Source organism: Stegodyphus dumicola, chromosome 8 (assembly GCF_044657685.1).
Source record: "Stegodyphus dumicola isolate Sdum_Otavi_A_Nest chromosome 8, ASM4465768v1".
In the NCBI taxonomy this organism is placed as follows: domain Eukaryota; kingdom Metazoa; phylum Arthropoda; class Arachnida; order Araneae; family Eresidae; genus Stegodyphus; species Stegodyphus dumicola.
Genome location: NC_140775.1, coordinates 127,018,770 through 127,137,876, shown reverse-complemented (window position 1 = coordinate 127,137,876; position 119,107 = coordinate 127,018,770). Strand labels below are relative to the sequence as shown.

Below are 119,107 nucleotides of genomic sequence, written 5' to 3'. Positions count from 1 at the left end.
GCAGTTGGAAAGTAGCGGCTAATGACGCTTTCTGTTGTGAATTTCTGTCGTAGCATCTGTTGTACCCGTACAGCAACGTGTGAAGGGGCTCCATCTTGCATGAAAATGATTTCCCCCAGGCATAGTCTTTGCTGAAGTGCCGGAATAACAAAGCTATTCAACATGTGTCACAGTAACTCCTGTACACGGCTGATCTTGTACGGATAGAAGTTGATAATCTTTCGTAAGATTTTCCATACCGTACACTGTAAGGTATATCCATATTCCATAAGGCATATCCATAATTAAAGGTAATTTTATTCCGTATTAATTTGCATTTGTTAACACTCTATTTCCCATTACACAGCGCCAAATATTCCCCTAGCGGTGAATTTTGGAACTAATTCTTTTTCGCGGAATCTTTCGTCCCCCGTTTTGTTTAATCTTCCTACAAAATGTGGCGTTATTCTCGCAAATAGATCGCGCTACAGAACACTGTGAGCACTGTCAGTTTAATTATGGCAACCTGGCTAGTATTTACCCGTATTAATAATTCTTGAATTTTTACATGGCCAAATATTGCGGCTGATTTACAAATAAAGTCTATACAATAATTTTATTCACATTATTAACATTACATAAAGCTTGGTTGGAGAATTTTCTCTAATGATTTTCTTTCTTTTGTAATTTCTCTTTATTTTTAAGCAGTCTATATAGTATTTCTTTACCGTGAAGTTTATCTTTCGTTAATTGAACCATTTCAATTAGAATGTTGTCTAAGTCCTCTTGCAAAATTCCTTTCACTTTGCTGTAGTTCTTTCATGAAATTCTCAGTTTCAATATTATGAAAGTACCAAAAAATATGTCTAGCTATTAAAATAAAATCTGATACCCTTATAAAATACACGAGAAAATGTAGCAGGAATACCACCATTGGGAAATTACGTAAAATTACAGTAGAAAATAGATTCCCCCCCCGGGGGTCGACGTAGAGAACTCTGCGAAGCTACTGGCTAGGATCTGTACCTAGGCAGTCTCGGCCACGGGGGTATAAAATTTATGAACTTGGTGGTTCTGAAGGCTCTGGGAAAGGTCACTTATTGGCCGGCCTCGGAGTCTGGCACGTCCTAGCGCGGCGTGGTGCTAGTAACCCGTGGGGATTTCCCCCGGGGTCGCTGGGTAATGTCCCGCTGCGACGGGCTCGCCCGAGCGACTGGCAGGAGCATTTGACGACCGGTGCTGCCTGGTGACGTATCCAGGTGGTGCGCGGCTCTGCTGGAGGGTAATAGTGGAGGTTGAACCTCCACGACGTGCCCGAAGGCAGAGTCCACCTGTAGTGAGCTTAGTTCTCGGAACGGGGAAGCCAAAACCCATAGTAGAAAATAGATACTGATTTCTATATCATTATTGGAAGTATAAACTATTAAATAGAGGTCATTGCATTTCTGGAAAGTTTGGAATGAGCAGTAAGTAGTTGCTTTCCAATTCAGTTTTTTAAGGATGGATTCTAAATATATATCTTATTATAATGTTAAATTTTGAAAAAGAAATTCTTAAAAATGCACCGAAGATTCTTCATCGGAGTAATTACTGTTTAAAAGTTCTCTTGCATTTTTTCTGAGTACTGTAATACTGCAAGTATGTACAGGAACACAGGTGACAGGTGACAGCAGGGCCGGACACCCGGACGGCTTACAATGACTACTCAGGTGCTGTCCGGACCCTGCAACTATCTGTAGCTGAAACTTTAAATAGACATAAATATAGTAATTTACAAATAGACCTGATCGTGTAATCGCACAATGCGTCAATGTACATAATGCAACACACTAAGATATTGTAAACTCAAAGATAGACACAATACACCAATACACATAATTGTGACACACTAATACGCTATACACCAGTATTCTATACACTAATATACTATACACCAGTATACTATACAATAATTCACTAATATACTATACACTAAAAGATAGACACAATACACCAGTGCGCACAAATGCGACACACTAGTATACATTGACACTAATACATAAGTACCATGTACACAAAAATACACATAGGTAAGATAATACAATTATTCTATTACACTACTGTAACATACACGTGGATACAATACACTGAGATAGGTAGAAACTTACGCTAAGTTACAATATATAAAAAAGTTAAGTATTGATACACATAGATACTGCGTAAATTCTATATATTTTAAAATACACTTTTGTGTAAATATTAATAATACACAGTACTACTACAGGTGTTACTCTGTATGTTCTTAGATCTTGAAACATGACAACATGATGCTAGAATATATTTATAGACACAATAAACCAATGACACGATGCGTCAATATACATAAATGTTTCACACTAATATACTATACACTAAAAGATAGATACAGTACACCAATGTGCATAGATGCGACACACTAATATACTAATGATTGAATGAATAAATATCCAGGTAGATTCAACGCAAGATTAGGGGCGACTCTAATCACTGGATTTTTTTAAGATAAATACAGTTAAACTTTTAAGCATGGAATTGTTAGTAAAGAAACGTTCACCTGTTAGAGCCAATTTTAGTAAATTTTTAACTCCTTGAGTATATACTAAACAAGTATATACTAAACACTAATACACGATACACTAAAATATAGGCACAATACACCAATGCACATTAATGCGACACACTAATATACTTTACACTGATATACATTGACACTGATACGTAAGTACCATGTACACAAAAATGCACGTGAATTAGATTATACAACTATTCAATTATACTATTGTAACATACACGTGGATACAATACACTGATAATACGTGAATACAGTACACGTAAATAAGATTAAACAATTATACTATACTACTGTTACATACACGTGAATGCAATACACTGAAATATGCAGGCATATACGCATATGAGAACACTAAATACTACGTGGATTCGACATATTATGAAGTGCACATTAATGTGAATATTTAATACATGCCTACTACAGGGGCTGAGCCTCTTAAAAACTTGACAACATGATAATAGAAATTTACACTTTGGCTGGTAGATGTACATAAGAAACAGGCGGACATAAACTGTAAGAGAATTCTAGACTGCACTATACACTTGTCTATGCATTATTCTCTCGGTGCGTGTACGATGGGTACAGTGCATGCCGAGGTACGTTGTTAATGCGTCTGTGGCACGCTGAGCATATATGCTAGCGAGGTACTCACTTTGCCACGTATGTTACAGAAACTGGCATGTGCGGCACCTATGCAGGGCTGCAGAGCTCCTGGGAGGAACACAGGAAGCAGAACACCATGTGATTTCCGTTGTAGTTTTAATAATAGACAAGTTGCTCTGCTACTCAATTATCAGAATTTTGCTTGTGGCCATAAATCAGTTTTATATTTTATGACGAAACAGGACTTTTTGGGGGGGCTCTTAATTCAACGGAAAGTTGTGATTAAAGGGTTAGTTTATGTTTACTTTGCAAGAATGGCACTAAAATGTTTTAGAGAAATAAAAATGAAACATAACAGACCCAAAACATAAGTCATGTAAATTTATATTCATCTTAGTAATTATTTGATTATGTTTAGATTTTATGTACTTTTTACTGTTAATGTTTTTATTAATTTATTTGTTTATTTGTATGTTTTATTTACTTGAATCTGTAACCGATATTGTGTTCGTGGGGTTTTCTTTATGCATGATGACTTAGAGATCTTAATTTTGAATTGATTGAAGTTTGAATTCTAAAGATAGTTCAAGCGGAATCAGAGATATGAGCAAAAGGTCTTTTGGTGGGCCTTGGTGACAGCAAAATCGGCGTTATTTGGAGATTTACCCTGCTGCAGGAGCTGTTATTTCCTCCAGTAAACTGTTAATTTTCTCTTACTGTTCTGACGTAGTTATTAAAGAAATCTATCTGAAGCCATAGCATGCAACAATGTAATGTTTTCTCAAAATATGATCTTTACAGTTGTTACACTTTATAACCCATTCAAATCATTCCACCCGTACTGAGGCCCATTTCCCTCGCACTGAAAAAAGATAGCAGCTGCAGCGTCAGGGATAATGCTAGCGCTTTCTGCAATGTTTTCTTGATTTTAGGCTATTAAAGAAGTCACAAGGAATGTAGTCTAGACTGTAAGTCAATTGAGCCTTTTTTTACGTTTTATTTGTCGAAGAAGTTCACTGTCCGTGCTTTGCGGTTTGTACGATGATGTTGCATCGTCACGGTGGACAGTGTTTTAACTTCGTCGTTGTTTTCGTAGAAACTTCTGCAAAGCAGCCGATAAGGTATGATGCTCTCCCTATTTGTATTGGCATAACCTATCAACATCCAAGCGCTAAAACCCCTGAACACTGGTAGTTCGACCCAAATTCAAATTACACAAAACGGGCTGGCTGCAAAAGAGTTTTCACAATTTTTCTTACGTATAACGTAAATCGAGACAATTTACCTTAAAATTTCTCCCAAAAATCACATAGTCCTTGCACACTTTTTCCAAATCTAAGTAACTGAATTCAATCTAGAACCGATACCACGTGGCCTCTGTTGTGTCTTTATTGTATACATATCGCAAAAGACATATTTAAATTACATGACACTTTATTTACACAAAATATATCATCACTCTAAAAGCTCAGAACTCGATGACCAGCTTTCCTATCTTGTTTACAATCGCTTCAATCGCATGGCGATGCTTGGCCATTGCCTCCTAAATTTATTTAGCTTTGCTTTGGCTTGGCGCGCTAGATCTAAGTTCGATTATGAATACTCGATGTATTACATCCCTCTCCCTTTGTTACGAGTTCAGTCTATTTGTGAGCCGTCGAATTCTTGTGGCCGAAACAAAGTATTGCGAGCTTCATGATTTTTTATTTGACAACGGTATTCAACAGCCGTTGTTTTCCTTTTATTTTAGAAGGCGTTTTGTTTTGTTTTTTGGTAATAGTAAGAAAGATTAGAGTAATAGTGTTTTGATTTTTTTAAGTGTGTAAAACGTATGAAATAACATTTTGGCTTTCTTAAGCAAGAAAATGTAATTGTTTATTTTAAATATATCTTTTCAAGAGTTATGGAGTGGAGTGAGATTTAATTCAAATGCGAGAATGATTGAATGAATAAATATCCAGGTAGATTCAACGCAAGATTAGGGGCGACTCTAATCACTGGATTTTTTTAAGGTAAATACAGTTAAACTTTTAAGCATGGAATTGTTAGTAAAGAAACGTTCACCTGTTAGAGCCAATTTTAGTAAATTTTTAACTCCTTGAGTGATTTATTAAATCAGGAAAACCTAGTGAGGTAGAAATTCGATCAAACTTAGCTGGTTTTAAAAGGATATATGCTCAGCTTTCTAATTTCGATTTTGAAATAAGTGATTTATTAGTTGCAGATTCTGGTGCAAAAAAATATGAGCGCGAGTATTTAATTATAGATGAATACAATGAGAAGATGGATAGTATTACAGTAAAAGTAGACATCTGTATAAATAGAATTTTAAACGACCAGTGTAGCCAGTCAATTTGTTCCTCTCCCTTTTAAGTTGAAAGGAAACTCAAATTATCAAAGATTGAACTCGCTAAATTTACCGGTGAAATTGAGGACTGGCTTGGCTTTTGGAGCCAGTTCCAAAGAATTCATGAAGATGAAAATATAGAAAATCAGGATAAGTTTTAGTATTTAATAATATGCATGTCTGAAGACATGAGAGCTCTTGATATTGTTAACAGTTATCCGCCAACAAGTGAAAATTATAATAAAGTGGTAGAATGCCTAAAATCTGATTTGGCTCAAGATGAATTACTTATTGAGTTCTACGTGCGAGAACAGTTAATGTTAGTCGTACGAAATGCTACAGGCAATAAACAAAAATTAGACACTGTTAGACTGTACGATAAACTGGAATCCTATTTGAGAGCTATGGAATCCATTGGTTTGCCTTCGGATAAACATTCTGCCAAGCTTTTTCCTCTCATTGAATCTCGCATACCGGAGGACATTTTTTGGGAGTGAAGTCCGATAGTTAGTACACTGGATACGTCAGCAGAGAATCCATACAGTGAAAAGCTAAAACGCTTCTTACTGTTTATGAAAATGGAAATAGAAGAAGAAGAGAGAGTTCTCGTAGCGAAATCTGGGTTTTCAAATAAATATGAGAAAAGAGGGAAAGAAAAGATGACTAAATCTTATAATCAACCGACAGCTGCAGATTTATTTTCTAGAGTTTTCGAAAAGAGAAAACCAAACGTAGCTTGTGTATTTTGGGAAAATGCACACGAAAGTAAAGATTGTTTTAAGGCTCAAACGCTGAATTTCAAGCAGAAACAGGATATTTTAAAGGATAAGAAAGTCTCCTTTGTATGTTTAAGAGCCACACATCGATCAAAATTTTGCAAGAGAAATATTAAATGTAGTCTTTGTGGAAAAAGACATTTGGTTTTAATGTGTCCAGGGCTGAAAACTAACAAATTAATTAATAATTTTGTTAAATCTGAAGAACCAAAACCAAGCGATAACAGCCTGTCAAATCATTGTTACTCTGGTGAAGTTCTACTTCATACTACGTTACAGGATAGACTGAAATCAGGAAATAAAGAAAAACAAATACGCATACTCTTTAATAAGGACTCCCAGCATTCATACATAATGATGGCAACTCTAAAAACGATGGGTATGGAACCAACTGGTAACAGGATTTTGATTCACACACTTTTTGGAAAATTAATGACAGAGAGGAGGTAGCCTGGTGATTGGGAACTTGACATTGAATCCTTAAGCAATACATTTTCCTGTAAGATATAGAAGCTCTAGATTAGTCTATTATTTTCGGAAAAATTCCACGATTAAAGAAAAGAGGATAATGAGAAAAAGAGTTAAAGAACGGAAGATAAGGCTTAATGATTATGGAAAGAATTTTTGCGATATCGAGATATTCATTGGAGCTGATTTTTATGGTAATTTGTTTTAAGAAGAAAACTCATTATACTGAGTATGGCTTAGTCGCCTATGAAACGCTTTTTGGTTGGCTGATTATATAAAAAATATGTGATGAAAATCCTGTTGGTACCTTAACAAACTTAATCACCGCTCTACTGATAAAAAGTGAATCAATCACTGATCTATTGAACTTGGATATTCTACCATGGAGAACGGAGAACCCGGATCGCTTTGTGCACCATTCACCCATTTTTATACGCTAAAAGCAGATGTTGATAAACTTCAAGAACTAAAGGAATCGACAGGTATCACCGAGGAACAGCAAAAATGTCTTAGTCATATTTTTAGATACAACCTCAAAGAAGTAAACAACATAACACTAGATGGCGCCCCAGTACCAACAGTTAAATAAATTAAATACTTAGGTGTAATTCCTGACGATAAGCTTACATTCAGGCCGCATATTATGTATACTCGTGAAAAAGATCACAAGGCTTTTAAGTCTATTTATGCCTTAATAGGGAAACATTCAAAATTACAACTAAGTACTAAGAGAATTCTCTATCTTCAAGCTATAAGACCAATTTTAGTGTACGCAGCACCAGTTTATGGGCCGCTATAGCCAGATTTTGCAAAGATTGCAAAATAAATTTCTTAGAACTATTACAGACTCGCTGTGGTTTGTAAGAAACACTGCAATACATCGTGGAAAGAAAATCAAACCATTAGACAGCGATATCCTAATTGCTTCACATAATTTCTACGCCAAATGCGATAATCACGAAAATAAAGCTGTGCGTAGCATAGGAGATTATGATTTTACAATCATTCAACGCTGCAAAAGACCAAGAACTATACACCGTAACGAGTTGTGGTGATCGGTGTATATAGTGTTTTTTCTACTTTTCATTATTTACTTTTTATTACCTTTACTTAATTATGCTGGCTAAGCGATATGGACTTTGCGCCACACGGTGCAGCACTTTGATGTGTATTATGTGTTAAAAATTTAAACGACTGGTCAGTGCAACTATGCTCCGCCCACTTCTGTTATATGCCTCAACTACTACGCCCACGATATTCTCAAGACACGGAGGAAGGAGGACGCTACAGCCGTAGCACCTACGAGGAGAAAGTTATGCCAAAGTTTTTATGCTACAGATATGCAAATTTGCGTGAATGTTATGCTTCAGATATATTAAATCGCTATTTTACCCAAGTTATGCCACTGTTACATTATGCCACATTGGATGTGATTCAGCACTTCAAGTGCATAGGTTTGCTCCAAGATTTGGATTTATTTTTTTCACTTTAAGGATACCCACTTAGAACAGATATAGTTAGGTAAAGACTTCAGGGTCGTATACCTATTAAATAAGCGATGACCTATGACCTAAGACCTATGGATACTCCAGACATCGGAGATCCTGTTGAAATAAAATCTAAAGAAGAGGCACATCAATTAGTTATGCAACAGTTCCAGCGAATGGTGAGAAGGGATAAAGAAGGTCGGTACATCGTGGAAGCTGCCTTGGTTAGAAGACAGGAAATTTTGAACCAACATATATTGGTTGCGGAGCGTAGGTGTGTATCAGCTGCGGAGAAACTTGTTAAGGAAGTCACATATGCAGATTATGATGCTGTTTTCCAGGAATGGTTAGCGGAGAATATTATTGAAGAAGTACATCGCGAGGAAGAAAATAAAATTCCATGCCATTATTTACCCCATCGAGGTGTAACTCCACCACAAGCGTTTGACGTAAGGCTCCTCTACTATATAGGAGCCTTGGTTCAACCTGCTTTCGATGCCTCTGGTAGATTCGGTGATTCTTCGTCACTCAATGATGTTCTAGAGAAAGTACAATACTTTACCTCTTCAAGGGATAACTGTAAATCATGAGATTCTTTCAGTCCTGCTGCAATCTCAATGCTATTACTTTTAGTTTTATTAAGGGAAGCAACCAGTTCTTCATTTTCCAATACATTTCCTCTAGCAGTTGCCAGTTCCTGAAGCAAGGACTCTTCTAATTGGGTCATCTGAAGCTTCATTTCTTCTTCTTTACGTAAAAGTTCTGTACGCCTTAATTCTAATTCAGGTTTTTCTCGCTGAAGAAGAGTGGCCAAAAGCTAAAAAATATTTTGTTTAAAAATTCAACACTGTACAATATTGGAATTAACACACAGTTTTTTCCATTTAATTCTTTACATAAAATTCAAAGAAACTCTAATCATAATTCGGTTTTATAGAACATTTTAGAAGTTTAAGAAATAAAAATAAGATAGAGAAGTAAGAATTTGTTAAAAAATATGTACACAAAACAAATAAATATCCTCAGAACTAATATATTTTTTCAGTACATTTATTTTCACTAAATAAAATTATAGATTTATGGATGTAAATAACATCAGTATCATTAACTCTTACTTAAGATTAAATAATTAATATTATGAAATAAAAAATTTATGAACATAAATACAGTGTGCATTTATTTTGCTATGTATCGATTAAAGATAAAACATGAAACATTTAAATAACACTTTTTTTTGGCCGCTATTTCCGTTTTCATTCAGGTAAGATGCTCATGATTTATTATAATAATTCCTATAAAGATTTTAGGTAGGAAATGGAGTTATTGTACAAACTTTGCACGCAAACTTTAAATACTATATTATATATTTCTTACTCAAGAGTGTTTCCTATTGATAATTGAAAATTCAGTTAACCTTAAAAAGAACGAATTTTTCAACGAGAAGCTACGTGGCTATTCTCCACGCCAAGAGATATAATTTTTTCATGTGAATAAAATTAGAAATAGCTACCAGAGTTGCATGACAACAATTCATTTCTTAATTCTTAGTGCTGTAGTTGTGTAGAGTTTGACTTTCTTTGTTAACATATAAGGTATTTAACATACAAGGTGTATTACTAACATTAAGCGACTTATCGCTAAGTCTAAAAGTAGAACAGAAATTTGTGAAGGGTGTAAAAGATCCTTTATTTTAAACTAAGTAAGATGAATAGAAGCAGGGGCGTAGCTAGAAGGGGCAAGGGGTGGATCTGTCCCCAGGCGCAGAATCCAAGGGGCGCCAAAGTGATGTTACGACATTTTAGAATTAAATGTTTCCCATCCTTGGCAAGCAGTAGGGGGCGCGAAATCTTCAGTTGCCCCTGGGCAATGAAAATCTTAGCTACGACTCTGAACGGAAGGCACTCCTCGTGCTTACAAATCCACCAGCACTTATGGTGAGAAAACTCAAAGTAGTAAATCAAATGTAACGCTAAACTTAAAATAAACTTATAAGGTTCATTTTAATTTCCTGACCCACTATTTGAAGTCAAATTATTTTTCTATCAAGCCTCGTTTCCATTCCCTGCCAGAACGTAAATTTCCAGTGCGCGCGATATTCAAATTAGTTAAAAAGGAGGAAGTATTTAAAAGAAGGTTTTGGAGAATGAAATCAGAGCGAGCTCTGCCTGCTTGAAGATCACGTTGCTAACTTTGATCCTCTAGAGATTAAAATTCTGGGGCATTGAGTCATTCTTGCCATCAAGCTTGTTTTCACCGACTTTGGTCAAAACTAGTTTGCACGCTAGTTAAACTGTGAAGCTGTTAGTCTGTACTTATCTATCATCTTTGATTTTAAGCCAAAAGTGTTGACTTCTGTAAGCATGAGTGGTGTCGTCTATTTAATTTTATTTGGATTAATAAAAAGGTCCTTTACTTCTTTTCCTTGTCTCAGTGGCATTAATTAGACACAGTGAAAAGTCACTAGCTGTCTTTTAGAGGTCTAGTCTAATTATATACTCATAAAGAAAACCACAACCTATAAACTAAGAACAGCCATCTATCTCTACACAGAGAATTTAACACGAAGTTGGCTCAGAAGTTCACCTGAATGAATTCAACTATCGGCAAGTGTACCACAAGGCCAAAAACAGGAACTCTTATCTAAAGTAGCAAATCTAGCGACCTGGCAATGAGTGGTAGAACATGCTCTGATTCAGCAATCTCAAAATCTCCCTTTAAATACACGTGAACTCATTTGCCTTCTGGCGGGAAAGTGGAAAGAGAGAAATGATAGTACAGATTAAAAACATAAAATAACTGGTTATTCAAATTTAAGAAACTTCACATCTATTAAAGGTGATAAAAATCTAAAAGTAAACAACAATAAACAACAAAAAAGGGAGGGGCAAGATGAGGTTGAACTTTTTTATTTATCATGATGGTTTGTGTGTCTATTAACAACCTAATTGTTACTATTATGTTAGCGAAATTTTCATTTTTTTGCAATTTGAATTTAAATATATATAAATATCCTTTAGGTAGGAACTTTCTTTAAATATAGTATTAACAGACGCTTATTCAGAAACAGATTATATTCTAGAAATTTTTATTTAAATGTACAAGAGACTCATTAAAAATAATTCCTAAAGCAAATTTAATATTACTAGGAACTGATAGATGCAGATTATAACTTCAAACACTTGAACAACTTTATTCCGGTAGCTTAAGTTACAGATTTTACCTGAGAAGACTAAATTGTCAATGCAGCAGTCTCAGTTATAATATTCTTTACTAGTTCAAACAAATTTAGAATAATCTATTCTACATTTATCATTCAATTCATGTCAACTTAATTTTACTTCTAGTTAATTTTCATGAAGTTATAAAAAACTGCCACATTAAAATCTTATGCTTATTTTTATTTATTTAATTTTGTTAACTGATATGTGATTATATCCCCAATTTAGTTATTAATTTTTAAAGAATACTTTGGCTGATAGTATTAATTCCTGATGAATGACAAATTCCTTCTTATGATATGTATTTATCCAATGTTTTCAGTTAGTTACTTCTAGCACAAGAAATTTCAACGTTAATCAAAACTTTATATTGTACGGATTTTATTTATTCTAAACAATTATTTTTAGTTTGACTTTCCTGTTCCTCCTGATTTCAGTTTCCTGCTGGAAGGTAAATTTTGTATAATGTAGATGCGAATTCTCAGCATGTTCAGAAGCCGTACTTAAGCTGTGGAAAAGTAGTAGTAGCGGACTTAGTTCCGATGTTAATGCTGCGAATTTAAAATTAGCTCTCTAGTTCGGTGGTTGACACCTTTCAATTTCTACTGATATTTCTCGGTTCGGCTTTGCTGTGTGCAGCCGATTTAGAGTTAATTTAAGCTACGGAGCCAGTCATTAGCATTCTTAATTTATTAGCGATTTATTACATTCTTATTTTCTGTTACGTAGCAACAAGTGGTGGTGATTTGTGAGCAGGAAGTGCATGCATCTGTTTTAATTTTATTTTAAACAAAAAGGTTATTTAAACCTTTCTCCTGCAATATTTATTTTTAAAGACATAGCAAGAATTCGCTACTTGAATATAGAGTTCAGGGTGTATGATACCAAAAAATATCCACAGACTCTATAATATAAGTAGGGATGAAAATTTTTAATTGTTCATAAGTAAACTTTTCTTTATTTGCGTGCTTAAGATCAGTTTTAAGAGTTAAAAGTATCTGATTTTCTTGGCATTTGAAAGAAATAAATTTATAGTTTAATAATTTATAGTATAAACCATTTCTAAAGAAGTAAAAGCTGACTTAAACCTTTTGAAGATCATCATCAAGCTCAGCTCGCATTCCAGTTATGCATTGCAAAGGGCGAAAAACGAACAGCTCGCATTAGAAATTTAACCCTTTGCGGCACAGTGTGTCCGGTCTGGACCATAGAGCTGTAATGTACTAGAGAGAGAAACGGCAACCCTGAAGGGGAACAGGAATGCGAACCACGTGACATTTGGAACATTTCCCAAATCGTATTTCCCTCGGATCTTCCTTACCATTACAGTTCTATGGAGAATTTGTAAGAAGCAAGTGTTTTGCGTGTAAGCGAATTGTTTCGGACTTCGAAAATGATACTTTCGTGCTCCGCATATGGATGTAATTCCAGATATGTGAAAGATGGGGGAGTAACATTTCACAACTGAGCTTTTTCTAATGTTTTAAAACCTAATTTTATAAAATGTAGAGGTTTTTTTTATCCACTCTACTTGTCTTTTTCTAATAAAAAAAAGATTTTCTAATTTTATATAATATATGCATACTTGAAATAACATTTAAATAAAAGTATCTTAATATATATGTATGTTTCTAATAACTGTTTTCTGAAAAAAATGTTAAAATTTTAGTAATGCAATACAATTTTAATTAGTCTAGTATTCTGCTTTGGCGACATTTTTTATACGCCAACAGACTGCTTTGAATGCGTTTGTTTATATATTCTTTGTATGCGTTTGCTCATGCGGACATGTGCGAAGTTGTAATGTATGTATTTAATACTTGGTAATGTTGATGTAACACTGTATAAGAACTGCATAAAATTATGTTTTTTGGGGGGGGACATGAATGACTTTATTTTATCCCCTTTTCTTGCATCCAAATATAACAAATTTGTTTACCTTCAGTCACGTATTTTCTTTTTTATATCATGTTTCTGGCATTTATTCAAATATTAAGAATTAAGTATTAAGAAAATAGCAATTATATAGCAGTTAAATTTCTAAACTTTAATAGTTTTAAGTTTCTTTTTAAAAATAATGAACATTATTTAAATTTGACCTTCTAAAATTATTTAAAATAAGTGCGACTACATTGTGCAACGTGCATATATATATATATTTGCTAGTAAAAGGAAGTCTTAATTTACCACCTTTTTGTTTCATAATTTAATTATTTACCACTCTCTCTCTTCCTTTTAACTTATATCTGCTATATTGACATTCATTTTTAGTTCATTTTATTTAATATCTTTCTCACTTTGATTTGCCTACTCTGTAGTTCTCTGTAATACACCGTATTAACATTAAATTTCCTTTTCGTATTAATATTAAATTTCCTTTTCGTATTAACATTAAATTTCCTTTTCGTATTAATATTAAATTTTCTTTTTTGTATTATTTTCTGTTTTCACTCTTCTTCTTATGTTATCTATTTTTTTATTTTTTATTCTGTCCTAAGTACTAAAAAGGCCTTCTTTTTTATTTATTTATTTTACTTATTTATTTTTTAGTTTGCTATTAGTTTATTGTTTATTATTTAGTTTATTATTTAGTTACTAGTTTATTATTTAGTTTGTTCTCTCCAGTTTTTTTTTATTTTATTTTAAATTTTGTAGACGCCGATGGACATATTGCAAAATATTATTCTACAGCATGAAAATTATTTAAATTTTAAAAATTAAAATTTTAAATAAATTTTAAAATAAATTGTCCAATTTTAGGGAAATTATTAATTTTGGCTGGTGTTTATCGATCTAACCTCTTCTGCAAATTCAACGGCAGCTTCTGCGAAATGACGTCTTTCCAAGTTCGCATTTCGAACTGAGAGAAAAGAGAGGAAAAAATAGCCAGCCATGGCGATACTACGCCAAAGTCTGGATTCAGTTCCATTTCATGCCCAAACTCCTGCAACTCATTCCTGGGCCACTTTTTCACCCGGTCTTGAATGGCGATGCTCCGTCTAGTATATAACAGGTCTATGGTCTGGACACACCTAAAAATTTCCTTCTGTACGCACATAAAAATTGAACGAAAAAGGATTTATAGGTTACTCTGAACCTTCTTTATTTATAGTAGATAGCAGCTCAACACAAACTAATCCATACATTTTAGCCATGTTTAGTTTTTTAAGACCCTCATCTTTCAAAGAAATCTTCCAAACTTTTTTAGGGTATAAAAGGAATTGTTTGATAAGAAATTTCTATGTTATTCTTTTAGCTGTATGCTAATTCTTTATTCTATATTAGTTTTAAATTTTTACCTTGAAATCTTGCTTAAAACCAAACGGCGAACCTTAGGTGTGCCCAAACCAGGCTCACTGATAATCTAGGACAACTGAGAGTCTGTATTCTTTGTTTCTCCGTATCTCATCGGTCAGTTCATTGACAACAATGCTCGTTTCAGCACTCTTTTCGAAGCTCTATTCAATAAGCGTGCTCACTTTGGGCACACCCACAGAGTTAAAAGATAAGTGCCATCTTCACAAAATTTTACTTGTGTACTCCTCTAAGACTGCCTGCCAGAAAGGGTTAAGACGAGATATCACGCGTATTTGGGAAAAATAATTGCTTAATCTCTCAACTGCTGAAGAATTAAAAGTTGAGTCATGATTATTATACAAGCAAATATAATAAAATTTTTAAAACATTTACCTGGCCAGTAAGTCCTGCTTTAGTTGTACTGAAATTTACAGTTGAGACAACAGCAAAAAAATTCGGGACTGCTCTATTTCTGAGTATTTGGTTACGAGAAACAGCTTGAAGTGAGGATTATAATCCATTCTTTTCTCTCCAATCTGCACTATATATCTGGGACCTGAAAATTATTATCACAGATTATGAAAAGGTGCAGGATAAATTAGAAAAGGAGGAAATTCCGTCCTTTTTGTTAAACTCAGATAAATGTAACAGATTGGTCATAAAAGGACTCACCACGGATTACGAGGCTGACGAAATTAAAGAAGAGTTAAAAGCTCAAAAAATACCTATAATTAAAGTCAAACCCATCACTAGAATGAGAGACGGTATTGCTACACAGCTGCCGGTTTTTTATGTTGAAACCCCCCGTAATGATGAGGGTAAGAAAATATGGCAAGTTAAATACTTATGTGATATGAAGGTTACTATGAAATCTTACAAAGGTAGGCACGGACCAACGCAATGTTTTAATTGCCAAAGGTACGGGCATACCCAGAAGGCTTGTCACAACGAACCGCGATGTGTACGCTGTACTGAATCGCATAAATCTTTTGAATACTCATATAAAAATAAAAAAGAACATGCAGCCCAGTGTGTCCTTTGTAACGGTTCGCACGCAACGTGTAGTCTTGATTGCCCCAAGAGGCCTGGAAATATGGAACATTCTCCTAAACACTTTGAAAATAAGAAAATCATACCCAGCGCCATGACTGAAAAAGCGAAAAATTATACTCGCTCTACTGAGAGCCAATCAGAAAAAGGCACCGACTCCAAAACGTACGCGGCCGCCGCCGCACCGAAGATAACTAGAAATAAACCCAAGCCAGGTGGGAAAACCTCTCAAATTAATGACGAAAACGATATTGAAGGTTTTAATAGATTTATTAAAAATTTATACTCTCTGTACCTGCAATTTAAAGAAGCAGATGACCAGATGAATAAGTAAAGCGTGGCTCTTGAAGCCATTAAGATGTTTGATGTGAACAATCATGTATAATCACATCCAAAACAACTTAGCATGTAACAGTAGGCATATTACCTATGCAAAATTTATGTTCTTTAACTGTAATGGCATAAAAAGTCAAGTAACTGAAATTAAAGACTACATTAACAGGCATAGCTTAGATATCGTTCTTTTTAATGAGACGCATCTCAGGACGACTGACTCCCTAAAGATCGCAAACTTCGATGTGTTTAAAAGCGACCGAATACATAACCGTGGTGGAGACACCGCCATAGCTGCCAAAAGATACCTAAAATGCTGCAAATTCGCATTACCCATTTTTAACAGCATAGAAGCATGTGCGTGTATTCTGAATAGCAAAGGAGTAGAATATCTCATAGTTTCGATTTATAAGCCACCCGGAAACTCGCTCAATACGCAAGATTTAGATTATATTGCAAGGTTGGGTTATCCTACTATCATCGCAGGTGATATGAATTGTAAAAATACAAATTGGAACTGCAGGACAAACAACCAAGATGGAATTGTGTTCTATAACTACATAATAAACAATAATGTACAAATTGTTTCTCCTACGAAGCACACGTATTGCCCTGTGACTCGCAGCAACTCTGATATCTTAGATATTATGCTTACTTTTAATGTTTCGCAACAGCCTTTTTTCAGTGTAAACAATGATCTATCCTCCGAGCATTTACCTGTTCGTTTTACCCTCTACGGGCTACGACATGGACCTCCCATGAAGACTCGGATAAACTGGATTCAGTACCAGAATGAAATTAATAATAACATCACTCCTAACGCAAATCTTAACTCAAAAGAAGAGATAGACACTGCTATACAAAACTTAAATATTAAAATCCAGAGTGCTTTAAAAAATGCGCAGTTTGTTAAAAATGAAGACATAACCCTCCCCTGCATAATCAGATTAAAAATTAAAGAGAAAAACAGACTTCGGAAGATTGTTCAGAGAACTCAAAATCCGCAGGATAGAAGAAATTTTAATAAATGCAATAAAGAACTTAGGCTCAGGATGATTAAGTATCGCTCAGAGGCATGGGAAAATTTTGTAGACAGCCTGTCCCACACAGATTCTACTGTTTGGAGAATTAGTAAAGCGCTCAGAAAGGAGGAGAACAACATTGGCCCAATTAAACATAACAACCAGGCTTTTCATAAAGCTGAGGATATAGCAAACATCTTCGCTAGCGATTACGAAGACCAATTCACTTTAAATCAGTACCCCAACCCAAATAATGTTAACATCGAAAACCATATAAAAGATTACATTGCTACTAATAGTCGCAGCGTAGGAAACCTCATCACCCCCCGACAAGTAAAAAATTGTCTTGATATTTTGAACCCAAAGAAAGCGGCCGATTATGACGGGATTGGTAACAAAGCCGTCAAGAACCTGAACAGGAAAGGGATAATTCTCATTACAAAAATTTTAACGCCTGCTTAAATTTGAGCTATTTCCCTCGTATCTGGAAACACGCTACCATTATCGTCATAAGAAAACCAGGAAAAGACGGGTCAACTACGATCGGTCATAGACCAATCAGCTTGCTCCCTACTCTTGCTAAATTATTTGAACGTATTATTGTAAATCGAGTTAATAACTTCATTGAGAAAGTCACAACTTTCTAAAGAATTATCAGTTTGGCTTTAGACCAGGTCATTCTACAGTACACCAAATCACAAGAATTACAGAAATTATCGGACAACATCTAAATAAGAGGGTGACTGTTGCTGCCCTATTTTTGGATATCGAGAAGGCTTTTCACAAGGTTTGGCATGCTGGCCTCCTTGTCAAAATGATAAATCATCAATTTCCTCCGGACCTTATTACCACAATATTCAGCTACCTAGACAGTAGAACTTTTCAGGTTAAAATTAAAGATACTTTATCCAGCAAGAAAATTATTCAGGCCGGTCCTCCGCAAGGAAGTTTACTTTCGCCAATATTATTTTGTCTATACATCAACGATATGCCAAATATCCCAGATACTACTTTTGCCTGCTATGCGGATGACACCGCAATCACGTGCAGTTCCATTAGCCCCATCAAAGCAAGAGATAAGCTTCAAAAAGCCGTTAATATCCTCACCAAGTGGTTTTACGCTCGGAAGATCAAAACCAATGCAAGTAAGTCTCAAGTCATATTTTTTAGATACAACATCAAAGAAGTAAACAACATAACACTAGATGGCGCCCCAGTACCAACAGTTAAAAATATTAAATACTTAGGTGTAATTCCTGACGATAAGCTTACATTCAGGAAGCATGTTATGTATACTCGTGAAAAAGCTCACAAGGCTTTTAAGTCTATTTATGCCTTAATAGGGAAACATTCAAAATTACAACTAAGTACTAAGAGAATTCTCTATCTTCAAGCTATAAGACCGATTTTAGTGTACGCAGCACCAGTTTATGGGCCGCTATAGCCAGATTTTGCAAAGATTGCAAAATAAATTTCTTAGAACTATTACAGACTCGCCGTGGTTTGTAAGAAACACTGCAATACATCGTGGAATGAAAATCAAACCATTAGACAGCGAGGTCTTAATTGCTTCACATAATTTCTACGCCAAATGCGATAATCACGAAAATGAAGCTGTGCGTAGCATAGGAGATTATGACTTTACAGTCATTCAACGCTGCAAAAGACCAAGAACTATACACCGTAACGAGTTGTGGTGATCGGTGTATATAGTGTTTTTTCTACTTTTCATTATTTACTCTTTATTACATTTACTTAATTATGCTGGCTAAGCGATATGGACTTTGCGCCCCATGGGGCACACTTTGATGTGTATTATGTGTTAAAAATTTAAACGACTGGTCAGTGCAACTATGCTCCGCCCACTTCTGTTATATGCCTCAACTACTACGCCCACGATATTCTCAAGACACGGAGGAAGGAGGACGCTACAGCCGTAGCACCTACGAGGAGAAAGTTATGCCAAAGTTTTTATGCTACAGATATGCAAATTTGCGTGAATGTTATGCTTCAGATATATTAAATCGCTATTTTACCCAAGTTATGCCACTGTTACATTATGCCACATTGGATGTGATTCAGCACTTCAAGTGCATAGGTTTGCTCCAAGATTTGGATTTATTTTTTTCACTTTAAGGATACCCACTTAGAACAGATATAGTTAGGTAAAGACTTCAGGGTCGTATACCTATTAAATAAGCGATGACCTATGACCTAAGACCTATGGATACTTCAGACATCGGAGATCCTGTTGAAATAAAATCTAAAGAAGAGGCACATCAATTAATTATGCAACAGTTCCAGCGAATGGTGAGAAGGGATAAAGAAGGTCGGTACATCGTGGAAGCTGCCTTGGTTAGAAGACAGGAAATTTTGAACCAACATATATTGGTTGCGGAGCGTAGCTGTGTATCAGCTGCGGAGAAACTTGTTAAGGAAGTCACATATGCAGATTATGATGCTGTTTTCCAGGAATGGTTAGCGGAGAATATTATTGAAGAAGTACATCGCGAGGAAGAAAATAAAATTCCATGCCATTATTTACCCCATCGAGGTGTAACTCCACCACAAGCGTTTGACGTAAGGCTCCTCTACTATATAGGAGCTTTAGTTCAACTTGCTTTCGATGCCTGTGGTAGATCCGGTGATTCTTCGTCACTCAACGATGTTCTAGAGAAAGTACCAAACCTCTTAGAGAAAATCTTTCCACTACTCCTGAGGTTTCGGGAAAGCTTGATTTGCACCATTTCGGACATATGAAAGATCTTTCTTACAGATTTCTCTTGCCGAAGAAGATCAGGACTATTTGAGATTTTTGCGGTGGGAGAATTTTGAGAAAGGAAAATTGAGAATGTATCATCATAAAAGGATAGTCTTTGAACTCACATGCAGTCCATTCCTTTTACCTGCAGTATTAATTTTCATTTGGAGAAATTCGGTGATGATTTTCCAGAAACTACGCATGAATTAAAAAATGCCTTTTATATGGATAACTGTGTAATATCTGCATCTGATGAAAAGGAACTATTGCAATTTGTACGTGAGGCTAAACAAATTCTGGCTATGGGAATATACGTCTTTAACAGGAAATAAAAGAGAAAATGATTCTCCCGTTCTTGGATTATTGTGGGACAGAATAAAGATGTTCTTATTTGTAACTTAGAAAATTTTTCCTTTGAGAAAGAATCTGTAACAAGAAGAAATATTCTTTCAGCTGCCAACAACATTTTTTATCCTATTGGAATGCTGTTCCCAGAAACCATCTGCATGAAGATGCTAATACAAGAAACCTGGACTCTTAAATTAGGCTAGGATGAGGTATGCCCTGAAAGTTTTTGCAAACCGTCTTTAACTCTGGACGGAAGACCTTCATTTTTTATCGGAATTCCAAGATATGTTGATTGTGATGGTTTCCGAGAAGTATTAAGTCTTCATACTTTTGTAGATGATAGTAAATCTTCTTACAGCGCAGTTGTATTTCTACGTAAAGTAAGCAGCGATGAAATCAAAGTTAATTTAATTCAAACTAAGAGCAGAGTTTCTCCCTTGACTAAAGCAACAATTCCCAAATTGGAATCATTAGCCTGTTGTGTAGGAGCACGCATTATATATATTACATTAGAAGAGAAAGGAATATGACAGAAGTCCCAACCACATGTTGGATTGATTCTTCCGCCGCTTTGTTTTGGATTCAGAATTAAGATAATTGGGCTACTTTCGTTAAAAATAGAGTTAAAGAAATTCGAAGTATCACTTCAATATATTCATGGAAACATTCCTGGCAGTCATAATCCGACAGACCTCCCATTCATAGGTTCTTCTCCAAACTTTTTTTTTCATCGAAATGGAGGGAGGGACCAGAGTAGCTAAAGCAATCCGAAGACAACTGGCCCAAGTCTCAGATTCAAACCAATAGTGAAGAAGTTTACGAAGCTTAACTGTAAAAATTCTGAGAATATAATGAAGGGAGAGTTGCCTGTACGAGAAATCGAAAATTCAGAAAAAATACTCATGAAAATTTTTCAAAAGAAAGCTTTCAATGGAAAGTCTACGAGTGACAAATTAAAAATCCTTAATATTTCTTAAATGATGATAGATTCATTAGGTTAAAAACAAAAATTGTTCGAAGAGAAGATGAAGGAAACATATTAAATCCAATTGTTTTGCCTTCAGATCATGAACTGATAAACTAATTTATAAACGCCACCTGACTCTATTGCATGGAGGAGTACCAGTTGTTCTAGCTGACACTTGTCAACGATTTTGGGTTTTGAGAGGAAGGAAGATAGTCCAAAGAGTTATCACAAAATGCTTTAGGTGCAAAAGATATTTTTCGAAGAAAATGGAAACTGAACCAGCTCCAAAAGTCAGAGTTCGGGATTCATTAGTGCTGGGAATGGCATAACTACGCCAACGAATCAAAGACCAGATAGAGACTGACATCATGGGACGCCAAAGAAGGACGCGTAGTTGCGGTTTAAATAGTTCAGGACGACGTTTGCTGTATGTAGCTACATAGATATTTCCTATTCATTTAACTTGTACAAAAGTGTAAATAAACCTTTTTCCTTAAGTTAAAAAGATCTGACTTGCTCCATTTATGATAAGATAGCTGTTAATTCATCTGGTAGATGACACATGAATCCTTTCTGAGCTAGCCATTGTTCGAGCGTAACGTCTTACGTAACATAATATTTGTGGTGCCATTAGGTGAGGCGCGATAACAGCTAAAATAAATTGAAAATGGAGCTTACACAACTGAAAACTGAACAGAATTGTCTAAAAACTTCCTTTACAACATGTGCAAACAAAATTGATGCAGAATTGAAATCAGATATCCACGATTTGAAGCTACTTTCGGTTCTGGAACTACAGCTTAAAGACAAGTTTAATCGACTTGAAATTTGCCAAAAGGAAGTAACGTCAATAATTCTTCAATCTAAAGAAGCTATATGAAGAAGATTTTATTTCGTCTGAGCGTTATAGAGATAAATATTTTGAACTGTGTTCTCAAATCGAAAAGCTGTTGAAGAATTCTTTACCTGCTGAATTACCAGAGAAGTGCAAATTTAAACTGCCGAAGATCGAATTAAAGAAATTAAACGGCGAAGCAAAAGAATTTTTGACGTTTTGGAGCCAGTTTTCGAAGATCCATGAAGATCCGACGATTCCAGATGAAGATAAATTCCAGTACCTTCTGCCAGCAGTTGTTCCTCAGTCCAGAGCCGCACGGGTAGTCGCACGGCAACGACGTCGAGTTATCCAAAAGTAATCTCCCAGCTTCGATAGAGTTGCTGTTGAAGTTTGAAGTTTTTGAAGTAACTGGAGCGGAAGAGAAGACTTACTTGTACAGATATACATAAGGGATCTTCTAAGCGTAATGCGTAATGCAAGCAGTGGACGTGTGAAGACGAATCTTCCTACTCTCTACGATGATTCAGAAACGAAGATTAGAGCTTTAGAAAGTCCTGGAAGAAAGCAAGAGAAGTATGGTGATTTCTTAACGCCTTTAGTTGAATCCTGCCTGTCTAAAGAAGTATTAATTGCTTGGGAGAGAAACAGAAATTTAAAAGAAACTCTTCAATCTGATGACCGATGCCTTGAAAATTTGAAGAATTTTCTGAAACAATAAGTGAAAGGAGAAGAAATGGTCGTGTTAGCCCGCACTGGGTTTGGTTCTAATCATATTAAGGAAAAGGATACACTAAATACAAATGTAAAGTAAGTACGTCAAATTCTGAGAGCGCTAGTAAGTACGTCAAATTCTGAGAGCCCAGGTAAGAGCAATTTTAACTGTCTCTTTTTGTGAAAAACGGCACCCAACTAAAGAATGTTTTTCTGCTAGAAATATGGCATTATAAGCTAAGAAAAATATTTTAATTAAAAAAGGTGCCTGTTTTGGATGTTTCGGATTGGTACACTTTTGTAAAATATGTCGAGTAAAAAATTCTTGCATGTACTGTAGTAAAAATCACCATTCTTTAATGTGTCCCAATCGCCAAGAAAGAAGCACAAATGGAAAGTGACGTAACCGAAACCGGTACATTAACTAATAACTGTAGAACAGAAAATGTTTATTCAATAACTCTAATAGTTAAAATTAAATTTAAGAATATTGAGCTTAAAGTACGCACAATACTGGATACAGCTTCTCAGCATTCTTATGTCAGTAAAAAATTAGTGGAGAATGTAAATTTAAAACCATTAAGCCAAATTAAATTGAAGCATTCGTTATTGAGGAAGAGAAATTCAAACGCAGATTCACGATGTTTATAATTTGCTAATTTCGGCATTAGATGAAACTTTCTCCTTTCAAATCGAAGCACTATTAGAGAGCAAAATTTGTGACACAGTGCCAAAAGTAAACTAGAGTAAAATTCTTAATGACCTGAAAGATAGATGCGTCTGTTTGTCTGATTTGGGTTCTTCTGGTCGTGAAATTGATCTGCTTTTGGGAGCGAATATTGCGCTTTATTTATTAATAAATCTGTTCGATTGGAGTCAGGATTATTTTTGATTGAGACTTGTTTGGGACATTTCTTAGTTGGGAAGCATGAGTCATTTGGAGATAGCAATAATGATATTGTTTTGATAGTAAATATTCGATAAAAGAATTATGGTCTTTAGAATCCATAGGTATTTCCGATCTCATAGAAAATAACAAAAAGAATTTAGAGCATTCTAGAGTTTTGGAAGTTTATTTAAAATTGATGTGAAAATTCTTTCAGACGGTAGATATGAACTTTGTTTACCTTTTAAATTTGATATGGCCGGTTTGCAGACAAATAAAGATTTAACTTGGAAGCGGCATAAAAGGATGTGCTAGCGAGCGCAAGATAAAGTATTTTAGAAGAATGTACTACGATTTTCCGGGAAAGGGAAAAATTAAATATAATTGAAAAGGTAAGTTGGATTATACGAAAGAAATTAACACCGCAAGTGCTGTATTAGACCCTTTGCCATGAATTGTCTCCGCAAAGAGAACAGTTTTATTGCCCACCTCATGAAAATGCGAAGGGAAAGGCAAGTGCGTGGACGTCCCATTTTCACTTGATCTGATGTACAACTTCATTGCAATTTCTGAAATGCACTAATCCACAGCAACATTCTCTTAACAAGCAAGCTTTACAATCCTGAATGCAAGTGGGTACTGAAGTACTTTTAGGTGAATGAAGTTGATGTTACTACTAAGTTAGGGTTTTTTATTGTTATTATATTTATCTGTGCTGAATATAAATTAGTGGAATGGTAATTGTTTGTACTATAGCATCATAAATACTGTATAGTATAGTCTAATGTATCAGTATTGTAAAAGAGGAAGTAGTATCACTGCTACGTACAGTATTTGTAAAAATTGTAATAATTGTAACTAAGTATTTGCAGGATAATGAAGTTAATATTACAATCTAGTTAGTGTTGGCATTGAAATTACTATTCATTCCAGTACTCACTGTATCTTGAAGTCTATTGCATGCATCTTGTTTGTAAATGAATAATCTGTGTTAAATATATCTTTAATAGAATGGTAATTGTATGTAATGTAGTATCATAAATACTGTGTTATAAATAAATACTGTGTCCTGTATACATTAGTTTTTTAAAAGAAAAGGTAGTATTATTGGTATGTACAGCAATTGTATAGTAGTAATAACTGTATCTAAGTATTTGCAGGTTGATTTTTGTATTCTATTCATAGTATATTCCATTATTAACTGTCTCTTGAACTCACTTATTCAATCATATTACCGTAAGATAGCATAATTCTGCTATCTTACGGTAAGATGCATTTAGAGGTATTTTAGAATTAAACTCTACGTTCTATATAGCTATTTAGGAAGTTTTTTTCGGGGGAAAAAAATGTGACTTAAAATTGACTGGTGTACCAATGTTTTCATTGTGTCCTTAAGACTGTAATGTTAAATTGTATATAATTGTCTGAATAAGAAATGTCTGAAAATTGTATATCTAAGATGTATGTTTATGCAGACTATTTATTTTTCTGAAAATAGTATTTGTAACCCTGGTCACAGGAATTTTTATAGAACTGTGTAAAATTGCATGTCTGAAATCAATATCATGTGTATGTATATATACTATATACATATTTAAAAAAAATTTTTTTTTTCGTTTTGATTTATATATGAAGTATCTGAGTTGAATATAAGTTTAATAGAATTGTAAAATACGTACTAAAATATCACAAATACTGTGGTGTATAGTTCTCATGTAACTAATTGGTACTCTTGGTTTAAATTGTAACAGTATTCAAGTATTGATAGGTAAAAGAAGTGAATAGTAATGATTAATAGGAACTTTGCTTATGGAATGCTGTAAATCTAACATAATTCTGCTATCTTACGGTAAGATGCATTTAGAGGTATTTTAGAATTAAACTCTACGTTCTATATAGCTATTTAGGAAGTTTTTTTCGGGGAAAAAATGTGACTTAAAATTGACTCGTGTACCAATGTTTTCATTGTATCCCTAAGACTCTAATGTTAAATTGTATATAATTGTCTGAATAAGAAATGTCTGAAAATTGTATATCTAAGATGTATGTTTATGCAGACTATTTTTCTGAAAATAGTAATTGTAACCCTGGTCACAGGAATTTTTATAGAACTGTGTAAAATTGCATGTCTGAAATCAATATTAATGGCTGAAGTATGTCGCAAAGGACTGATTATAAATAAGCTGTGATAAATGTATGACGTATGTATTAGAAGAAAAAAAAATTGTAAATCCAGACTATGTATTGAAACCTCTGTTGCACGCTGCCCTTGTTCGCCCATGTATCTCTTTGTTTAAAGACTCAGTAATTGCCGTTTGAGCTTCCGGAGGCAGAGGCTTTAATCTGTGTAAGGCAGTCTGCTAGACTGCAAGGCAACGGAGCCCCTGTTCTCTGATGTATAATAATAATAATTGAAAAGGTCACTGATAATACTGACACGGGGCATTTTTTTGCCTCATGAAGATGATGTTGATCAAGATGACGATGCCGATGATGATCCAATCGTGAAGAATGATAAAGAAACTGTGCAAAATCAACTGAATCAATTTGAACAAGGATGTGCTGATGAAGCAAACGAGAAAACACCTGCTAAAAGTGCATAAACTCCCAAAGAACAGAAACATAATTCAAGGAAAATAGTACTTATCTCTGACATTCCAGCTGACGCAATGATTTCTCAGATTGCCGAAATTTTTCCAAAAGCATCTCAGATAACTCTGAATTTATCACATATACATTGACTGGTGGTACATACATACAGGACATACAGGAAAAAGATGCAATTGAAGCTTTTGAGACAATAAAGAATGCTGAAATATCTGGAAGAAAAATTACTGTTTCATATTCTTTAGCCGCTTCACGCTCAAAGAAACGCCAGAAAAGACCCTGCAAATACAAACTTGGAGACCAAATGCCAATCCAACTACTACTGAAACTTAAACTTCGTCCCAAATTCTTCGGTCCTTATGAGACAACGAAAAGTTCATCCCTCTGATTATTACGAAGTACGAAAGATGAAAGGCACCATTATCCTGTCACCCTCTGCTGATCAGATGAACAGGTGGTGCACAAAGTTAACATTCGCCACCTGGACATTCATTTTTTTTCACTTTTTCTGTTTGTTTTTTTTTCCTTTCTTCTCAGATCCACCCCGATCTCGGGACCCCCACTGATGTTTCCGATGTATGACAGTTCTAATACTACAAAGACACGATCTGGTATAACTATTAAGATTCCATTTAAATGGAACTTGATAGACTTGAATATTTTGAGTAGCTATCCAGCAACTCAAAAGGGGGTGTCGGGAATAGCATCACTACGCCAACGAATCAAAGGCCAGATAGAGACTGACATCATGGGACGCCAGAGAAGGACGAATAGTTACGGTTTAGATAGGTAAGGACGAAGTTTGCTCAATGTAGCTAGATAGATTTTTCCTATTCATTTAACTTGTACAAAAGTGTAAATAAACCTTTTTCCTTAAGTTTAAAAGATCTGGGTGCTCCATTTATGATAAGATAGCTGTTACTTCATCAGGTAGATGACACATGAATCCTTTCTGAGCTAGCCATTGTTTGAAACGTAACCCCTTACGTTACATAACAATTAGTTTTTAAAGTAACTGGAGCGGATTTAGCTGACTAGCACTTAAAGGATGGAAGTAAGAATTGTATACTACTGTTCACTTGCGCTGTGTATAGAGCTATTCATCTAAAGTTGATTCAAAGCCTTTCCACCAAAGCTTCAATAATGGGACAAATTTTGAAGGAGTTAATAACTCATTGGAGTCTTTTGGCTGGGATAAGATATCTCAAGAAAACTCCACAATGAAGATCCAATGGATGTTCACTCCTCCTACAGCTGCCTTTTGAGGTGGTTGGTGGGAGCAGGTAGTTCAGATTATAAAGAAACTTTTAAGAAGGGTACTAGGAAAAGCATTCTTAAAACGTGAGGAAACACTGTTTTCTAGGATACGGAAGCGGTCATAAGTTGTTGACCCTTAACTTACTTATCCGAATATGCATAAAATTTAATGCCGTTGACAACTTTCATGTTTCTTCAAGATAATAAGACAGTAGGAGTACCAGACTTAGACAACTTGAACAGTATTAATTTGACTAAGAGGGTATCGGTTATCAACAAAAGCTACGACGAGAGTTAAGAACAAGATTTAGAAAAGGATTTTTAGGTCTTCAACCGAGTTTCAAAAAGAACTAAAAATAAATATTGTATTGGGCCTGCTGTTGCACATTTAGGGCATGATAGTTATTATGATTATACCGGAATCGTTTTTTGATGTAACATCTTTGAAAAACTGAAAGTTTTTATTCAAGTCATAAAATAATTATAAATCTCTGCGCAGCCTGCTGCCAATATTCTGTAAATAATTATCGAAGTTTAACTTGAATACAGCACAACTTGCTTTTCTCCTTTTGCATCAGATTTGCTAGCAGGTGTGGGAGGTTGAGGCATAAAAGCTCCGACAGTGCGTGATCGATCAAACACATTATGCTTATTAAAGAATAGTAAGTTCATTTTATGATTACCTTTTTATCACAAATATGAATTTTAGTGTTAAATAGACATATAACGCATATATTATGCTTTTCTGCTTGATGGTGATTAAAATAAATATTGTTCAAAAGGTATGATTCAGTGTTATATTTGCATGGTTTTGACAGTGAAATATATGTAAAAGATTGTTCATGAACTTAACAGTCATTTATTATCTTAATTAATATAAATCAATTTTATTTTTTAGCAGAGTTGTTCTTCCTATCACCGTTGAAGAAGTAAGAACTTTAAATTTTAGTTTTTAATCTGCCTTTTAAGTGTTTTATTGTTAAAACTGAAGATTTAATTCATGGTTTCCCCCCCCCTTTCTATCTCTTTCTTTAATATCATTCTCTTGTATATTAATTTTGTTAATAATAATGTGGAAAGATTTGTATTATGTTTAACAGAAAATTCCTCATGATGATTTCTAGTATGTTGGGCAGTTCTTTAGCATACTTAATTCTTACCGGTGCAATATTTCGCTATCAATTAAACGTGTTTAATAGAGCTGAATCGTGCCGAATTAGAGCTGTATATTAGCGATGAACACAGTTGCTTTTGTTCTATTTCAAAAACTTTTAAATCAAATTATTGCTAGTTCTTTTAGTGAAGGGACAAAAAATTGTGCTCATAATATATATATATATATATATATATTTCATGAATTTTGTATTTTCCGTTTTTGCATGTTTGTAAACCTTTTTTTCTTAGGTTTAGCTTTGAAAGAATGAACTTTTATTTCAAAATTTATTTTGCTCTTGGTTTGACTTCTTTTGCTGAGAAAATTAAACTGTAAACAATAAGTTTAAGAATGATAAAAACTTCAGATTCTGTTGAACTATCTATTACGTACTTTAGCAGTTTTGTACTCCTTGAATTAAATTGATTCAAAATCTTACCCATAATTTATTATTAGAAATAATTGTGAAGGCCTTCATCAATATTTATTTAAATTTTCCTGAATTCAAGTAGCATTTCAAAAACATTACCATATTTGTGACATTGTAATTTGCTGGGAAGTATTATAACTTGCTTTATACAAAATTTATATCAAATGAAATTAAAATGGTTTAGTAGATATGGTTTGCATTTTTATTTAGATGTATATGCAGTTTATGCATTTTATTATATTCAGATCCCTTTTGAAAAAAGACAACCATGAAGCTTACTTTCCAAAATTAAAACTGCTAAAATATTAGTGAAAAAAATTTTTTTAAGTGTGAAAACATTTTGCAAAAAAATGCATATTCAACTTTTTGATAAATGTTAATACTATATAATTTAATAAGACATAAACCTTTCATAAGATTTAATAAATAGTTCTTTAAGAGTAATTAACATTTTTTTTACAATTGCAAAGAAAATAAAAATGCTATTTTGTTTTATTTTTATGTATCATTTTAAGATGTTTTTCATATTTAAAATATGTTTCTGTTGTTCGATTGTAGTATTTTGTAATATTCAACAAAGTTAATAATAATTTAAATTTAAGAATTTTTAGTTTGATATAATGCCATATTTTTAATTAAAAATGTCTAATATAAATGTAGAAATGCCAAACCTTTAGCTTTCATATGTATCTGTGTTATAAGAACATATAAAAAATTAAATTAATTAATAAATCAAAATTAAAGTTAGAAAAAGCCAAATACTAAAGTATAGATTAAAGTTCGAAATAAAATACTTGCAATGCTTACAGATATATATTACAAAATATTTTACGTTGTGTTTTTGTAATTTTTGAATTTATGTATTATTTAACTGTGATTTTGATCAAATTAAGTTAACAGTTGTGGCTGAGATTAGGAAAACTAAGTTTTTAAAAATCAGTATTAAGTAAGTCTTCATGCACATTATGATATGTATCATGACTGTAAGAAATTTATTAATCATTTAAAAGTTAGCAAATAGTTATTTCATATTTAAAATGCAGTCTACTAAATATTGTAGCCAAATAACGTATGCTTGTGTTCTGTAATTGTATTTAATTAATTGGTAATTATTATTTTAATGTTAAAATTAATGTATGTGTTTTTTAATTAATAGATATATGTATATATATAGAGAGGAGAGAGACATACATAGGTATTGTAAAGAAGAGATAAAATTAATATGATTTTTTTTTTTTTTTATCTTAATGATTGATATTTGTGATCCTTAGTTCTTTTTTTTTTTTTTTTTTTTTTTTTTTTTTTTTTTTTTTTGAATTTTGATCTCTTAAACCAAACTACATATATGTATTTTGATAATTCTTCATTTTAAAATTAACCCTCTGAGCTGGACCTGTATTAAAACAGCATTTATTAACTATATTTGTGTAATTATTTTAGCTTCTATTTTTCAATCTTTTTTTTTTTAAGTTTTTCACTAAAATTTGAAGTATTGCTATTGAAACTGCATTTTTTCTTTCCTTAAAGCATCATAAAGATTATTCATTTATTATAATTGATTTATCCCGGCTTGTAATCAGTGTTCCATCTAATATTTCGTATAGCTGTATGATACAAAAATGTCATATATAAATAATCATAAATATTTTGCATATTGATGACTTGCAGTTGACTCTTGTGCAAAATGTAAAAGTTATCTACATTTTGTGATTCCAAGGGCAAGTAACAACAAGTAACAAACTTCGTACTGCTACACTATTGCCATATCATGCGTTTTTCATAAATTTGCAACTTTTGACAAACTTGTGCTACTAAAATTTATGTCTGTGATTTTACGAAGTTTCTGCGAATCCATGATTTTCTTGTGCTATTTTTTTAATATGTAAATTTTTTAATATATCAAAATTCATATATGTTAATATTATGTATGTATTAAAATTGATTTATAGCAAAATGTAATTATTTATTTATATTTAATCAAAAGTTGGTTACTTGCAATTGTAGCCCATGTCCAGTGGTATTTTCGTGTGTTTTATTGATTTCTTTATTTAATATTTTAGTGATCTCTGAATAGGATTCTAAAGTCAGATTACAGCTGCTGTGTTATGAGTTATATGTGTTCTGGTTGATCTTTACATTACGGTAACTTCTCGATTTTTTGGCGAAAATTTGGCAACCAACTCCCCTACAGCAACCCTCTATTTTTTTTCCCCGCCGCCATTTTGTCTTCACGAAGTAAAGACATGTTTCTTTTCTTCTTATCTACTGAACACTTCTTCCAACAATCTACTAGCCGAATTACACTTATGCTAGAAATTTTATCAAACAAAACTGCTTAATCATGACAAATATTCACTGCAAAATTTGGAAAAAGTGCACAATACCATACACCTTACGCATTTTTTAAAATAACACATACACATAAACCATGTACACGCCGACTTATTTTTACTTAAAAAAACATCCCAGAATTGCACAAAATGGCATTGCGCACACTCTTCACTATATCCATGTACACTGCTTTTTTCTCATAAATTAAAAAAATTTCACGAAAATACATGACAATTTTCTCAATCTTTAAATCCGGTAAAAAGAACATATATGAAATTACCTGATCGCGAAAAAGTATTTACCCTTTACAAATATGAACATTTCCACATATAAAATAAATAAAATATCCAAAAACTTTTACCTCTAAATCATCTATTACATTATACACGTCACCAACGAATTCATACATGAAGCATTACAAATATTTAGTATCAAATATTTAAATTATTTCCATGCACGTTTATTTCAACTTAAACGTAAACCAAATTCCTACAAGCATAAAATTCACAAAATAACTATCATTTCATTAAAATATCACTGAACCATGTACACGTCGACTTATTTTTACTTAAAAAAACATCCCAGAATTGCACAAAAATGACATTGTGCACACTCTTCACTATATCCATGTACACTGCTTTTATCTCATAAATTAAGAAAAATTCACGAAAATACATGACAATTTTCTCAATCTTTAAACCCGGTAAAAAGAACATATATGAAATTACATGATCGCGGAAAAGTATTTACCCTTTACAAATATGAACATTTCCACATATAAAATAAATAATATATCCAAAAATTTTTACCTCTAAATCATCTATTACATTATACACGTCACCAACGAATTCATACATGAAGCATTACAAATATTTATTATCAAATATTTAAATTATTTCCATGCACATTTATTTCAACTTAAACGTATACCAAATTCCTACAAACATAAAATTCACAAAATAACTATCATTTCATTAAAATATAATTAAATTCAAAAACACCACTTAAAATATACATGAGCACATACATTCAATTAATAAAAATTACCTTACAATCCTAATTACTTTAAACTAAATCATTGCTAATAACAATTTTCCCAATAATACCAAATTCCTTTCCACCTTACATTTCCACCAATGCATAAAAATAATTAAAAATACTAACTTACCTAATCTCCTTCAGAATCTTCATTACGTGGCGGATTCACTTTTCTTCATTCTCTTTCAGAATCTTTAAAATCATACTTATCTTTCAAAGCAAGATACCAGGTAAAATAAATAACATAATAAAACATGTTTATTTCTCTCTCACACAACCTTAAAAAACATTTCTTACTATCCTTTTCAATACCACTAAATACCCATTTCAAATTCACTTTATTTACGGCCATGGGATCCAAAAATTCACAAACACTATTTCACACAACACAGAATAAAGCCAAATACAAAATTTCCAGATTTTTTCCCGATTTCCCCCCGTTTCCGATTAAAGAACCGTAATTCGTCCATTAATATCACATGACATATCCCATGATCTCTCATTTCCCCCACACAAAATAATGCATAATCGGAACTCAGTACTGCTCACATTATTACCAAAGTCCCAGGTAGTATCGCCTCCAAAATGTCGCCAAACTACCAGTTACCGTAATGTAAAGATCAACCTGTGTTCTCTGTATTTGTTCTGCGATATATTTTTATTGCAAATGCTAAATGATTAACTCTAAAATGAAACATTTAAAAAGTGATTGATACGTGACCAATAAGAATCAGTTAATTATAGATTATCTGGATCTTGGCTTTTTTTTTTTTTTTTTTTTGATAAAAGAGGAGAATTCAGTTCAACAATTAAACTTAAAAAATTGGAATACCAAAAAGTTATTGCACATGCAATTTTTTATCAGATTAACAGAATTTTAAAAATATACGCAATTGAACAAAAGCAGCAAGACATTCTTCTTTTTGCTAAAATTTTACAAGAAAATGAAATTCCAGCTTCATTGACAGTCTGCCTTAAAAAGCTGGAGTGGTCAGTGGTCTGTACCCTATAATTTTTTTTTTAAAGTAATAAGTTTTTTTATCTGAAAGCTGAAATAAGAGAAGGATAAAAAAGGAGATGTTTAGAAGCTTTAATAGTGTAGTTTGTATATATATATGTATTACTGTGCATTTTTCTTGACTATTATTATCATAAGGGGGCTACTTTATTGAGCCATCATGATATGCCTATGGCTTGAAAATTTTATTCTTTTTTAACTTATTTTTTTCTTGCATGCATTACTATAATACTTTCCAAATCTAAAAATAAAAATTACTTACTACAGTCAAAAGTCATTAATCCGGACTCGTCGGGACTTCGGCGATTCCGGATTATCGATTTTTCCGGATTATAGATCATCAGTTTAAATCTCGTAAGATGGCATGCAGAAAATCTAAAATTAAAAATATGAAACCGTAATTTATGAAATAAAGAACAATTATGATCTAAAGGGTATCAAAATTTGCAAAAAGAAAAAGCTTAATATTTATTTGTTTACTTTATTAAACATTTCTTTCAATGTAAGTTGTTTAAGTTTTGCTTCGTTTCATGTGATAATACTTTCTCTTTAATTCTATTAAACAGACATAATTTCTTGTTCAGTTACAAAGTTCCGCCGTTCAAGTCCTATAATTGCTATGTCAAGAACACCGACTAATTTGTCAATCGAAATTTTTTTGTTTTCAATAACCTCTGTCACTTTTCTTCGCTATCGGAAGCGAATTATAATGACGAGGAACTTGTTTTAAATCATATCAAAGACGAAGCATATCGAGTTGAAATACTACATTTGGTAAGGAATTATAAGCCAAATAAAATAAAAACATCTGCGCTGAAGATAAGGATAGTGCTGACAAATCAACTTCCAATTCATTACGCGCCCGCCGCCGAGCAGCGTGAAATTGATAAACAGATTTCGGATTTCAAAACATACTTTCGCTTTAGATCCTTTACATATTAACAAATATATATCGGAAATTCTATTTGATATAATCGAAAGTTTAAGCTTACTTTTATAAAATTGCTCTTACAGTCTGCAAAAAAATAATAAGCCGGATGCAATTCGAAAATTAAGGAACAACGCAATCATCAACATTAACTGAAATAGATAATTATTTAGCTTATACGTCCATTATACATAAAATGCGCACGCGAAAACGTATTCTGCACTTGCGCACACTCATATGCGCAGTCGTAAAAGGTCTTACGTGCACGCGTGAACGCCTCTGCGCATGTGTCAACGCGGCGCATGCGCAGAAAGTTTTTAGTTTTTATGTCCGGATTATAGATCATTCCGAATTATGGGTGTCCGAATTAACGACTTTTGACTGTACTTAAAATTCACCTTTGGGAGACTTCAAACTTCTCATTGCCAATAATGCCAAACAGGCATTAGCATCTGCTTTTTCCTTTTGAATTACTGTCCTTTGTTCTTTTGTACTTCCAATATTAAGTTAAAAAATTTTTGTTCTCTGATAATTTTTAATAGATTTCATAAATTAAGTTTTAATTTAAATTTTAATATTAGTTAATAGTATATATTTTACTTTTGCTTTATTAAGCATTGTAGTTATTTATTTCATTTAAATTTGTTTTTGTGTATTTTTATTTCTTGTTTTTGTATATTTTTATTTCATATGAAGGGAGGGCTACAGCATCGAGAAAGCATTCAGAATTTGCAGTGAACTGTTATAATGAAATAATTTAAGGTGGTTCATAAGCTTATTTTGGACGAACAGAAGCACAATGGTTTTCCCGAGAAGAGGGATTAAGTTTAATTTGATCTACCTCCTTTTGATAATGTTAAATCAGATGTTAGTTGTATTCCTCTTCCTATTTTATGTATTTTTTGGTAAGAATATATTTTAGGGTATCCCTTGATGAAAATTGGCGATTTTTTAGTGCCATTCATGTTTACATCCAATGCCTTCCCCAGTAAAATGGCGTCCAAAACGTAATGCAATAAAGTATAATTAAAATAAAAATATATATAATCTCGATCAACTGCATTTTAAATCAAACAGGAAACAACATAAAAATGGAAATACTTTTTATCTAATCTGCGCAGTACAAAAGGGAAATATCGACTTATTTAAAAATTTCTGTTACTTCATTATGTGTGACAAACAGAATTCCTTAACAGCATCCAAAAACTGCCTAAATTATCTGAACTAAAATCTGTATACTGCCATCGCCACATAAGTTCACAAAAATAAAAATCAAATTTAATTCATTTGTAATCATTTTAGTATTGCCTTCACACACCCACATCCATGTAAAAATCAAAATCTCAATACTCAAATGACTGTCCTTAAACCATGATCTCTTTCTAATAGAATGTTTTCCATAGCGAACGTTTAAACCTTTCTTGCTACAAAGCCATCTGAATGATCTTTACATTTGACCATGCGCATTTCCTTCATACAAGCAGGACACTTATAATGATTACTGATTAAACCTTCATTTACACACCAGTCAAATATTGCTTCTTTTCCCATTCATTCCAAATTGTACAGAAACTTCAGATTAACCTTATCTCAGATACCCATTTTGTGGTGTACATCACAAATTAAGCAACATACTTCCTATGCAGCATCCAACACAGAATTAAGTTCTGAGAAATTAAAATCACTGATGATGCAATACAACCAATCACGTCTTTATAGGATTTCCATAACATTCAACTACTCAGATTACCAAAGAAGAAATAACAATAATCCAAGGAATACCCTAAAATATAGACTAACCTATTGTTTATATTTCTTTTGTTTTCTGAATTTTTTCTGGTTAGGAAACACTTATTTGATGGGGTATTTTGCATTTTTATCGAGGGATTTTTGGGATTTTCCTGTTTTGGTTTTCGTGTCTTTGTGGCTTTAGTTCTATAGTTCTTGCTGTTTTGTCTCTCTCTCTTTATATATATATATATATGTGTGTGTGTGTGTAGTCTAAAGAAAATGCAGTATTTTTAAGCTAAGATATAAGTGCTTTTAATTGTAATAGCTAGTTGATTGTATCTACAATATTCCAAGACATCATTCTTTGTATTTTTATTAATCTTTCATACAAACATACAACAAACATACAGTATAAAGTTCTAAGAATCACATGTTTTATTTAGTACATACACCAGTAAATTTTCTCTTCCTCTTTTCATGCTAATAATTACAGCTTAGGTGACCTGCACACCTTTTTTTAGGAAAAAATAATATGCATTTTAAAAAATAATAAAAATAATATGTACTTTTTAATTCTTAAATAATTCCAAAAATTAAAACCAAACCAACCATAAAATTTATATTCGAGCTGCTTCTCTTTTCTGTGAAGGACAATTTAAAAATTTTGAACTCGTAGAATCCTAGAGCGTATTGCATTGTTGATAGATGGCTCAACACCATAAAAATAATAGTAATACAAAGAAAAATATTGCAAAATGAACAAGTGTAAAACAATTTTATACGTTATTTGCATATAAACGCAACCACCTTAGTAGAAACCGTAAAATTTTCAAACTCTCTTTCAACCCATGCGTATAACCATTATTTCACCATCCATGCTGATAACAATCCTTCAGTCAAGCTATGCCGCCATTTTTGTATATATATATATTTGTGTGTTCCGAATTTCAAAGGTTTTTATAAACAAATTGTGATATTTTTTTTTCTTAATTTTAAACTATGATCTTGTTGAATTTGCCAGCAATTGAAAGAAACTGCATTAAAATTTCTACAAGAATGCAAAATTTTTCTAAAGGGAACAATGAGGAAATGCATTTTCTGTATAGTTGCTATTGCCAAAGATTGCACGAAGCAATCTTTGCAATTCCCTAATTTTTTTAAGTGAAAACAGATTGCTGTGTACTTTGGGAGAACAATATTGTAAGAAAAGTACAGAAAGATTTGAAGAATGTGTTTTATTTTTTAATGTATCGTGTAATCCATATTTAATATTTTAAATTGCTAAAGTATGTTTCCTTTTCCTATGTTGATAATGTTTATCAACTTGATAAATATCAATAGTTTGGAAATCTTTCTTAAAAAAAGGCACAAAAGCCACCAACTTGCAGCCAGTAAGTAATTTTTACCTTTTCATCCGTAAAAAAATCAAAAAGTTACACCAAGGTAGTTGTGTTAATACATAAGTACCTGTTATGAACCTTAATAATTAATATTGGCAATTTTGTCGCTCTATCAATTTTGTTTTCCAGTCTGCCCTGTTCTCAGTCCCAAAATAATTACATGATGGTTTGTGGCCTGGGCACTTTATATTTGAAGTTCATTCTCCTGGTTATAGTATTGCTAAAAGCTAAGTACTTGAAGTAACTGTAAAAGCAAAGCAACTGCAGATTTCTAAATAACAATACAAGCAAATTCAACTGTCAAAGAAGGTAGCTTCTTATTAGAAATTAGAATCTATGAAGTTAGTTATCAGATCAAAATACTAACTGAAGAGCATGAAGAATTGATGTAAAGTAAGAAACAATGAATTAAAAAAATAAACCATTATTATTTTTGGTTAACTAAAATTAAACCTAATTAATCAAAAGAATTACTACAACAATCTTAACCGTCCAAACATGAAAAACCACCTAACAACTGAAACGAATAAATTAACTGAAAAATAACAGCCTTAATTAATTAAGAATTAATTAAAATTGGAAATGGAGAATTAGCAAGCTGATTTTAAGATTTTTGTCAAAACTAAAACACGTAATGTAACAGCCGATAATCAAATTATAATCCATAACCCATGGAACACTTAGGGACTGAATTTATGATGATGTCAGAGATCATATGAGCTTAAAAACCAATGACATCACAAAAGTCACATGGTCTATGACATTATGTGCCACTTTTTACGACCTTTCAGTTCTCTTGCTGCTTCAGCTCAAAACGTTTTCCCAACACTCTACTACTACGTCTTGCATTTCATATTTCTGCATCTAAGTCATACATGAGCTGAACGATGTTTAGAATAATAGAACTACTACACAAATTTCTAAGTAGCTGTTGAGTTTTGAGCTATTAACTTGTTTTTTTTTTGGCTGTTGATAAATGGTAGTAAAGCTGATTTGATTTTCAGCTCGGAAGAAATTTGAGAATTCTCTAGCAAATGTTACTCTGTATTATAATGCAGTTTTAGCATTTGCAGTTCCTGTGATTCTTGGCCTATTGATCCGTACTTGAGGTGTTGTTATTCACAACTTTTATTTTCATTTTATGAGAGCATGTTGTGAGTGCTGGGTGTCTGGAGTTTCTTTCTGGTGGATAATCTACTGTGCAATTTATAATAATAGAAGGCTATATTAATATTAATTTTGCTTGCTTAAAAATAAAGGCCCACCAGAAAATTCACTAATAATTTGGTTCAGGGTTCGAATCCCAGCGAATGGGCTGACTGGATGGACGTGTTTGTGGTTTTCCCCAGGTGTAATGTGTATAGGAGCCAGTTTTCCCAAGAGTGTTGTCCACAGAGACATCCCTTTCATTAGGAAATAGCCTCCAAGTGCTTTGCCATAATTAAATAAGCCATTTAATGAACCTTTTTGAAAACAAATGTTTTATCATTTCTAAAGTAAAATGCAAAGTAATTAAAAAATTTCTCCCATCAAATCCTTGAAATGTTAGTTAAATATATAAATAAAATATTAGTTGTACTAATTAGGTTACTAATTTTATGTAGGGTAAAAGTGTTATTTATTGATGCAATACTTGATTGAGTGTTTTCCATTCAGGCAGGTTGACCTAATAAGACAATAACCATTATAGTTTTATTAACTAGAATTGAATTAATTAATTAAGCTGGATATTGGAATGCCACTCGCTGCAATGAGGATTTCCATAGTAGTTTTTAGAAATAATATAATGTTTTTTAAATATCTTCATTTATGCAATGCTTTGTTTTACTTTTTTTCCTTTTTCAGTTGTTCCTCTCTTTTCCATTGTTGCTCTTGGCAAAAGCAACTTCACCAAAAATAAAAATAGATTTGATTGCAATAGCAAAAAAAAAATACATACTTCACTTTCAGAATTCATCCAAATTCTTAAATATAAGCAATTCTCATAACAAGTATGAAAAAATACTCACAAGCTTTCTTCAAAGGAAATTACTGCAGTGTGTAAATAAGGCTAAATATACGTATAATGAAAGTGTTTAAATTAAGCTGTAATATAGTAAAGTTATGTATGAATAAAATATTGTATATTAATATGAAGTAATTAAAAAATCAATTTCTTCCAGTTGATTATTTCCATCTGGAAAATTCTGCCAACCTTGCTGAGAATACACCATTTCTAAAATCATACCTTACCCTAATGCCATATGGAATATATTAATTCTTGTGTAGTAAAGAGGAATATATCATTTCAGAAATTTTGCATAAATTATGTAATTAAAATTCAGCAAGATTACAGATTATCCCCTGTTTTGAATTTATTTATTCAAAATTGTAAAGTATTGTGTGATGTTCTCATTCTCTCCACATCTCTGAACTTTGTGAGTTCTTAATTAGTATCCACATTTGATATATATTCTCGACCTGAAAAATGAACTGTTCACTCATTCTGAAGTAACAAAACAATATATTTACACTTTTTATACAGTAAAACAATTTTTTAGAATCACATGAAACATTTCTACTTTCTTAGCATATCAGCATTTCTGTTTTTACAACACAAGAAAAAGCCTCGAGTATCTCGACTTCCCTTCAGTTAAAAAAACGTTCTTGCATCAACGGTTTGAGAAAGCTTCTAGCTAGCAAAAGCAATGGGACAGTAATTGTCACTCTCATCAAACTGCATTAAACAGCACCCTACAGCCAAATTGGAGGCACCACAATGAATCTGGAATGGTTTTCCAATATTCAGTGTGGCCAGAAATGTCACCCTGCATAACTTGCCTTTCAGCTTGTCAAAAGCATGTTATCTTACCCCCCCCCCCATGTCACGATATTGGACTGTCTGGGTCAACTCTGTAAGGGGTGTTGACATTTCTGCATAGTTGGCGATATATGACCGATAAAAACCCATCGGTCTTAACTGACCGAACATCCTTTTTTGTGACCAGCCTGACAAGTTTTCCGATAGCTTTTATTTTTTCTTCATCTAGCCCATATTCACCTCCTCCAGTTATGTGTCCCAAGTACTTGATTTTTTTTGGGGGGGAGGGGGCTGCAAATGTACATTTATCCATGTGTACAGAAAATCCTAACTTTTCTAAACTCTCCAGTACTACAGAGATATGTTTCAGGTGTTCCTCAAATGATTTGGAGAAGATCACATCATCATCTATGTACGCCTGGACATAATCACTGTGACTCCACAGACCAGAATTTGTTTCCCTCTGAAATCTCCCTGAGGTTCCTGCTAAGCCAAAAGGCATCATTCTCCACTGATATACCCCATTATGTGTTGCAAAAGCAGTCAGCAGCTTGCTGTTCTCATCCCTTGGAATTTGCCAATACCCCTTTCGAAGGTCAAGGCGTGTCAGCTAGTTGGCTGAACCTGCCACAAAAATCAACTCCTGCATATCTTTCATAGGAGGAGATGTTGGAGTTTTTGTTTAATGATCTGAAATCTATGCACATCTTGACTGTAGTGTCCTTCTTTGCTACACAAACTATGGAATGAGCGATCTCTGACTCGGCCGGTTAAATCAATCCTAGTTCTAACAATTCGCGTATTTGCTAATCTACCTGCTTTTGGATATGCCATAGGTATCTCACAGCAGTGAGGTTTCCTCCTAACAGCAGTAGGAATAAGTTCAATCTTGTGTGTTTCTACTCGGGCTGGTTGAACTAGACACGTAAATAATGCCTGATATTTCCTGAATAAACCTACCAGTCTACTCCTTTGAATAGAACTTAAATTCGACATTTCTATCTCCTCCAGAGATTCTGAGAAACTCTTCTGTCCTTTGATAACCAGTGTTGATTCAGTTTCCCCAAACTCCTCTTCTCCTTCTAAGGTAACATTCACTACTTGTGATCTAATTACATTGAATGTTTCATTGGAAGATCTCAAATTATAGTAGTGTGCTGTCCTCTCTTGTTGAATTCTAGCAGTGAGGTTTGCCTGCTCAGCTGCCTTCTCCAATTTAGTTTTTAGATTCTGTAAATACATGTGACTAGGAGTCGCATCTAATTGTAAATTTCCATGTTTCCCTGTCCGTGTGGACTTCAAATTGACAGAGGCCCCTGAGGTGTCCTGCCATATACAAGTTGAAATAGGGCAACCCCTGTCGTTAAGTTAGGTATCTCTCTGTAGGCCCACAATACATAAGGAATCTGTAAATGTCACCTTCTACCTTCTTCTCTGATGACATGATGTAGCATTCTTTTTAAAGTACCACTGAATTATTCCACTAAACCATTAGGTTGTGGATACCCAGAGAGTCGAAAATTTCGGACTAGCTCCTATTCGTCTCTCAAACTCTTGAGTCAAGTCCACTGTAAAATTGGCTCCATTGTGGCATGCAATTACATTTGGGATTCCTGTTCTTGAAAAAATGTGTAACAATGCCTCAAAAGTAGATTTGGCAGACAGGCTAATTAGAGGTATTGCTTTTGCCTACCTGGTACGTTAGTTTACCATGCATAGTATGTACTTATGGCCCTTAAAGCTGGGGGATCAATTGGACCTTTCACATCAATATTTACAGCTTGGAAGAGCAGATCACGCCTTGTTACTGGGGTGATTGGTGTCCTGTCAGCAGTTTTAACTGGTCTGGTCAATTGGCATTCTTTGCATGCCTCACAAAACCTGAACATCTAACCTCAGACCTTCCCATTAAAAGGAATACTTGATCCTCTCCAATGTCTTCTTACCCCCATGTGGCCACCAAATACAGAACAATGTGCTAACTGTAAAATTTCCTCCCTCCGACCCTTGGACACAACTAATGCCCTGCACTTTCCCCAAGAATTTTGTCCTTTAAAGAGAAAGTTATCCAACTGTATATTAATTCCCTTTTCCTTTCTGAGCGTACTCCCAAGCTTCTGCCAGAGATTCACAAGTCTCCTGCTGTGTTCTAAATATGTCTGCAGTACCTATTCTTTCTGACTGGGTTTCCTTGTTCCCTCCCCCCCAGTTCCGCATCTCTCTTTCCACCAGAATTTCTTCCCTCACTGCTGGTCATCTCCAGCTCCCCTGAATTTACCATCACAGTAGACTTCACCTCTCTCTCCAACTCTTAAGTTGCTTGTGGCCCTTTATGCAAGTTTTCAACCACCTTACCTGTGCCATCTAGCTGACCTCTTAACATGGCAAATACCTCAGGAGGAAGCAACACATCGTCTACCAGTGACTCTGCAACTGCACATAAAATATCTGGATGTGTAACATTGGTGCTTTCTCCTACCGGGATACTCAAGGGAATGTTTACCAAAGGGCATTTAACTGCTGAACCAAAAATACCCTTCAAATATATTGTCAGTACTTTCTCAAGTTGCAGACCTTTAGGTAGCTCTTTCTTAACCACTGTAATCTCTGTGCCTGAATCCACGAAAGCCTTCCCTACTGTGCTATTCACACTGATAAGAACTCTTCAACTTATGAAACTGATAGCTGTTTATCTTCTTTGTCTTCCTCAAAGGATTCACTTGGGCTACCACCACCTTGTCCTCCAGGATATCATCCTGAACTTTTTCCACCGAGTTTACCCTGACCTTATCCTTCCTCTCATTTGAATTGTACTAACCTGAGGACAGTTCCTTTTAAAATGTGAAGTTGAATAACATACAAAACATTTTAAACCTTTCAAGTTATCTGTGCTTTTCAGTATACCAGCTATGGTTTCTGACCCCTGGTGACCAACCAGTTCTCATCCAATGCCTGAATTACATTCTTAGTTTCACTAAATTCCCTACGCACGTTGTTGGACTTCCTTTTAGCAACAAGCAAAAAATACATTGCGCTCTCTTCCCAGCTTTCATGGGCTTGAACCATGAGTTTCCCTGCCTTATATGTCGTGTATGTACAGCAGTTTCAGTATCAAGGGTTTGGGAGATTTTGTCTGCCACCACCAATTGATTAAGACCTTCAAAGTCTGTCACCCTCCTTGATTTCACATAATTTTCCCACATCACAGTTACTCTTGTAGAGAACTGACCCAAAATCTCTTCCAAATTCCTTTTTTGCTTTCACGAAGTTATCTTAACATGCTTGGGGTGATGGTTTAAATTCTTTCAGTACTGTCTTCTTGATTTCCTCATAATTTCGATAATCATCCTCGCTTATCAATGTTAACAAATTTTCCGCCTTATCTCCCAAGCGATAAATTAAAATTTTGGCCTTGTGTTCATTAGGAACATTTTCGTTAACACAGGCTCTTTTAAAACTGGAAAAGAAACGGTCCCAGCCATCTGTTCTACTGGGAACTTTTACTGTCAGTAACCCTATTGTTCTGGTTAACTCTTATACTGATCCTTTCTTCTCATTCTTTCCCCATTCGGGTGTAGGACTCCTGTTTGAGTAATGATCCTGACTGTCTATTTTATGCTTCTCAGTGGTAATGCTCTGCCCTCTATATTTAATTTGTATTCCCTTTCTTGCCTTGCCTCTCTATATGCCGTAATAACCACTCAGCAGATCCTTTGCTATATGCTCCTCATAATTTCCACTAGCTGGAATTTTTTCCCTCAAGTCCAAAATTGTAAATGTGGGCAACACTTCAACACCAAATTATTCTAAAAGGACAACCAGATCAGATTTTCTAGATTTGGTTAAAAATGGCCGTATGGGAAATTTATGTTCAACTTAATTAGGCCAAATATCTTTAGATCAATTACACATTAAATAAAATCCTTAATCCTTAATATCTCACAAGCACTAAGGAATTTATGACCATTCATATAGCATGAAATAAAAATAATTAATGCACTTAAAACTTAATGATCATTCGTGTCTCAGATATTCCAATATCATTGAAAATTAGGAGTAACATTTTCATAATAATTTAAACAACAAGCACTAATTATAAAATTATACTCAGACCAAATGAGCACGATTAATAGCAGCTAATTTATCAAATTATATGTTTTGCTGTCTGCAAAATATTGGTAACATCGCTGCATTCCACATTGGTCATGTAAGCCTATTTTCAGCTTTTTTTTTTTTTCCACACTAATTTTTCCCTTAAATCACAAGCAGGAGCAAGAAGAACAAAGCACTAATGCACAGCTCTTGAACAATTTGTTCCATTTTAGCAAGAAACACTTCAAGCACTTATTGGTTGTTGATCACCACATAGACATAATCAGCACTCTTTTTTTTTTTTTTTTTTTTGTTTGTTTTTGAAACTATAGACCCACACATTTTTTGACAGATTGTTTTAGTGGTATTGCCAGACTGCATACTTTTCATCGGATTAACACACGTAGATTGTATTCACGTGTACATTTTAACTCTCTTTTTCTTCACAAAATGCTTTAAATACTGCTGACTTTTCATCGGATTTCACATGCGATACTTCTTTTTTCAACTGTAACCTGTAGAACATTTCCATCTTCCACTTTGGATAGAATTTTCAAATTTCTTCATTCAGGAGTATAAAGTCGTACCACTGCCATCACTGTGATGTTCTCATTCTCTCCACATTTCTGAACTCTGCGAGTTCTTGACGTATCCACATTTAATCTATATTCTCGACTTGAAAAATGAACTGCACACTCATTCCGAAGTAACAAAACAACAATTTACACTTTTTACACAGTAAAATAATTTTTTTAGAGTCGCATGAAACATTTCTACTTTCTTAGCATAATATCAGCATTTTTGTTTTTACAACACACTCAAAAAAAAAAGCCTCGAGTATCTCGACTTCCCTTCAGTTAAAAAAAAATTCTCACATTCTCACCATGTGTATGCCACACTCTCTTATCAATGCTTCTTTTCTCGTTCGTTGACAGATTCCCCTTTCTTTTCGATCAGGGTGGCTGGCCTTGCCAAACTCTCCAGCAGGGCTCCGTCAGAGCTTCTTTAAATCAAGTATGTGCATGACATATTGCATGTAATAGCAAAAGTGGTTTTTTTTTTTTTTTTTTTTGTGAAACCTTGCTTAACAAGTGTAATTTATTTCCAAATCTTACTTGTAATGCAAAACATTCAATAAGCAAAGTAATTTATCCATAGGAATCAATGTAAAATAAGATGATGTATTCCATTCCAAAAAAATAATCAATCAGATTTATAATAATGTAATTTATTACTTATAAAACAGCCGTTTTTACTAGAAAGTTGTATGAAGACATTTGTTTTTGCCTAAGCTTGAGACACACCATAATTGTTAAATATATTTGTAGCATGCATTGCTACTGCCTTATTAGGGTGATGCTTCTCAACATATGATGCAGTAATTCCCAAGCTTTCAGCATCTCCTTTATTTTACTGGAATGTTTTTCTTTTGCTGAGGCTGCTACCCTCTCCTTTCTTGATACAATCTCCTCCACAACTTCTTGCTGTTACCTAGAATGCAGTTCCATAAGCTTTTCGTTGGTCAATTCCTGGCTATGCTCTTTTATGAATACATTGATTTTATTCTTATCTACTTCTAGCCCCATATTCTTGGCTCATGTACACAGTCTTGTCGATTACAGGTTGCATAGGCTCAAACCTTTTGGAAGTTGTGTTCAACAAGCTTCTTCCATGTAGAAATGAGGGTGCTCTTGATAACCTCTCCCATGCCTAACAATCTCATCTTGAGGCAGGCAGTGATGGGAAAGTGGTCTTTTTGAGCTTTCTGAGAAGACATTGGTTTCTTCAGTTACCTTAAAAATGATGTTTGAAGAGCGCTTTAGAACTGAATCTTGAAGAATTAAAATTTTTCATCCTCTATGCCTAGAGGATGTATAGGAGCATTGTCCAGAACAAACATGACACAGAATGACTAATTCATTTCAAGCAGTTTTTTATATGTATACAGTCAAAAGTCGTTAATCCGGACTCGTCGGGACTTCGGCGATTCCGGATTATCGATTTTTCCGGATTATAGATCATCAGTTTAAATCTCGTAAGATGGCATGCAGAAATTATAAAATTAAAAATATGAAACCGTAATTTATGAAATAAAGAACAATTATGATCTAAAGGGTATCAAAATTTGCAAAAAGGAAAAGCTTAATATTTATTTGTTTACTTTATTAAACATTTCTTTCAATGTAAGTTGTTTAAGTTTTGCTTCGTTTCATGTGATAATACTTTCTCTTTAATTCTATTAAACAGACATAATTTCTTGTTCAGTTACAAAGTTCCGCCGTTCAAGTCCTATAATTGCTATGTCAAGAACACCGACTAATTTGTCAATCGAAATTTTTTTGTTTTCAATAACCTCTGTCACTTTTCTTCGCTATCGGAAGCGAATTATAATGACGAGGAACTTGTTTTAAATCATATCAAAGACGAAGCATATCGAGTTGAAATACTACATTTGGTAAGGAATTATAAGCCAAATAAAATAAAAACATCTGCGCTGAAGATAAGGATAGTGCTGACAAATCAACTTCCAATTCATTACGCGCCCGCCGCCGAGCAGCGTGAAATTGATAAACAGATTTCGGATTTCAAAACATACTTTCGCTTTAGATCCTTTACATATTAACAAATATATATCGGAAATTCTATTTGATATAATCGAAAGTTTAAGCTTACTTTTATAAAATTGCTCTTACAGTCTGCAAAAAAATAATAAGCCGGATGCAATTCGAAAATTAAGGAACAACGCAATCATCAACATTAACTGAAATAGATAATTATTTAGCTTATACGTCCATTATACATAAAATGCGCACGCGAAAACGTATTCTGCACTTGCGCACACTCATATGCGCAGTCGTAAAAGGTCTTACGTGCACGCGTGAACGCCTCTGCGCATGTGTCAACGCGGCGCATGCGCAGAAAGTTTTTAGTTTTTATGTCCGGATTATAGATCATTCCGAATTATGGGTGTCCGAATTAACGACTTTTGACTGTACTTAAAATTCACCTTTGGGAGACTTCAAACTTCTCATTGCCAATAATGCCAAACAGGCATTAGCATCTGCTTTTTCCTTTTGAATTACTGTCCTTTGTTCTTTTGTACTTCCAATATTAAGTTAAAAAATTTTTGTTCTCTGATAATTTTTAATAGATTTCATAAATTAAGTTTTAATTTAAATTTTAATATTAGTTAATAGTATATATTTTACTTTTGCTTTATTAAGCATTGTAGTTATTTATTTCATTTAAATTTGTTTTTGTGTATTTTTATTTCTTGTTTTTGTATATTTTTATTTCATATGAAGGGAGGGCTACAGCATCGAGAAAGCATTCAGAATTTGCAGTGAACTGTTATAATGAAATAATTTAAGGTGGTTCATAAGCTTATTTTGGACGAACAGAAGCACAATGGTTTTCCCGAGAAGAGGGATTAAGTTTAATTTGATCTACCTCCTTTTGATAATGTTAAATCAGATGTTAGTTGTATTCCTCTTCCTATTTTATGTATTTTTTGGTAAAAATATATTTTAGGGTATCCCTTGATGAAAATTGGCGATTTTTTAGTGCCATTCATGTTTACATCCAATGCCTTCCCCAGTAAAATGGCGTCCAAAACGTAATGCAATAAAGTATAATTAAAATAAAAATATATATAATCTCGATCAACTGCATTTTAAATCAAACAGGAAACAACATAAAAATGGAAATACTTTTTATCTAATCTGCGCAGTACAAAAGGGAAATATCGACTTATTTAAAAATTTCTGTTACTTCATTATGTGTGACAAACAGAATTCCTTAACAGCATCCAAAAACTGCCTAAATTATCTGAACTAAAATCTGTATACTGCCATCGCCACATAAGTTCACAAAAATAAAAATCAAATTTAATTCATTTGTAATCATTTTAGTATTGCCTTCACACACCCACATCCATGTAAAAATCAAAATCTCAATACTCAAATGACTGTCCTTAAACCATGATCTCTTTCTAATAGAATGTTTTCCATAGCGAACGTTTAAACCTTTCTTGCTACAAAGCCATCTGAATGATCTTTACATTTGACCATGCGCATTTCCTTCATACAAGCAGGACACTTATAATGATTACTGATTAAACCTTCATTTACACACCAGTCAAATATTGCTTCTTTTCCCATTCATTCCAAATTGTACAGAAACTTCAGATTAACCTTATCTCAGATACCCATTTTGTGGTGTACATCACAAATTAAGCAACATACTTCCTATGCAGCATCCAACACAGAATTAAGTTCTGAGAAATTAAAATCACTGATGATGCAATACAACCAATCACGTCTTTATAGGATTTCCATAACATTCAACTACTCAGATTACCAAAGAAGAAATAACAATAATCCAAGGAATACCCTAAAATATAGACTAACCTATTGTTTATATTTCTTTTGTTTTCTGAATTTTTTCTGGTTAGGAAACACTTATTTGATGGGGTATTTTGCATTTTTATCGAGGGATTTTTGGGATTTTCCTGTTTTGGTTTTCGTGTCTTTGTGGCTTTAGTTCTATAGTTCTTGCTGTTTTGTCTCTCTCTCTTTATATATATATATATATGTGTGTGTGTGTGTAGTCTAAAGAAAATGCAGTATTTTTAAGCTAAGATATAAGTGCTTTTAATTGTAATAGCTAGTTGATTGTATCTACAATATTCCAAGACATCATTCTTTGTATTTTTATTAATCTTTCATACAAACATACAACAAACATACAGTATAAAGTTCTAAGAATCACATGTTTTATTTAGTACATACACCAGTAAATTTTCTCTTCCTCTTTTCATGCTAATAATTACAGCTTAGGTGACCTGCACACCTTTTTTTAGGAAAAAATAATATGCATTTTAAAAAATAATAAAAATAATATGTACTTTTTAATTCTTAAATAATTCCAAAAATTAAAACCAAACCAACCATAAAATTTATATTCGAGCTGCTTCTCTTTTCTGTGAAGGACAATTTAAAAATTTTGAACTCGTAGAATCCTAGAGCGTATTGCATTGTTGATAGATGGCTCAACACCATAAAAATAATAGTAATACAAAGAAAAATATTGCAAAATGAACAAGTGTAAAACAATTTTATACGTTATTTGCATATAAACGCAACCACCTTAGTAGAAACCGTAAAATTTTCAAACTCTCTTTCAACCCATGCGTATAACCATTATTTCACCATCCATGCTGATAACAATCCTTCAGTCAAGCTATGCCGCCATTTTTGTATATATATATATTTGTGTGTTCCGAATTTCAAAGGTTTTTATAAACAAATTGTGATATTTTTTTTTCTTAATTTTAAACTATGATCTTGTTGAATTTGCCAGCAATTGAAAGAAACTGCATTAAAATTTCTACAAGAATGCAAAATTTTTCTAAAGGGAACAATGAGGAAATGCATTTTCTGTATAGTTGCTATTGCCAAAGATTGCACGAAGCAATCTTTGCAATTCCCTAATTTTTTTAAGTGAAAACAGATTGCTGTGTACTTTGGGAGAACAATATTGTAAGAAAAGTACAGAAAGATTTGAAGAATGTGTTTTATTTTTTAATGTATCGTGTAATCCATATTTAATATTTTAAATTGCTAAAGTATGTTTCCTTTTCCTATGTTGATAATGTTTATCAACTTGATAAATATCAATAGTTTGGAAATCTTTCTTAAAAAAAGGCACAAAAGCCACCAACTTGCAGCCAGTAAGTAATTTTTACCTTTTCATCCGTAAAAAAATCAAAAAGTTACACCAAGGTAGTTGTGTTAATACATAAGTACCTGTTATGAACCTTAATAATTAATATTGGCAATTTTGTCGCTCTATCAATTTTGTTTTCCAGTCTGCCCTGTTCTCAGTCCCAAAATAATTACATGATGGTTTGTGGCCTGGGCACTTTATATTTGAAGTTCATTCTCCTGGTTATAGTATTGCTAAAAGCTAAGTACTTGAAGTAACTGTAAAAGCAAAGCAACTGCAGATTTCTAAATAACAATACAAGCAAATTCAACTGTCAAAGAAGGTAGCTTCTTATTAGAAATTAGAATCTATGAAGTTAGTTATCAGATCAAAATACTAACTGAAGAGCATGAAGAATTGATGTAAAGTAAGAAACAATGAATTAAAAAAATAAACCATTATTATTTTTGGTTAACTAAAATTAAACCTAATTAATCAAAAGAATTACTACAACAATCTTAACCGTCCAAACATGAAAAACCACCTAACAACTGAAACGAATAAATTAACTGAAAAATAACAGCCTTAATTAATTAAGAATTAATTAAAATTGGAAATGGAGAATTAGCAAGCTGATTTTAAGATTTTTGTCAAAACTAAAACACGTAATGTAACAGCCGATAATCAAATTATAATCCATAACCCATGGAACACTTAGGGACTGAATTTATGATGATGTCAGAGATCATATGAGCTTAAAAACCAATGACATCACAAAAGTCACATGGTCTATGACATTATGTGCCACTTTTTACGACCTTTCAGTTCTCTTGCTGCTTCAGCTCAAAACGTTTTCCCAACACTCTACTACTACGTCTTGCATTTCATATTTCTGCATCTAAGTCATACATGAGCTGAACGATGTTTAGAATAATAGAACTACTACACAAATTTCTAAGTAGCTGTTGAGTTTTGAGCTATTAACTTGTTTTTTTTTTGGCTGTTGATAAATGGTAGTAAAGCTGATTTGATTTTCAGCTCGGAAGAAATTTGAGAATTCTCTAGCAAATGTTACTCTGTATTATAATGCAGTTTTAGCATTTGCAGTTCCTGTGATTCTTGGCCTATTGATCCGTACTTGAGGTGTTGTTATTCACAACTTTTATTTTCATTTTATGAGAGCATGTTGTGAGTGCTGGGTGTCTGGAGTTTCTTTCTGGTGGATAATCTACTGTGCAATTTATAATAATAGAAGGCTATATTAATATTAATTTTGCTTGCTTAAAAATAAAGGCCCACCAGAAAATTCACTAATAATTTGGTTCAGGGTTCGAATCCCAGCGAATGGGCTGACTGGATGGACGTGTTTGTGGTTTTCCCCAGGTGTAATGTGTATAGGAGCCAGTTTTCCCAAGAGTGTTGTCCACAGAGACATCCCTTTCATTAGGAAATAGCCTCCAAGTGCTTTGCCATAATTAAATAAGCCATTTAATGAACCTTTTTGAAAACAAATGTTTTATCATTTCTAAAGTAAAATGCAAAGTAATTAAAAAATTTCTCCCATCAAATCCTTGAAATGTTAGTTAAATATATAAATAAAATATTAGTTGTACTAATTAGGTTACTAATTTTATGTAGGGTAAAAGTGTTATTTATTGATGCAATACTTGATTGAGTGTTTTCCATTCAGGCAGGTTGACCTAATAAGACAATAACCATTATAGTTTTATTAACTAGAATTGAATTAATTAATTAAGCTGGATATTGGAATGCCACTCGCTGCAATGAGGATTTCCATAGTAGTTTTTAGAAATAATATAATGTTTTTTAAATATCTTCATTTATGCAATGCTTTGTTTTACTTTTTTTCCTTTTTCAGTTGTTCCTCTCTTTTCCATTGTTGCTCTTGGCAAAAGCAACTTCACCAAAAATAAAAATAGATTTGATTGCAATAGCAAAAAAAAAATACATACTTCACTTTCAGAATTCATCCAAATTCTTAAATATAAGCAATTCTCATAACAAGTATGAAAAAATACTCACAAGCTTTCTTCAAAGGAAATTACTGCAGTGTGTAAATAAGGCTAAATATACGTATAATGAAAGTGTTTAAATTAAGCTGTAATATAGTAAAGTTATGTATGAATAAAATATTGTATATTAATATGAAGTAATTAAAAAATCAATTTCTTCCAGTTGATTATTTCCATCTGGAAAATTCTGCCAACCTTGCTGAGAATACACCATTTCTAAAATCATACCTTACCCTAATGCCATATGGAATATATTAATTCTTGTGTAGTAAAGAGGAATATATCATTTCAGAAATTTTGCATAAACTATGTAATTAAAATTCAGCAAGATTACAGATTATCCCCTGTTTTGAATTTATTTATTCAAAATTGTAAAGTATTGTGTGATGTTCTCATTCTCTCCACATCTCTGAACTTTGTGAGTTCTTAATTAGTATCCACATTTGATATATATTCTCGACCTGAAAAATGAACTGTTCACTCATTCTGAAGTAACAAAACAATATATTTACACTTTTTATACAGTAAAACAATTTTTTAGAATCACATGAAACATTTCTACTTTCTTAGCATATCAGCATTTCTGTTTTTACAACACAAGAAAAAGCCTCGAGTATCTCGACTTCCCTTCAGTTAAAAAAACGTTCTTGCATCAACGGTTTGAGAAAGCTTCTAGCTAGCAAAAGCAATGGGACAGTAATTGTCACTCTCATCAAACTGCATTAAACAGCACCCTACAGCCAAATTGGAGGCACCACAATGAATCTGGAATGGTTTTCCAATATTCAGTGTGGCCAGAAATGTCACCCTGCATAACTTGCCTTTCAGCTTGTCAAAAGCATGTTATCTTACCCCCCCCCCCATGTCACGATATTGGACTGTCTGGGTCAACTCTGTAAGGGGTGTTGACATTTCTGCATAGTTGGCGATATATGACCGATAAAAACCCATCGGTCTTAACTGACCGAACATCCTTTTTTGTGACCAGCCTGACAAGTTTTCCGATAGCTTTTATTTTTTCTTCATCTAGCCCATATTCACCTCCTCCAGTTATGTGTCCCAAGTACTTGATTTTTTTTGGGGGGGAGGGGGCTGCAAATGTACATTTATCCATGTGTACAGAAAATCCTAACTTTTCTAAACTCTCCAGTACTACAGAGATATGTTTCAGGTGTTCCTCAAATGATTTGGAGAAGATCACATCATCATCTATGTACGCCTGGACATAATCACTGTGACTCCACAGACCAGAATTTGTTTCCCTCTGAAATCTCCCTGAGGTTCCTGCTAAGCCAAAAGGCATCATTCTCCACTGATATACCCCATTATGTGTTGCAAAAGCAGTCAGCAGCTTGCTGTTCTCATCCCTTGGAATTTGCCAATACCCCTTTCGAAGGTCAAGGCGTGTCAGCTAGTTGGCTGAACCTGCCACAAAAATCAACTCCTGCATATCTTTCCTAGGAGGAGATGTTGGAGTTTTTGTTTAATGATCTGAAATCTATGCACATCTTGACTGTAGTGTCCTTCTTTGCTACACAAACTATGGAATGAGCGATCTCTGACTCGGCCGGTTAAATCAATCCTAGTTCTAACAATTCGCGTATTTGCTAATCTACCTGCTTTTGGATATGCCATAGGTATCTCACAGCAGTGAGGTTTCCTCCTAACAGCAGTAGGAATAAGTTCAATCTTGTGTGTTTCTACTCGGGCTGGTTGAACTAGACACGTAAATAATGCCTGATATTTCCTGAATAAACCTACCAGTCTACTCCTTTGAATAGAACTTAAATTCGACATTTCTATCTCCTCCAGAGATTCTGAGAAACTCTTCTGTCCTTTGATAACCAGTGTTGATTCAGTTTCCCCAAACTCCTCTTCTCCTTCTAAGGTAACATTCACTACTTGTGATCTAATTACATTGAATGTTTCATTGGAAGATCTCAAATTATAGTAGTGTGCTGTCCTCTCTTGTTGAATTCTAGCAGTGAGGTTTGCCTGCTCAGCTGCCTTCTCCAATTTAGTTTTTAGATTCTGTAAATACATGTGACTAGGAGTCGCATCTAATTGTAAATTTCCATGTTTCCCTGTCCGTGTGGACTTCAAATTGACAGAGGCCCCTGAGGTGTCCTGCCATATACAAGTTGAAATAGGGCAACCCCTGTCGTTAAGTTAGGTATCTCTCTGTAGGCCCACAATACATAAGGAATCTGTAAATGTCACCTTCTACCTTCTTCTCTGATGACATGATGTAGCATTCTTTTTAAAGTACCACTGAATTATTCCACTAAACCATTAGGTTGTGGATACCCAGAGAGTCGAAAATTTCGGACTAGCTCCTATTCGTCTCTCAAACTCTTGAGTCAAGTCCACTGTAAAATTGGCTCCATTGTGGCATGCAATTACATTTGGGATTCCTGTTCTTGAAAAAATGTGTAACAATGCCTCAAAAGTAGATTTGGCAGACAGGCTAATTAGAGGTATTGCTTTTGCCTACCTGGTACGTTAGTTTACCATGCATAGTATGTACTTATGGCCCTTAAAGCTGGGGGATCAATTGGACCTTTCACATCAATATTTACAGCTTGGAAGAGCAGATCACGCCTTGTTACTGGGGTGATTGGTGTCCTGTCAGCAGTTTTAACTGGTCTGGTCAATTGGCATTCTTTGCATGCCTCACAAAACCTGAACATCTAACCTCAGACTTTCCCATTAAAAGGAATACTTGATCCTCTCCAATGTCTTCTTACCCCCATGTGGCCACCAAATACAGAACAATGTGCTAACTGTAAAATTTCCTCCCTCCGACCCTTGGACACAACTAATGCCCTGCACTTTCCCCAAGAATTTTGTCCTTTAAAGAGAAAGTTATCCAACTGTATATTAATTCCCTTTTCCTTTCTGAGCGTACTCCCAAGCTTCTGCCAGAGATTCACAAGTCTCCTGCTGTGTTCTAAATATGTCTGCAGTACCTATTCTTTCTGACTGGGTTTCCTTGTTCCCTCCCCCCCAGTTCCGCATCTCTCTTTCCACCAGAATTTCTTCCCTCACTGCTGGTCATCTCCAGCTCCCCTGAATTTACCATCACAGTAGACTTCACCTCTCTCTCCAACTCTTAAGTTGCTTGTGGCCCTTTATGCAAGTTTTCAACCACCTTACCTGTGCCATCTAGCTGACCTCTTAACATGGCAAATACCTCAGGAGGAAGCAACACATCGTCTACCAGTGACTCTGCAACTGCACATAAAATATCTGGATGTGTAACATTGGTGCTTTCTCCTACCGGGATACTCAAGGGAATGTTTACCAAAGGGCATTTAACTGCTGAACCAAAAATACCCTTCAAATATATTGTCAGTACTTTCTCAAGTTGCAGACCTTTAGGTAGCTCTTTCTTAACCACTGTAATCTCTGTGCCTGAATCCACGAAAGCCTTCCCTACTGTGCTATTCACACTGATAAGAACTCTTCAACTTATGAAACTGATAGCTGTTTATCTTCTTTGTCTTCCTCAAAGGATTCACTTGGGCTACCACCACCTTGTCCTCCAGGATATCATCCTGAACTTTTTCCACCGAGTTTACCCTGACCTTATCCTTCCTCTCATTTGAATTGTACTAACCTGAGGACAGTTCCTTTTAAAATGTGAAGTTGAATAACATACAAAACATTTTAAACCTTTCAAGTTATCTGTGCTTTTCAGTATACCAGCTATGGTTTCTGACCCCTGGTGACCAACCAGTTCTCATCCAATGCCTGAATTACATTCTTAGTTTCACTAAATTCCCTACGCACGTTGTTGGACTTCCTTTTAGCAACAAGCAAAAAATACATTGCGCTCTCTTCCCAGCTTTCATGGGCTTGAACCATGAGTTTCCCTGCCTTATATGTCGTGTATGTACAGCAGTTTCAGTATCAAGGGTTTGGGAGATTTTGTCTGCCACCACCAATTGATTAAGACCTTCAAAGTCTGTCACCCTCCTTGATTTCACATAATTTTCCCACATCACAGTTACTCTTGTAGAGAACTGACCCAAAATCTCTTCCAAATTCCTTTTTTGCTTTCACGAAGTTATCTTAACATGCTTGGGGTGATGGTTTAAATTCTTTCAGTACTGTCTTCTTGATTTCCTCATAATTTCGATAATCATCCTCGCTTATCAATGTTAACAAATTTTCCGCCTTATCTCCCAAGCGATAAATTAAAATTTTGGCCTTGTGTTCATTAGGAACATTTTCGTTAACACAGGCTCTTTTAAAACTGGAAAAGAAACGGTCCCAGCCATCTGTTCTACTGGGAACTTTTACTGTCAGTAACCCTATTGTTCTGGTTAACTCTTATACTGATCCTTTCTTCTCATTCTTTCCCCATTCGGGTGTAGGACTCCTGTTTGAGTAATGATCCTGACTGTCTATTTTATGCTTCTCAGTGGTAATGCTCTGCCCTCTATATTTAATTTGTATTCCCTTTCTTGCCTTGCCTCTCTATATGCCGTAATAACCACTCAGCAGATCCTTTGCTATATGCTCCTCATAATTTCCACTAGCTGGAATTTTTTCCCTCAAGTCCAAAATTGTAAATGTGGGCAACACTTCAACACCAAATTATTCTAAAAGGACAACCAGATCAGATTTTCTAGATTTGGTTAAAAATGGCCGTATGGGAAATTTATGTTCAACTTAATTAGGCCAAATATCTTTAGATCAATTACACATTAAATAAAATCCTTAATCCTTAATATCTCACAAGCACTAAGGAATTTATGACCATTCATATAGCATGAAATAAAAATAATTAATGCACTTAAAACTTAATGATCATTCGTATCTCAGATATTCCAATATCATTGAAAATTAGGAGTAACATTTTCATAATAATTTAAACAACAAGCACTAATTATAAAATTATACTCAGACCAAATGAGCACGATTAATAGCAGCTAATTTATCAAATTATATGTTTTGCTGTCTGCAAAATATTGGTAACATCGCTGCATTCCACATTGGTCATGTAAGCCTATTTTCAGCTTTTTTTTTTTTTTCCACACTAATTTTTCCCTTAAATCACAAGCAGGAGCAAGAAGAACAAAGCACTAATGCACAGCTCTTGAACAATTTGTTCCATTTTAGCAAGAAACACTTCAAGCACTTATTGGTTGTTGATCACCACATAGACATAATCAGCACTCTTTTTTTTTTTTTTTTTTTGTTTGTTTTTGAAACTATAGACCCACACATTTTTTGACAGATTGTTTTAGTGGTATTGCCAGACTGCATACTTTTCATCGGATTAACACACGTAGATTGTATTCACGTGTACATTTTAACTCTCTTTTTCTTCACAAAATGCTTTAAATACTGCTGACTTTTCATCGGATTTCACATGCGATACTTCTTTTTTCAACTGTAACCTGTAGAACATTTCCATCTTCCACTTTGGATAGAATTTTCAAATTTCTTCATTCAGGAGTATAAAGTCGTACCACTGCCATCACTGTGATGTTCTCATTCTCTCCACATTTCTGAACTCTGCGAGTTCTTGACGTATCCACATTTAATCTATATTCTCGACTTGAAAAATGAACTGCACACTCATTCCGAAGTAACAAAACAACAATTTACACGTTTTACACAGTAAAATAATTTTTTTAGAGTCGCATGAAACATTTCTACTTTCTTAGCATAATATCAGCATTTTTGTTTTTACAACACACTCAAAAAAAAAAGCCTCGAGTATCTCGACTTCCCTTCAGTTAAAAAAAAATTCTCACATTCTCACCATGTGTATGCCACACTCTCTTATCAATGCTTCTTTTCTCGTTCGTTGACAGATTCCCCTTTCTTTTCGATCAGGGTGGCTGGCCTTGCCAAACTCTCCAGCAGGGCTCCGTCAGAGCTTCTTTAAATCAAGTATGTGCATGACATATTGCATGTAATAGCAAAAGTGGTTTTTTTTTTTTTTTTTTTTTTTTGTGAAACCTTGCTTAACAAGTGTAATTTATTTCCAAATCTTACTTGTAATGCAAAACATTCAATAAGCAAAGTAATTTATCCATAGGAATCAATGTAAAATAAGATGATGTATTCCATTCCAAAAAAATAATCAATCAGATTTATAATAATGTAATTTATTACTTATAAAACAGCCGTTTTTACTAGAAAGTTGTATGAAGACATTTGTTTTTGCCTAAGCTTGAGACACACCATAATTGTTAAATATATTTGTAGCATGCATTGCTACTGCCTTATTAGGGTGATGCTTCTCAACATATGATGCAGTAATTCCCAAGCTTTCAGCATCTCCTTTATTTTACTGGAATGTTTTTCTTTTGCTGAGGCTGCTACCCTCTCCTTTCTTGATACAATCTCCTCCACAACTTCTTGCTGTTACCTAGAATGCAGTTCCATAAGCTTTTCGTTGGTCAATTCCTGGCTATGCTCTTTTATGAATACATTGATTTTATTCTTATCTACTTCTAGCCCCATATTCTTGGCTCATGTACACAGTCTTGTCGATTACAGGTTGCATAGGCTCAAACCTTTTGGAAGTTGTGTTCAACAAGCTTCTTCCATGTAGAAATGAGGGTGCTCTTGATAACCTCTCCCATGCCTAATAATCTCATCTTGAGGCAGGCAGTGATGGGAAAGTGGTCTTTTTGAGCTTTCTGAGAAGACATTGGTTTCTTCAGTTACCTTAAAAATGATGTTTGAAGAGCGCTTTAGAACTGAATCTTGAAGAATTAAAATTTTTCATCCTCTATGCCTAGAGGATGTATAGGAGCATTGTCCAGAACAAACATGACACAGAATGACTAATTCATTTCAAGCAGTTTTTTATATGTATACAGTCAAAAGTCGTTAATCCGGACTCGTCGGGACTTCGGCGATTCCGGATTATCGATTTTTCCGGATTATAGATCATCAGTTTAAATCTCGTAAGATGGCATGCAGAAATTATAAAATTAAAAATATGAAACCGTAATTTATGAAATAAAGAACAATTATGATCTAAAGGGTATCAAAATTTGCAAAAAGGAAAAGCTTAATATTTATTTGTTTACTTTATTAAACATTTCTTTCAATGTAAGTTGTTTAAGTTTTGCTTCGTTTCATGTGATAATACTTTCTCTTTAATTCTATTAAACAGACATAATTTCTTGTTCAGTTACAAAGTTCCGCCGTTCAAGTCCTATAATTGCTGTGTCAAGAATACCGACTAATTTGTAAATCGAAATTTTTTTGTTTTCAATAACCTCTGTCACTTTTCTTCGCTATCGGAAGCGAATTATAATGACGAGGAACTTGTTTTAAATCATATCAAAGACGAAGCATATCGAGATGAAATACTACATTTGGTAAGGAATTATAAGCCAAATAAAATAAAAACATCTGCGCTGAAGATAAGAATAGTGCTGACAAATCAACTTCCAATTCATTACGCGCCCGCCGCCGAGCAGCGTGAAATTGATAAACAGATTTCGGATTTCAAAACATACTTTCGCTTTAGATCCTTTACATATTAACAAATATATATCGGAAATTCTATTTGATATAATCGAAAGTTTAAGCTTACTTTTATAAAATTGCTCTTACACTCTGCAAAAAATAATAAGCCGGATGCAATTCGAAAATTAAGGAACAACACAATCATCAACATTAACTGAAATAGATAATTATTTAGCTTATACGTCCATTATACATAAAATGCGCACGCGAAAACGTATTCTGCACTTGCGCACACTCATATGCGCAGTCGTAAAAGGTCTTACGCGCACGCGTGAACGCCTCTGCGCATGTGTCAACGCGGCGCATGCGCAGAAAGTTTTCAGTTTTGATGTCCGGATTATAGATCATTCCGAATTATGGGTGTCCGAATTAACGACTTTTGACTGTATATATATATTTAATTGATCCGGTCTTTAAAGGGTCACATGTCACCTAAGCCTTGTTGTTGGACCTCTACATGACATTAATGATTTTTCTTCTCTTATTTGTTTTCTTATGATATTTTCTTCGGGGACAAACATGTAAGTATGCTGAAATTTGTACTAAACAAATTTTTTTTAAATACACATGTATTTGAATACAACTGTTACAAGTACCAGTAAGATGCTAGCTGAGCAAATGCTAAACGTGGATTAATAGCTAAGATGTAAGCAGGATCCTGCATATGACATTACAATGTCTGCATGAATTACACTATTAAATTCACTCTTCATACATTTTGCTTTTTCTCATGTTGGGAATCGCTTATTATGTGAAGTGCTCATAAAGTGAATTTTTACTCTGCATTACAGCTGTGCAGATTCAATTTTGTAATTTCATTTTTTAAATTCAGGTTTCTTTCTTGTTGTTTAAAAAAATGTGATTTTGCTATTTATATTATTAATATGAGTAAAATTTAGTTTCAGAATCTTGTAATCAGTAAATTTAACGATGTGAAAGTGACAAGAACATAAAATACATACTAATATATTACCAAAAGTTATTGTAAGTGTACAAATGAAGCTAATCATATTGGAAATGGAAATATTTGTTATCAATATAACAATAGTACATACAAATGAAATATAGGTGTAATAATATAAATTCAAAAATTAGTTTTTGCTGTTTTTTTTTTTTTTTTTGTGGTATTTTCCACTGTAGAAAAAACTTGCTAAACCTGGTAGATAGGCTATCATTAATTTGGACATTATTAAAATATTTTTTATGTGAATAATTTTTTTTTATAAAAATAGATAATTATTCAGGCTTGTTTCTTCTTATTATTTAAAAAAGGAAAATTCTAATGCATTTTTTATTTTAATTACAGTATCAAGTTGGGCAACTTTATTCTGTAGCCCAAGTTAGTAAAAATGAAACAGGTGGTGGTGAAGGTGTTGAAGTGAGAAAGAATGAGCCATTTGAAAATTTCCCTTTACTAGGTGGAAAATATTCAAGTGGTCAATATACATACAAAATATATCATTTAGCAAGGTAAATGTATTATTATTTATTATTTCTAGTCATGTGTTTTGAATTCTCTTTTTCATTCCTTGTTGAGTTTTCTACGTTACGTTCAAAGGCCATTAATTCAGAGATTTTAATTCTCAAAGTTAATAAATATTCTTATATTAAAAATTCCACTTTCTATTTTAAATTTTCAGTGTGATACTAGAGCAGGGTCTCTCAACCGGATTCTTTCTTGGGGGGGGGGGGGTCATAACATCGGTGGGAATATGGTCACCCTTTTATTTAGATTATAAGTATTTAGTTTTAGTTTCAGAATGAAAAAACTACTTTTATTGGTGTTTTGGTAACTTTTTCTATTCTTTTTGTTATTTAATTTTTAAGACACATTAAAAAAATAATATAAATCTAAATAAATGTATTTGTAGTTTTTGAGTTTAGGAAAGAAAGGAGAGATGATATGGTGCATGATGCTACCCCTCCCCCCCCCAAAAAAAAGTTTATAACTGTTGTAAGCTTTGTCAGTAATCTAAAGATGGATTTATCTAAAAGTTAATTCAAGAAGAGAAATGCATAATTTCAGACACTTGTATTTATTTTCATGATGTATATTGGTTTGCAAAATGTATCATTGTACTGTACAAAGTCTTGAAATTGTATAGTACACAAGGAATGAAGTAAAATATACCTCTGGCTCATTTAAGTGTTCTTCCATTAAGAAAAAGTACTTAAGTACTATTTTACTTTTGCAGTCGTGTTCCTGCCTACATCAGATTATTAGCACCAAAAGGTTCTTTGGAAGTACATGAAGAAGCATGGAATGCATATCCATATTGTCGAACTGGTAAGCATAAAGAAATGTGCATAAAATAAGTACAATCTGTTTTCATATAAAGTTCTGAAAGACATTGTATATAAAGTACAGTATAAAGTCTGTAATTCGGACGTCCATTATCCGAAATGATCTATAATCCGGACCTCAAAGCCACAAACTTACGCATGCGTGTTTGATGTTTTCTGTAAATTTTGATACCCTTTAGATCATAATTGCTCTTTAGTTATGGTTTCATATTTTTAATTGTATAATTTGTGCATGCCATCTTACCAGATTTAAATTGATGATCTATAATCGGGAAAAACCCTTAATCCGGAATTGCCGAAGTCCCGACGAGTCCGGATTACAGACTTTGTACTGTATTCAGTTTTAGATGTAGAAGTATACTTTAATAGATGCTTACATATTAAAGTAGCCACCTTAATAAAAGTTGCCGAACTTTTAGAATATACTTAACTCAGCCAAGCATTCATTACAGTTTTTTAGTTGCAACAAGTAATGTTCTTGCCTTAATGCATTTTCATCATATTCCAGTTTCTATTTTATTTATTTATTTATTTTTTATTGCCATAAATTCACTGAAAAAAAAACTTCTTCTTTTGAAACTTTTTTGAAAGGGACTATTATGAAATTGCATCCAAATAATCTTGCTCATAAATAAGTTTGTTTACTGATTTTGAGGATGGATACCTTAGTCAAATGTAAAATATTTATGTAATATTTTTTTTAATTGCAAGTCTTAATTTTGTTTTTGTGTAAAAATTTGCCAATCTGTTCCAGGTGATTTTACTAATATGTAAGTATTCTTTAATGTTTATTGGAACTGATGTGTTTTATGTAGTTTTGGCATTTAACTATTCATTTTAGTTTAAAATTGCTATATAAATTAAACTACTAAAGCTATTTATTTTAATATTAGGAAAAGTTTTGTATAAAGAAATAATTTATACAGAGTTAGTGCAAGCCAGATGTACGAGAGCTTTTAATTGCATGATCTGTGCAGCAAATTCAATTTTTTTTTAAATTTAAAACAGATTATATGTTAATCAAGAATAATTTGTTTACTTTATAGTGCATATACATGATTGTTGTTAATTATGCTTATAATTAGCTCATTCTTATAATTAACTGCTTTAATCAAATTTTTAATTTTAGAAGTCTGATATTATTTTAATTTGGAAAAAATTAAAACAAAATCAATCTAGTACTTTTCATCTTAATTACTGAATTTTTAAAGTCATTTGCTTTTCAATGCACATTAACCTTTTAACTTAATTATTCAGTTATCTGCCATTAAGTGAATTAACTTTGAAATTAAAACATACTGTAATAATGTTACAACTGTAAATGTTCATTTTCAATTCCTTTAATTTATGTTTAACTTATACAGATGGCAACAACTGCACAACTTTTCTGAAGTTCAAGTGAACTATGTAATTTCATGACAGTCTGTTTTCTTAGGAAGATTCTAAGGCTTGTTGAGATTTTTGCTACAACTTTATATTTTTGGTAGTTATTTCTTATTATCTTCACATCCGCTTCTGAAAAGTATCGCGAGGCAAAGTACTATATTACCAAAAGGTATTTATATGGCAACCCAAATATGCAAAATATGCATGCACACTACCCTCCAAATTTAAGTCATTTTTACTCCCTTGCACGAAGTAAAAAGGAAGTATTGTAATCGCGAAAGAGTTTTGGGTGTCATATTTCAACGAAAATATCCATTTTGACTACACTAATGATTTTGACTAATGCAATAAATAATGATAACACCATTTTGACTAATGCAATTTTAACAATGTTTTGCGTGACATCTGTTTGTAAGGGCAGAATAAAGGACTCTTTCCCCAAATGAATTATAAAACTGATTTAAAATGGATTCAGAAGATATTTTTTGTGGCATCTGTACCTACGTTCATATGTATACATGTAACTCGCGTAACTCAAAAGTGAATAGTCTCAGAAGCTTGAAATTTTGTATGTGGCACTGCTTAAATATGTAGATGTGCACCTCCCTTTTTGTTTGCAATCAGCCACACCAATGCTTTAAAAATGATGGAATTATGTTTTCTTATCTTCCAGCTTTAGTTAGCCTGCATGTTATAGTAGTATAATTATCAACAGTTTAAAAGTTGTTTAAGTGCGGCTAAGTCTAATTGCTTTACTTCTTGTACAAAAGAAAAAGGAAGTATTGTAATCGCAAAAAATGTCTGGTATCATATTTCTACAAAAATGTCCATTTTGACCACAATCGAATGCAATTTAACAATGTTTTTGCATGGCATCTGTACGTAAGGACAGAGTAAAGGACTTTTTCCCTCCAAAAAAATATAAAACTGATTTAAAATGAATTCTGAAGAGAATTTTTTGTGACGTCTGTGTGTATGTGCGTATGTATGTATCTCGCATAACTCAAAATTGAGTTGTCCCAGAATGTTAAAACTTTGTATATAGGACTGCTAAACATTTAGTTGTGCACCTCCTATTTTGGTTGCAGTCAGCCACACCAAAAGTATATAAATATATATCCAATCTGTTACTCGGCTCAGTGATGTCTGTTTCTTTATTCTTAAATGTTTGTAAATTTTTTGCTTTAAAAATGATTGAATTATGTTGTTCGTATCTTCCAGTTAAGGTTATTATGCCTTTAATAAATCTACATACAACATTTGTAGAATTATCAACAATTTAAAAGTTACTTAAATGCTGCTCAGCCTACCATGGCGGCTATGTTTGTTTAGATTTGAAACTTTGGCAGAATAGTGGATTCGTTGCCAATCTAGAGAAACTAAGCTTCACAGCAACAATAATAACACCTTCTTTTATTATTGCAAATTAAATCATGCTTAATCCACTTTAGGAATTTGTTCAAGGAAATAAGTGTTTAAGATTTACTTTGTAATTTTTAATTTAGATATTTTGAGTTTTATGTATTTTTGCCTTGTCACAAAGCGAGAACTAATTGAATGAAAAATACTGAATCGGCTATGAAAGACTGTTTCTTTTTGTGAAACCATTACACGCCGAACAAGTACTTATTTAGAAGTCAAATAACAAAAATCAGTGTTATATTATTAAATTTTTACAGGCCTAGTTTCAATGGTTTTACTGAACCATTGCGCAAATGAACGAGATAAGATATAGTAATTAGATGTGAAAAGATAAGAAAGAACGGACAAGCGTTAAGCTACTGGCTCCATCTGTTGATAAAACTAGAACTAAAACATAATTTCTTTAAAGGCTGAAGGCAAAGATTGATTGGAATTAGGGTTGTTAACTGTAACAGAAAGATTTTTTTGAGTGTGAAATGCCTCTAGAAAATCCAGTTCACCAAAGGAAGATGTTTTTAGAATAATTTTGGCTGCGGAAAAATTGAAAATGTGATTTTTCTTACCAACAGTGCTGGGCAACAGAAGACTTCTGCATTTCCTTTTTTCTAACATATGCCTCATGTTCCTTAATGCAAAATTTTAAGCTCTCTTATTTTGACCAATGCAAATTAAACCACACTGGCAAGGAAACCTGCAAATAGCCCAGCAATTCAAATCCGGAATGGGGTCCTTGAGTATGGAACTCGGAATTTTATTGATGGGAGAATAAACGACCCGAAAGTTAAATTTCTGTAAAATATGTGCAACTTCATAGCTAATTGATGGAAAGAAGAGAATGACAGCAGAATTTTTATAATCTTCTAAAACAAGAAAGTCCCTTTTGGTGTGTTGAGATGAGAATTTTTTAACTGCTTGATTAATAATGTTGGATGAAAAGCCTCTGTCAAAAGCTACCGCTTTTAAATAATTTAGTTCTTCATCAAGAGATAGTTTGGAGGAGCATATTTGAAGAGCACGGAAAACGCAGGAATAAAATGAAGCTAACTTTTGTTTAGTCGGATGACATGATTTGAAGTGTTGTGGAAGGCAGACCGATGAAGGTTTACGGTAAAGCTTAGTACTGAAGTTGGATGTGTTACGTGTAACCAAAATTTCGACAAACGGAAGAGAATTAAATACCTTCTTTAACCTCCTCACAAGATATGCCTTGTCACCCTTGCTAAATCTCACGATCAACAAATAATTGCTATTCAACTCCAAAATTCATGTTCTATGCCATCCCCATGCTATGCACAAGAATCGAAAAATAGAATAAACTGCTATATTGGGATAATGATCTGACCCAGGCACCCGATTTTATGAACTTCGTTCAACGAGACAAGAGAATTAATTCCAATCCATCTTTGCCTTCAGCCTTTAAAGAAATTATGTTTTAGGTCTGGTTTCATCAACAGATGGCGCCAGTAGCTTGATGCTTGTCCTTATCTTATCTTTTCTCATCTAATGACTATATCTTATCTCGTTCATTTGCGCTTTTGCAGCTGAGGATGATGGTTCTGTAAAACCATCAAAACTAAGTCTTGTGAATATTTAAAAATATAACGCTAATTTTTGTTGTTTGACTTCTAAATTAGTACTTATTCGGTGTGTAATGGTATCATAATTATAGGAGCCCCAAACAGGCTTATTTTTTGCTTTCTTTTTTCCACATGGTTTTCGCCATTTTGCGATTATATGAGTTTCGCAGCCACAAACATGCTTTTTTTTTTTTTTTTTTTTTTTTCTCTCCTTTTTTGCATGTGGTGTGACCGCCATTTTGCTATTTTATGACTTTCGGTAAGTACTCTTTCCAATTTTTTAAGTTTGATTTGCGTTGTACATATTTTAATATTGTGCTTTGTTTATCTGATTTCATGCTTTTTAGTAGCAAATATTTTGTTTTGTATTCATTTTCAATGTGAAATTTTTCCCTTGTGTTGTGCGTGCTTTATTATTGGGTTAATTTAGTTTGATTTCCTGCATTGTTTAATATGCCTTCATCCATTACTCATTTCTCTAAACTATGCCTGAAATGGCAGAAATTTCTGAATCACCTTGACTTTTTGCTTAAATGTAAGTGTAAAAAATTTATCCTTAATTTCATTCAAATCAAATCTAATCAAAAATCTTCGAGTCACGTTTCAAGAATTCTGTTAAACTGCAAGCTTGCCTTACTTCGATCCATCATAAGGGATACACATAAACAGTTATCTAAAATTGAACAAGAGCTCTATAAACTTCATCTGGAACTCGCTAATTCATATCCAAAATTCACTGCCTTTGAACAAAAGTCTTGGTCTAGAACTGAGAATACAATTAACCGTTGTAAAAACACCCTTGCAGTTAAATTCGAAAAACTTCTTTTACAGTCTTCCAATTTAAGTTGTTTAAAAAACCTTCCCATTGTAAACATTAGGCCAATAGTTAATATTTCTAGTACAGTCAAAAGTCGTTAATCTGGACTCGTCGGGACTTCGGCGATTCCGGATTATAGATCATCAGTTTAAATCTTGTAAGATGGCATGCAGAAATTACAAAATTAAAAATATGAAACCGTAATTTATGAAATAAAGAACAATTATGATCTAAAGGGTATCAAAATTTACAAAAAGAAGAAGCTTAATATTTATTTGTTTACTTTATTAAACATTTCTTTCAATGTAAATTGTTTAAGTTGCTTCGTTTCATGTGATAATACTTTCTCTTTAATTCTATTAAACAGACATAATTTCTTGTTTAGTTACAAAGTTTCGCTGTTCAAGTCCTATAATTGCTGTGTCAAGAAAGCCGACTAATTTGTCAATCAAAATTTTTTCGTTTTCAATAACCTCTGTCACTTTCTTCACTGTCGGAAGCGAATTATAATGACGAGGAACTTTTTAAATCATATCAAAGAGGGAGTACATAGAGATGAAATACTACATTTAGTAAGGAATTATAAGCCAAATAAAATAAAACATCTGCCCTGAAGATAAGGATAGTGCTGACAGATGAACTTCCAATTCATTACAAGCCGCGGCGTTCCCTCCGCCGAGCAGCGTGAAATTGATAAACAGATTTCGGATTTCGAAACATACTTTCGCTTTAGATCCTTTACATATTAGCAAATATATATGGGGAATTCTATTTGATGTAATCGAAAGTTCAAGCTTACTTTTATAAAATTGCTCTAACAATCTGCAAAAAATAATAAGCCGGATCCAATTTGAAGATTAAGGAACAACGCAATCTGCAACATTAACTGAATTAGATAATTTTAGCTTAGCTGATACCGTCCGCTATACATTAAACGCATGCGTAAACGTTTTATGCGCACGCGCGTATTCGCAGCCGTAAAGGTCTTACGCGCACACGTAAACGCCTGTGCGCAGAAAGTTTGTAGCTTTGAAGTCCTGATTATGGGTGTCCGAATTAACAACTTTTGACTGTATTACTTTATCAGAAGAACAACAGAAAATTCTAAAATATAACATGAGGCATATGATAGAAAAAAGAAAACGCAGAAGTCTTCTGTTGCCCAGCACTGTTGGTTCGAAAATAACACTTTAAATTTTTTTGCAGCCAAAATTATTCTAAAAACATCTTTCATTGGTGTGAACTGGATTTTCTAGAGGCATTTCACATTCAAAAAAATCTTTCTATTCTAGCTAATGACCCTAATTCCAATCCATCTTTGCCTTCTGCCTTTGTAAAAGGAGATTTTGCATCGCTAAGCTTAATTTTATAAAAAAAATCAGGAAAAAAAGCTTCACTTCCAGCATCATAATTGTTGGTATCATTTTAGATTATTACTTGAGCTCTTATATACATTAAAATTAGCACTTAATAATGTTTTTTTTTTCCTTTATTTTACATGAAAATATACTTAAAAAATTGCTTGTCTTGTAAAATAATTTTCGGAAGCGCTATTCAAATTATTCCAAAGTTTTTATTGATAAAATCCATCAATAAATTAATAAAACAATACAAAAAGACTTTTTGCAGGAAGAAGTGACAAAATTTAAAATGAAGACTGAACATGGTAAAACTTGAAGCACGGAGAAGTATCACTTTCTAACTCTTAGAAAAAGTATCACTTTCTAACTCTTAGAAAAAGTATCACTTTCTAACTCTTAGAAAAAGTATCACTTTCTAACTCTTTAGAAAATGAATTATCACTCTCATCTGTGTTAGTAAATGGTTCATTAGCCATAGGAGTATATGCTTCCTCTGAAAAATAGCGCCTTCACGCCATAATAGACTGGAGGGGAGGCTTTCCGAAATATGTCTGAAGGCAATGCAAAACATAACAGACCTCCACATATTAACCCTAAAAGGTCGTACATGGTAGAGAAAAATAGAATAAAAAAAGGAATTGGATAAAAATCAGACAGGCGAATGTTTATAGTAGCAACCCACAATTTAAAGAGCCCACCTTTGTTTACGCTTCCCCCCCCGCCCTTGTAACAGTTGATGAGTAAAATAAAAAAGTCAGGCAGAATATATCAAACTCAAGATCAGGAACCTAAAACTGTGTTCATTTCAAAAGTAATGGACATAGGATGTCATCTAGTGGCCTTCAGAAAAGCATTCCAGCTTAAAATGTGCATATGCATCACTCGTCCTCTGAATGCAATCTCTAGTGATGCGTGGATGAGACGCCCGGCTGTAAAAGAAGTTCTTAAAAAATTCGTATATGGGACGCCCGTCCTAAAAGGGTTAAAGAGTGCATTTATTCTATTGTGGCTCATGCGCTATCGACGAAGTAGATTTTATTCAATCCAATAAGTTTAAATGAAATGCAAGAAAAAATGTTTATAATTTAATAATCCGTACAAGGAAGTCATGTGGTTTACACATCAGATTTTTTACCAGTCATGTTTGTTTTCATTTGAAACTTAGCAGAATAGTGCCTCATGTATAGCCAATCTAGTGAAACTAAGCTTCGCAACAACAAAGATAGCGCCTTCTTTTATTAATTCAAATTAAATTATGCTTAATTTATCCTGGAATTATCATTTAAGTTATAAATTATGCCATATATTTACTCTGCATATCCACAACAAATTAAATCAGTTTCTATGCCTTCAGTGTCTTTTTGCCGAGGGAGACTAAAAGTAAACTTTCAGTGTTGGTGTCATATCCTTCTTTTTCTTGGGCGTGTAGATTCTGGATATGCATTTAATTCCTACCATAGACGTATCGTATTGTGGGCATTGCATAAAACAGCCATTTTAATGGCACAAAATTTTATTAACACACAAATAAAAATAATAAGGACAAACGATTAACACATAAGTATAACTTCGTATTTTATATCTAAGCTGACATACAGCACGTTTCCTTCGTTACTTCGCTACTCCTTACCAACTACTCTTCTCTAGTAAGTCTCATGAGAGAGAGGCGTTGCAGGCCGTTCGGCTAAACTGCGCATGCGTGGTCATCACGTCATGACACCTCCCCTCGAAAAGATTTGATTGCGTCTTTCAATGACCTGTCAAATCCACATATATAAAAATTTCTTGAAACAAAATAAAATAACATTCATGAAATTTTCAAACTTAATTAACCAATTCTTACCATTTTTAATTAAAATAATTTAACATAAATTCAGTAATCCTATTCATTTAAAAAGAGGTAACATTCAATTAACTTTTCAAACTTAAATCCTTCACATAATCATAATCATATAAGCAGTTATCATATAAACGAGACAATACAAATCAATCATTTAAAATTAAACATAATACTTTAGCAAACCCTGGCTAAATCTATAAACACATTACCTAATGTTAGAAAAAAAATTAGCATTTTAGCAAAAAAAAATCAAACTAAACAGTCAAAATGTCTTATAGTTCATAACGTCAGTCATGCTTCACTCACTGGGGAATATAATCATGTCATTTTAAGTCACGTCGTTAATAAACTCGGCATAGTCTTTTAGTCTACACATAATGTTACCGTTCCATTTTGTTAACACATAAACTACTGGATGCACATATTCACTTTCTGATTCAACTATTAGAAACGATTAGAAAGCTTATCTATTTGTCGATCAACTTCATGTTTTAGAACTTCAGGTACACGATACGGTTTCTGCTTTCTTGGCATACTTCCAGGTTTTGATTTGATGCTGTGTTTTCCCACATTGGCGATTTTCGGAATACCAGTTCTTAGGTTCTTATAACTTCTTAAAATTTCCGTAAGTTCTTTCTTCTTATGCGGTTCAAGGTGCATAAAATCACATTCTTCATTAGAATAGTGTTCTTTTGCTTTCCGTGGAACAATTCTTGGAATGTTTTCGACTTCGCCGAAATCAATATCTGTATCAGATACCACACCAACATTATTCACAGCGGTATTGAACTCTTGTATCTTGTTTGCGTAAACGTGCTTCAATGAATTGTCAGGCATTTGTACTATGTAACTATAATCAGTATGCTTTTTGATGATCGTAGCAGGTCCCCTCCATCTGGCATAAACTTTGTTTTGGCTATCAGGGATTAAAACTATGACCCTGTCACCTTCCTTGAATTCTTTATGACGAGTCTTTCGGTTACGGTAGAATGCATAAGCTTGTTGCTTTCCAACATCTGTAAGTCCTGCGTATTCAGCAGCTTTTTCCAATTTCGTCTTCAAATCATTCAGATAATCGGTAACTGAACTATCGGTAACTGTCCATGAGGAACAGGAGTTTCATTAGTTCATGACGATTTCAAAATAGACAACGGGCCATTAGGATGTCTTCCATAAAGCATTTGGAACGGACTAACACCAGTCGTAGCATTAGGAACTTCTCGATAAGCCCAAAGTAAGTACGGTAGATGTTTCTCCCAATCTTTGGAATGTTCCCTAACGGTATGATGTATCATTCCCTTTAAAACAGCATTAAATCTTTCTACCCGGCCATTTGAATTTGGATGATAAGGAGTCGAGAACCTTGGGGACGATCCGATCCTTTTCAAAAACTCGTGAGTCAACGAAACAGTAAAATTAGTTCCTTGATCTGAAGCCACAATTTGAGGAATTCCGTGAAAAGATTTGCAACAATGCATCGCATGTTGCTTTGGCATTCAAATTCTTCAATGGCACCGCTTCGGGCCACCTTGTACATTGATCAACAGCACACAGAACATGTTTGTAACCTCTACAGCTTGGCTCTACAGGTCCTAGGATATCCACATTAATTACCTGGAATGGTTCTTTAGAACGTGTTACTGGCGTAATCGGAACTTCATCAAAGGGACACTTTTTCGCTTGAAGTTGACAAGAAGTACAAGCACTGCAGTATTCATTCACATCTTTCTTGATTTCAGGCCAATAGAACGAATATCTCAAACGTTCGGCTGTCTTCTTGGTTCGCAGGTGACTTTCCCATAAGCTAGAATGAGCTAAATCCAAAATTTGTTTTCTTCTTTCTTTGGGAACGACTAACTGGTAAACTCTTTCTCCTAGAACTTTATCTTTATGATACAAAAAGTTGTCAATAACAATAAAGTTATTACTTCCGTTCTCAGCATTTTGCCAGCATGTTTTTAAAGATGGGTCATTCATTTGTTGCACTCGAAACAATTCTGAATCCGAAACACATTGATCATGTCTCGTGCTACCTTTGGAATCATCCTTACCTGTATCTTCATATACAAGAGCACAACATTCTATTATCTTCTTAACAGTTTCATTACATTTTTCATTAATTAGTTTTTCCCTATCCAGGGTTAAGTATTTCGTCAAAATTTTCAGTTTCATGAAAAGGCATTTCACTGAAACTATCAGTAGTAATGTTTACATTTCTACATTCAAAATTAAACTTTCTTTTATCATCTCCCCTTAACTCATTAAAAGCACTTAACGACAAGAGTAAATCATTACATAACTTATTCACCATTGCACATGTTATAAAAATAGCTGACATAAATTTATCATTTTCAGAATATATTACTAAAGGTAGGTTAATGAGAGGAGCTTTTAAAGCTTGCCCGAAAGCTGACGCGAGGACAACACTTCCATGTGGCGTACGGTATTTTTCTGGTACAATGTCGGCCTTGACAACGGTTAATTGCGTGCCTGTATCTGCTACTGCGTTAATTAATTTAGCATCACATATAAGTTTAACGGTTGGCAAGTCATCTATTAATTCTTTAACTTCTTGATTCGCAGTAAAATATTTAGAAGAAATCTTTGCAGTTACTGTGTTAGAATTATTCTTAATTTCTTCTTTAGCAACCCATTCCTTATCTTCATGCAACAATATATTATGATACTTAGAATTGCATTTTGAACATTTTAATTGAGAAGGGCAATTTTTTATTCTACAGTTCCTTTCAAAACAAAGAAAGCACTGATTCGAAGTCCTTAAACTCTTTTCCTTTCTTCCAGAGACATAGCGCATTTTTCCGAAGCATGATTTTCGCTTTCGCAAAATAAGCAAGGGAAAGTTCGAACAACTGCAATTTTGCTTACGTTAGGAGAGTAGCTGGCGCCAAATTTGAATGTGAAAATTATTTCATACCCGAGGCTCGGCAACATTTGAATTTGGTTGGTTTACCTGATGATGCAAAAATTGTTCTGATTGTAGACAACTGTTTGGCTCATACTTCACTTAAAAGTTTTAGTGAAAGATAATGTATCTGTTTTATTAAGAAGTTTAAGAAGATTATTAAAATTCAAAATCTTTTTATTTTTAACCAAACAAAAGTCTGATCTAGCTGGTTTTCAAAAGGACTTATGGCTATCAAAGCTGTGCTATATGTCAGATATTTTTGAGAAACTAAAAGAATCTCAAATTTTCAAGAATAACTTAACAGAGTATTTACTTCAAATGATAAAATCAAAGGTTTTATTAAAAGTATCAATAATTGGAAGAAAAGGTGGAAAAAGCATAATTTCAAATGTTTTTTACTCTTAACAATTTTATAATTGCAAAAAATAGTTGCAAAAATTGTTACAGATTACATAAAATGCTAGAGATACAGTTTTACAAATACAGTGCAAAGTCCGCCGGACTCCTAGAGACTTCAATGATTCCAGATTTGGGAATTTTCCAGATATCAGATCATCAGTTTAAATCTAGTAAGATGACATGTAGAAATTATGAAGTCTAGATTTATGAAATAAGGAAGAATTTATCATCTAAAATTTACAAAAAAAAAAAAAAGCTGAATATTTATTTTACTTTATTAAACATTTCTATTTGTTTAAGTTGCTTCACTTTTTGTACTGATACTTCCTCTTAATTCTGTTGACAGACACAATTTCTTGTTTGGTTACAAAGTTCCATTGCTCAAATCCTGCAGTTGTTGTGTTGAGAATTTCGACTGTTAGCCGAAATTTTTTCACTTTCAGTAACTTATGTGTCACTTTCTTCAGTATCGGTAGCGGTATTTTCTGGATCTAGAACCATATTACAGATTGTGCCATTCATTGATTGATGATTGGGCCATTGTCATCATGATGAAAAGCTTCTGTTATCTTCATTTATTATTACCTCTCCACATTTCTTTACAAAATCCATTAATTGGAAAATTCCACCTCTGGTTTGTGATATCCATAAACCTCCAAATTCCTGGCTATCATCTTCACTGTCTTCACCGTGAAATATTGTAGCTGGCCATAAATTATGCCAAGCATTTTTTTTTTTTTAAGTATCTGGAGACACATTCTCACGATCTTATGATGCTCCACACAGCAGATTTTATGCTAAAATATTTTTTTTAATTCTTGAATAGTCTTGCCACTTCATGTTAAACTTCAAAAACTTTTAACATGAATTTAAAAAATGCTACTTTATATTTGCATTTCAGTGTGTGCTCTATTCCAATATCCATAGGCTGAATGATAGACATACAGTTTAGAGGAAAGAATAATACGGATACATTACCTTTCACTAAAACTTTAAGTGAAGTACGAGTCGAACAGTTGTCTACAATCAAGATAATTTTTGTGTCATCAGGTAAAGCCTCAGGTATGAAATGATTTTCAAACCAGTCGTTCATAAAGCTTGTGTCATCCATGTTCTTTTATTTCCACGATATATTGCAGGAAAAATCTGTACTTTTTTAAGCGCTTGAGGTCGTGTTGATCTGTCAGCAAAATCGTTATCTTCAGGGCAGATGTTTTTATTTTATTCAGCTTATAATTCCTTACTAAATGTAGTATTTAATCTCGATGTACTCCATCTTTGATATGATTTAAATCAAATTCCTCGTCATTATAAATATCATGAATACAAATCAAATAGTTTCCTGGTTGCAATTTTCTAATTTCGGCTATGCGTAAGGTATGCTTTACGCATGCGCGCGTTGAAAGAAATGTTTAATAAAGTAAACAAATAAATATTAAGCTTCTTTTTTTTGTAAATTTTGATACCCTTTAGATCATAATTGCTCATTATTTTATAAATTACGGTTTCATATTTTTAATTTTATAATTTCTGCATGCCATCTTACCAGATTTAAACTGATGATCTATAATCCGGAATCGCCGAAGTCCCGACGAGTCCGGATTAAAGACTTTTGACTGTACTGTGCTGATAATGCTTTTACTGGTACAGTACTTATAACATCTTTATTGTGAATATATAATACTCTGTAGCATAAAAACAGAATTTGCAGCTTTTTAACAGTTATATGCTATTCCCATTATATTCCTACCTTAAAAACAGCTTGAGTTCCCTTAAATACAAATCTAAATTGATATCGCTCAGTCTCACATTGTGTTTTACTGTGCCACTTTGATGAATCCAAAATCTCTCATTTTGAATATACACATCTATATGACCAGTTCCATAATTTTTAAAATACCCCACTGCTTGATGTTCTAGGCAGGTCCAAAATTTAATCTTTCTTTCTACCCTCTCTCTCTCCCTTAAAAAAAAAAATAAAAAAAAAAAAAAATGCAAGGGGAAAATAGAGAAATAGTAATTTATTTATATAAATATGTTCAAAGGCTAAACTGATTTACTATGGTTACCTAAAACCAAAGTAAAGATCATATGAGTATATTGATGTCACACTTATCCATTATCAGCACTAAATCATGCTTTTTTGGCATGCTATTAAAAATGGTCGATGAAAAAATACATACCAATTTTTTATGTCCAAGAATAGAAAATGTAAATTGTTTTATTACACATTTTTTACCCAGAATGTATCCAGGGTTTGTAGCGGTCTTTATAAGTGCTCATAAGTCCTTATATTTGAAAATAAAATATAAAGGCCCTTATAGGTGCTTACTTTTTCTTTAAAGCCCTTATTTTTTTGTTTTTAGTGCTTATTTTTTGCTTTTAGTGCTTTTTTTTTTAATGAACGCGCTATTTTTCCCCGTACCAAAGCCGAAACTAAATAAACAACTTTTCTTCCTAATATGAAATGTCAGATGGTGAATCATACTCCCGGCCCGGAAATAGCTTTTCCCCCTTTCTCTGCATTAACATAACCTTTGGTGTTCACGAAGAGTACAGACAGGTGCCCGTCATTCTATTGGTCAAAGAATTGCGAAAGCAGAAGATTCCGGTACATTCAGCATTGTTTTACTTCCACCAAAATACTACACACGTTTGAATTTCTATCAAGATCTTAATAATTTGCATTCTCGTTCCGCTTGGTCAGTTCATATTCGTGTTTATTATGATCATTATGCTTATATTATGAGCATATGTATGAATGTTTATAATAACATAGTTGCAGTAACTGCTGAAGTATAGTAAACTTCCAAATATCGTTGTGTTTTGACACAGATTAGCTTTCTAAGGAATAATATTCGGAATGGCTTAAATAAAGGGAAAGTAATCGAATAGTCAAAATAATTTCATTTTTTTGGCCAATACATTATACAGTACGAAGATTGGGAGGTTCTCCCCTTTTTCCGCAAAATCTCGAATGTTGAAACTGTTACAATTCACTGCAAAACAAGCAGCGGACCCCCCCCCCTTTTTTTTTTTTTTTTTTTTTTTTTTGTCATTTTCCAATCTGTATTGAATAGGACTAAAAGTTCTGCGATCTACCAACCCAAACGAAGAATGATTCTATTCCGGAAATTTAATGCCGCCTGTTGAAAATTAGAATGAAAAACATTCCAGTCATTTATTCTCCCAAATACCGGCAGCTGTTGATTCCGATTGTGTAATATCACGTAGGGAAGAATTACAATACACATTGCGCAATAACGTTCGCAATACTTTGCAGAGATAATTAATTTTTATGTTCTGTCCGAGATTTGTTTATGAACACTTAAAAGAGTTTTACTGTGCTTGCTAAGCAGAATATTTTTCAGTTCCATTAATTTATTTTTATATGATGCACATATCGAAATGTCAAAAGCATTTATTTAGCGGAAAAATTTAAAGAGCGGCAACTGTCTACCCCCTTTCCGCTCCTCTTTTTCAAGTTACGATCCACTGTCCGAATATTCGCCAATTTCCAAGTATGCGTGTTAGTTAAGCTTTTACTGTTAAAGGATGACTGCATGAAGCAAATTTCTGTCTTCTTATTTCAGAAAGGTTCCTCTTTTTTACTTAAATTACTTTGCTTGCAATATCTGTTAAGGGAAAACTGATATACAATGAAAATTTAGAAATGTTCAGAATTTAGATTTAAATTATTTAAATAGCAATATGAGTAGAAAAATAAATTGTATTTATTATTAAGTTCCAAACGAATACAATAAATATGCCTTATTATTATTTATTTTCTCTATTTTGAACTGAAATTTCATCATTAAATCTTGTGATATAGTTTAGTTCTGCATAGTTTTTTTTTCTCTCATTGTAAACTAGTTCTGTAAATTGAACTTTTATTTAAAATTTAAAAAAAAAGTAATTATTTTCCATGGTTGAGGTAATGCTTATTCTCTCTTAATAAATACTGCATTTCTCATATTTTAAATTACAAGTCTAATTTTTAAGGTTATGCAGTTGTGTATAATGTAATTATACAGGTGCTTATTTTTTTCTTAAAATGTGCTTGAAAAGTGCTTATAGGTGCTTATTTTTTTTAACTAAAATGTGGCTATGAACCCTGGTATCATTTTATCACATGCTTTCAGTGTTGGATAATTTTTCCCCTTTTCTTTCTTTTTAAAGAATTTCATATTTTTATGTTTAAAGATACTGTAAACTTTGAATTTATTTCCATCTCTATCTTTATTGGAAAGAATTTATTTCGTGGTGTTATTTATATAATAAGACATCTACTTTTTGATAATTAAAAAAGTATCATATATTATTTATGATATATTTTATTCTTAATATGTGTTTGACTAATAATTATTTCTCTTTTCCATGTTTTTATGTTATCCTCATTCAGTTATAACAGTAAGTATTATTATAATCTATTTTTTAATTTAATCTGGTATTTTATAAAGTTATTAAATGTAAAAAAAGAAAAATTGTGGTGTGTAATAAGAAGTTTAATAGAATGCAAACAGATGTTTATGTAGAATTTCATTATTTTACTATCATTTACTGTAAAGAACAGGCATGTTTAAATTTGATAGTTAATTAGTGTTTTTCAATTAACCACTTGCATTTTTAAAAAAAGTTTGTTTACCAGCTTTGAAATGGGGAGAAACATATACATGTTGCCATATTCAGGTATATGCTCTTCCACAATCACAAAAACATTTTGGGCCTGTAATACATCATTTATATTTTCACAATATACATTTTTTATGTCATAAAATTAGCATAGTGCTCAAAGTCAAATCTGATTTAAGTACAAGAGAAAAATTTGGACAAAAGCAAGCATTGAAATCTAATCAAAAGAGGTTTGTTCTACGTAGAAAATCCCATGTCTCAAGAAAATCAATATGCTAAAGAATTGAGCTTCTAAAAAGATTAGTGAAACTTGTTGTCATTATCTAATATTGGCAGTGACTAAAACTTACGCTTAAAAACTGGATCACATCTGATGAAGCATTGTTTCATATATCTGATGCTGTCAATCAAAGAATAATTTTTATCAAAGCGACAGGCACAAAAATGCAACTTTTCAAAAAATGGGAGTTGGATATTTGGTGTCATGTTATGAATTGGCACATAATGGGCCTAACTAAGTCATTTCTTTTGCAAGCCAAAGGTAAAAATTAGTAGTCCTTATTAGCAAAATAAGAATAAAAGATTTACAGTGTCATGAAAGTTTCAGTTACAAGGGGCCCCCAAGGGAAAGCATTGTTAAAATGTAAAATAACAGCAAATGTAAACTGTGTCTTAATATAATGGTCTCCAAGAATTCTAATGTAGAACCTCACTTCCTGAATCTGCTACTGATAAGAATTTGCCTCATGTGGTTAAAGATGCCCTGAGTACCTGCTTAAGTAGCAAGTGCTCAGGGCATCTTTAACCACATGAGGCACATGCATTAACCACTTGGCATCTTTAACCACACCACTGTATGTTCCACTAAGATTTTGCATTCTGTCAAACATCTAAGACTACATACATTAATAAGTATCTTAATGATAAAAAATCAACATCTGATATTGTTGCTTCTTGTAATTATTTTTTATGAGGATGTCTTGAAAACAACTGAGCTAGTACAAAAACAGAAAACTTCAAACAAAAATAAAAGTTCTTCAAAATGCTGTAAAAACTGAGACAAATGAAATAGCCCCCCCCCCAAAAAAAAAGATAAATTAGTCGTTACTACAGCATTGAAGTAAAATTTATGATTCTTTATGGTGATCATATTGAAAACTATATTTAAAAATATTTATTTAATCAAGAAGACTAGTACGCACGTATTTTGTGTCCCTGGTCAGACTGTGGGTTTGCAATGCCACCTGCCACTTTTTTGGGCCTGGGCAGAAATTCGAAAGAAGGCATGGATGTAGTGAGTTCACGTGTCATGAGAAAACTAATTCCTTCAAGAAATTGTACAAACAAAACTTTATTTACTTTTTTATAAATTATAGTAAAGGTTTGAATATCTGGAATCCAAATAGTTGAGCACAGTGCAATTCATGGTAGAAGAACCAAATTAATGGAAGAAATTTTTTATCTAAAAACATGCAAATATTCAAATAATTTATTATCAACTTGAGTATCAAAAGCATACATTTAGAATTATGCGAGATTTCAAAAAACAAATGGTGAGAAGGGGGGAATTTGGACATAAAAGCCAAGTTATTCTGTAGCTCTTAAAATATGAATATAATACATTTTATTTGATTATAAAGACCCATCAGTCATCAAAGCTGATAGAGGTCAGGTATAAGTTACAGGTATGTGGCATATCAAGAAAAAAAATTGCTCATCGTAATTTTTCGTGTTGCATCGCAGTTGTGTATCTGTTTTTAAGTAAAGTTGCATACCATGCTCATTAATGCTGATTTTCCTTGATTCCAGGATCCCACAACTTTAAAAATGCTTCACTACATGTTCTGTAGAAGGCAGGTTAAAACTTTTAATTCCCCCCCCCAAAATGCAAGGGAAAACAGATAATTAGCAGTTAACTGATATCCTGTTCAAATGCTATATCAGCTTATTGACAATTAATCAGGTTTATGTAAAACCAAGGTGAAGATCTTATGACTGTTATTATATCATACATATCCATTATTAGTGCTAAATGACACTATTTGGCAATAATGTCCATGTGCTTATAATGGCTTCACAAGTCTTTCATTTCCTTAAATTTTTCCAAGGGGGAGCACAGTATTCTGATTAGTTGAAAATATTCTGGTTAGTGAGTTTAAAATGTCCTGGTTCATTGGATGCTAAATAATCAATCCTTTTACTATCTGTCAAATATTTAAAAAAAAAAGCATATAAATTTGATTTAGTTAGTATTTTATTTTTAGCTCATATATTTTACCTAAAATATAATTTTAAGGCATTAAATTGAAATTAGTCTGTAATTTACTTTGCCTTTATGTTTTACACTGTATGCTTAATTCCCTTTTTCTCCCTCCTCAGAACCCTGGTTATATGAAGGATGACTTTTTCATATCCATAGAAACAATGCATTGTGCAGATAGAGGGGATCAAGAAAATGTAAAGTAGTTTTCATTTTAATAAGAATTTATTGTAGTTTAAAGATTATTTTTAAGGCACAAAATATTTTTCATTGTCACTTTCGTTGTATTGGCTTCATTTCAAATTAGCAATAAAAAAATACATACTGAAAGTGTATACTTCCCTGTTAAGTTTATGAATATAATATAAATCCCATGTCATGCTTTTGAGACATTTAAAACACAGGTTTTGTAAATTTTTAGAAAGATATAGACCTGTCTTTCCCTTTTTTTGTTCAGAGTGTATGGCACTCTCAAGCACATGCATGTTTTTCTGAATTGGATTCTTCAGAATCCTGATATACTGCTAGTGTGTTTATACCCACATAACAAAGAACAAATTTAAATATTAGTCTCATATTAATTTTATTTCCTCATTCATATAGTCATGCTTACTTAAAAGCTATATTTAATTAAAACCAAAACTGTAAATAAGTTTATTTGTATACATTTAAAAAATGATTGAGTAGTAAAAATATTCATTGTGTCATAACAGTATCATTCCTTTTTAGGTACATGAACTTCCACCTGAGAAGTTAAGAATAAGAGAAGTAGAATACATTGATATAGGAAATGACCCTGTAGCACCTAAGGTAAAGTTAAATTTTAACTGAATATTGAAAAATTATAGTGTGATTAGTTTGGGAAAAAAATAAGGTAATATGGTAACAAAAGCACCAGTTTCATTTAAAAACCATAGATTGTGTCTAAACTAAGGTTGCTTTTTTGCCTAGTTAAAAATTGAATAATTGTTTTTAAACAACTATAAAGTTATTTTTGTTGAAATCTTTTTTTCTGAAACACTTTATTGTATTATTATGTGCTGACTGAATATAAATGAAATTTTTTTCTTTGTTATTGTTTTGTTGTGTTTTCTATAAAATTTTGTTACTGCTTTCTATAAAATTTGTTTTAATTACTGAACGACTTGTGTTAGGAAAATTATAAAGTGTGAAGTCTGATATCCAGGCATTTAATATCTGGAATGATCTTATATCCAAAGAACTATCCCGCCAATAAAAAGTAATGCTTACAAAGTCTAGGAATGGAGGACATAATAACAGAAGGAAACAGGTGTGCCATAGATGCAATTTTTGTTTGGAATTGAGATTCCTGCATGTTTCTTTCAAAACTTGCTGACCACACTTTCAGCCCTTGAGTGGTTGTGGGAGGGGGGTCAGGCCAAGCACTATACATTGTGCTACTGGGTACGATCTCTGTGTGTTTTAAATTTAAAAAAAAAAAAAAAAAATATTCCCCTTAAATTTTTCTGACTAGTGCCTCTCCAAAATTCTGTCATCCCTAATTTTTGCTGCTTGGGTCTCATTTAAATTCTAAAATTTTTGTTATCCCCCCCCCAGTTTCTGATGCAAGATGCAGCAGCATTTGTTGTTTCTACACTGGCTTTGTGAGGGGGGTTAGCACTTTTCTGCCTGACCTAAATAATAAGAGAAACCTCTGTGTTGTCATATGTGCATGTCATCTTACTAGATTTCTAAACTGTTGATCTAAAATCTGGAAATTTCTGAAATCCAGAGTTGGCAAATTCTGAACGATTCCAAATCTCACAAAGGTACAAACCGTACAAAGGTGAGGCGAATCCATGTCTAGCCATACCTGTTTTACGTGTGGTGAACCTATTTTGACCTGTGTTTAAATCCAGGCAGATGAGATGGCTGCATGCATGTTTTCACCGTTTTGTCCTTGTATATCATGAATGTGGGCCAGTTTCCTTTTTCATTTATGAAAAGTCTTTCATGAATATGTAGTAAAATTTGTCATCATACAAAATAATCCAGTCAGATAAGTCCATGTCTCTGACGGGAAAAAGAAAATTTTGTATAGAAATAATTCTCTCCACCTCTGTTTCATCTAATCTTAAAGTGAATATTGTTTCACCATATTTAATTATGTCTACTTGCACGAGCTGATATTTATCTGCTTTATTTGCAGTCTTTGGCTATATTTTTGTAATAACTTGTTTTTGTGCTACCAAATTCATTCTCACTGACAGATACTATGTACCTTTTCTACAAGGCAATCATAAAATTTGAATTTGAGTATGTCTTAATCTTAAAATCTTAAATCCAGATCCATTTACAAAATGTTCTCATCTTTGAACGTTTAGTGTATTATCTTGTGTGCATGATTTATGTAACACATGCTTATAAATTTAAAAATCTGAAAAATAATTATTATTTGTTAACTAAGTTGAACTAAGATCTTAATGCTGTTATGCTTTTAATTATTGATTTTAGATTCTGGAATTTGTCTTCACTCTTTCTACTCTTCTTAAGATGATTGTGCATGCTGTCAAATCCCCCCCCTTTTTCCCCTCCTCAATGTGCTTGGGTGAATTTTGCCCAGTTTGTATGAAATTGCATTACTGCTACAAGAAGAGAGAGCATTCATTGTTTACCATTTAACAGGTTGACTGGCCAACATGAGATAACTCATATTAGCACTCTTCTTTAGGACAGCCTATATGTATTATCTTGTAGTTTCTTGACTTGCCACTTTTGCGCCGCTGCGAGTTACTTACTCCCTCAGCGCTTATTTTAGCTGTACCGAGGCGACAAGTCGAAGCACGTCTGTACAAATCAACTTGTAGTGGGCTTCTGTGAAGAGCTTTGTCTAGCAAAAGTCGACTACGAGATAATTCGTAGGAACCTTTTTCTACCAAAAAAAGAGTCTTCTAAACTTTTTAATCATTGTTAGGAATCATAATTAGTATTTTTAATAATATAATATGACTGAATCGATTTGGCTTCTCGGACCGGAATCCGAAAAATGCCATGGCAGTCAACGTGTTAACTTAGTGTGAGTTAATGGCTAAGACAATTTTTCTACTTTAAGATTGATCTATATTGTTGGCCGATGCTGGCGTAGGCAAGCACCTGCAATTGAGAGTGGGGGGGGGGGATCTGAAAGGTTTAAGATTTTAAATTATGTCCAAAGGGGCTTTTTTTAACAATTTTGTGTGTTACCTTTATTTATTAAATATCATGTTCTTTGCACTTAAACCATCAAATTCAGTTCAACAGCTATGTCACAAAATAATTTTAAAATGAGCATATCTTTAGAATTTGTGATACACAGTTCTGTGTGCTGGAGATTAAAAAAAAAAAAAAAAAAAAAAAAAAAGGTCCCCTTCCCATAGAGTGTGTCCATTGCCTCGCTTTTAAATCGTTGAGTTTGTTAATAAAAAATTCATTAAAGTTTTACAAAATATGAAATCGCTAATAAAACAAATTTCTAATTTGGCCTTTCAGATGCTCATATTTGCAGTAGAATTACGTCTTTCAAAATTGGGTGGGTCTAAGTGTTGTTGTTTTATCATATGCAAGAAACATACATACATTTATGCAGATTCTTCATTATTTAATTTCTTCAAATATAATGCAGGGCGAAAGTATTTGGTGGCAACGATTTGAAAAGTGATACAGCCTTTTTAAAGTTTTCAATGCAAAAAGAAAACAATAGTCCTTCAGGGTTTCAACACAAAATCGCAAAATGAAAACAATAACCTTTCAGGGACAAAGTCCATTTGGACTAAAAAAGATCTACATTGTACTATATATCAAGTTTAAAGTTGGTGTGTTCTAATTTCTAGGACTAAGTATGTATTATAGTGTATTAAATCTGTAAGACCAAATGAAGTATATTTTCCAATTAAAAATAAAGTGAAAGGGCTTTTAAAGAACTTAATTCAGTGGCTATTTAGCTTTTAAACTTTCTCTGAAAAATAAAATTTCCTTGAAAATGATAGATTGCCTTATTTGTAATCAGCATGGGCAGTAAATATAAAAATTCTTAAATGTCAGAATATAAAATTTGCTGCTTAGTAGTTTATGAAATTAAAGAAATGTTTTTCTTTTGGTATTAACTATTATTTGTTATTGACCGAGTTTTTGTTATGCTTAATGCCTTTTACGAAAATTCAGGGTATGTCCCTGGTGATCGACTATCATAAATGCTGCATCAAAAGCACTATATATTAATAGTCTTACTTGATTCCAGAGGAAAAATTACTGAAATAAATGAAAAACAAATCTGTATGTAAATATGATTATATAAAATAAAACTGAAAGTTTCTGTAGATATATAATTTAGAAGGTTTTATGATGATATAGAAAAGGTTTGTGTTACTTTTGTAATTAATAGTTTCACGAGGTTGCAACAAAAATAGTAACTAGTGTTGTTTTTCATCGCGGAACTTTTTTTTAAAGATATATGAAAAATAAATTATCAGATTTGCTGCATCATATGTTTCGAAAAGTGGCCTAATCAGTACACAGTTCTTGCTATCACGTAAATGCTGTGTGTATAACTAGGCCAATATAAAAAAATTTTAATTTGCATTTATTTGCAAAGCCCCTCTACATTTCGGAATTAAAACTATTTTCATCAAATTTTCTGCCTTATTCTAAGAACGAGAATAATTGAAGGTGTATGCCTAATATGAATATTTAAGGAAAAAACTTATAACCATCTTTTTTTAACAGTCTGTATGTATAGCATTTGTAAGTAATTCAATATTGATGTTGATACTGGCTTAATAGAAAATTCATCCTGCGTGCTAAGGTAAACTTAAGTATCAATAAATATGCTAAATATTGTATTTCTTCTTGACTATAACTTTTTTAATAATATTTTCTTTTTCCCAGCATTTCTATTTTTTAATGAAAATACAGTATATGAATAAAACCTTCAATAAAATATATGTTATCATCTGTTTACATTATTAGTTAAGCTTCTAATTAACCTTTGTAAATTAAAAAGAATCAAACATCCTTTTCTCTTGAAAGGATTATAAAGAAACCGAAGATCCTAGTAAGTTCAAGAGTGAGAAGACTGGCAGAGGTCCATTAACAGGTAATTGGAGGGTAAGTTTGAAATGAATTATTTGACATATCATTTTATTTAATTTAGAATAGTAATTGTCTTAGAATTTAATATATACATATGTTTGATTCATCAATTAATCTTGCATATAATGTTATAACCAGGATTAATGTCAATAAACCATTTAATATTCGATATTTGGTTATGTTTATTGCATGTTAATTTTGAGATCTTTAGGGGAAAAACTGAAATTTTTCAAGGCTTGGTACAAATCAAATGTCTGCTTTTTGACATCTGATAGGAAGCTCTCCTACCATGCATACACAGTGTAACAGAATAAGGACACACATCTAACACTGCAGACTCTTTGCACTCCCAGTAAACAGGTTGGTAAACCTTTGAAGGCAAGCAGTGTCATATAAAAACGGAAAGGTGAATACAAAATACAGTCAAAAGTCGTTAATCCGAACTCGTCGGGACTTCGACAATTCCGGGTTATCGATTTTCCGGATTACAGGTCATCAGTTTAAATCTCGTAAGATGGCCCATACCATAATACCCAGTTCAGGACCAGTGTAGCGGTGCATAATGCAGTTATTCAGCATCCTCTCTCCATGATGTCTCCAAACTTGAATCCGACCATCGTGGTGTTGCAGACAGAAGCATGACTCATCAGTAAAAACAGTTTTATTCCATTCTGCCGTCCACATCCTTCTTTCATGGAACTAATGGTAGTGGAGACATCTGTGGTTCTGCGTCAAAGGTAGACAAAGCAATGGATGTCTTGCAGGCAGACCACTGCTGTAAACGGCGTCGAATGGTACGCGCAGACACTGGATGATGTGCTACAGACTGAATGTGCTGTGCTATGATTTGTGATGTGACTGAACGATCCATCACTGCCATGTGCACAATGTTCCTGTCATCACGTGAAGTGGTGCACTGAGGTGAATGCGATCGAACACGTCGGTCCGTCGTACCTTCCTGCATCCATTGGTCACATATCAGCATTACATTTGTTTGGTTTCGTCCAACACGATTACCGATTTCCCTGAAAGATAATCCACACTCTTGGTAGGCCACTATCCTTCCTCTGTCAAACTTGGATACTTGATCAAATGATCGCTGTTTATTACAAGGCATAATTGATCTTTTTTTTTTAAACAACAAGAAAAGCACAATTTCCAAACTTGAAATCATCGAAAACTCCAAGCCTTAAATAGAGCTTTAAAGTGGCGTCACAGGCGCGTGTGATGAGCATCTGCACTGAAATTCTAATCTTTCGCATATCTCACCTCCACTAATGCATGTTATTTGCATGCTTCCTTCAGGGTGTTGCATTTACGGTGGCCAGCAGTGTATTTAACACAGAACTTTTTTATGGTTAACATCATGACTACAGATTTGAGTTCACTTAATAATTATGCAGGATGGTCTTGGATAGAAAATAATTCCTTTTTCTGCTGGCAAATCATCTTTAGATACTTCTTTTTGGTGATACTGTGCTTATTTATTTCTTGCTGACGTTGTTCAGTCAAGTGCATCTATTGGTAAAAAATATTTTGTTTTAACTATTTAGTGAAAATATGGATTATAAAGGTCTGTTTCATAGTTAATAACATTATTGAAAATTTGACTTAATAATTATGCAGGATGGTCTCGAATTGAAGATAAGGCAATTTTTTTACATTCAACAAGTAAAGACTGGCTGCATGGACCTTTTCATGGTTTTACCCACTATAAATGTGAATGCCAGCTAGTTTCCCTTAGAAAATCCGCTGCAAAAGTTAATTTGCATACCTTGATAAACCAGTGAAACCTCACTGCAATTCAAGCACATTGGTTTAAATTGTGGCAAAACAAAATAAATTGTCCATCCACTGTCCCCTGAATCCCCCTCCCCATTCCTCTGTTTACTGTATGGTATGATTAATAACCCGAAAACAAAATAAAGAGATAATTTGGAAACAGAAAGTAATTCCACTTATATATCATCCAATTGAAGAGCAGAATGAAGATTATTAATACCCTATCAAGAGCACAGCAAGAAATCAAATTGGTCACTATAATTTCTGGGATAGGAAACATGAAAAATCAACCATGCATTGTTATTGAATTGAACTATGGAACTGTATTTTAGTGTGGGGACCACTGTAAACTGTTACATATTTTCATAGCAGAAAATGTAAAAATTAATTGTGCTCATGCAGGAAATAAAATCCTGAATCATCTGATTGCTAGTTGAATGTGTTAACTTAGCTGCAAGAGAATAATTTTATGGCAGACTAGTAGAAGATTCCTGAGAACTGGATCTGTGACCTTTATTTCTGTGTTGACCATTCTTTGAGCAGATTGGTTCTATATAATGATGGCTTACAAGTTTAAAGATCTTGTGTGGCCTTGAAAAAGTATCAGTGCAATCTTTGAAAGACCTTAAACATTTCATTGAAACAGTGTTTCTTAAACTTTTGACATACGTGTACCCTTTCTATGATTTTCATAACGCTGAGTGCATCTCGTCAAAAAAATAGATGTATTTTAATAACAATCAAAACATTTAATTGACTAAAGTTGAATGTAGGTGAACTTGAGCTTTTACGACCATGTGATCAGAAAGTCAAAAATCATTAAAAATTGCATGCCATTTTTGCTGATATAATGAGAGATAGTTTTTTTCCAATCAAAATTTTTTATGTTGGTTTCATATTATATCAGACTGAAAAATGTACAATTAGGAATCTATTTTTTGCATCGTTATTAGAAAAGGATTTGAGTGGTATCGTTCTCTCTGTTGTTACATTACTCTCAATCTAACTTAACTGGCATCGGGTACTTCACTAGTAAATTAAGAATAAAAGTTATATTATAAATAACATTTATTTGGATTGATGAAATTATTTGTGCTGAGATGACAGATTGTTATAATTTGTTTCCTGGTTGTTAATTTTAATCCGAGATGCGGTTCCACATCCAATAGTCTGTTCTTTTTTTTTTTTTTTTTTTTTTTTTTTTTCCCCGATTTAATATCTACAAATGCTGAAAAGGCAACTTCACATAAATATGAAAATAAAAAATGCGAGGTGTATTTCAGAACTTTTTTTTTTTTAAACTGGATGGACGTGTTGCATTTGTAACTGGTATGATTGTTAAAGTACACTACTTATGTTTATTTTTCAAGAATACGTCTGAAGCCAATTCCAACAATTGCTCTTCTTCCGCATGCGACAAATCTTCTTGCAAGGATGTTATGTTAATGTTAAACGGATATCTTATCTATTAAATATTTTTGTTTAAATCAGGAAAATAATTTTTCAAGCCCACTTCCAAACTCTTCAAATGCTGTGTTATGTATTTCAGAGTATCAACATGAATTTTAATAGTCAAACTTGTTATAAACTCGTGAAGAGAAGGAAATGAGTCTACTTCTCCATTACCAACTCTCTTTTGCCATAAATTAAGTTTTGCGATGGCAGCATTCACTTTATCTTGAACATGAAGCACTAAAATTTCTTTGCATTGTAACGATAAGCTGAAGCCATTTGAAACAGATAATATATTTTCTAAGTATGCTAGTTTACAAAGCCATTTTCAGTCATGTAAACAATTTCTCAACTAAAATCTATCATTAAGAAAATATCTAAGTTCACACAATTGATTTAGAAGTTTTCCTCGAGATAGCCAACAAACATCAGTGTGAAAAAGAAGCTGGGTACGACTACATCTGTTCTTCACGTATTTGCGAAAAACATCATGCATTCAAAGGACAGTTTTTAATATAGTTAACGATTTTCATGCTTTCATCTAGAACTTACTGTAGATCAGCTTGCATATTACATATTGCCAAAGCCTCTCTGTGTATGCAACAGTGTGTGGATATGACATTTGGGGCAACATTCTGAATTCTTGCAACGAGTCCTTTATTAATTCTACTCGTACTTTTTGCTCCATCTCTGCTTATTCCAACACATCTATTCCATTTTTTCTCTTTCATAAATTTATTCATAATGTTAAAGATATCTTCTGTTATGTGACCTAATAAAGGCTGGCAAAATAACAAGTAATCATGAATTCTTTGATTTTTTTCGTATCTAACAAACACCATAAGATTTGCAAAATTTGCAATATCAGTGGACTCATTGACTTGCAATGCATAATGTCTGAGAAATATCCGATAATAACATCTATTTCACGTGATTAGGCATATCAATGATTCGTCGATGAACTGTATTATTTGAGAAGGAAACACGGTCAAAAGTTTGTTTCGCTCCTATCAGTACTTCTGTCATTATCTTGGCTGCAGGCGGAATTAAAATTTTGCCAGTGGTTTCCGCTGCACTACATTTTGCAGTTAAAAGTGACACATGATGCAAAGTTTCTACTACTCTTCGATTGTCATCTCCTGTTAAACCCCGCATTACTTTTCAAGACTGATTTAAAGCCTTAAGTTCATTTTCAAAAAAATCTATGGGTTTATCTTTGTACTGATTATGGTTGGTCTCAATATGGCACTTAAAGTTGGATGGTTTCATGCTTTCGCTTGTTAGAGTTTCAAAACAAATGATGCAAAGTGGAATAGGCTTATTTTCATCTCTAGTCCATGAGAACCCAAATTTAAGATATTCTTTGTCGTACTTGGGAGTTTTCCTTGCTTTTTTCTTAATAGGTTCTTTGAGAATTTAAGTTGATTTAATTTAATTATTTCCTGTTATTTAATTGTTACTATAATTATTACTTTCTTTTGGAGTAGTTCCAGATTTCAACCAACGATCCATAACCTATGTTAGGGGTAAAAATGATATTTTATAAAAATAATCAAAATCAGTGGGAAAGCACATAACAAACATTTCCTATAAGAAAAATTTTGTAAAAGATAAAATTACACAGGTGCCTGGAGAAGCCACTAACTGTTAATTAAGTTGTCTCTGTAACAAAGTGTGGTATATTCCCGCTGTGTCACACTGCACCATCTTACGCCTAGCAAGACTGTCTTGACTCATAAGCACGTAGAATTGGATGCAGTTAAACACGGTGCAGTGCATATCCCCACCAAACTCTTACCGTACTCTTGAAGGCATGCGTACCACACTTTGGAAAACGCTTCATTAAAAGACTCTACACTGTTGCATTTCAGAGGATTAATACTTCTAAATATTAGAATGTGTATTACATTATATAGATTGTATTTTTATTATGGTGCTATGGAATGATTTATGCTTGATTTTTGAGAAAGCTATCTTTTGTAATCAGTACGTTTGATTGTTATACTAAATTCTTGTGTACAAAATTTATCTGTCTGTATACATATACTAAATAGCTGTTACGGTTCTAAAAATATAATAATTTTGCATTTGGCATATTGTGAAATTGGCAGTAGCTTGAAAGCATGTGAAGCTTTCTCCTGTTGTAGAAGAAAATGAGACCTTGAAATAGGCCTCCTTTACTATAATCCTGTATAAGGAAGTTATTTCATTAAGATCTAGCAGCTATTTAAATTCAGTAATTATTGCTGTTAGTTTTTACTTCATTAAGAGCTTTTTTTTAATTTGTAGCCTTTGAGTCTGCATGGTAAAGTTTTTAGGATATTATGTGTACTTTGAAGCAACATGTGTAGAATTCAGTTCTGTTTCAGTATGTTTTCCTCTTCTGTATTCAGTAGCAGTATATCAGTCTTTTTACTGCATGTTGTGTGTAGCTTTTTAACATTTTTGTTGAAAGTCCAAATTTTGCTACCACTGGAGCATGTATTCAGAAAATGAATTCTGAGAATGCAGCTACATTCTTAATGGCATATTGCAGATGTAAGATGCTTATTTTTCTGATATCATACAAGATTGAATATTAAATGTTAAAATAAAAGTATTTTATTAGTTTTAAATGTGAATAATTATCTTCTTTTTTCCAGGAAACTGTCAATCCTGTAATGTGCGCTTATAAATTAGTCACAGTAGAATTCAAATGGTTTGGTTTACAAACTAAAGTAGAATCATTTATCCAATCTGTAAGTGAAGTTTTATTTTTTATTTAGTGGGTTTTCACATTACATTTTTAAAGCTGTTTCCTTTTATTTGTTCATTTTAAGTATTCCATTTGATTTTAAATGTATGAAAAGAAAATTACATTTTAATTTAAATTTCATTGTATTATGTTATTTTAAATTGTGAGTTCGTGTAGAAATTCTCATGCTATTAAAGTTATTAAAGGAATATGAAATAACAATGGTTATATAAATATGTAAGCTTGAAATGTATTAGCAAAAATTTCTGTTTAAAAGCATTGCTTTCAGGTAAGAACACACTTTTATTGCATTAGGTTATAAGGTATTTTCTCCCTCCTTTTTGCATGCCTTCATGGTGTAACGGTTAGCACACTCAATGTATATTCGAGAGGTCCAGGTTCGATTTTCTGTGAGGGCATTGCTTATTTCTCTCATCACCTACTTCACAAAAAAAACAATAAGGTCATCTACAGTGGCACCTGAACTAAAGGGTGATGGACAATAGTTCGTCACCACCAGGATTTAGCAAATCGGTCTCAGTTGCCCTTTAAAAGGGAGAGTATATATGGTAATTTCTCCCTCTTTTTCTGCATGCCTTTGTGGTGTGACAGTAGCACACTTGGAGCAGGTTCGAGTCCTGGCAATGGCACTGCTTATTTCTCATGTCTCCAGTTTAAAAAATAGCTAATGTCTCTACAAGGTCATAAAAAATAGTCACTTGTAAGATATTTTAATGTATAAATTTCTTCATGCTATCTAAGATTTAAATTCAAAAAAATCAAAATTTAAAATTTAACTAGCTGAATATTAATTAGGATATTTAATTAATGGTGCCAAATTTTATGCCAAAAAAAAATGCCAAATTTTTATTTTCATTTGAATGAGAATCCAGATCCTTTGAAATTATATGTGTAGATTTCTTCAACGTATAAATAAAGCTCAGATTTACTTCACTTTTAGTGTTGATATTAACCAGTGATATTCTGTATATAAGTATAATCTGTTTGTTTTCTTATAAGAAAAGTATTTATGCCTACTAGCTTTCAAGAAAGTTTTTATTAAGTTAAAAGAAAAAACATTTTTTGAGTGTGTATAAATGAAGTAGTGCTTATTAATTTAACATATATCACTTTAAATTGTAGTGTTTATTAATTTAACATATATAATTTATGAAAGACTATTTAAAGAATGCAAGCTATTCTTCAAAATCCGTTTTCATCGTATAATTATTTTAAAAGCATTTGAAAGAAATAGGGAATTGTCTGTCATTATAGATGGCAAAGTAGAAGTATTCTCTGCTTTATCAATTAGGAAGCACATTTACATTGTATTTTCTAAACTCTGTCTTTGTATTCTATTACTTTCCCTCGTCCGTAATGTATAAAATGTGTGCTGTTTACAGTCATAGCAATTTAAGATTGTAAATTTCATAACTGAAGTAAAATCAAAAGCACCATAGTTAAATCTCAGCCAAAGGTTTTAAACCTTAAGTTTATGGTAATGTACAGTTCTAAATGATTTCTTGTATAATCAGGAGTTTTAAACCATCAAGAATATCATGGCTTAAAACTTGTAATTTTAAATCTTAAAAATACTGTAAGAAATATTTTTGGGAAGGGGAATTTCACCAAAAAAGAAACAAATAATTCTAATCATTATTGTGGGAAAATTTGCATGTGATGAATCCTTTAAGGTGTACAGTGAAATCTTCTCTATCTTTTAGCCTTCATCATGATGTAACTGATGAAAGGATTTTATACCGAAGGAGATTAGGATACATGGAGATGCCCTCCAAAGAATGTGAAGTCACAAATTGGAAAAGCGTGATCCTAGTAGTCGGGCTTTAAAAAGGCTGATATGCAAGCTTTTCCAGTCAATGAGGCAGAAGCTAGCCATGCCCGGTTACATTCTTATTTTTGGAAACATGAAAACTACTTACAGATGCATTGAAAAATTTTTATTTGACAGAAAAGGATATTAAAAAAATGTAAATTCTTTATTAATTTTTCTAATTCATGCCACAGTCTAAAAATTAACTAATGCTTTAAATGAATGAAATTCTGCCACCAAAAATTTTTAAATTTCCTTTAGGAAATAATAATATGAAGTCAATGTAAATTAAGTATGAAATTTGTAATATAATCTGATGACACATTGTAAAGTAGACTGTTTCTTCCCTTTTGTTAATTAAGGAAAAAAATAATTTTTTGTCTGTTTGTTTACTTATCATTTCAGTTCCATAGCTCAACTTTAAACACATTTTTTACAAAAAATTGGATTTAACAGATCTCTATATATTTCTTGATATATGTTATGCTGAGGAAATGCTCAGACTCCTCGTTGAAAGCCGAATAAGGAATCTGAGCTAATTAGTGTTACTCCGTTTAATTATGCATCTTAAAAAAGCATCCATTTGAATGAAATTGTAATGTCAACTGTTGATATTATTTTGCTCTAAGAATTTGTTGCCTCATAGCCCTCTTGCTTCTTCACTTAGAAATTCTGTAAACATTCAGAAAAGAGTGGTAGCTTTCGCCTCACTTTGCAGATAAGTACAAAGCTTTCTTGCCAGCACTTGGTGGTTTTTTTCCCTTCTCCTATCTTCAGCTTTCATTATAGAGCTGTAGTAAAGACAACACCTCATATTGTAATGTCCTTTTTATGTATGTACCTATTTCTTGGATTGGGGGGGAGAGACTTATATCCATAAAATGTTAAAGTTTCACATAAATACAAATTAAAAAGAAATTAGTCAGTGCTGTACTAAATTTAGATCTAATATTAGTGATGATACATTAGAAAAACTTTTATTAGCGAAAGCAGGCCTACGTGGCAATTGCTATGAACAAAATTATGAAGTTTCTTTCTTACCGTAAGCAAAATCTGCCACCATTCATAACATTTGTATGAAAATTGCTTAAAGTGTCCTTTTTTTTTTTTTTTTTTTTTTTGTGTGTGTGTGTGTGTTTAAACGATGCAAGTAATAAAAATGTTTTTTATGTGTAAGGTATTTTTGTGTTGCTTGCATTTAAGAATTAATAACTATTGAAAGTTAATTCATTATTAAAAACTATAATTTTAACATTTAAAAAGTCTTTTAACATTGTGAAAAATCTGATTTTTGAGTGTCATAGGTTGGCAAGCATGATGGTGAACTAAAATCTTTGCTTGCTGTAGTGAGTTACTTTAACTATTTAATGTGTTGAGTATGAAATATTAATCCGGAACATAGAACAGAACTTCTCTATTAGTGTTAAATTATGTATAATTAATTGCAAAAAGATTTTGAATAACCATGCTGTTACCATATTGCCAGTTGTAATTAAACTGCCGTGCACTTTAATGTTGATATTAACCAGTGATATTCTGTATATAAGTATAATCTGTTTGTTTTCTTATCAGAAAAGTATTTATGCCTACTAGCTTTCAAGAAAGTTTTTATTAAGTTAAAAGAAAAAACATTTTTTGAGTGTGTATAAATGAAGTAGTGCTTATTAATTTAACATATATCACTTTAAATTGTAGTGCTTATTAATTTAACATATATAATTTATGAAAGACTATTTAAAGAATGCAAGCTATTCTTCAAAATCCGTTTTCATCGTATAATTATTTTATACGATGAAAACGGATTATTTATACGATGAAATCTTTGTTTAAAATAATGGTTTTATATTCCCAGACAGAACAAAGGCTTTTCCTGAAATTTCATCGAGAAGTATTCTGTTGGATAGATCAGTGGTATGGCTTGACAATGGCTGATATACGTCGAATGGAAGAAGAAACCAAAAACGCTCTTCAAGCTGTAAGTTCTTTTAATAATGGGGAGGGTTATAAAAAAAAGGGTCCCAAAAAATTTATTATAATTATTGTGTATTTGGAATTAAAATTCTCTTTAAAATCCTAATTAATTTTTGTGTGCAGTTTGATTTTGAATATGCTTACTGAAGTCTAAAATTTATATCTTCTTTTTTTTTTCCAGCAAATAGCAGAAGGAGAAATTAGAGGAACACTTGTTGAAGAATAACTAATTTTGTATTTAAATACTATATTTTATAATATAGGTTTTTGCCTCAACAAATTTATAGCATTTCTATTAAAAAAAATTTTATATGAATTTTACTGTCATTATTAAATTTTCTACTAAACATTTACATTAAAAAAAATCCTTCCAAAAATTTTTAAGAAGTTGATTCTGGTCTACAAGTGCAGTATTTAGAAACGAAAAGTGATGTAATAACTTACCTCACATGAAATACCATAGTGCCAAATGTCTCAATAACTTGAACTCCTGATTAATTAGTATATTTATTTATGCTAGTATCGGACATAAAACAACCAAAAGTAAATATGACTAAATGCACTATCAAATATAGGAACAAAAAATTGCATAGCAATTTAAAATGTATTTATCTTGGGATTCATTCTGAGGAATTTTGGATTACAGTGGAACTTCTTGAAAACAACCATCTATGGTTACAGTTAATTTTGGTCTTTTATTTAAGTAGTCTTCTTAGAGATTATTAGAGACCATTGGTAGCACTTTACACTGTTATTTGTATTCTCAGAAGTACTAATTTTCAAAGGTGATCAGCATGAGGGAATGGTTATTCTGAGAGGTTTCTCTGTATTTCATTGTTTATAAGAAAATTGTGCATTTGTCCTTTTTTTTTACTTAAATCATTTATGTAAAAAATCATATATGCCAAAAAATGCTGATGCACAAATAAATCTTAAAATAAAAACAAAAATAATTATAGAGCTGTTTCAAAATAATAAACTGGGGTACAAAATATTTCTGGATCTAAAGATTAGTGCTACAAGCACTTATGTAAGAAGGACAGTTGGTATATTTAAATGCCATTGTGAACATCAAATGACCAAGGAGGTTAGAATAGGAAGAGGGAGGGTTCACAATTTCCTCCACTATCGGTGAATGAAACCATACCTAACAAGTGGCATCCATTTTAGTTCTGTCAATACATTGTATTGAAACATACGTGTTTCTAAGTTGTTCCATGCATGCATGTATTTTCCAGTAAAAATATGTTAAGTTTATGATATGAAATGCTTCGGCTATTCTTAAATTTTTGTTTTTAAGTAATAAAGATGATGTTCGTAATTTACTATGTACAGAAAATTATTAAGAAATAATTCGAAATCTGAATGCATGTGTATATAATAGTAAAGCCTTTCAAAATGATGTTTCTGCATATTTCAAGGATTTATGTAGGTTTTATTAGCAAACTGTTGGGTGTACTTTTCAAATTTTCATTTAAGAAGTGATATTTCTGATTTATTCACAATATTATACTTTATTAAAGAATCATTTCATATACAAATCATACAAAGTTTAAGAGATAGGAAAAACAGTTATTTTATTTTAGTATATTATTATTTTTAAATACTTCAGCTTTATGTTGTAATATGCTAAAACAGAAATTCACATGTTTAGCAGATAATTATCTTAAGAGGTTGCTTTTTTTTTTTTTTTTTTTTTTTTTTTTTAATAGATCCTTTTCAAAACCAAGAACCTTATAACAACAAGAAAATAAATATTAATAAAATAAAACAGATTTATGTGAATTTAATGATTTCAGTTTATGCATGTTTCATCTTTATGAATCTCAAAGAAATTGCCTTGAATTAAGCTGAATTACAAAAATTTTTTGGATATGTCTTTCCACATGTTCAATTGTGTAAATATTTTACTTACTTTTGATTGCTATGCTGCCCAGAAATTTTTAAGTTTATGCATACATTTTTTAACAACAGAACAGCTTATCTTGATCAGTTGCACAAATTATATTCATAACAGTTCATAAAAATGAATAATAATTAATGCAGAAAGAAAAGTTTTATGTAACACCTTTACAAGTCATAAAGATAGTAATGACTGATTTCTTACTTTTCATGAAAATTATAAAACAAATTACCTAAGATGCTCAAATTTTACATTTTAAATCCTAGCATATATCATTGTATGATAAAGAAAAAAAGATACCAGCTATAAACAGAAACATTAAAATGTATTAAACATATTTTGATTATTATTATTAAGTCCTTTTTTTCACATTTGAAAAGAATGCTTTCCAGCATATTTATGCTTAAATGACATTGTGATATTTTTCAACATGTTTATCAAATTACATTAAAAAAAATCATTACTTGTGCGGGAAAAGTAATCCCAGGAATCTTTTTTGAAAATTGATTTGTGCATCCATATGCAACACAAGATGGCATGCTTCAAAAAGAAAAAAAAAAATGTTGCAATGGCAGACTTCCTTGCACAAGTCACAGCAACTGTAGTAACATGGCCGCCAGGATTCACTAGTTTGAGTTCAACCTTCCCTCCTTTTATTCTAACCTTCTTGCAAATGACAGATCAAGCATATGAACTGTGTTACTACCATCACAGAATGAAAAAAAGGGAAAGAAAGTAAATAAGGCAACAACTTTTGTAAATAGTCAGGTAAACTAAAAATATATATATGTATATAATGTGGAATAGCTTGAAATGGGATTTTCCCTCCTTTTATTGTGCAGTTATGTGTGTTAGTGTATCTAAATAAACACACACATACATATCCACAAATGTTCCTACCTGACCTTTATTTTTGCAACCATTCGATGTATGATTATAACCATTAAATGTATGATGATTTATTTTTGCAACCATTCGATACTGCCAATTATGAAATGTTTTAAATTATGCAGATATTCACGATTTTACATTTTTAAACATAAAAATTACAAAATGTAATTTTTTACATCATTTCTATGTCCTTATATGTATATTTATGAAAATTTGTGCTTACTATAAGAAATAAAAAACAGTGACTCCCATATAATAAAAATTGGCCAAGGTATTTAATTTGAAAAATTTCAATATCTAATATTTTCAACTTGCTTCAGTTACTTAATTTAGTAAATGGACCTTGAATAATTCTGATTAATTTATCAGAATTATTCAAGGTCCATTTTCCCCTTTAATGACATTCACTGGTATTGTTTTACGATTTACTAGCATGTAACATTCTTTATTTTACAGAAGTAATTTATAAGTTTTCAAATACACTTTTAGTTTATGCAAATAATATTACCAGTTAGCTATGTGCCAGTGACAAAGTCTGTCAGTTTTATCTAGAATAGAAATGTTATAAGACTGAATAAAATCTCCATTTTGAAAAAAATTATATTGATCAATATTTTTCTTGACAATCTGTATAGAAATGCTCACTTAATCTACCGGAAACCTTTTTCTAAATTAATATTTTATTTTTAGTTACATACATGCAAGCATTCTGCTTTTCAGTTTGTGTGTTTCCTGAATATGATCTTCAACTTTAAAATGAAATAGGGTCAATTTTTGTTGTCTGTCAAATTTTTTTGTATATTATTTTTTATGAGGAGCATAAATTTTCCTGAATATAAATAGAGGCATTGTATAAAAAATTACATTTGATAAATTTTACAGATTTTTTTTTTTTTTAATCAAAACATATATTTATGTCTATGGTCATTAATTGCAGAAATCAGGCTAGGTGAGAACATTTGTGAATGTGTTGTGTGTATAGATATAATATATATATACTCACACACACACATACATGTCTATATAAAGAAAAGAACTTCTGATAAATTTAATTCATCAATGAAATGAACGTTTTGGCTTGAATAACGCACCATTTAAAAGATAATTTGTTAATAGTATCTTAACTAATACTTCTCATGTTCTCATAAAATCTAGAAGCAACTCTTCAATCAGTTATGTTGGCTGCTCTTTCTTTTTTGTGGAACAGATGGTATTGTTCTTTTTATTTTCATTTTGTTATTTATGAATTTTTTCTGATTTTGAAACAGCTGTATAATTTTTCAAATGTTGATATCTGTGCATTCATTTTACTTACTTTGGGCTGCCTGTGATACTGTTTTGAAATATTTCTTTTACCCCTTTTGGGAGAGGTTCTTTTTTAATGTATGATAAAAAAATCACATAATGTTTTCAAAAAATAGAGTAATTATATAATCTCCCCCCCCCCAGACCTTTTTTCATAGCATCATCTTTCATAATTAAAAGCATTCTAACACTAACTTGTAAATGTTTTGAATCATTTTAGGATTCATTCACGCTAGATGTTTAAATTAAAGTATGCTTGAAAACCATTGAAATCTAAATATTTGAATAAATGTGTAGTTTAAAATGAAAAACATATTTTTAAAGTGTTGAGAAAAATGACGCAAAAGGAAGTGAAAATTTTCTTAAAATTAGTTTGTAAACTCTGATAATAAAAATATATTATTCATGAAGTTTTTAGTGTAAGTTCTATGATCAAAAAGCTTACCATTGTAGTTTAATCCTTTGTACTTTAATGAGTTTCTATATTCCCAATAATGAAATGTAGAAATGCATTCTTTCTTACATGCCATCCCTAAATTTTTTTTTTTTTTTTTTTTAAGTACTGCAATACCATTTAATTTCCCCTCCCAGTATCCTATAATGAATTAAGGTGATTTCATGTTTTTACATCAATACATGCAGAAATTATAGTTTACAATAATCCTACCCCTATAGGAGAGCTAATAAAGTTCAAAAGATTGACTTGATAAGGTAATTTAGACCATTAGTTCTCAAATTTTGAGTTCCTGGGCACTTTGATGTGATGCATACTTTGATGGTTTCCTTATCATTAACAGTTATGGTTATGTTTATTATATTTTTCAAAATGAAATGAAACAACAAACGAAATTTAATTTGGAAAATCTCTCACAAATTCTTTGAATCTCAAATCCCCATGTGTCACTGAAGTTTAGGAACCGCTGTTTAGATTCAGGAATTTTTGAGATAATTTAGTTTATTGTTACAGTGAAAATAAATCTTACTCCTGAGTGTAAACATAAATTCTATTCAAAGTGTAAACAAGTCTTGTTCGATTTGGGACTCTAATTTTGTTAAAAAAGAAAGAAAACTGCATTTTATGTTGAAATGGCTCTCTATTTCTTCTAAAGCATTGTATATTTATTATGAAAATTAAAAATCAAATAGAAATTTACTTTAATTGCATTTTGCCTTTTCCATGTATTCTGATAAAGATTGATGGAATTTTCTAAATGAAATAGCAATGTATGTTAATGTATAATATTATGCAGCAATAATTACCATATTTGTATCATTTCTATTTATTTTGATGCTTTAGCATTCTTACATACGTAAATGTGGCTCAAGTAAATTTTAAATTTATGGTGCTGATATATATGTAGATGTGTACAACTTGAGATTTAGCTAAAAATTTTCTGAATTTGTTAGAATTTCTATAGCAAGAAATATTTAAATTGTTATTTTCAAAGCAAGAAGTTTTTAAATTTGATAATAGTCAATTAAAAAATGATTATTTTGAACTAATTTTCACAAAATAAAACAAGTATTTAGTCTGTATAGCATTTCATATATAAAGGCCCTTTTGGGTAGATAATAATTTTTTTTTTATTTTTTGTGCGGAAGACTTGAAAATGGGTTAGATATTTTATCATTTAGTTAAAATGTCACTCATCTAATACTAATAACGATGAATAAGTGGGAGCATATTAGTTCTTTGTATAAAATATTAATTAGATATAACTTGGAGTTTGTTATTTTGAAAAATCAACGGGGCGTAGCAAGAGGTTTAAATGCTTGCTATAGGCGATCTGTGAGTAGGACAGTACCTGAATTTACTGCACCTGTTAGTAAACAAAGAAATAGTAAAAATGGCATATAGGGAAATAAATTAAAACTCTAAAATTTTTGAAGTAAAATTTTAATCACAACATTTTAAAATCATGTTAATGCTTTGTTTGTTTTTCTGTTTATGAAACCATTGATGACATTGTAGAGGTCTACTTCATTGCACCAGGTACTTTATTTAGACAGAACAGAGTTCTTAATTGAATGATTTTTATTTATAAAACTTTCCTCAGACCTCTTAGCACTTATAGTAGTTGTGAGGAAAGTTCATGGTATTATTACAATATTTGGAACTTTGTTCTGGAGATTGTATTTTAGAATAAACTGCTAATAAGTTCAAAAGGACTGCTGTTCCATGTCTTTGTTTCATTTTCCATAGCAGTAATGGAAATAAAATTGAAATATTTCTCTCTAATAAAGAATTCTTCCTTATTGATGTTGTGATCTTAATTTATTTGGTATTTGTATTTTTCAATATAGTAAGTATGCAACTATTGAAATCAATTGATTTCCTTGAATACTCTAGTTTTTTTTTTTTTTTAAGTTAAAATGACATGCCAAATAATGATTATTGGAGAAGTTAAAGCAACGAGAATCAGCATAATATGTTCAGTCAAAAGTCATTAATCCGGACTCATCGGGACTTCGGCGATTCCGGATTATAGATCATCCGTTTAAATCTGGTAAGATGGCATGCAGAAATTATACAATTAAAAATATGAAACTGTAATTTATGAAATAAAGAACAATTATGATCTAAAGGGTATCAAAATTTACAAAAAAAAAAAGGCTTAATATTTATTTGTTTACTTTATTAAACATTTCTTTCAATGTAATTTGTTTAAGTTGCTTCGTTTTATGTGATAATACTTTCTCTTTAATTCTATAAACAGACATCATTTCTTCTTCAGTTACAAAGTTCCGCTGTTCAAGTCCTGTAATTGCTGTGTCGAGAGTACCGACTAATTTTTCAATCGAAATTTTTTCGTTTTCAATAACCTCTGTGTCACTTTATTCACTATTGGAAGCGAATTATAACGCCGAGGAATTTTATTTAAATCATATCAAAGATGGAGTACATCGAGATGAAATACTACATTTAGTAAGGAATTATGAGCCAAATAAAATAAAAACATCTGCCCTGAAGATAAGGATAGTGCTAACAGATGAACTTCCAAATCATTGCGTGCCGCGGCGTCCCCCCCCCCTCGAGCAGCGTGAAATTGATAAACATTTCGGAATGGTTAGAGAAAGAAAGCTTTCGCTTTGTAGATCCTTTACATATCGGTAAATATATATCGGAAATTCTATTTGACATAATCAAAAGTTCAAGCTTACTTTTATAAAATTGCTCTAACAGTCTGCAAAAAATATTAAGCCGGATCCAATTCAAAGATTAAGGAACAACGCAATCTGCAACATTAACTGAATTAGATAATTTTAGCTTAGCTTATACCGTCCATTATACATTAAATGCGCATGCGTCAACGTATTATCTGCACACGCATATTCGCAGCCGTAAAGGTCTTGCGCGCATGCGTCAACGCGACGCTTTAAGGTCCGGATTATGGGTGTCCAAATTAACGACTTTTGACTGTATTTATTTTGCAGGACAAATTTTGAAGATTTCTGCAGTTAAAAGTCTGTATAAGTTTAAAACTAAATGGCAGTTGTGTTAAGCATAGAGCAAGGAAATAACAATATTTTATATTTACTTTGTCTACAGATTTGATACCTCATGAAAACTGTAATTTTTCCCTTTTTTTGCTTTCAGGCAATAAGTTTAGTTTTTTGCTGTTAACAGTCTTTTTATATTACATAATTTAATACTACTGTTTAAAAGAAATTATTTTTAAAATAAGGCTAAACAATTCATTTTCAATTCAGGTTTAAAAGTGCAGATCAAAAGATTGAATTGAATTTTTTCATTCGCTTTGTGGAATCCATGTCGTCATATGTATTATTTCTGCAGTAATAGTCCTCTTTTTTCCTTTATCTATGCAGTGAAACCTGATATACATTGCATCATTAGAAAGGTATTCATAATTTTATTAGTTTCTGATTAATGCATCTTATTATTTAATCATTCAGAATTGAAAATTAAATTTGGAAACATACAGGAAGCAATTAGCATTCATGGTTCATTAGATGGCCTAAGTGTTCCCATTCTGCACAAGATATAACATCTTTGTAATCTGCAGGAACTGCTGCATTTTAGCAATGCTGCTATTTAGAGTAGCATAATTCTTGCAAAGTGAATATAGTTTTTAATAACATGAGCTATTTAAAAACAATGTGAACACTTTTTATTTCTGTATTTCTTTAATTTTAATCCCATTAATAGGGAGGAAGGTTTATCTAGATGATAAGAAAATAAAAGGAATTAATTACTAAAATATTTTTATCTGTTTAGTTGATGAACAGCAGTATGAGAAAAGTTAATTGTTTTTCATAATAATTATTATTTATATAATTAAAGGATCTAAGGTGCATTCCGTTTTTAATAACATCTGTATAGGGAAAAAATAATGCATCTTAGATTTGAAGAAATATATTTTTATTTTTAATATCTAATTGATGCAATTCATAGTACATGTGATTTGTATAATTTATAATATGTTTAATGATATTTATAAATATTTGCAGCATTATATAATTAATAAAAGATGTTTCTAATGTTACATATTGAATACTTTAGTACAGAGAAATCATTTTCACGCTACCTTATAAGGTATTTTCTCCCCCTTTCTGCATTCCTTCATGGTATAACAGTAGCACACAGGTATCGAGAGGTCCAGAGTTTGAGTCCTGCGAGGGCATTGAACATTTTTCACGTCTTCTGTATCAAAAAAATCTTAATGACTCTACAGCGGCATCCGAACTAAAAAGGTGGTGAATGATGATTTCTCACCACCAGGATTTGGCGATTGGGTCTCCTAATCCCCAGTCGCCCTTTAAAAGGAGTAGGTAAGGTATTTTCTCCCTCCTTTCTGCATGCCTTCGTGGTATGATAGCAAATTCAGGATGGATTTGAGAGGTCCAGTTTCGATTCCCAGCAAGGGCATTGCTCATTTTTCACATCTCCTGTTTCCAAATAACCTAATGACCAATGTTTAACCCTTTGCAGTCTGCATCTTAATATATTATGGTAATTTGAATGATTTAAGTCAAATAGTAAAAATGTATTTGCTCCTTGCGAGGAATGAGGGGTAATATTGCACATTATGTTGAAAGTTTTTTTTTTTTTTTTTTTTCCTCCCCTTCCTTTTTTCTGCAAATCACTGAACAGCTGAATGATGTGAAAAAAATGAGAATTTTTTTTAACCCAACATTGTATGTGAGGTGTATGAAAAGTGTTAATGTTGGAATTTCTAATTAATTTATTAAATTATTATTCTTATATGTAGGCTTCTATTGAATCACATGAAAACTTATTTGTCACAGTTTTTAATTCTGACAGTTTCATTCAGCTGCAGCATTTTTAAAATAGGAAGCAGGTAAGTAACATAAAATAAATCAGATGGACTACACATAGAGAGTGAAGAATTTTCATGCGAGTCCAGCTGTGATTATCTAAACTTAGTCTTTCTGAATGATTATTGACAACATCAGAAATATATCTTGAATTTATATAAGATTTTTTAAGAAAATGAAATGACCAGATTAACAGATTCTTATAAAAGGAATGGGAAAAGAAAACAGATAATTTAATCAAAATAATTACTGAAAATGCTGCTGCTAGCGAATGAACAAAAAATATGTGTGTTATCTAGATGAGCTATTGGTAAGGCATTCTGTAGTAAAAAAAATGTCTGATTACTAGGTAAAATTGTAATCTATTGCCAAAAGTCATTAAGAATGAATCAGTTTTGTATCCTGCATACTATAACTTTTGCATTGTTCACAAAGTAGTTCTTTCATTATAACAGCAAGACACATATCTAATTACAGTAGTGGCTGTTTCATTTATGATATTTTTCCTGTCTTAATATACCATCAATCATTTCTCAAGATTTTATAAGAGGAATGAATGATAGAGGACAATGGAAGATGACTATTTTTTGTAAAATGGCCTAAATAGTGCTAAAGAAGTATTAAACTGAAGCAAATAGAATATAAAACAGAAGTAATAAAATTCAAGTACAGTACAAAGTCCGTAACCTGGGCTCGTTGGGACCTCAGCGACTCCGGATTAGGAGTTTTTCCCGATTATAGATCATCAATTTAAATCTGATAAGATGGCAAGCAGAAATTATACAATTAAAAATATGAAACCGTAACTTATGAAATAAAGATCAATTATGATCTAAAGGGTATCAAAATTTACAAAAAAAAAGCTTAATATGTATTTGTTTACTTTATGTTGGTTATTTAAGATTGGCATATATATAACATTCTCAAAAGAATCATCCACTTCTAACAAAAATACATTATGGCAATATACAAAAAGAAAACTTTATTAAAGAAAATCAGACATAAGAAATCTTACCACATTCTACCAAACCATCATAATAAAAAACTCTCTCTTCCAGATACATTTTTAACTCATTCTTTTTACAATTTCATATCAATGTTGCCAAAATATTAAAACTTAAAATTATGCTTTATAAACAAATACTATCCATTCCCCCCTTATTTGTATTTAAAGATATAATTTTAATCAGTCAGTCATGTCCATACTTTAATAGTTCATCTTTTAATTTCACCCTAGGTAGATACTTTGTTAAACTATCCGCTTCTTGATTTTGTGAACACACAAACTGAGGAATGATTTGATTCATTTCATATTCATCCTTAACAAAGAAATATTTTCTATTAATGTGCCTTGAACTGCTACTTTGTTTTGGTTTTTTAATCCAATCTATTAATGCTTGACAGTCTGTTTTAATTCCTATTGGTTTGTCAATTAGATCATCTTGACCCAATTCTTCAAGTAAAAAGATGTACCATTTAACTTCACATGCACATTCGCAGAATGCTAAAAGTTCAGCTTCCATTGTAGATAGAGCAACTATTCTTTGTTTGTTGCACTTCCAATTTAGGAAATTTTTGCCTAATTTAATGAAAAAAACCTCCAAATGATTTTCCATCTTCAGTGGTACACCAACTTGCATCTGATGTAGCATTTAATTTCCCATTATCTGAAGTATACACTAAACAAGTATTTTGTGTTCCTTTAATATATCTAAATATCCTCTTTACAGCTTTCTAGTGTTTCTCTCTGGGATCTTGATTATATCTTGACAAATTATTTACTGCAAAAGCTAAGTCTGGCATTGTGCCTGTTGCTAAGTACATCAATGAACCTAATGCTTCTTGATATTTTGTCTTCGGCACAGGTGGTGAAGATGCTATGTCATCAAGATTTTCACCCAATATTCCTGGAGTCTTGATAGGTTTACATTCATCCATTTCAAAGTTTTTTAAGATTTTAGTTATATAGTTTTCTTGACTGAGTATAAGTTTTCCAGATTCTTGCCGGATGTCTATTCCTAAAAATTTTTGTGTTTGAGTGACTTCTCGTAATGTGAACAATTTAGATAGTTGAGAGATGATGTCATTTATCTCAGAATTTGAATTTCCAATCACCATTAAGTCATCCATATATACTGCTATGATAAAATATTTGATCTTATCTTTATAAATATAAACACACGGATCTGACTTTAGTTAAATTCTTTTCTTTAAGAACTTTACATAATTCATCATACCAGCATTTTGCTGATTGTGGTAATCCATATATACTTTTGTTTACAAGATATACTTTGTTTGGATCTGATATAAAGCCAGGTGGTTGTTCCATGTAAATTGGTTTATCCAAGTGTCCATTTAAATATGCAGTTTTTACATCGAAAAATCTTATTTTGTAGTTTTTGTAAACTGCAATCGATAGTAATGTTCTAAAGGTTGCAAGTCTCATTACTGGGCTAAATCCATCTTCATAATCAATTAATTTTCTTTGATTAAATCCAGTCGCTACTAGTCTTGCTTTGTAAATTGTTTCTAAATTACCCTTTTCATCCCTTTTTGAGAATATCCAGCGGTTTTTAATAACTTTCTTATCGATGGGTCTTTCAACTAATTCCCATACTTCATTAGCCTCCATTGAACTCAATTCTTCTGTCATTGCTTGTAGCCAGAATTCACTTTCAGCAGATTCTATAACTTCATCATACATCTTAGGTAATCCTTCATTTGTATTGTATACTACATAATCTTTTAATTTTTCTGGGGGCTTTTTTCCTTTGGCAGCTCTTTTTGACATAATTGAAAGTTCAAGCTTAATTTTTATAAAATTGCTCTAACAGTCTGCAAAAAATAATAAGCCGGATCCAATAAGAAGATTAAGGAACAACACAATCTGCAACATTAACTGAAATGCCTTAGAATCAGTAAAGATAATTTTAGCCTACCTTATACCGTCCATTATACATTAAACACGCATGCGTAAAGCATACAAAAAAAAGTTTGTGGCTTTGAGGTCTGGATTATAGATCATTTCAGATAATGGATGTCTGGATTACGGACTTTGTACTGTATTAGGTTTTTGCAACATTAAATGAGGTACAAAAGTCTGTTATGATATCTCCAGTGATGAAATGTACAAAGTTTGCTCGAGTCCTTTGTTCAATTTGTCTTGCAATTGCAAAACCCATGTTCTTTTTGTTTGCTTATTATTTATTCCAGGAAAATCACATGTTATAACCATACTTTAACAAACATTAAAACATGAAATATAAATAAATTATTTTGGGATTTTCATCAAAATGGTTTTAACATGAAAACTGCATAATGGAATTTCTAATAGTGTAAAAGAAGGTATAGTCACTATGGAGACTATTGGTATTAACAGAGGTGAAGATAACAGGCTTTAAGCTCGATGAAAAGTATTTCCACAATAAGATCTTTTTTGGCTCAATAAATTTTAGATTTAAAGACAATGTTAAATGGGGAAACTTTTAGCAGAATGTAAAAACTTTTTGAAAAATCTCTGCTTGGTTCTTAAAAGCCTTTCAAATGATCAACTGAGGTGAGAGAAGAAAATAGTGAGTGGCAGCTTCCGGCACAAATTGTGCATATCATGAAATTTATTTGCTATTGTAATTTCCATGATATTTCTTATTTCATTTTTTTCATGCGCAGTTATTTGTTTTCTGTTTGTGAAAAATTAAAACATTTACTTATAATTTGGTATTCTGATTTTATAATATAAAGTGTGTGCTCTTTGTTAATATTTTAATAGTTCACCACTAGATATTTTCATCAAAATTTTATTTAGGTTGATAAATTACAATGTAATATATATTGCCCAAAACATCAGATTATGTTGCATAATATGAATATTTTTTTATAAATTCTTAAACTTTGTATATTTTAACAGAGCTGTGTAGTCGATAGGGAAAATGACAGACTCCGACTCCTTCATATATATGTAAACATATACACATAGGTACAGCTTATTTTTTTAATATAAAAGAAGTAATAGATGCTACAGAAAAAAAAAATTGATGCATAGCAAATTTTTTATATTAATTAGCATTTATTAGGAAATGGAAAGAATGGCATTAGTAATTTCTAAGAAACAGCAAAACTTAACAAGCAAGATCTTTGTTAGAGGACTATAGATCCGATTTGATAAACTTCAGAACTAAGAAGAGTCTTTCCACACTGACTTCAGTAGGAAGAAGAGCTGTCACTCCTTTAACTTTTCAGGATAGATTTTTATAAGTTCTAAAAATGGTGTCTTGCAAGAGCAATCATATTTATCTATTTCTTCAAAGACCGTGTTTAAATCTTGTATGTATTTTTTCATTTTTATATCTATAGGCTCTTGGTTATTTATTTTCATTCGCTTTGCCTTAGTCTTTTCAATATTATCCAAATATTTCTCAAAATCTAATTCATCAGTGGAAGAGGATGACAGAGACTCAGTTGCAATATCTGCAGTTTGACTGTCCTGATTTGAATACTCCAGTTGTTTTGAGAAAAATTTCATTCTTAATTAAAGGTCATAATGATTGCTTTCTTTGCCTTTTTTAATTTGTTTGTCATGCAACAAAATTCGGCGTTTTGGATCTACATATATTGAACTCAGCACGATCTTTTTGTCTAGCAAACTAGTTTCTCTTTTCTTCGTTGAAGAAATGATTCCTTCTGCAATAAACCCTCTATTTCAGAAGGAACAATCATCACATTCTTCCAGTCTTGCCGCTTGTTAATTCTTTAGATTGTAGCTTTTTTGTGGCTATATACGGTGTTGAAAGAAGGGTTTCCAGTTCTACAAGATCATTCCACAGTCTTTCTGTTAGTAAAATATTAGGATTATTTACATCTTCCGAAAACGTTCTTAATCCTAACAACCACTGCATCATCAAATATGTACTTCTCCATTGCGTTGCTCCTTTTCCTGCTTGCTTCCTAAGAATGGCATCAATTTTGGGAGTTCTTGCTGCTTACCTAAATTCATCAATGAGATTAGTAACTAAATGAATCATTTTAATCAATAATGGCAACTATCACGCCCATCCTGCTCCCGTATATTTATTTACTAATATGCCAATAAAATTGAAAATAACTATTTATTAATGTATATAGTCCATAAATAAAAATATTAACTCAGTTTGTCATTTTTTTTTTTTTTTTTTTTTTTTTTTCCAGTTCACTTTAATTTTATTTCAAATTCAAACTGTTCAACAAAAACTGGAGTCGGAATCGAAGTGTTTTTTAGCAACTCCAACTCTGACTCCTTTTACCTGACTCAGACTCCACAGCCCTGCTTTTTAATACTATATTTTAAAATACCTTTTACACATGGATCATATGCATAATCGCAAAATATAACTTAAAGTTGAAAATTTCAGTGTTTTGTTTATGTACAAATAAGTTGTTTTTATCAATTTAACATGTCATCAGTAATTTCATAACACATTAAATATAGCATTGGCCCCTAGGAACCAACCTTAAATCAAGCAAAATAGACTTGTTATTTAACATGTTAGATATTGGGAAAACATAACATTAGTGTACACCATTGTAAAACAGTAAATGAATGTTAATTTATGTAATCAAATGCACACTTAGACTCAGATACCACCCATTTGTCTTAAAGCCATATTTGACTCTTGTACAACAATGGTATAATAAACTGAATGATGTTAATTTATTAAATCTGCTTGGAGAATAACAATTATAAACAGAGTCCTTTTTGTACAGTTATTCTGCTGCTAGGAGCAATTGTCCCAAATGGAAAAAAAAAAAAAAAAAATGCAGTTTCCAAATCAGTTTTGATATGAAGAAAAAACAGTGATACGTCATGTAATGATAACTTCATCTGCTGATTCTGGAGCAGACTAAAGTGAAAAACCTTTTATAAAATGGTCACAAAATTTTCACTCTGAGAAGAAAACTTGTACAGAATTTCTACTAGAGATGACATCTGAAATCATAAGCAAATGAAATTAAAATTGCAGATTAAAGACTGATTTCCTAATATATAATTCCAAACTGTGGAGACTAGTTAAGGTGATAAATTACGGCAGATTATTCAGAAAAGTCTTGACAATAATAGAAAATAATGTACAAAGCAATACAAACAGTGTAAAATACTCCACAGATTCGTCATGAATAAAAATTACTTGATTGTGCTTATGTTGCAAGACTTTAAAAATTGCATCTTTATTTTTACATCAACACAATGAAATAAATTGAATTATTTAGATGGAGAATAATGCATAAACAAGTTTCATGTTAATTTCTCAATTATAATTTTTTTTGGGGGGGGCGTTACTAGATTACCTGATTATGCGTCAATGGGTTATCCCACATCAGCATTTTAATATATAGATTCTCTGAATAATCGTATTTTCTATATTTCAATTGGAGCTTTTGTTATTACAGTTTTGCCTACGAAAAAATACCCAAAAGAGAGATTTCTAAAAGTTTTAAAAGTAGCTTAAATAAAAAAGACATATTCTTAAAATATTTTCTTTATTGAATTTTTCGATGTTTGCAGTACATGAAATAATAAGAACCTAGATATCACCAAGCATTTTCAAATACACAAACAACCAATAAATTTCACAATACAGTAATTGGTTAATCTTAGGATTATGGTAACTTGGCGAAAATTGGGCGACCAACCCTGCTATAGCAACCTGCTATTTTTTTTTGACGCCATTTTGTTTTCACAAAGTAAAGGCTTTTTTTTTTTTTTTTTCCCCTACTCAACATTTTTTTCCAACAATCTGCTAGCCGAATTACGTTTATGCTAGATTTTTTTTTATGGAACAAAAGTGCTTAATCATGACGAAGATTAGCTGCGAAATTGGGAGAAAGTGCAGAATCGCCCCACTGCTTGCCGCGTTTTTAAGAATAGCACATACACGGTATCATCCATGCACACGTCGACCTATTTTCGCTTAAAAAAAACATCCCAGAATTGCACAAAAATGGCATTGCGCACACTCTTGACTTTATCCATGTACACTGCTAAAGTCCTAGCTAGTAACCTTTATCGCCTTACCAAAATGTCGCCAAACTACTTGTTGCCATATTCCAAAGATTAGCCCAGTAATTTTTATACATTATTATTTTTACCCTGTATCAAAAGGTCATTCGGTATCGAGATAGCAAACCGAGTAGAATATGCAGTTGTATTTGTTTTCGAAACTGAGATTTACATACTTCACTTATCGCCCCTACAGTAAATTAAATATTAAATCATATTAGCGTACTACACAATAACCAAAACAAATGGAACTACTTCTACCCAAGAAGTACGAACAAGTTACCATAAAATTAACAAGTGCGTTCTTGTATACCATTTTTGCACAAAAATTGCGTTTAGCGATCGGAAAATGTTGCCAAAAGCTCCTGGCGCAACGGTCCTCTCTGATTGGTCGATTTTCTCCAGTTCCCGGCGGGTTTTAGCCGCCCGTCGTTTTCAGTAGTTGTCATTATAGTTACTTTATTATGTATTATTTTTACCATGTTCCTTTTTGCATACTTAATATATATGTTAATACAGATGGATCTTATGCTTATTTTCTTGTCTGCATTCATAAATGTAGAATCTTAAAAGTTTATGGGCCCAGGATGCTCTAACAGCGCTTAAAAATTAATCGGCAAATTAGTTCGTAAAAATTGAAGCTGCAAAAATATCAGTTAAGCCGTTATGTGAAAAAGTGATTGACCTATTTAGAAGTATCGCATTAAGTTCATACAAGTTATCTCGAAGACGCCTTAGAAGTCGTGGAAGGAAAACTGAAAAAGGCCAGTGGAGCTTGATCAAACCGACGCCGAAGAGATTCGAAAGAGGTACAGAGATTACGTTGAAGGTTTGTAATAAAGCCAATAACTTCTGTAACTTCTAACCGAACTTCTAAGCTATGGTGGTTCTTATGAACTCCATGACTGAATGTACTTTACAAAAGGTAATGAGACTTGACAGAACAAGAGACATTTGACTGGAACTTCACAAAATATTCGAAGATTCGTCAGATAACAAACTTTAAAATATTGATTTTACAGTTCTTATAATTCAGTGTTCAATTATGGCAGCTTATTTATCAAAGTTGAAAAATTTATGGAACGAACTGGACAGTGGCCTTGAAAGTATGGAAGAAAACAGTCTCACAGAAATCCTGTTAATTTGTAAAATATTGGATCCTCTTCCTCCCAATTATCGTACTTTCAAATGGAATTGGTTAATTCTTAGGTATAGAAGCAGAATTCTAAACCACACAATTGTGTACCCATGAATCAGATTCAAATCTTGTAGAAACTTTAGATCAGGAAGCATTGATAGCAAATTCAAATTTAAGCAGAAATCAGCCCCTAACAAGAAAAACAACGAGTGTAATTATTGCCAACAGAAAGGACACAGGGTCAGGAACATGCAAGGAATAGGTAGCTGATGGAAAACCACCAAAACCTAGTCTAGAAGTAGGACCAAACAAAGGAGGTAAGAAAAATGTTTCTGCAAATATAATACTTTTAGCTGTACATGAGGCAATATTTTCAGCTGAAACACATTCTGATGATTGGTTTATTGAGAAACTGGCCTCAAAACACGTCGTCAATAACAGTCACTACTTTATAGACTGAAAAATTTGAGCTTCATCATAGCATCACTGTAGCAAAAAGATAGTTTTTACCAGCAATTGGAAAAGGCACTATCGAAATGAAGACCAATGTATATGCGATGAATCAGATAAAGCATTCTTGAAAATGTCCGGTATGTTCCAGAAATAACTAAAAATTTATTTTCTGTGTTAGCAACCCAAGATGGAAATCAGAAGAGTGTGTTTGAATCAACATTTAAGGCTTGCTATTTCAAAATACATGACGAAATACACTCATGTCCATAAATTAAGGATAATTCGGAGTCACGCGAAAATCGAAATCTAAAATAAATATATCTCCTGTAAAATAACTACACATATCTTCAAGAATCATATGCAAATTTCAGGAAGTAACCAGATGACACCGATAGTACGTCATAATAACGAGAATGTAAGAGAGTGATATATAAGGAATACAGGCAAAGAAGTAAAATTGTTCACAGGCGCTTTATAAGCATTTCAGTGCAATAACAGAATAGTTATGACACAAAGGACGCATTTGGATGATTTTTTACGTGGTAGAATTATCGGCCGTCTGGAATGTGAGCGTACCCAACTGGAAGTATCAGACGAACTTGGAATCGCCCAGAGTGTCATCTCCAGGCTTTGGCAACGATTCCAAGATAATGGTAATGTGAGTAGACGTTACAGCACAGGTCGCCCCAGAGTTACAACGCCGAATGAGGACCGGTATTTGGCAATTACTGCCAAAAGAAACAGGCGGAGCACACCCTCAGACTTGTCTCGTCAGCTCTCTTCAGCCACTGGTACGACAATTTCAAGGCAGACCGTGTACACACGCTTAGGACAGATTGGTCTATATACTGGTAGACCTGTCAGATGCGTTCCACTTACTGCAACTCACTGTCGCCTGCGGTTAGCCTAGAGTAGAGAGCATGCATTGTGGACACCGCAACAGTGGGCTTGTGTGATGTTTTTCGACGAGTCCAGGTTTATCTTGCAGTCTGATTCTCGCCGGACTTTCATATGGAGAGCTCAGGTACCCGTTACCACCAAGAAAACATCATTGATCGACACCGTTACGGTGGTGCAGGAGTGCTCGTTTGGTTCGGAATTATTCTGGGTTCCAGAACTGACCTGCATGTTCAAATTGGAAACATGACAAGCCAAATCTATCGGGACGTCATTCTGGAACAACATGTACGTTTGTTTCGGCGCACCATGGGCGCACAATTTGTGTTTATGGATGACAACGCCCGTCCTCACCGTGCAAACATCGTAAGCGAATGCCTTCAATCGGAATATATCACTCGTATGGACTGGCCAGCATTCTCACCGGACTTGAATCCAGTAGAGCACGTGTGGTACATGCTTGGCCGACGAGTTGCAGCCCGTCAACCTCCTCCTACATGTCTACCGGAACTTCGGAGGGCATTGCTTTTTGAGTGGTGTAATATCCCCCAAGATCAGATCGATAATTTGATACTCAGCATGCCTAGACGTTGTACGGACTGTATTGCATCGTCTGGGAGACATACAATGTATTAACAATCATACCAACCATGTAATATGTGTTTTTTTGTAAATAGTTTTTTTTTTTTTTTTTTTTTTTTTTTTTGCTCCATTGAGAAAAAAATCGCTAATGTTTTTTAATAATGCCAAACATATAGCATCCGTTTTTGCTCTTTACCTTTTGTTTAATAAATAAGCTTTACAAATAAGTCAAATTTGTTTTGCTTCTAACTCTTTCTTTGTCTGATTTTCCATTATCCTTAATTTATGGACATGAGTGTAGTTCTGCGTGGTACAAGAAATGCCGGTGGGGATCCCTTCAAAGCCATGATGAAAACCTTGAATCTTGAAACTCACATTGACATAAATGTGATCGAGAATAATGAATCAACTCTTCTTCTTCATCGTGAACAATGGTGTCACCAACATAAAAAGCGTATAAAGGTCGTTCTTGAGAAAGAGTTTAATATTAAGATTAAGCGTGATATGAAATTATCAAGCCTGTGTATACGCAAAAGCCCACCGTTTAATGTTTGGAAACAGAAGAAAAGATATAAAAGCTGCAGAATTGTTCTCGACAGAGATTTGTGGGCCGTTTGATGGATCATTAAGAAGTGTCTATACTTCACAATCTTCAAAAATGCCTATACCAAATTTCGATACTGTTTTTTCTAAATGCACAAATCAGAAGTAAAGGATGTGCTTGAAAATTTCAAAGCTCATAAACTGAGAGCATAAAGTTAGAGAAATCCTCCGTGCTTATGGTAAAGAGTTTGACAACTAAGCAGTTCGAAAGATCTTGATAAAGTATGGAATCTCGCAGACGCTCACAGTTTAGCCAGAGATACACCAGAGTAAAATGACAGTGCTGAACGAGAGAACACAACATTTCTCGAAATGGCCAGAACTCTCATATATTCGAATGAAGAAGTGGATTTTTCAGCTTGCCTATAGGCACAGTTTTTCAGGACTTCAATTTACATACTGAATAGAACGGTGAAGTCTTCAGTTCCTAATTCAAGTCCCTATGAATATGGGATGGGAAAGAAACCCAAAAAACGTATGCGCTATCTAAGTGTTGAGGACCCTAGTGAACAGCTAAGCGAATAATCGCTTAAGTCCAAGAACAGAAACGTAAAACCCACGAAGGATTAACTACCCTTTATTGCTCACAATAAAGATGTACAGACGGTCCCTTTTCCAGGACGTACAACAAAACTCCACTTGGGCCTAAACTCAAAAATGTAAGAAATAAGAACCTAACTAATGACTAACTAAAGAGATTTAGCCGAAGCTAACAGAATTTCTAACTAGCGTGCCCCCCAATATTAAATTAGTGAAAGTATCAAGGGCACGTAATATGGCCGAGCGTAGTAACAGCTCAGAGAGACGTAGTCAAAAGGCAAACGCATGCTATTTAGAAAATCTAATTCTCTCTAACGGAGTCAGTGGAACTCCGATTTAAATACTCTCTACTACTCATTTGCATTTAACGCGATTATAAAAACTCATTCTGGTAAGAAATTGTAAACTGAAATTAGAAGAAATAGGAAAGTGTGACAAACTTAAAATAACTGTTATAGACTTGGTTTTGACCTTACATCTTTCACCACCAGAATTTAAATACTCGAAGAAAAAAGGTCATTGCTTAAGAGTTTAAATTCTAGAAAACTTCCTAACACTTCAAAGTTTAACTTCTAAAACTCTGCTTTTTTATTTCAATCTCATTATTGAATTCTTCGTGTTTAACTGTACAAATGATCTAAAGCTAAGTTAAAACTAAGAAAAATAATTTTTGCAACATTCTTGCTTTAGCATATACATCTTTTTCACCTTGACATCAGTCTTATACATACTTTAGTCTTTCCAAAATATCTGGAAGGAAAAGGCATTAGTACTTGTTTCTAAGAAAAATTTTAATTTTCCCTTCCAAATACATTTTATTGCATTCATTTGGCCTTCAAACAGATTTCATTCACACACATTGTAACTCATTTCTCCCCCCCTCCATTCTCTCCAGAACTTTGTTCTGATATGAACTGAGAGTGTAAGTGTTGTGTTACCGCGAATCAACGCTGCCAACTAGCCATCATCTGCGAGTTGTTAGAATCTGACATTTCAAAGACTCCCTAAATACAAAATTGCACCTAATATGCCAAAGAGAGCTTGATTTAAGTGTTGGCTGTAGGAGCCTAACTTTTAACATACATTCATTCTGTATTTTCTTTCCAACCGTTCATTCAAACAAATTTTAACTTTAAAGCACTTTTACAACCGACATTTAAAACTTTTGCTTTCAACACAACATTTTTCTACATGTAACCTATAAAATTTTAAATTCACTTTAAATAAGTTACATAGTTGCTATACATAATTAATAATCTTTTCCTAAAATTTAACTTATATTGTAAAAGATATTTACAATATACTTTCTCTCAAATTTTAAAATTCGTAATTCTTGCTTTTAACAGCATTTAGCAGCTTTGAACAACATGATATAAATTGAAATTGCATTCTAAATAAGCAAACAATGAAAACACTTCTTTCCTGCGGATCTTTAAACCTGCTTTTGGACTTCTTTGATTGTTGGAACGGCATGAATACTGCTTCGGCTGTTCTTTTACCTCTGGCGATTCTTCGTCCTGGATTTCCGACCTCCCTTGGGGTGGTTGTAAACGGGTAACGAAGACTATCTGGCGAGGTTTCCTTCGTTTTTTACGGACCCATCTGTGATGCCACTCGCTTCACTGGTTTTCCGTTCGTTGTTCTTTTTTTTTCTCCGCTAGCACTGGAATTCGTTGAAGCAAGATTTTCTTTACTGGCCTTTCCCTCGTTGCCCTTTTTCTCTTTTCCGCTGGTCCTGGACCTTGTCGCGGCTGGATTCGTTCAACCGGCCTTTCTTCCGTACTTTCCGCTTGCTTCCTTTTTTTGCTGGGGGATTACCGTTTGTTGCTTGGGTAATCGCATTTCTTGGCACCGCAGAATCCTCCCTGTCAGACCTCTTTGACTTCTCTACGCTAAAAACAAGCTGGACAATAGTGATACAAGGACTCAAAAACATTAAAACCAAGAAATCACCTCTTGATAAAATAATCGCAGTAGTCGAAATCATTGAAAAAATAGGAAATCATCTTTAATGCTAATAAATTCAAGAACAGATGCAACATAAAAATCCTCTCTTGGAACGCTAACGGTCTTTACCATAAAAAAGATGAATTATCGAACCTCATTATTGAAATTGAACCTGACGTAATACTCATACAAGAGACTCACCTTAAACCAGCACTCAAAGTACTTTATGCTAATTATAACACCTACCGTACTGATCCGTGAGACAGGAAGAGGCGGTGGCATCATCACATTTGTTAAAAGGAGCATAAAACACGCTCAAATTCCTAATTCCAGTACCACTTTCGAAAGTAACACAATAGAAATTGTAATAGAACATAAAAAATTCAAAATTTCGAATATATACATCCCACCAAATAATAATCCCAGCGCACAATAATTGATTCACCTCCTTAATTCTAATACTTCTACCATTGTCGGAGGGGACTTCAACGCCAAACACCCCTGTTGGAACCGAGGACCTGCTAACAAAAAAGGAAATGACATATTTAAGCTCATTCAATCAAATAATTATAACATTCATGCTCCAGACGAGCCCACCCATTACGGGTACAATAGCGCCACCACAATTGACTTCTTCATCTCAAATAACATTACTAACAGATGCAATATCTCTGTAATTTCAGCCCTGTCTTCCGACCACAACCCCATTGTATTTGAAATCCCCATTAATAAATACCTCCCCTCACTTGACAGAAGTATAGGAGTTACAAATTGGATCAAATACTCTGAAATTCTGAATAACTCCATACAAGGTAACCCATGCATCAACAACACAGAAGATTTAGAACACGAAGTCTCAAAATTTACCAACAGCATCAATTCTGCTTTAAAGGAAGCCACCAATACTTTTATGTGAACAAGCCTTTCCTTCCCCTGCCTGCCGATATAAGAAATAGGATTAAAGAGAAAAACCGGATCCGCAAAAGATGGCAAACCACCAGGGATCCACAACTCAAACACGAACTAT

At 32.7% G+C, this 119,107-nt stretch overlaps 1 protein-coding gene across 1 annotated transcript; it reads left to right on the top strand.

The window, feature by feature from the left end:
* Positions 1 to 28,080: 28,080 nt before the first annotated feature.
* Positions 28,081 to 95,806, top strand: LOC118181687 (phosphatidylinositol transfer protein alpha isoform-like). The gene is made up of 11 exons (XM_085822391.1): positions 28,081 to 28,207; positions 28,444 to 28,474; positions 61,015 to 61,178; positions 61,904 to 61,995; positions 78,143 to 78,150; positions 80,752 to 80,829; positions 81,362 to 81,442; positions 85,658 to 85,735; positions 91,597 to 91,692; positions 95,372 to 95,494; positions 95,672 to 95,806. Exons 1-11 carry the CDS (start codon positions 28,191 to 28,193, stop codon positions 95,714 to 95,716), a joined length of 813 nt encoding a protein of 270 aa, XP_085678517.1. The 5' UTR covers positions 28,081 to 28,190; the 3' UTR covers positions 95,717 to 95,806.
* The last annotated feature ends 23,301 nt before the right edge of the window (positions 95,807 to 119,107 follow it).

Excerpts from the sequence above, each read along its gene's own strand:
- LOC118181687 (XM_085822391.1), top strand. Across the intron at positions 61,179-61,903 it reads AAAATATATCATTTAGCAAG|TCGTGTTCCTGCCTACATCA; the intron begins GTAAATGTATTA and ends TTACTTTTGCAG. Across the intron at positions 80,830-81,361 it reads ATAGAGGGGATCAAGAAAAT|GTACATGAACTTCCACCTGA; the intron begins GTAAAGTAGTTT and ends ATTCCTTTTTAG.